The 123,938-nt window shown below is 41.9% G+C and overlaps 2 protein-coding genes across 6 annotated transcripts; both read right to left on the bottom strand.

Annotated features, from left to right (window-relative positions):
• Positions 1 to 17,073: 17,073 nt before the first annotated feature.
• On the bottom strand, positions 17,074 to 24,564 carry LOC306914642 (uncharacterized protein). Of its 5 annotated transcripts, none has more exons than XR_013788718.1 (4): positions 21,618 to 22,372; positions 21,249 to 21,453; positions 18,468 to 19,350; positions 17,074 to 18,210 (listed from the first exon to the last, which is right to left on the bottom strand). XR_013788718.1 is itself a non-coding variant. In XM_079491783.1 (4 exons), the coding sequence occupies exons 3-4, from the start codon at positions 21,369 to 21,371 to the stop codon at positions 18,871 to 18,873; spliced, it is 603 nt and encodes a 200-aa protein (XP_079347909.1). In that variant the 5' UTR covers positions 21,372 to 21,453; positions 21,618 to 21,789; positions 24,369 to 24,564; the 3' UTR covers positions 17,074 to 18,870. The 5 variants fall into 5 exon arrangements, 4 of the variants coding, with proteins under 4 accessions (XP_079347909.1, XP_079347910.1, XP_079347911.1 ...); XM_079491783.1 differs by adding an exon at positions 24,369 to 24,564 and having other exon boundaries at positions 17,074 to 19,350; positions 21,618 to 21,789; XM_079491784.1 differs by adding an exon at positions 22,560 to 22,582 and having other exon boundaries at positions 17,074 to 19,350; positions 21,618 to 21,789.
• A 3,796-nt stretch (positions 24,565 to 28,360) lies between these two features.
• Positions 28,361 to 103,983, bottom strand: usp53a (ubiquitin specific peptidase 53a). Its single transcript, XM_079491632.1, has 17 exons — positions 103,296 to 103,983; positions 87,029 to 87,790; positions 83,213 to 83,305; positions 82,135 to 82,269; positions 76,180 to 76,290; positions 71,540 to 71,622; positions 70,977 to 71,061; positions 69,867 to 70,013; positions 63,420 to 63,569; positions 56,427 to 56,601; positions 52,494 to 52,754; positions 47,597 to 47,746; positions 42,287 to 43,085; positions 39,991 to 40,055; positions 32,283 to 32,349; positions 31,418 to 32,199; positions 28,361 to 30,828 (listed from the first exon to the last, which is right to left on the bottom strand). The coding sequence occupies exons 2-17, from the start codon at positions 87,170 to 87,172 to the stop codon at positions 30,758 to 30,760; spliced, it is 3,318 nt and encodes a 1,105-aa protein (XP_079347758.1). The 5' UTR covers positions 87,173 to 87,790; positions 103,296 to 103,983; the 3' UTR covers positions 28,361 to 30,757.
• Positions 103,984 to 123,938: the final 19,955 nt, after the last annotated feature.

Genomic DNA, 123,938 nt, shown 5'->3' with positions numbered 1-123,938 from the left:
CCCCATCTGAACATGTGTTGTACCAGGGACCCCCATCTGAACATGTGTTGTACCAGGGACCCCCATCTGAACATGTGTTGTACCAGGGACCCCCATCTGAACATGTGTTGTACCAGGGACATTTTTCCAAAAAAATTCAATAATATCAGTTGTGCGCGCTTGTAGATCTGCTATTTTTGAATAGCCAAAGTATAACATTTGGATGAAGTGGTTCAAATGATTATGATACTGATCTCCATGACCCCTGCAACCTCCCCAGGGACCCCCTGGAACCTCCCCGCAAGGACCCCCTGGAACCTCCCCCAGGGACCCCCTGCAACCTCCCCCCAGGGACCCCCTGGAACCTCCCCGCAGGGACCCCCTGGAACCTCCCCCAGGGACCCCCTGCAACCTCTGTCTGTCTGTCTGTCTGTCTGTCTGTCTGTCTGTCTGTTACTAAAACTAAATGAGAATAGATGGACTTGAATGAATGAATGAATGAATGGTTTATTTCGATCTTATGCAGTACATTACAAGATGAATGTTTTAAACTCATATGACATGATCGAAAAGGTATAGGCGGAAGCTGGGAGCTTATTAGTGCCTATCCTTAATACATTGTACAGTTGTAAGAGGAATTTAAAATGAAAACAAAAAACAAAACAAAAAAACAAAGACAAAGACAAAGACAAACAAAAAACAAAAACAAAAACAAAAACAAAAACAAAAAACAACAAAAAACAACTAACAAACAAACAGTCAGAGAAGAAGAAGAAACACATTATTGAACACAGTAATCAAACAGTACAAAAATAAAACTCAAGCAGTTAAATCAATAATCAATAAAGTCATTCACTTTTGTATTTGTCCAATATAGCATTTTTGAGCCTTTTTTTGAATTGTATAATGTTTTTACTTTGTTTAATTGTATCCGGCAGGTCATTCCATAGTTTCACCCCGCGAACGGAGATACACATACTTTTCAGTGTGGTACTAACACTAGGTTGTTTGAAGTTTAGTACCCCTCTCAGCTCATACCTCCCGTCCCTATCCCTGAACCAATTTTGGATGTTATCTGGAAGAAGTTTCTGTCTGGCTTTATATAATATTTGTGCTGTTTTGTGGTCTATTAAATCAAAGAATTTTAATGTGTGTGTGTGAGTTCAAGAAGAGTTGATTGGTGTGTTCGTGAAATCCTACATTGTTGACTAATCTTATTGCTTTTTTCTGCATTATGTTTATTTGTTGAAGGTTACTTCCTATACTTTACCACAGAGTATAATATAGGCTATGTTTATATTTCTCTTCTTTTAGGGTTCTTTAATCAATAAAACGTTTATAATTTATCCATGATATTCATTTCATTTAATGTGATATAAAACGTGTGTGTGTGTGTGTGTGTGTGTGTGTGCGTGTGTGCGTGCGCGCGCGCGCGCGCGCACACACACACGCGTACGTCTTGTAACTCCACACACAGCTGTGATCCATTCACTCTGGCTCTGACGGACCAATGACCAACGGACTTTCCAATTACGTAGTCGGGGCTTTAGATTTAAAATGGAGCCGCATGCGGTGCATAGCAGTGTTTGAGGCGTGCTGCTGAAAGGTAAGATTTGTTTGAGCATAGACACGGTTTTATCCAACATTAACGCTGTTATTGTTTAAACATTTGTGCTTTTATAGGACTGATGGTGATTTGTTGTGGCAGTACATTGTTCAAACAGTGGTGGAAAGTCAATTACATTTACTGAAGTATAGGCCTACTGTGGGAAATATACTCCACTCCAAGTATTTGGAAACTTGTAATTGCTAGTTACTTTGTAGATTGGGATTATTATTACAAAACATAGCCTTTAGTTTAGGCTACAGCCGCTACATTGCAATTTACCACTATAGCCATATTTTGGCCATTTGAAAGTAGCTGATCTACAAGCTCTACAAGCTCTTATTTTAATGTTTGGGAGACGAGAAACATGTCCATGGATGGACTCCATGATGTCCATGGACACTGGGCAGTGGGCACACTTCCTTCCTGGACTACAATTCCCATAATGCTTTGGTCCACTGCTCCTCCTTGTGGCTAGGGGGAGGGCTGTTTTACTGAGACAACATGTAGTCCAGGAAAGAAGTGAGCCCAGTGTCTATGACATCATGGACAAGTGTTTCTTGTCTCCCAAACATCATCAAAATAAGATCTGGTTGGAAAAGGGCTGAACAAAAAAGTCCCATGTCACTGACAGAGGTTAAAGGGCCCTTTAACCTCTGTCAGTGACATGGGACTATTTTTTTTTTATATGGATTAATTTCTCCCCCCCCCCCCTGCACACCCACCCACCCACACCACACCACCACGAACAAATGACCGGAACTACAGCTATAAGTTAACAAATCGGAAATATAATGTAGATTCTTTTTTTTTAAGATTCTTTTTTTCCTACAATGTGTAAAATCTGGATAAAGTGTAATGTTGGCGTATGTTTGTGTCTTACAGGTTGATCATGTGACCTTGGTGTCATGAGATGACCTTGGATGCAGTCTTCAGGAGATGGCTGGTAATAGAGTGTCTACTCGGCTGGGCTGAAACGTATAACGGTGCCAACGAACGCCCTTCCTGAGATTACGAGGCGAACGGTGCTCGGGACATATGTGCCATACAACCTTCGCGGCTCTATTAATACCAGTTTATCTTCAACCGAGCGACGGAAGGCCCCCCACGGTACGTACCTGGATTACATGTGGCTGTAGTAGAAACTAGGGCTGTGTCACCATTGTCATACAAATGATTGTGATTGATGTTGAACATATTTGACTGAGGGACTGCCATTGGATTTTTTTTAGTTTTCATGCCACATGAAAGCAGGGAATCATAGCTTCAAATTGACATATTGGTGGTTCAGTTTGACCCACACGTTTTGGAGATATGGCTTATAGTGTAATATCTTGCAGAAAACGGCGAGTTGAGAAAACAAACTTGACAGGTTCACTTCTGGTCTCTAACATCACACCTAGCTACATGTTTAAGCATTTATTTCATATTTACATGTCGATTTCAGCTCTGATACTTATTTCAGACATGCTCTAGTATGTGAAGAGTCATAAAAGCTGGAATTTGCGCGATGGCAGGCTCTCAGTCAAATCTGGTCACATATGAATACAAAGTTTTAATTTCTTCATGACATAAAAAAAAATTGTTGCACAAGGTAGATGTGACTAATTATAGCCCTAGAATGTCTGTTACATACATTGCAGTATTTCACATACCAGAGCCATAGATCACTGCCGTAGACTTGCAGCATAAATGTGGTCGGCGCTCCGTGTGTACTCGGATATAATAAATGGATATAGATATGAAAGTTGAGGAAGACTTGGGAGCCAGATATGGTCCTCAACTTTCATATCCATGTGAAAGTCCTTATCATAAAATGTTTGTTTAGTCAAATATCTCCACTTTTTCACAAGCTGCACCCGGGCGGCTTTCTCTCCGGGCAAAGGTGCTCGGAATTACACCAGGACTTCATTTATCAAAACTTCCTTTGATCATCACAAACGTCATCTGGGAAACACAAGTTTGGGGCACAATTGGCAGGTGGTGTGATTAATTACCCAGCACCTATCGCAACGCACCTGCCGATTGTGTGCCCCAAACATTTGTGTTTCCCTGGTCAATTGGTGATGACGCGTGCGTGGTACCAAAACTTGAGGAAGTTTTGATAAATTCAGTCCAGCTGTCATTCCGGACCCCTTTGCCTGGAGTGAAAGGTGTCCGTGCGAATGCGGTGGAGATATTTGACTAAATGCACGTTTTGTGCTGGAACTTTCACATGGATATGAAACTAGAGGACAATATCCCACTCTACGTCTTTGGAATTATTTAATGGTTGAGTACAAACGGAGCATTTATCACATTTATGCCATGCATGTTGCGCCGCAACCAGAAGCAATGCAGGGTGTTCTATATCTCTGTGTATACAGGAATGTATGATATATGAATGATCAGACATTCTAGAGCTAGACTAATTATATGCATTCATTACATTTATACATTTCCAAAAATACATTAAAGCAGATCTTATTTTAATGATGTTTGGGAGACCAAAAACACTTTCCTAGTGATTTTATGTGGGCAATATGAGGTTTTTGGTATTTTAAAGTGTCCATGGTGTCGTGGGGAAAAAAACATATTATACACATAAAACCCCAGGGAAGTGTGCAATAATGGTGGCACAGCCCTTTCAGTGACTGTTATGACTTCCAAAATGTCATCCTGTAGGCCGACAACTAATTATTTTCTTTTTCCCCTGCCATTTCAGAAAGTGAAGCTGACTGGAGGTGAACTCTATGCTGTTGCCACTGCTGGGTGCTGTTAGCAGTGAAGGTGGTTAGTGAACCTTTTGATTGCTGCTGCTTAAGTGGGCTACATGCTACCATACCGTAGGTTGTCTTTCGCACCATGTATAGTTTCACTTATTTGTGTATAATGCCAGTCCACATCACATGCCGTTGTGGAGGCATGTGATTTATTTATCGTTTAACATAATTTACGGGTAAAGTCTGTCCACATCACATATGTATGTTCTTGTCTAGTGTCCTTTCTCTTCTATTCTTTGGTTTTAATAAAGTTATTTATTCTTTGTTGTCATAGTTTTTAATCGCATTTTGCTTTATTTTCTTTAAGTCATTTCTTTCTTCTTGCCTATCTATTTCCCTAGTTCTTCACTAGTGTTTTATGTGTGTACAAATGTGATGTGGAGGTATGTTTATGTCTCGTGTCATTATGGTAGCATGTAGCCCCTTAACACTGTGTTTACAGCTTACTATGCTGTAGGTCTGTGCCAACTAGAGGAAGCAAATGATGGCCGCTGTGTCATTTGCTTCCTTGGTTGGTGTGTGCGTTTTGAGTTTACTGGCTGATATTGAAGGTAAGTGAGTAGTTTATTATCCTTGGCTGTCGGGCAGAAACCTTGTATCTCCATAGTTCAACCTTCTTTTGTAAATTAATGTCCTTACTTGGTCATGCTACAGTGTCACACACTAAAGTAGCAAATAGCCGATCTACAAGCTCACGAGGCAAAGATCATCCATTATTGAATATTTTGATTTGTATTTAATAACTTGTATTTTTTTATATTCTCGAACCGGTGAAGTATCAACAAGAGCTTGTGCCTAAATAATATCGGAACACAGATTATTATCTTATTTCTATCATTGGATCACAAGTTTTTTTTTGTCCAGAAAAGTAACTGTTTTGGACGTACAAGGTTTCTACCCGACCTTCATCTTTTCTCTCTTCTATTCTTTGCTTTAATAAAGTTATTTGTTTTTTGTGGTCTCAGAGTTTTTAATCGCATTTTGCTTTATTTTTGTTATTTCTTTCTTGCCTATCTATGACACTAGTTCTTCACGTGTGTGTGTGTGTGTGTGTGTGTGTGATTCGGGTCGTGTCTCGTGTACAGTTACTCATTTGGAGCTGTATCATTTAATGTAATTTACCAGTAAAGCGTCGTCACGTCAGTTCACATCAGATATGAACACGGGCCCGGTATGTGATGTGCATTTATGTGATTTTATTTTGTGATATTTCACAGCAATTGCGGATAGCCCGCCATTCACGTCTGTCGGCATCGTTCACGCCATACAAATTGTGTTTATTGCTGTTGTATGTTGTGTTCTAATGTTGTCCATAGTGTTGTATGTTGTGTACTAATGTTCATAGTATTGCTGACAAATACTGGGGCGCAAAGAATGCTGCTACCTCGTATAATTTATGTCAATCGTCCACAAATGGCATAAATTGTACTATCTTAACTAGATAGAAAAATACTTGCGCCACGAAAACCTAAGGCCAACTGCTTGGGCAGAGACTAAGAAAATCTATTTTGTTCATGTTCATAAAGCGCTCTAAGTGAAAAGTGCAGCAGCAAACGTCTAGGTCATAAGACCATTGTTGGTGCTATATTATCAGATCTAATTTGTGAGTAAAGCTTCAAGTAAGCCCACATCACCTATGAACACAGGCCCGGTATGTGATGTGTGTTTACGTCTCGTCTCATTTCACATTTGTGAGTAAGGCTTCATCATGTCATCCCACATCACATAATGAACATAGGGTTAGGCTAGGCTAGGCTAGGCTAGGTATGTGATGTTGGTTGATGTGATGTATGTCTTTTATAATGTGCGAGTGAAGCTTCATCGTGTCAGTTAACATCACATTATGTGGTGTGTATTGATGTGATTTATTTATGCTGCCATTTGCAGCTAAAACTTCATCATTCATGCCGGTCTGTAGGCGAGGCATTGACGATGGGCCTATGACCCAAACGTTTTCTGCTGCACTTTTCACTTTTAGCACTTTGCAGCACTTTATGAGCATGACAACATAAGATTTTCTTAGTTTATGTCTGAGGAGTTTTCCTTAAGGTATTTGTGGAGTCTTCTTCCGGTTTTCAATTGTATAAAGACTATCATGGCTATCATTTATAGTCATGATTCAAATTGAGTGTGCAGGCTATTAAGGACTTTTCTTTTTTAAATCGTCAAATTATCTTGCTGCAGGAGGTCGGCAAGAGTAATACAAAATATTTAGCAAATTTGAAACTAATGACTGATTTGGACCTGTAAATTATAAAACAAAAACTAAGGCACTGGTTGTGGTACTACTGGTTTACCAGAACGGGGTTCAACTCCCTGCGGTGCCCTCAATTTGTTGTATTTACATGGTTCATTTTCTGCTCATTGTGTTGCCTTTTCATAGATGATAACCCCCAGGTTCTTTACTGTGTTTGGACTCCCTACAGTTGTGTTACAAGTCTATTTAGGGACCAAGCCCCGAAGGGACTCTTGGTCCCTTATTTTTCTCCTTCCACCAAAAATGGCAGATCTGGTTGAACTGTGCTGTCGGCTTTTTGCGAAACTTGGCAATATGGTAGCTTTTTTTTTTTTTTTTTTTTTTTTGGCTCCCGATCCGATTCCAATCATTTGACTATGATTGGCCCTGATTTCCAATCACCGCATCTGTTCGGGACAACCTGAGGCAATGTCAAACTGTGAGGACCCGAAGCCCAAAACCATTGGCCAATGGGTGGCGCTATAGCACTCAACTGAAAATGCAAACTTTAAACGTGCATAGCTCATGAACCGTTTGACCGTGAGCAATAAAACTTTGATACCCATGTGTCTCCTTGCCTCACTTTTGTGTTCTGACTTTTGACCTCTGACCTCTACTTCACCTGCCATTTTGAATTTTATCTCTCCTCCCGGGATCTTTGCTCAAAATGCCAGTACATTCAAGTCTAAAACAAAATTACATACTGTAATTGTGGGTTTACTACAAACTGTAGTTATGTCAGAACCTGGAAGGACCACAGACAAGGGTTTTAAATATATAACGGCCATCTTTATTTATTAAAGTAACTCCCTCGGTGGGTTATAGAATGAGGCAAAATGGTGATAAACTACAAGACATTTCATATGTGCAAAGCACTTAAACACAATTAAACTCCCTTCACATAGTAAAACCTTTCTCTATAAAATACATGCCTATATTACGTGTACACATACCATCTTTATTTACAGGTCCATCCCATGTTTAGAATATTTTGTAAAGTTCATTTTCTTCCGTAATATAATTCAAAAAGACACTTTCATATATTCTCAATTCATTTTCATTGTGCATAAAGTATTTAAAACCTTCTGTTAATCTTTGATTATGGCGTACAGCTCATGAAAATCAAATCTAAAAAAATGATTTTTAAACAGTGTCGACCATCTGAAAAGTATATTCATTTATGCAGTAATACTTGGTCTGGGCTACTTTTGAACAAATCATTTCATCAATGGGGCATGGAGGTGATCAGCCAGTGGCACTGTTGAGGTGTTATGGAAGCCCAGGTTTGCTTTGATAACAGCCGTAAATTATTTTTTATTCAGTCTTATGTCTGACCAGCCAACTGACTTGAACCCCACACAGAAACTAGGTTGTGTTGTCAAGAGGAAGGTGTGAGACATAAGACTGAACAATACAAAATAATTTACGGCTGTTATCAAAGCAAACCTGGGCTTCCATAACACCAACAGCGCCACTGGCTGATCACCTCCATGCCACGCCCCATTGATGATATAATTTGTTCAAAAGCATTGACTGCATACATTCGACATTTCTCATGTTTATTTGTAGTGGTCTTGTAAAATATTCTAATTCATTGGGATAGGATTTTTGAGCTGTATTTTCATGAGCTGTATGCCATAATCGAGATTAAAACAGGTTTTAAATACTTCACTTTATGCACAATTAATTGAATATATGAAAGTTTCACTTTCTGAATTATATTACGGAAGAAAATTAACTTACAAAATATTCTAATTACATGGGATGGGGGGGTGTGTGTGTGTGTGTGTGTGTGTGTGTGTGGTGTGTATCACATTTTAAATAAAGTTGTACAAAGTGCTTTACAATAAAATATTAAAAACCACAATTTAATTTAAAAACAAACATAGTGTCACTTTCAACATACATGCTATGCTTGGAAATGCCAAGTCTTGAGGCGTTAAGACCTGAAGGGTGGGGGCTTGTCTTATGTGCCTGGTCCACGGTCACACCGACACACTCTGCAGTCAGTTGGGGGTCCATATTAGAGGTCCACGGAACTGCAGAGTGGAAGACCATGGTCTTGGACGGAATACTATAGCGCAACATTTGAGGATTAAAAAAAAATACGAAAATCACTCAAACCATCGACTATAGCCAATGGAGTGATTTTCGTCTATTTTCAAATCCTCGTTTTTCATTTATAGCCCATTGTCTCGGATGGCCTACTATAGCATGCCGTTTTTCATCATTTGACGATTTCAAAAAAGACATCACTCGGAGACCATGGGCTATAGTCCATGGTTTCGGAGTGCCCCCCCGTCCCAGTTTCACTCCGACCATGGACTATAGCCCATGGTCTCGGAGTGATTTTCGTTTCGTGTTTCCCAAGTGACCCCCCCCCCAGTGCAAGTGTCCCTCCCCCAGTGCCCCCCCAGTGCCAGTGTCCCTCCCCAGTGCAAGTGTCCCTCCCCCAGTGCAAGTGTCCCTCCCCCAGTGCAAGTGTCCCTCCCCCAGTGCCTGCCCAGTGCCAGTGTCCCTCCCCAGTGCCCCCCCCAGTGCCAGTGTCCCTCCCCAGTGCCTCCCCAGTGCCAGTGCCTCCCCAGTGTCCCAAATAATTTGAAAATGTTAACGTGCTTTATTCTTTTATATACAGTTATTATTGCCTACAATGTAAATTGTGAAATTACTTTACTGTTGAAAGAAATGTAAATTAATGTGATGCTGTTGGACCTGTAAATTACAACAAAACAAACTAAGGCACTGGTTGTGGTACTTCCTGGTTTACCAGAACGGGGTTCAACTCCCTGTGGTGCCCTGCTCAATGTGTTGTATTTACATGGTTTATTCTCTGCTCAATGTGTTGTATTTACATGGTTTATTCTCTGCTCAATGTGTTGTATTTACATGGTTTATTCTCTGCTCAATGTGTTGTATTTACATGGTTTATGTTCTGCTCATTCTGTTGTCTTTTCATAGATGATAACCCCCAGGTTCTTTTCTTTACTGTTTGTAGTCCCTACAGTTAGTTTCCTCCGAAATCGTGAAAAACTACATACTATAGTATGCCCTCCGACACCATGGACTATAGCCTATCGCTTTTGCGTGATTTTCACCTTTTAATCAAATACTCCGCAATCGTGAAAAACGACATACTATAGCATGCCCTCCGACACCATGGACTATAGCCTTAGGCTTTTGCGTGATTTTCACCTTTTTTTTTTTTTAAATCCTCCGAAATCGTGAAAAACGACATACTATAGTATGCTCTCAGACACCATGGACTATAGCCTTTCGCTTTTGCGTGATTTTCGCCTTTTTTTTTTTTAATCCTCCGAAATCGTGAAAAACGACATACTATAGTATGCCCTCCGACACCATGGACTATAGCCTTTCGCTTTTGCGTGATTTTCGCCTTTTTTTTTAATCCTCCGAAATCGTGAAAAACGACATACTATAGTATGCCCTCCGACACCATGGACTATAGCCTTTCGCTTTTGCGTGATTTTCAACTTTTTTCAAATCCTCAAATCGTGAAAAACAACATACTATAGTATGCCCTCCGACACCATGGACTATAGCCTTAGGCTTTTGCGTGATTTTCACCTTTTTTTTAAATCCTCCGAAATCGTGAAAAACAACATACTATAGTATGCCCTCCGACACCATGGACTATAGCCTTTCGCTTTTGCGTGATTTTCACCTTTTAATCAAATACTCCGCAATCGTGAAAAACGACATACTATAGCATGCCCTCCGACACCATGGACTATAGCCTTAGGCTTTTGTGTGATTTTCACCTTTTTTTTTAAATCCTCCGAAATCGTGAAAAACGACATACTATAGTATGCCCTCCGACACCATGGACTATAGCCTTTCGCTTTTGCGTGATTTTCAACTTTTTTCAAATCCTCCGAAATCGTGAAAAACGACATACTATAGCATGCCCTCCGACACCATGGACTATAGCCTTAGGCTTTTGCGTGATTTTCACCTTTTTTTTAAATCCTCCGAAATCGTGAAAAACGACATACTATAGTATGCCCTCCGACACCATGGACTATAGCCTTTCGCTTTTGCGGGATTTTCAACTTTTTTCAAATCCTCTGAAATCGTGAAAAACGACATACTATAGCATGCCCTCCGACACCATGGACTATATATAGCCTATCGCTTTTGCGTGATTTTCACCTTTTTTTTTAAATCCTCAAATCGTGAAAAACGACATACTATAGTATGCCCTCCGACACCATGGACTATAGCCTTTCGCTTTTGCGGGATTTTCAACTTTTTTCAAATCCTCTGAAATCGTGAAAAACGACATACTATAGCATGCCCTCCGACACCATGGACTATAGCCTATCGCTTTTGCGTGATTTTCACCTTTTTTTTAAAATCCTCAAATCGTGAAAAACGACATACTATAGTATGCCCTCCGACACCATGGACTATAGCCTTTCGCTTTTGCGGGATTTTCAACTTTTTTCAAATCCTCTGAAATCGTGAAAAACGACATACTATAGCATGCCCTCCGACACCATGGACTATAGCCTATCGCTTTTGTGTGATTTTCGCCTTTTTTTAAAATCCTCCGAAATCGTGAAAAACGACATACTATAGTATGCCCTCCGACACCATGGACACCATGGACTATAGCCTTTTGCTTTTGCGTGATTTTCACTTTTTTTAAATCCTCCGAAATCGTGAAAAACGACATACTATAGTATGCCCTCCGACACCATGGACTAGCCTTTCGCTTTTGCGTGATTTTCACCTTTTAATCAAATACTCCGCAATCGTGAAAAACGACATACTATAGCATGCCCTCCGACACCATGGACTATAGCCTTAGGCTTTTGCGTGATTTTCACCTTTTTTTTTAATCCTCCGAAATCGTGAAAAACGACATACTATAGTATGCCCTCTGACACCATGGACACCATGGACTATAGCCTTTTGCTTTTGCGTGATTTTCACCTTTTTTTTAAATCCTCCGAAATCGTGAAAAACGACATACTATAGTATGCCCTCCGACACCATGGACTATAGCCTTTCGCTTTTGCGTGATTTTCACCTTTTAATCAAATACTCCGAAATCGTGAAAAACGACATACTATAGTATGCCCTCTGACACCATGGACACCATGGACTATAGCCTTTTGCTTTTGCGTGATTTTCACCTTTTTTTTAAAATCCTCCGAAATCGTGAAAAACGACACTATAGTATGCCCTCTGACACCATGGACACCATGGACTATAGCCTTTTGCTTTTGCGTGATTTTCACCTTTTTTTTAAATCCTCCGAAATCGTGAAAAACGACATACTATAGTATGCCCTCTGACACCATGGACTATAGCCTTTCGCTTTTGCGTGATTTTTAACTTTTTTCAAATCCTCCGAAATCGTGAAAAACGACATACTATAGCATGCCCTCCGACACCATGGACTATAGCCTTTCGCTTTTGCGTGATTTTCACCTTTTAATCAAATACTCCGAAATCATGAAAAACGACATTCTATAGTATGCCCTCCGACACCATGGACTATAGCCTTTTGCTTTTGCGTGATTTTCACCTTTTTTTTAAATCCTCCGAAATCGTGAAAGACAACATACTATAGTATGCCCTCCGACACCATGGACTATAGCCTTTCGCTTTTGCGTGATTTTCGCCTTTTTTTTTAATCCTCCGAAATCGTGAAAAACGACACTATAGTATGCCCTCTGACACCATGGACACCATGGACTATAGCCTTTAGCTTTTGCGTGATTTTCACCTTTTTTTTAAATCCTCCGAAATCGTGAAAAACGACATACTATAGTATGCCCTCTGACACCATGGACTATAGCCTTTCGCTTTTGCGTGATTTTCACTTTTTTTTTAATCCTCCGAAATCGTTAAAAACGACATACTATAGTATGCCCTCCGACACCATGGACTAAGCCTTTCGCTTTTGCGTGATTTTCATCTTTTTTTTTTAATCCTCCGAAATCGTGAAAAACGACATACTATAGTATGCCCTCCGACACCATGGACTAAGCCTTTCGCTTTTGCGTGATTTTCACCTTTTTTTTAAATCCTCCGAAATCGTGAAAAACGACATACTATAGTATGCCCTCCGACACCATGGACTATAGCCTTTCACTTTTGCGTGATTTTCGCCTTTTATTTTAAATCCTCCGAAATCGTGAAAAACGACATACTATAGTATGCCCTCTGACACCATGGACACCATGGACTATAGCCTTTTGCTTTTGCGTGATTTTCACCTTTTTTTTAAATCCTCCGAAATCGTGAAAAACGACATACTATAGTATGCCCTCCGACACCATGGACTATAGCCTTTCGCTTTTGCGTGATTTTCAACTTTTTTCAAATCCTCCGAAATCGTGAAAAACGACATACTATAGCATGCCCTCCGACACCATGGACTATAGCCTTTCGCTTTTGCGTGATTTTCACCTTTTAATCAAATACTCCGAAATCGTGAAAAACGACATACTATAGTATGCCCTCTGACACCATGGACACCATGGACTATAGCCTTTTGCTTTTGCGTGATTTTCACCTTTTTTTTAAATCCTCCGAAATCGTGAAAAACGACACTATAGTATGCCCTCTGACACCATGGACACCATGGACTATAGCCTTTTGCTTTTGCGTGATTTTCACCTTTTTTTTAAATCCTCCGAAATCGTGAAAAACGACATACTATAGTATGCCCTCTGACACCATGGACTATAGCCTTTCGCTTTTGCGTGATTTTTAACTTTTTTCAAATCCTCCGAAATCGTGAAAAACGACATACTATAGCATGCCCTCCGACACCATGGACTATAGCCTTTCGCTTTTGCGTGATTTTCACCTTTTAATCAAATACTCCGAAATCATGAAAAACGACATTCTATAGTATGCCCTCCGACACCATGGACTATAGCCTTTTGCTTTTGCGTGATTTTCACCTTTTTTTTAAATCCTCCGAAATCGTGAAAGACAACATACTATAGTATGCCCTCCGACACCATGGACTATAGCCTTTCGCTTTTGCGTGATTTTCGCCTTTTTTTTTAATCCTCCGAAATCGTGAAAAACGACACTATAGTATGCCCTCTGACACCATGGACACCATGGACTATAGCCTTTTGCTTTTGCGTGATTTTCACCTTTTTTTTAAATCCTCCGAAATCGTGAAAAACGACATACTATAGTATGCCCTCTGACACCATGGACTATAGCCTTTCGCTTTTGCGTGATTTTTAACTTTTTTCAAATCCTCCGAAATCGTGAAAAACGACATACTATAGCATGCCCTCCGACACCATTGACTATAGCCTTAGGCTTTTGCGTGATTTTCACCTTTTTTTTAAATCCTCCGAAATCGTGAAAAACAACATACTATAGTATGCCCTCCGACACCATGGACTATAGCCTTTCGCTTTTGCGTGATTTTCACCTTTTTTTTAAAATCCTCCGAAATCATGAAAAACGACATTCTATAGTATGCCCTCCGACACCATGGACTATAGCCTTTCGCTGTTGCGTGATTTTCACCTTTTTTTTAAATCCTCCGAAATCGTGAAAAACGACATACTATAGTATGCCCTCCGACACCATGGACTATAGCCTTTCGCTTTTGCGTGATTTTCACCTTTTTTTTAAATCCTCCGAAATCGTTAAAAACGACATACTATAGTATGCCCTCCGACACCATGGACTAAGCCTTTCGCTTTTGCGTGATTTTCATCTTTTTTTTTTAATCCTCCGAAATCGTGAAAAACGACATACTATAGTATGCCCTCCGACACCATGGACTAAGCCTTTCGCTTTTGCGTGATTTTCACCTTTTTTTTAAATCCTCCGAAATCGTGAAAAACGACATACTATAGTATGCCCTCCGACACAATGGACTATAGCCTTTCGCTTTTGCGTGATTTTCACCTTTTTTTTAAATCCTCCGAAATCGTGAAAAACGACATACTATAGTATGCCCTCCGACACCATGGACTAAGCCTTTCGCTTTTGCGTGATTTTCATCTTTTTTTAAAAATCCTCCGAAATCGTGAAAAACGACATACTATAGTATGCCCTCCGACACCATGGACTAAGCCTTTCGCTTTTGCGTGATTTTCACCTTTTTTTAAAAATCCTCCGAAATCGTGAAAAACGACATACTATAGTATGCCCTCCGACACCATGGACTATAGCCTTTCGCTTTTGCGGGATTTTCAACTTTTTTCAAATCCTCTGAAATCGTGAAAAACAACATACTATAGCATGCCCTCCGACACCATGGACTATAGCCTTTCGCTTTTGCGTGATTTTCACCTTTTAATCAAATACTCCGCAATCGTGAAAAACGACATACTATAGCATGCCCTCCGACACCATGGACTATAGCCTTAGGCTTTTGTGTGATTTTCACCATGGTCTCGGAGTGATTTTCGTCTTTTTCTCAAACCCTCGTTTTTCATAATTTTTTCATCATCATCTCAGACGGCATACTATAGCATGCCGTTTTTCATCATTTTTGAGGATTTGAAAAAAGACGAAAATCACTCAAGACAATGGACTATAGCCCATGGTCTCGGAGTGATTTTCGTCTTTTTCTCAAACCCTCGTTTTTCATCATTTTTGACCATGGGCTGTAGCCCATCTCAGACGGCATACTATAGCATGCCGTTTTTCATCATTTTTGGGGATTTGAAAAAAAACGAAAATCACTCGAGACAATGGACTATATATAGCCCACGGTCTCGGAGTGATTTTCGTCTTTTTCTTAAACCCTCGTTTTTCATCATTTTTGACCATGGGCTGTAGCCCATCTCAGACGGCATACTATAGCATGCCATTTTTCATCATTTTTGAGGATTTGAAAAAAAGACGAAAATCACTCGAGACAATGGACTATAGCCCATGGTCTCGGAGTGACTTTAATCTTTTTTTCAAATCCTCGTTTTTCATCATTTTTGACCATGGTCTCGGACGGCATTGTGGCAGGTAGCAAGTAGATCAGTGACTTAGCACACTGGCTGCATGATCTGGAGATTGTGGGTTCAAACCCCACTCAAATCTTTACTTGCCAAAATCTGCCATTGACCCCCATTCTGAATTTCTCAAATTTAAAAGCACTATATTTCTAAAACGATGAAACATTTCAAAGATTCCTTTTCAGCAAACATGTCCACCGTAAGATGAACCTAAATAGGTTTGAATGGGGTTTCTAGGTGTAAGTATGTAGGACCACTAGCATGCCAAAGTTTGTGCTATTGCCATTGGGAATGCATTGGGCGTTTAACTTAAATAACTCAGAAACTACAAAACATTTCAAAGTAAAAAGTTCCAGCATGTGTCTCCACAGAAAGCTGAATTATAAAAAGTGTGAATGGAGTTTCTAGGTGAATGATTTTTTGACGTGCCACTATCTGCCATTATACATTTCTCAAATTGAAAGCACTATATTTCTAAAACTATGAAACATTTCAAAGATTCCTTTTCAGGCAAACATGTCCACCGTAAGATGAACCTAAATAGGTTTGAATGGGGATTCTAGGTGTAAGTATGTAGGACTAGTAGCATGCCAAAGTTATAATCTTTTTCGGACGGCATACTATATAGCATAGCGTTTTTCGTGATTTTGGACTATTTGAAAAAAAGATGAAAATCATGAAAAAACAACATACTATAGTTCATGGCTTCGGACGGCATACTATAGCATGTCGTTTTTCATGATTTTGGAGGATTTGAAAAAAATATGAAAATCATGAAAAAACGACATACTATAGTCCATGGTTTGGGACGGCATAATATATTTTGTCATATTTTCATGATTTTGGGACACTATGTGAGAGCCAGGACTTGAACCTGCAGCCTCCTGATTCCCAGGCAGGCTCTGTACCCAGTGAACCACTGTGCATGATGTTCTTAAAAGGCTGAATAGATAATGACAGAAGAGCCAGAGACTTGTTTCCATTGTGGTTCATAAACATTCGAACGTCTAGAGATAAACAACAGCAAAAGAAACAATAGACAAATCTCCCGTTATTTTATTTTTGTATCAATGTTGTACTCAAAGGGAACAGCAGACTGCATTGTGGCAGGTAGCAAGTAGATCAGTGACTTAGCACACTGGCTGCATGATCTGGAGATTGTGGGTTCAAACCCCACTCAAATCTTTACTTGCCAAAATCTGCCATTGACCCCCATTCTGAATTTATCAAATTTAAAAGCACTATATTTCTAAAACGATGAAACATTTCAAAGATTCCTTTTCAGGCAAACATGCCGTTTTTCATCATTTTTGAAAAAAAAGACGAAAATCACTCAGAGAAAAAGCGTGACCTGGGGGTTATCATCTATGAAAAGGCAACACAATGAGCAGAACATTAAAATAAACCATGTAAATACAACACATTGAGCAGAGCACTGCAGGGACTTGAACCCCGTTCTGGAAAACCAGGAGTACCACACCAGTACCTTAGTTTGTGTTGTAATTTACAGGTCCATTATTTTCATCTTGTTCTCAAATCCTGCAAAATCATGAAAAACGTCATGCAGTCCGAAACCATGGACTATAGTATGCCCTTATAGATAGAATACTTTATTGGCAGTTTAAGAAAAATTACAGAAAATGACATCATTTTAAAAAACGCCAAATGGATTTAGTCACAAAAAAGCCTTCGCTTGTTTCCATTGTGGTCCACTTTGTAACATGAAACTATACACAAACATACTGTACAAACAAAACAACAACAACCATGGAACATCTTCAAATCCTCAAGAATCGCACACTAAAGCGCGCCCCTCAATGACCTTGACCAGTAAAAATGACCTTAAGACTAGTAAATTACCTTCACCAGTTTAAATGACCTTCATAAGACTAGTAAATGACCTTCATAGCTGGGTCCCAATTCGTGGGTCCCAATTAGTTATAATCGTGCACTTCATGACAAGTTCTTCAATTTTGGCATGGTGTAATCAGGGATGGTCATTATGGTATATAACCATATAACACCAGTATGAAAATCAAACACTTGTCATTAAGTGCACGATCTTGTTGCTTTTGGACGAATTGGGACCAAGCTATCACCAGTATAAATGACCTTCGAAATGGTGAAACACGACATACAGTAAGACTAGTAAATGACCTTCATAGCTGGGTCCCAATTCGTGGGTCCCAATTAGTTATAATCGTGCACTTCATGACAAGTTCTTCAATTTTGGCATGGTGTAATCAGGGATGGTCATTATGGTATATAACCATATAACACCAGTATGAAAATCAAACACTTGTCATTAAGTGCACGATCTTGTTGCTTTTGGACGAATTGGGACCAAGCTATCACCAGTATAAATGACCTTGAACAGTATAAATTACCTTCATAAGACTAGTAAATGACCTTGACCAGTATAAATGACCTTCATAAGACTAGTAAATGACCTCCATAGCTGGGTCCCAATTCGTGGGTCCCAATTAGTTATAATCGTGCACTTCATGACAAGTTCTTCAATTTTGGCATGGTGTAATCAGGGATGGTCATTATGGTATATAACCATATAACACCAGTATGAAAATCAAACACTTGTCATTAAGTGCACGATCTTGTTGCTTTTGGACGAATTGGGACCAAGCTATCACCAGTATAAATGACCTTCATAAGACTAGTAAATGACCTTGACCAGTATAAATGACCTTCATAAGACTAGTAAATGACCTTCATAGCTGGGTCCCAATTCGTTATAATCGTGCACTTCATGACAAGTTCTTCAATTTTGGCATGGTGTTAGGGATGGGCATTATGGTATATAACCATATAACACCATACGAAAAATCAAACACTTGTCACCAAGTGCACGATCTTGTTGCTTTTGGACGAATTGGGACCAAGCTATCACCAGTATAAATGACCTTCGAAATGGTGAAACACGACATACTATAGTAAGCCCTCCGAGACCATGGACTACAGCCTTTCGCTTTTCACCTTTTTCAACTCCTCAAAAATCATGCAAAAAGTGGCACACTATTGTATGCCCTCCGAGACCATGGACTATAGCCTTTAGATTTTTCTTTCAAATCCTCCGAAATGGTGAAAAACTACATACTATAGTATGCCCTCCGAGGCAATGGACTATATAGCCTTTAGATTTTCAGTGATTTTCACCTTTCTTTCAAATCCTCAAGAATGATGAAGAATCGCGCACTAAAGTTCGCCCCTCAATGACCTTGACCAGTAAAAATGACCTTCATAAGACTAGTAAATTACCTTCACCAGTTTAAATGACCTTGACCAGTATAAATTACCTTCATAAGACTAGTAAATGACCTTCACCAGTATAAATGACCTTGCCCAGTATAGATGACCTTCCCTGGTCGACTCTCCTGCTGGTGTACTAGTAGATCTGAAACGTTGGCGGTAGGTCTCTTCGGTCACATTGTACTTGGCAAGGACAGCAGCTTTGATGTCGGAATAGAGGTGAGAACGCTGCTCGTCCATGCTGGCATAGGCCTCCAACGCTTTACCGGTGAGAAGCCGGGTGACCACACGAGCAGCCCACTCGTCATGATTCCACCCCCATGTCCGGGCGATGCGCTCGAAGCGGATGAAGAAGCTTTCCACGTCTTCTCCTTCACTGAATTCTGGAATCCGGGCCCCGTCGTACCGGCGGATGGGCTGCTGCGCCGGTTGAGCATGTGTCGGCGTTGTCCATCGGCTGGGCTGCTGGTGTTGTTGAGCTGCAGTGGGCAGATCATAGGGACTCTGGTGACCAGCTGGGTCATCAGTCCCCCGTTCCTGTTTGGGTTTGTGATAAACAACAAATTTCAGATCTCAATCTTCAAATCCTCAAAAATCATGCAAAAAGTGGCACACTATTGTATGCCCTCCGAGACCATGGACTATAGCCTTTAGATTTTCCGTGATTTTCACCTTTCTTTCAAATCCTCCGAAATGGTGAAAAACTACATACTATAGTATGCCCTCCGAGGCAATGGACTATATAGCCTTTAGATTTTCACCTTTCTTTCAAATCCTCAAGAATGATGAAGAATCGCGCACTAAAGCGCGCCCCTTCATAAGACTAGTAAATTACCTTCACCAGTTTAAATGACCTTGACCAGTATAAATTACCTTCATAAGACTAGTAAATGACCTTCACCAGTATAAATGACCTTGCCCAGTATAGATGACCTTCATAAGACTAGTAAATTACCTTCATAGCTGGGTCCCAATTCGTTATAATCGTGCACTTGATGAGAAGTTCTTGAATTTTGGCATGGTGTTATGGATGGGCATAAGGTTTTGAAAAACCATCGCCAACGAGTTGGGCTCGTCCCCTAGTGGTCCGTTTGCAATGAATCTAATATTAAATGGGCCAGTATATGGTTAAAAACCATAATATGGATAAAAGAAAATATTCAATGGATTCTATTAGTATTGGCTATGCTAAATAACATTAAAAATGTAGGGAAAAAAAACTTCTGGAAAGGCATCATTTTCAAGATTGCATCCACGGTGGCCTCAGTGATCCTAAAATGCCTATAAACTGTGATTTAATACATAACAAATCATAACAATTATGCACTTGGTGACAGGTTTTAGATATTTGGCACGATGTTAGGTATGGGCATAATGTTTTCAAAAACCATTGCAAACAAGTTGGGCTCGCCCCATAGTGGTCTGTTTGCAATGAATCCAATGCTGGCCTATTTAACATTGGATTCATTGCAAACGGACCACTAGGGGGCGAGCCCAACTCGCTTGCGATGGCTTTTGAAAACCTTATGCCCATACCTAACACCATGCCAAAAAAAAAACGTCACCAAGTGCATAATTGTTATGATTTTTGTATGTATTAAATCCCAGTTTATAGGCATTTTAAGCTCACTGAGGCCACCGTGGACACCATCTTGAAAATGATGCCTTTCCAGAAGTTATTTTCACCCACATTTTAATATGTTATTTAGCATACCCAATACTAATAGAATCCATCCACTCGTTTTTGTTAACGGGTCGCGCTGCTGCCTCCTGCATTATGTGCAAATTCGAAACAGGTGGTATGTTGGGCCGTTCAGTGACTTATGACGAGTGCTTCCAAACTCTAGCACTTAGAAAAAGAATCACCTGCACATAATTTCTTGACAGAAAGTAGCTCATAACATGTATACGGGGGAGATTTATGAAAAACAAGCTCGGCAGATTGAAAGGATAATTCAAGCTTGGACTACAGCTGCAATGTTTGTGAGTTAACTCACAAACAGACAAGCAGATCACAAACCAAATTGGATGAGTGGGGAGTCAAGGGAGGGTATTGCAACTCTAGATTCATCCCATTGTAAACAAATCTAGAGTTGCATATTGCGGCTAGCCCAAAAGGTACATCGTGATCTACCAGTAGATCACAAAGGCTGTGCAGGTAGACCACATGGCATGCCCCTGTATATAATCTATCACTTGAATTAAGGTGACTTTATTGATTGACATAAAAAAGGCCTGTCAGCTCAAATGTTGCACACAAACATCAGTAGCATTACAAAGTGATTGTGACAGTAATAATTGATATAGTGTGTGTAACAGTGTGTTACCAAGTGGGATCGTAGATCGGCTGTTTGTCAGTAATAAAACCATAAAAATGACATAATGTGACAGAGCAGCCTCTGTCAGAGTAATGTTGTTCAACATGACTTCTGTACCTGGGCCAGTTGTTGTTTTTGCTCCTCACTCAGATGTTCAGGAGGCTCGATGGCACCCCCTTGTGGTGGAACTGGTTCCATGTCACTCTCATCATCTCCATCCTCTGCTACCTGCACCATCATCACTGGTTTTGCAGCTGGGGCCACAGCCCTCTCCTTGAATTCTCTCAGCAGGTTGACATGCAGAATCTGCTTCTGGCGTCTCCTTTCAGGGCACAGGATTTCATAAGTTACTGGTCCAACTTTTCTAGACACAACATAAGGGCCCTGCCATTTAGCAAGTAACTTAGATGTACCGGATGGGAGCAGTAACAATACCTTCTGCCCAGGTTTCAGTTATCTCTCTCTGGCATGTTTGTCATACCACACCTTTTGCTTGGTTTGGGCCTCTCTCAGGTGTTCTTGGGCCATGTCTCATCTTGTCCAGCTTGTCTCGCATCTGGAGGATGTAGGAGGCAACGCTGCACTGGGCTGGCTCTCCAGCCACCCAACCCTCCTTGAGTACGTCCAGGGGCCCCCTAACCTGCCTGCCATAAACCAACTCAAAAGGGGAAAAACCAGTTGAGGCTTGTGGAACCTCTCTGTATGCAAAAAGCAGGAATGGAATCCATTTATCCCAATCCCTACCCGTCTCATCCACAAACTTTTTCAGCATGCTTTTGAGTGTACCATTAAAGCGTTCATCCAGCCCATCAGTTTCAGGATGATAAGGTGTAGTTCTAATGCCCTTGATGCCCAGCTGCTTGTACAATGTTCATCAGCTTTGACATGAAGTTGGCACCCTGATCACTTAAAATTTCCACCGGAACACCCACTCTGGAAATCAGATCAATTAGACACCGGACTATGTGTTTGACTTGGATAGAGCGTAATGGATAAACTTCTGGGTATCTTGTTGCATAATCACAGATTACGAGAGCGAATCGATGCCCAGAACTGCTTTTCACCAGTGGACCAATTATGTCCATACCAATACGCTCAAATGGTGTGCCAATTATTGGTAAAGGCTGCAACGGTCCTCGATCTGATTTCCGGATTGGAGCTACTTTTTGACACTCTGCACATGTCCTACAGTACTCCTGAACATCCTGGTAAAGTCTAGGCCAATAGAACCTGCGACTGATTCTGTCATAGCTTTTCTGGACACCATGGAACGTGGTGTCCCAAATTTAGAATTAACTGATGGAACAATTTAGGAACAACCAACATAGGTACCTCACTGTTTGCATTGTACAACATGTCATTTTTGAGAATGTATTTATCACCAATGAGATTAGCTGCTTTAACAGGTTCACCATCTACTTCACATACCTTATCAAACAAAGGTTGAAGCAAAGGATCTGCTCTCTGTAGCTCTTTAAAGTTGTCAGGGACTTGCCACTGTGGGTCCAGCAGAGTGGTGTCAGGATCTGGCGCATCCGGGACTGGATCCTGCACCCTGGCCTTCCCCACATGCTTGGCGGCGCTGCTTTTTATCCTTCCTAACCTTTGTACCACCCTCAAACATACTTTGATGTATATCAGGAAGGGGTTGCAAACCCTTGGCCTGAGACCTAGTAACCACAGCACATGACTTTGACACAGCCTGAACAAGGTTAGTTAGAATTGGTAGATCCTCCCCCAAAATGTCATCATAAGCCAGTTGATCAACCACCCCCACCAGCATCATGTATGCTTGGCCCTCCACCCCAATATTCACAACAGCAGTAGGATACATTTGTTCTTCCCCATGAACACACCCCAAACCTACTAGGTTATCAAAGTTTAAAGACTCATTATTTACAAACTTTGCCTTCACCAGTGTCTGGGAGCTACCGGTATCCAACAGTGCATTAGCAACCTGCCCATTAACAAGAACTGAGGTTGCATATATAGATTTGGGCCTAGCAATTTGCATAGTGGGTTGATAAACAGCAAATTTCAGATCTCAAGCCCATCAAACAACTTTTTCTCATTTCTTTGTTGCTTATACATGAATTCTCTCATTTCATTCATAAATTGTTGCCCAAAAGGAAGGCCCTCTTCTCAGGTTTTTCTCAGGTGGCCCCTTTGGCTTTACTGAAGGACCTGGGTGTGGCACCAGCTGCTGGTCCGCCGCTAATTGGGATCCATCTGATGCCGTGGCCCCTCCCCCACTCGCCTCAACCACCAGCTCCTCCTCTAGCTCCTCCTCAGGCTCCTCAGGCTCCTCAGGCTCTTCTGCCATCAGCCCTGGGTTTTTCCGGGTAGGTCTTAATTGTTTGCTACTGCGCCCTCGTCCAGCCATTTTAGGTTTTCTACTGACAATTCCTCCTGGGAGGCTTTACAATCCCACCACTGCCACCAATTGTTACCAAGTGGGATCGTAGATCGGCTGTTTGTCAGTAATAAAACCATAAAAATGACATAATGGACATGAGGCAGACTTGCAGGTGAAAGATAAGTTGAATTAATTCCTGGCCTGGACAACATAAGTGGAAAAAAAACCTCAAAGAACATAACTTAACAGAGAGGTACTGGAGTCAACCTCTCCCCATGGCAGCCCACCCTCTACTGAGCCATTTCCCCTTTATATAGACTCCTGACTCCACCCCTGGCTAAGCAGTCAGCAAATCACAACGCATTTAGCAGCACACAAGACGCTCCCCCTAAAACAATCAATCAGAGCTCTCTTTAGGCAATCAAGGCTCCCAATTACAGCATCTGCATAGATAAACACAAGTAGGTTAGATTCACATGTCACAGCAGAATGTGCACCTTCTGTGGGACTGAGAATCAACTTGTTACAAATACAATACAATGAATGTGTATTGTTGAACAACATTACTCTGACAGAGGCTGCTCTGTCACACAGTGTAACAGTGTTAAATAGTTCTATATTGTGGCAGTAATGATTGCTATGGTGTGTGTTCAGTAAGTGTTAAATAACTATATTGTGACAGAATATTCCTGTCTCTCCAGCTCTTTAATAAAATGAAAAGGGTAGACGTTTGAAAACCAGATTGGTTTAAGACAGACTATGATATGAGACAGTCTGGAACAGTTTGTAGATTGAATGAAACGAGGTTCCTTCACGAGGTTATAAAACATAATTCCCAAAAATGTAATAATGTTTAAATTAAGCCGTTAATCATTAATTACCTGCTGCAGCGTGTAGAGTCGGCGTTCCTTCCTTCCAAACAACCAGGTGCTCCAAACTGAGGTTTAAGGTCAAATAAAAGATGTACAAACGGTAAAAATCCACACCTGGAGATCAATCTGGATATTAAAGACATCAATTAGAAGAAAAAAAACGGACGGATCCGGACACTAAAGATATTTAAAAGAAGAGCAGAAATTGAGAATCTTTCAACTTTAAAAGCCAAACAGACGCCGCTGCCCATAGACATATATACATAGACGCCTCATTTGCCGCTGCAGTTCATTGGAGCGACGTGTATCCCAATGAAGGCGGAAGTGCAGTGCTGAAGGCTTCTTTTTTTTTAAACAAATCTTTATAACAGTCATGACAATATACATTACAAAACAAGACAAACAAACAAACACAAACAACAAAGTTATTAACAATACAACATCAGAGCCAGGGGGGATTAGATTACTAACAGAAAACATTAAAAGAGTGAACACAAAGCAACAGTTCTCCGCAGCTTTCTTATTTAGAAGTGCTGAAGGCATTTGCTGAAGGCGACTGCGTCGCTGCCCGAGTGACGTCACTCATGTGAATCCTCCATGTCTCTCGCTGTCACTCAAGTGACTACTGGCCAATCACAGCGCGTCTTTTCCGGGACTTATGTTACGCACGCGGAAGCTTGACAAGCTTCCGCTTTGCTTCCGCTATTCTTCGCAAGGAATGTCGGGAAAATAGTGCCTTCAATTTTGACACACGCCTCAGAGCCGGAAGGGGCGTCTATGTATATATGTCTATGGGTCACATAGGCAAAAAGTTTTAGGCAACAAAGACAATTCTTAAATAATCTTAAAGGTTTAATTTCATGGCCCTGGTATACTCTCACCATGCATGAAAAACCTCATACTATAATATATATTAAAAAAAATGCAAATCACGATAAACAACATATTATAGACTATAGAAGATAATAGCCTGATGTCGTTGTTCATGATTTTCATCGTTTTTTTTAAGCCCCGAGTTGGACTTCGTCGTATGGCGGCTGGGCACGCCGAAAATAGCCAATCTACAAGCTCACAACGCGTCGCCGACGCGACGCGTTGTGAGCTTGTAGATCGGCTACTTTCGGCATGAATTACTACCATAGGAATTACTACCATATTAGCCACTTCCTGGTCACGTGGTTCACCCCATAGATATACCCAAACCAATAAGAATTCTACTAGATCAGCGGACGATCAAAAGTGCTGTTTTTTTTGTTTGTTATTTAAAACAATGTTGTTAATTCTCCATAACAGAAAGGATGGATTCACATATATATAATTATTAATAATATAATATTATTAGATCGGCTGTTATAAAATAATGATCCGTACAACATTTTGAAGCGTTTTATAGTTTAGTTTATGATCCATTTCCCCCAACATTTTCTTTACAACAAAGAAGCGTTTGCAGCGTCCCCTGGTGGAGAATAATTTTATTAAAACAGATTATGTTTTTGCAAATAATAGTTTATTATGATGCCAACAAGAATAACACAACCTTGCAGGACTTAATTGTTTCATGGCCATTGTGGTCATGTGTATTCAATTCATTCAAGACAAAAAACATACAATAATTCTATAGTAATTTAATGTCTGGTGTTTAATAAGCTTAACTGCTTAAGTTATAACAAACAGTTAAAATGTGCTCTTTTATCATGGCGGTTTTGAAAGTAGTAAATTCAGGACTGACGTGTTTTGAATCAATGACTGTTGTGTTGGTAGGAGGGCATTCCTTCCATTAGTAACTATTAATATTATAACTATCTGAGCCCGTATAAAACAGTGTTCCCATACCGGGAGTCGAACCCGGGCCGCCTGGGTGAAAACCAGGAATCCTAACCGCTAGACCATATGGGAGTACTGTCCGTAAGTCTTTTGATTGATTGATTGACAGTTTTTATTTCACTGGAATGGTTACATTTCAAACGAAAGCACAAGTCAATATAAAAACTGTTGCTTTGTGGACGAAACCATGATTAAGCACTAAGACTTGTTTACATAAGGGTCCTCCATTCTCAATTCGTCATAACAATTAAAGATGAGTAAAGACAATTAAATACATATCAATTATATTTGAACAGCCCCCCCCCCCCCCAGTTGGAATTCTAGGTATTACATTTAGTTTAATCTCTCAAGATACATTTGAATTTAGTTTGTCTTACAGTAAAAGCTATATCTGGGGACCCCCTGAAATAATGTGAGGGGCCCTAATTGGATTGTCAGATCACAGAGAACCACTGCAGTCATCTTCCTTGGTGGTCTAGTGGTTAGGATTCGGCGTTCTCACCGCCGCGGCCCGGGTTCGATTCCCGGTCAGGGAACTGACCTTTTTTTCTGATGAATTGAAAACGGAGGAACAAACAATTATGTAAACAAAATCTTGAACTGTACTTTCCTTGAACTGTACCCATTCTACAAACTGTTAATACCATAATCAATCAGTCAGACAGACTGTCTAGCCCAGTGGTTCTCAAAAGGTATTAAAGTTTAATCTGACTTGCCCAAGTCTACAGTGCAGACACCCTGTTACATGTATTTTTCAGAATGGACAAAATTATATTTTTTTAATACAGAATGAGATCATATCGACAACGGTAATATCGGTTATGGGCCATAAGAGCAATTAATTATATCGGATATCGATATCAGCCAAAATGTCTCATCGGCACATCCCTATAGTCTCTCTATAGCAATGATTACTGTCACAATATAGAGCTATTTAACTGTAGCCTGGCTAATAAGCCAGACCGAATCAGCCGTTGGCAAAAAGAAATTGCCTGCCGGCGGATTACGGTCTGGACTGGAGAGGCTCAATTGTATGCCCATTTCCTACACCAGATGCTTGAGACCTATGACTGACAGTACCTCTAACCAATTGCGTCAAAGAGAAAATGTTTGAACCCACCCCCCGGGAAACAAGATCCATACACAGCATCTCCAGACTCAAATACCACACGACAGTGTGATTTGAGTCTGGCTTATTAGCCAGGCTAATTTAACTGTTCAAATTTCATTTTCTTTCTTTATTTATTCCGAACATTTTAAAATATGAGAAAAGACAAAGGAATTTGATTGCCTGTCTAATTACTCTGAAACAGATGCCAACGACTGCCGTTCACCACTGTCAATGTCTACTGTCATTACCATTATTTGTGGTATGATCTCTGCCATAGAAAAACAGAGTTATCATTCTTGGTGTGGAGGTACGGGCCTCTACACTTTACATCACACTTGAGCACCTCTTAGGGTCAGGTTACTTTTGACGAAGCGGGGCTCGAACTGGCGGTCCATACTTCTCAGAAAAACTACAGTTTTAAACATTTCAGTGCTGATAGATTAAGCAGCTGTGGTAAATGGTGCATTTTATATAGCGCCTTTATCCAAGGCGCTTTACATAGATTGAGCATTACATTCACCCATTCACACACACATTCATACACCGATTGCAGCGGAAGCCATGCAAGGCACCAACCAGCACATCGGGAGCAATTTGGGGTTCAGTGCAAGGGGCCAGCGAGGCTATTCAACGTTGAAGCTCTGGGTCCTAGTGGTAGGAGGAGGGACTACAGGCGGACCCGTGGATTCATGACCGGGAAACCCCGTGCAGGTGGGGCGCTCGGTTGCCCTACGTCACTCAGGACCTCAAAGTTGAGGTCCGGGGAGGGACTTCCGGCAGTCTTCCGGGTGCTTCAAAACGCCACTGAGCAACTTCCACTGACATGAATAGCTGGGGGGGGCGGAGCTTCGCGCCAGTTCAGTCTCTATTATATATATACTCTATGGTTCAGTGTCTTGCCCAAGGACACTTCGACATGTAGACAGGAGGAGCCGGGATTCGAACCGCCGACCCAGGGATCATTGGACGACCTGCTCTACCTCTTGAGCCACAGTCGCCACAGCTATGATAGTAACTGACAAGTTTTAGGAATGAAAACTCTAAACAACTTTACTTGATACATTCATGGTTAAATAAAATGTTTTTATTAAACAGTTAATCAATAAAAATGAACTTAAATGTTATAAAATAATCTCAAATCACAGAATTATACAAATTATGACTCCTATTTAAACTTGTTTGGACGTAGAAAAATAGAAAGGCACTGTGCAGTAAATTCTGCCGAGCAGTATACAAAACAAAAGAACAAAAGAACAAAAATTACCAAATGAGATTTAGAGCATCTTTTAAGAAAATAAACAAATATACAGTATTGGGGCGTGGGTTAAGCAAGAACATAACCTACATAATAATAATAATAATAATAATAAAGTAAGCCCCTTCTCTATCGCGTGAAGACAATCTTGATATACCCTGCCAAAATCGGAGTACTGGAAAGGCAAATTGTAACCGATAAAACCTTAACATTTGACTCAATGTGGAGGAACATTGGAACAGCTTATGACTGGAAGGAGTGTGAAAGATACAAATTCTAAACCTGGGAATACAATATAAAGCCATATAAACTGTGTGATTATTGTGTGTTCGTGTGATGGGGGGTGTGCAAGCAAGTACGCGTACGCCTATGTGCCAAATACCTGTTTACCAGCAATCAAAGCCAACAAAATGTACCCACCACCTGCAAGAACCCTTGGGATCCATTTTTAAAGATGGAGTGCCATGATTTTTGTACTTTTTCTGTTTTGTATGTGTCTATGGAGTTAACATTACTCTTAATAAACCCCCAGGTGTGGTTAGAATATTGAAATATGTCTTTCCTGTGTATTTTTGGTTTTTCAAAAGGCCCAATCGAAATGACAGTGATATAGTGACATTAGAATATCATCCTGTCCCCCTAACCACTCTCCCTTTATCATACAGCTGTGGGTACAGCTTCAGTTCAGGTAGATCACCACCCATCACCACCCACCAGGCAAACCAGGCATACTTAACTGGTTCAGTCCACCCAACGTGCCCACAGGTCATAAGCAATCCAATCGACGGGTTGCAATGACGTGTGTACACGTCCTAGCGCATCTTCAATGATATCAAACAAGAGAATATTTTTCCTTTTTTACATTTTTTTGAGTGGGACTCTAAGGCCACCATACGCTTCCCTTTTCGTTCATGTGCGGTCCGGTCACTTCCCATTTACCGCTACAGAAAGAATGCCTCGTCTCTCCTAATCTAGAGCGCTCTCTGTGGTTTTGATCTGATGGATATACACTAAGCTCTTCATTTCTGACTTCTCAACTGCCTCTCGTTCAAAATATGAACGCGATGGATTCTTTAGCGATATTATGGAAACGAGAGCAAGGTAAGCAAGCAAAAAAATATCTCCGTTTTTTTTTTGAGTAAAAGCGACCATGGGCTCCATTTTCGTCACCGCTAAACCCCTTATCCCTAAACTTCTTTGCCTTTTTTTACTATTTTGCTAAACATTTTTGAATAGTTAAAATGGCCAGTCGACAAGCTCACAACGTGTCAATGTAGATTGGCTGGTTGAACTATTCAAAAATGTTTTGCAAAATAGTAAAAAAAGGCAAAGAAGTTTAGGGATTAGGGGTTTAGCGCTGACAAAAATGGAGCCCCATGTCTTCCCGGCACCCCAGAGCTTCTATTTTGAAGGAATCCCGGCGCTGGTTGTGTTAATGAACTGGTGGGCGTGTCCACATAAAAACATAATTTTAACACTTTCTACACTTTTTTGAAAAACATCCTTCTCCTAATATAGTCATAGTACCTGTACCTGATAATGTAGGGGGGGGGGGGTCACGGCACTCAATCTTTAAGTAGCAGTCCTCTCATAAACATGTACAATACAGTATGTACAGTAGAATTGACTTCCCCCAAAACAATATTATTAACAGGTTAAACCTCTACACCAATAAATTACAGCGAAAACATTCAATAGACGGAATTAGGGCATCTTGTAACACTGAAATGAGAGCAATTCTACAAAGAGACATAAGCATTCCATAGTTTGAGAGAGAGAACAGATTGGTTAGAAATAGGTTATTCTTTGTTAATCTCTTAACTTGGAAAGGGACCTTTTGAGATACATTCTTTACTAATCCAGCCCACAAATCATTGCCCTGCCTTGTGAGTTCTGGGAAATCCAAACATTGATTGATACCAGCCATCTTGGTGCTGCTTTCTAACTATTTTCTTGTCTCTCTTTCTCTACCGTGCAAATTCAAACTTGGAGTTATACGTAGCTCATACCAGACTTCAAACCGAAAATCCCTTTTCACTGTGTTTCGGGACCAATCTCTTTGGCATCCAGACTTGTGCCTACATGTGTGACTCGACACCTGTGCAAAGCAAAATGCACAAATCCATTTGAGGGGTTCACTTATTGCAGCCGGTCACAGTGAATAATAGCTCTAGCTTCCATCAGCTCCTTCAATGCTTGTTGCTAAAATCACAGGAACCCGTGTTCATCAAGTCCTTTTGGAGTGACAGGGTTCCATTTTGCATTCCATGTAGAATAACCTGGAAAATAAAAGGACAGAAAAAGTGAATCAATTATCATCTGTAATAATATTAATAATATAATCATTCTGACAACTGAGAAAAAGGGTGGTGCTCTGGAACATACATTATGTATGTTCATTTGTAGACCCAACTTGTTGATCTACAAATGATTTATAAAAAAATATATAAAAAAGGATCTGTTTAGTGGTTCACAGCTTTGGTACAATGTGAAAGCTTGTTGCGACAGTAGGTCGCATTGACTATGAAAACCTGCATTTCCCATCCCGTCCGTCCGTCCGTCACCCACGCCTCCATATATGGTCACGCCTCGTGACATTGCGTCTCCATATATGGTCACACCGGATTTTCATGAAACGGAACGATGATGGCGGCCGGGGTGGTTCTTCAAAGGTTAGTGAAAAACTACTAGGTCAGATGGGGATCACGATTAATTAATCCCGCAGTCAAACTGTTAAATTAGTCCATAGACTTGGCTGCCATATGACAATGTCCGAAAGCCAGACGTTGCAGGGGCTAGCGAGTAAGAATGTGAAAATAATAGTTAAGTCACAGCACAACTCTATACTAGTACGTGATATTTCCATACCTGATTCTGATCTGCTTTTGGGGGGCTCTGGTGGCTGGACCTCCGGCACTGAAAGGCCCTTCTCTTCGGCATCACTTTCCCCTGACAGAGCATGTGGCTCTGCTTTCGAATCCTTCATCATGTACAAGGCAGGCCTTGCCTTATGGTACTTGGCCCGATAAGTGTCTGTCATACAGTTATCTACAGAAAAGTATGTGGTGGGCAGAACCATTTCCGTCGGAGACGGGGAGTCAGTGTGCTCGTCGTTCCCCAGTTTCGGACTGGGAAACCTCTCTTCACTCTCGCTGGCGGACAGATCGTTTCTGTCCTGATCCGAGGAGCCCGACTTGGAGCTGGCGTCCGATGACAGCTTGTGCTCGGCGGGCGCCTCGATCCACCGACGAAGGTGGGAGCGTGAGAGGGAGCTTGTCCGGGACGGCACCGGCGCCGATGGTTGTGGGTGGAAGCCTGACGTGTCATCATCGTATCCATGGTCATAGGTCTTGGGAGGTAAAGGAGGTGCTACGTTATGGTGATTATTGTGCATGAATGGCTCCCTGTGGATTAAAGTGAGTTCTTCTTGCTCAGAGAAGGGACCGGCGAGGTCGTCAGAGAAGGGACCGGCGAGGTCGTCAGAGAAGGGACCGGCGAGGTCGTCGGAGCTGTTCCACTCGGAGCTGCTGGTCTTGGCCAAGAATGGTGGCACGGGGCTAACGGGGCTGCCATCGACGTTGTCCTCCCGTTCACTATCAGGACCGTCGATCTTCTCCAGGACTCCGGGAGTGTATCGGAATGCTCTCCCTCTGTTGCAGGCACAGATTACAGATTACTTGAATTATGTATCTGTGAAGCATGCAATCATAATTACATTTTTGTTTTTTTTTACCTTTGTAAACATGGACTCGATTTGAGGTTAACGTCTTGTAGATCTGGAGATGTCCTTCCGTATTCACCTTGAAGACACAAATGACAGCTCATGTCATCACACCAGTTTTTTTTTTTTTTTTTTAATATGTTTTTTTTGTGGCTTTCGCCTTTATTTTATATTTTGTATGGAGGGACAAACAGTAGGCTGACAGGAAATGGGGAGAGAGATGGGGGGAAGACATGCAGTAAAGGCCGTCGGGATCGGGAGTCGAACCCGCGGCACACTGCCAGACTGGATTGCAAGCCAAGGTGCCTGGACCGCTGAGCCATGGCCCAGGCCATCACACCAGTTTCTACATAACAGCTCATTACTGCCAGACCAACATTAACTAAACAAAAAACAAAAAACGCCTGTGCAAAGTTCCTGTATTACAGGTAATTACTGTCCAAAACAAACCAAAACAATTTATTTAGAGTCCCAGAGATGCAGTGTTGTTCTGTCTCCAGCACAGACATGTTACCTAACAGGGGTCATGGTAAGGGCCCTTGTCTGGCGCTGGGAGAGGAAGTATAAAAGCAGATAGCCAGTCTGGCGGACCGCCCTAAGGCCCCCCCTGTCCCTGTGTACCGCTCTGACTGTCTGATCCTACAACTAAAGGGAGGCCCCCGCAAAGGGAAGTTGGGTTCACAACTTCACGTACAGTACAGGGCCCTGCCAGCTTTTAGCTAGCAATGCTAAGACTAATGACCCTCTACGAACCCTACACACTGAAAGGGAAATAAAACGTCACATTTGCTTTTAATTCTGTGTTTCTTTGCCCGCTTTGTTTTCGGTCATCCTTGATTTCTGTTATACAGCATATCAACCCCCATCCATGTACATGTGATTGGATGGTATCGGCCGGTCATAAGCAGTGGTGGAAAGTAACTAAGTACTTTTACTAAGTACTGTACTTAAGTACAATTTTGAGGTATTTGTACTTTACTTGAGTATTTCTAATTTCCAATACTTTTACTTCTACTCCACTACATCTCAGAGCCAAGTTACTTTGGAAATTTTAATTTTGATTAGAAAACATACCAATTCAACCCTATACATTTTGGCCATTTGAAAATAGCCGATCTACAATGCGTCGCAACGCGAGCGCATTGTGCGCTTGTAGATCTGCTATTTTCAATAGATTTTGTACAACAATTGAGTACTTTTTCCACCACTGGTCATAAGACTAAGTCAGTGGAAGTTGCTACACTGAAATAATACATGAAGGTGAAAAGGTGGCCAAACAAAAGCAAATCCCCAAAGCCTGGTGGCATCGGTGTGATTTGTAAAGGCTTGAGACAGACAACAGCTGACTAATGGGGCAAGGAAGAGAGTGAGTGGCTAAGGACCATCTGTGATGTGTCAGCACACCCTCCCCGTTTTGCACTCTCCGGGAGCATTAGTGACTAAATCCTTTCTGCTGGCATGCAATTACAGTATGCGAGGGTCAGACTCCAGAATCCCCCCCCTCAGCAATGCTGTTTGCTGTGCGTTTAAGCTTCTATACTAAGTCCATGTGGCGATTCACTACTTGAATTTCAAAGTCAGCAAACGATTTTAACAATATGACTCTAAAAAAAACCCCCAAAAAGACAAAGTGAGATGGCGTTTGCAAGGAATGTACAATTGCTCCTCAGCAAATCCAGCCCAGCCCACCCCCCGCCCGTCATCCCCCCCCCCCGCCCGTCATTCCCCCCCAGTCACGACCGCCGTTGCCAAGACAAAGCTTGGAGGGGGTAAAGAACTGTTGTATAACAACTGCTAGTTGGTTAGAATTTAAGCTGCCTGTTGCAGTTGAGACAACGTCGGCGTTCGTTGGCAACAAAACCCATTCTTATGATTCAGTGCCAAGTGAGGCTAATTGCTGTTCCTACGCACAGTGGAACTTGGGGAGGTACAGTATGCTAATCAGTGTGTCCTGCCGTTTGAAGTGAACATCATGTTTGCCCCATGCAGGAAAGCATTCATTTGCATCCCGTGATTGCTTAGGTTTGAATCTAAGCCTCTGTAATATTTAAACAGCCATAATATCTTATCTACACTTATGACTATACATATGAATGAATGAATGAATGAATGAATGAATGAATGAATGAATGAAAAACTTTATTCCGAACATGATAAAATTAGACAAAAAAAGTCAAAGAATTTAAATAAGTGCAATATAGAAACGAATAAAATATTCCCCCCAAAAAAAACAAAAAAACAAGCCTCACTGGCCGCAAGTATAATTATTATTTTTATTTTTTTACTTTTATATGTTCGGAAAGGAGTAGGGAGAAGTAAAACACTTGTATAACCTTTATAACTTATTTCAGCGTCATCGCTTGACGTCAGTACATAATATACCAACATGGTATAATGACTATGATACAGGGGGATGTCTATGAAATAACAATGCAAAAGTCCCACAACTGGGAGTGGAAGACAATGATGGAAACCAAGTAGGGCTCTTCCCTGCTCCAGGGAGCACGGCAAAGCAAAACACATACAACCCATATATGGAATGATTAAAAGGCTCCATGCTGTGTGTGTGTGTGTGTGTGTGTGTGTGTGTATGTGTGTGTGTGTGTGTGCTGCAGTGTGCACAACTATATATTTAGCTTTTTAAAAAGTGATGGATGTGGAGATAGCGTTTCTGGGAGCATACATCACGTCACAGTGGCCTTTGATCTCAGTCCAGCAGCCGCTACTTTGCAGCGGCCAAGAGAGACACCTGTTAGGTGGACTGATATGATCCGTGGGTCAGTTAATCATGTCACTTAATGACGGAGGGGAAAGCATTTTGACCCTTCTGATTATCGCCCTGCCAGAGCCTTAAAGGACGACTTCACCCATTTTCTATCTCTCTTCTTATGATTGCTCATTTAATGTTTGTGTTGTTGACACAGAAATAGCCGATTTGCTCGTCCACATAATGACGTAAATTCTCCATTCATTGTCAATGGCATTTAATGTTTGTGTTAGGACAAGAATCTATTCTACACTATAGCTGAATATAGGAGGGGCCCCTAAAAAAAAAATACAAAAAGAAAAAGCCTAACAATGATGTCACTGGTATGGTAACATATTTGTTAGCATTAGTGAGGAGGACCCATAATATAGGTGCATAGGTGCATTTTAACATTAGTGAGGAGGACCCATAATATAGGAGGTGCATAGGTGCATTTTAACATTAGTGAGGACCCATAATATAGGTGCATAGGTGCATTTTAACTTTTGCAAATACATTAGCCACCATATTAAAGGCTTTTTACTTTCCTATACAAGAGTTCCTTGGTCTCGTCTTTTTGTACTTTGAGTCTAAATCTTTGGAAACTGTGTTGCTCTACAACTACATATATACTGTGATAGCAATGCCAACTTAGTTTAGAAAAATGACAGGATTGTTCACAGGCTTTTGAAGATTTGTCGATGTAACACAATTAGACACCTGCACACAACTCCAATAAGCAATCCTTAAAATTACCAATCAATTATCAATCATTTCAGATGTCCTCAATGCAATTCAGTTCTGAATGCGGAACTCAGCTAAGTGAGGAGAAAGAAAGAGAACCTAGGCCAAATCAAATTTGTTTTTGATCAAATGTATACCTATAGAAATAATAGAAAAAGTAGTCAAAAGATATTTAGTGGCTTCAAAATGAAGTTCTTGTTTCTATACTTATACTGTATGTTGTGTGAAGGAGGTAACTTTAATGTTGATGTGTAAATAAATTGTAAAAAATCACACCCGTGTGAACTGAGTGGTGTAAGGTCTTATATAGACTGATCAGCTGTGGTCTGACGTAATGAAATCACACCCGTGTGAACTGGGTGACCATAGCAACCATGCTCATTTTTAGGTACGAACAGACAGACAGACAAACAGACAGACACGTAAACTAACAAAGCCAGTTGTAGGAGTGGTTTACACCACTCAAAAACCAAAAAGATAATTTGAAGTCACTAGAGTCCGACACAGACCAAACGGAGATCATGTGCATGCATATTAATACGCCAAGCTCATACTGTAATTACTGTGAGTGGTAGGAAACTAAGCCATTAACCCCATTTGCATGATATTTACCGTATATCAAAAATGATCACATTTTGATTGAATCACCCTACCCCCTCTCCTATAAACCTAATCACCGCTCTTGGCGTAGCTTGTACAGGTTTAGTTTATGGCCCAAGCTCGGAGAAGATTAAGCCAAAAAAGGTACAATATAAATTTGGACTCATTCCAAGGCATTAACACTTAGGTTAGCACATCAGTCAGCAGCTTGTTAAGTGGCATCAATGGGTCCTCTCTAAGCCTGGCCGCATTATAGTCCAGCTCTCAACACAATGGACTACATCGACAGACATGCACACCACAGATGCCCCGCGTACACGCATTCCGCAATGGATATCATGAACATAGCTTTATCCCCATGATGATGAAGTCTGATAATTCCCTCATAACAGCTTTTATCTTTTTTTTTTATGAAACCCTCTATTCTATTCTGACACAAGTAGATTTAAAGTCAGGCTGTAAAACATAAAAGCATATGTAAAATGCTTTGCTACCGAGCAAAGGAGACGAAGGAATTCTTTCCGTTGAGGCATCAGAGCTGGGGCACTTTCTCAAAGCAGTCAATGTGGACATATTCATTGCCCACTTGAATATCTTCAGCATATTTCATAACAGTTAAAAAAAAAAAAATCTAAAAACCTCAAAATTGGAGTTAGGTAGTTTCTTCCGGACAAACGCTGATTTACAAGCTCACAATGTGTCGCATTGCAATTCGTTGTGAATGTGTTGTGAATGAAGTTTTATGTTTCTATTTATTTTTGCCCCAAATAGGGATGCCAGGGTTATTAAGTACATTTTGATGCCAATACTTTTACTTATTTCAGTATTGATACTTTTACTTACGTAAAACATTTGAGTGCTTTTTCCACCACCGATTTGTATTGACAAACTGCAACAAATGTGTGTGAAGTCAGTTTGACTGGAGTTCAGCTCTCGCCCACTGGCATGGGCTGCTCTCCCACAGACGTCAGGGAAGATTCCACTGCTACACTAAAACACTTTGATTTTTTTATACCACATTAATGTACTTACTAAATATGATTTGCAACTGTGGGAAGGAGAAGCCTCACAGTGTCTCCAAAACAGAAACCTCTATGTGGGCTGAGATGGGTCAAATGCGGAGAACAAATTTCACTGCTGTGTGACAAATCGTATGACTTTGACTTTCAACTCAACACCAAAGTTTATTATAGCATAATGCCAACTTCAATTTGGGATAAAACCTGTGGCTGTGGTTTTCTTCCAGACAAAGATGATCTTGGCAAAGTATTTGTCCGGAGAATGTTCAAGAACACCAAAGCACATGAAAAGTGGTGTTTTAAATTTCTATACATGCGTGAGCAGCACCTTCTGACAGGCTGGGTCAGAGCATTTTCTGCCTGACTGGACACAGCTGGGAGGCCCATTTAAAGTGTACTCGAGGATGTATTCCAGTTGTGGGTAGTGTGGTGAAAGGTGAATCCGTTTAAACTGATATTATTCTCCCCTCTCTGTGTTCATACTAGATCAGCATCAGAAATGTGGACCTCTATGGGGACCTACCACGGGTCACGGACAAAGTCAGAGAGAGAAGATTGAGGCTGGCAGGGCACTGCGTCAGGCACCCGGAACTTGAGGCAAGTAAATTGACTCTATGGGAGCCAACCACAGGGCAAAGCCAGGAGGGGAAAGAAGCGCACCACCTATGTAGACGTGCTGCGGCGCGACAGCTTGGCTAACAACACTGCAGAGCTCAAGAACCTGATGGATAGGAATTTGTGGAGGGCAGCGATCCAGGAATCCCGAGTTGGTGTTGGCTAGACTTCACTCTCGCAGCAACTAACTAACTAACTAACTAACTAACTACATACTAGATCACATGGTCGGAACATGTGTGCCGAAGAAAGGAGCGAGAATGTGGAGGGGGGGGTGTCTGAACGACAGACCCCTGCTGCTATTCATGACATCTACACCCCCTTGACCCCCCCCCCCCCCCCCCCCCCCCCCCCATTATATTTATATGAGCTTCTCAACCTGACTTGTGGTCAATGCGTTTGCTTCTGAAACCTTCTCTCATCAGTCACACGCAAGAGGAAACATGGCGGCTGGGTGGCGCTTTGAACCCACTTTTAGTCATTGCCGCAATGCCGGTCAAATAAGATAATTGTCACAATTATCACACAAGTTCCACAAGAACACAAGAGCGTCTATAATGCAGGGAGGGGTCTTTCACACAGCATCTACATTACTCGTGTTAACGTCTTTGGTAACCTGTGCATTATTAAATATAACTCGACTAATCGTCTGTGGCGTCCAAACTGTTAAATACATCTATATATCTGGCTTACTTTGCCCTTTATAAGTCTATGCTAACAATAGGTTCTTGGTACTGATACTCAACTTGCAGGAGAAAGTAACACATAAGTACAGTAGTTCAGAGTATGGCACATCTGTGTGTTGCCTGACAGTCATTAGCGACTTTAAGCAACGACGGATACGGCAGTCGGCTACGGCAACCGGAAATGGATCAGTGCTCGATACATAAACCTGCTCTCTGTCGCAGCCCTTTCTACTACGGGAGAACCTACACTTACACGTAGTGTCTACAACACCATGTCATAACCATGTTTATTGAAATTATAGCTGTCATACATTTACACCGATTGCTCCAGCACCTTCCTCTTTCCACTACTGATCATGTCCAGCGCATGTAAGAATTAAGCAATATCGGCAAGTTAGCTGACGCGCGACGGGGTGTTTAAAAAAAAGTGTTTATGTTTGACACATGCTGCATAGACGCGTCACCATGGTAACCAATGTTGCCGTCGCCGACGGCTGTTTGCTTAGCGATTTTGACAGCTACGTCGACGGCGTCATAGCCGCCGTACTTCCGCATAGCGTCGCCGTCCTGAAACAGTCGTTGCTTAAAGTCCCTATTAACTTGGCTGAGGAAAAAAGGTCAGGGCCAGTAAATGAAGGACAATAGATTTACATACACAATCCATTCCTTCCACCAGGCTCTGACCTCAACATTACTGATAGAACCATGAATCAAACAAATGACCCAGTACTATCTTAATGCGTCTAGTCTGTACATTACATGGAAGTCCAATAGTCCATAGGCCAGAGGAACCCGACAGGAGAAAGGTTTATAAATGTACTCTTTATAACTGACGGCCTCTTTGCCGAGAGAGAAATACTTTGAAAATTAGTCACTCCTAATTTAGATGGGGAAAAACTCTCTGCAGTAATATACTGCAAGATTTGTTTTGACTGATGAAAAGTTCAACCTATGGTGTCCTAATACTGGCTTAAATAACCTGCGTTCCCCGCTATTTAATCCATGTGTCGGTGCTGCTTAATACGCTAATGATTAAATGCAAAATAGGAGATCATCACTACCTATCTGTTATGTAGGCATTAGCCTCGGAAACCCAAGACGTTTTATTTCCTGGAAGAAAGAAAACGTCTGGCATTAGTGGGAAAACACAAGAGCAGTGATTCTCAAAGTGGAACCAAATGGACCATTACAGGTCTGCCACTCATGAGAGTGTACAAATGGAACCAAATTGACCCGTAAGGGTCGGCTCTAGAGATCTTCATGGAGAACCACTTTGAGAACCACTGCATTAGAAGTAAGTAGTCTCTTACCATAGGAAAATGAGGAGTGCAAAATGTCTGCTTCTGAGTCATCACTTCTCTGAGCATACGGATCCCTAAAATACAAATTCAACACATTATTAGATTGCATTAAAAGGGATAGTTCACCCATAACATTACCAATAATTGTTAGTGGTTCCCTATGTGTCTCCATAGGGAACCACTGCTTATCATCAAATGACTGGCTTAGGAATGCGACAAAATAATAATAATAATAAAAAATGTAATAAAAAATCCATGAATTGAAGTCTCCATGGGGTGAGTAATCGATAGGAAAAAAAGGTTTTGGGTGAACTATCCCTTTAACAAGGACTTTCATCATTTGTAATTCAACACAATCAATACTTGACATCCATATTTTCACGCTATGAACGTTTTAAAGAATTTAATATGGCTCTGTTTTGTATGTGTAAAAAAGGAAATAAGCCCTCATTTCTTGAGGGGTTTTTGCTACTTTTTTTGTTTTACAACTGTAAAGGGCTAACAATGATAGTAATGTGTGATAGAACTCCCTCATCATCTCACTGTCAAAACTAGTGGCTTTCTATGAAGCAAAAAACTACATTTGGTCACCGTCTTGTACAGGGGGTTTCAACCAAATGGACCCCAATAGATCTCTAACTCTTGAGAGCGTAGAATGAAACCAAATGGACCCGTACGGGTCCATTTGGTTTCATTTTACGCTCTCAAGAGTTACATTATTGTTAAACATCTGCATTACTTCATGTACAAGAAGTCTACACACAATTAGAGAATGTAGAACGTTTGCCAACAGCATTGAATTGTGGACAAAATCTTATTCAAGGACAACAGAATATGATTACTTTTTGTTCAAATGGATCCAATGTAGTTACTATCGAGTCACAGGCTCTTATGTAATACTAGTCATTGGTTATATCATCTTAAAACACACAGATATACTCAACCACTTCCACTTTCAAAATTGTGCAAAAGTAGCAAAAACAGCCGATCAGCATTGTGAGTTTGTAGATCCGGCTGTTCGTTATTGTTGTGCAACACTACCGTGCGACAAAGTAGGGAATTCATTTACGAAAAAAATGAAGGGAAAAAAAAGAAATATGAAGATACAGGGTTTCTGCCCGACAGCAACGATACGTTAATCCCCCCAAAAATAAAAAAATCAGATGGACATGAACGAAGAATTCATTATTGAGCTACCCTATAGAGCACCGAAGTCTGACGTCAATATCGGTAGAGGGCGCAACTCCATGTTCATATACTTTTTATTTGCATTGTAATCCCCATAGGGGGATTTTAGATCGCCTCATATAAGAACTGTGTTTGAAAAATAAACATGTCATCCAGGCCGTTTCACTGATATGAACAATCAACTGACTGAGAGAAAACACTATTGTTACTGCTGCTGAATTAGTTACATTTTCACTAGAAACAGACTCAAATCATATATGAGTGACTGACTGTCGCAAACGATACAGACACCTCCCTGACAATAACGCCGAGACAGCTTGTTTATTTTTGGACCACAACGCTTATATGAAACGATTTTAAGATGACCCCATGTTATTCACCATAGAGAAATTACTTCCGTGAACCAGGGGAATCGAGGGGACGAGCGAGTGACGTCAGGACTTCGGCGTTCTATAACAAGCTATACTCTCAAGGGACAGGCCTGTGTAGTGCACAAGTGGTTAAGCCAAAGTCAGCCGTTGACAGTCTCTGTCCTGCATGCATAAAGGCTTTGTCTTCAGCTCATCGGGATCGTCAGTGCAATAAACAGCGGTCCATCAGCCTCGCGTGAACTTTTATTTGCGCAAATGAAATGTTAAATAGCTCTACATTCCGATAGTAAACGCTGCTATAGGGTCGTTTGTTGAGGGGGTCTCCCTGTCTCTGGGGAAGTGGAAGTGATGAAACAAAAATAAATTACACTACAACACTATAAAAGTGAAGCTGATAAATTGCTTTGTGTGGGGTTCTTCTCTCTCCTCATTGGCTAAAAGTGGTATCCCGAACTGAGACCCCATGTATTGAAAAACACTCCAAAACAATGATTACTATCAGAGTACAGAGATTATTTTTTTACTAAATTATCACACCACCTTTATAAGCAAACAGATTTCTTTCTACTGTTTAATAATGGCAGCTCAGTTGACGCTCAAAAGTATATGGGATGACAAAAATGCCTTTCAAACAAACAACTGGGGTTAAGTGACATCATTAGCAGTGACATAATGGACATAGAGTCCTAGTAGTTCATTCAGGGGACAAATCAATACCTGGATAACAATCAAACGATCTATTGTACCTTGTCCGATGTAGCTCAGGAATAGGCCTCAGGTCTCTGTTATCCACCACAGGAGACGGAGAGTCTAGGTTCGCGGAGCCATTGCTGAGTCTATCGCTGCTCTCGTATCCAGACTCGGTCCTCTGGATCTTCCAGGTGTCCGTGCGGACTTTAAGAGTGGCCACGCCCTTCGACCGGTCCTTGTCGCTGTAGCCGCCGCGGCTGTCCGAGTCCAGGGAGCTGCGGCTGCCGCCCGTCTCGTGCCTCTGCTCGTCTTCGTAGATGGTCATGAGGCTCTTGGGCTGGCGCTCCTCTCGCGCCGTCGCCCACGTCGTCATCGGGTCCCTGTCTCGATCTTGCTCTCGCTCTCGGACGGGCGACTCACTGCTGGGCCTTCTCCTGGGACTGTGCTGCCGTCGCTCCGGACTCGCCACGCTGCCGGCGTTGCCGGCGCCACTTATCACGCTGTCCACGTTCAGCGATTCCCGCATGGGCTTCCACGGGCGGCTGGGCCTGCTGCTGCCGCGGCTGGCGGGACGCTCCCGCGAGTCCTGGCTGCTGTCGGTGTCGTATCCGTTGGAGTGCTGGTCGAGCCTGCGGCTGTGGTGGCCGCCGCTGGGCACGGCAGGGATCACTTGGACCCTGGAGTGGGAGCGATGGGTGGTGTCGTGGTGGGAAGATCGACCGCCCATGTGAGGCGTCCGCTCGGTCCGGATGGGACCTTTGCCCTGGCTAGCGTAGAGTCGAGTGTCCAGGTACTGCTTGAAGCCGTTCTCTGGTGGGGAGACAGAGCGCGAGTAGGGCCGATCCTGGACTGGGTCTAAGGAAGGACAAGGAAAAATACGTTTCATTAAAGCTTTAACCAACAGCACACTAGAGCTTTCACTTCTAGTGATTTTTACTTTTTTAAATATTTGTACATTTAAAAACTGTGTACATTGGTGACTATAATCTATCTGATCTTGAGGCCTACAAAAAATATCAACTAGTCAACTAGTACCAGCAAGGTTGACTAGTGGATTTACTAGTCGACTAGTTGAATAGTCGACTAGTTGCTTAACCCATTTAGGCCTGACCTCAAAATTTAAAAAAAAATCTTCTAAATCCTCCAGTTTTCTGAAAAGAATATTTTCACGATTTTTCAAAAAATAGCAGACCTAAAAGCTCGTAGCGCGCCACTCGGTGGCACGCTACGAGCTTGTAGATCTGCTATTTTTCAATAGCTAAATTATAACAATGTTTAAAACACCAAAAGGGGTTCCCGCCCAACATGGGTTAAAGCCCTACAGCACACCCTCTCATTTAGCAGAGGTTTCATGCAACCGTTGTTCTGCATGGAAGTACTAAATCAACTAAATGCAGAATTATGGTTCATTAATCATTATGCAGTGAAACCGCAACGCAGTGAAAAATTTAGATTTTTAATCATCTTTTGATCAAAGCACGAAGGTTAAGGAGAAACAGGGGACTTTTAGGGGTCAAAATAACCAAAACCAGGTAATGAGAAAATGTCACTTTCTCTGCCAAGCAGTGCTGATTCAAAGCAGTGCTGCTTTCTGGCTGGCACCATCACTCTCCTGCTGTGTATTGCGTAAAAAGCACTTTCAAAGCAACCAAAGACACAAAGCCTTTAGTTGCTACAAAACGACAGCAGGCGGTGAGGTGGTGACAACAGTCTCTTGACATTTAACTGGGATCTCTGCGTTTGAGAGGAAGGTGTAAATAATGGTCAGTGGGAGGCTGCTTTCCTCTCCTCTGTGTGTGTGCTCTCTGTGTGCCAGTTGGTATTCAAACATTTTCACGTCTAGGAGCCCCTAAATTAACCCGTATTTAGGCCGTGGATAAACATTTGAAAAGACTTGACATGACATTCTTTAGTAAAACTAGAGTTGTCCCGATACAATTTTTTTCAGACCGAGTACGAGTACTTCATTTTTAGTACTTGCCGATACCAAGTACCGATACGAGTACCCTTTTTCCTCATAGATGCAGGCTGTTTTTGGTGATTTGTTGCAGTGTTGAGTCAGACTTGCTCCCGTTGCATTCATTCAGCCTATAGTGTCAACTGGATGTTTTGGTACTCGGGTCAAAGTATCGGGGCCGGTTCAGAGTACCGAGTACGAGTACTTGAGGGTGGTATCGGCCCGAGTAACCGATACAAGTATCGGTATCGGGACAACTCTAAGTAAAACCAGTTTAACCACAGACAGATTGTTTTTGGGGGGGGGGACAAAAAAGGACTACATTTATATAGTGTCTGAAATTATCATTTGTATTATTACTGTTACTAGTGTAGACATTATTAATCCTGAAATCCTGCAATTCAGTTTCAGCTTCACCCAGCGGATGGCTGCTCAGGTGGTCATATGGAGTGCTCAGGGGGAGCGGCTTACGTTTTAAGTGTCTTGCCAGGCATTATCTACGACGCCCTGTATGTCTGACACAACTCAGACATACAGGGCATACATAATTCATGCACAGAAGTTAAGTGCATGGATTATAATTTTGAAGACGCCACAGACATGCAGAGTAGGTGCCGTGTGTGTGTGTGTGTGTGTGTGTATGTGTGTGTGTGTGTGTGTGTTTGATGTGCACGGTCACGTAGAAACCCACAGCGGTGTGTGTGTGTGTGTGTGTGTGTGTGTGTGTGTGTGTGTGTGTGTGTGTGTTTGTGTGTACGGTCACGTAGAAACACACAGCGGCGTGTGTGTGTGTGTGTGTGTGATGTGCACGGTCACGTAGAAACCCACAGCGGCGTGTGTGTGTGTGTGTGTGTGTGACTGTGTGTGTGTGTGTGTGTGTGTGTGTGCGGTCACGTAGAAACCCACAGCGGCGTGTGTGTGTGTGTGTGTGTGTGTGTGTGTGTGTGTGTGATGTGCACTGTCACGTAGAAACCCACAGCGGCGTGTGTGTGTGTGTGTGTGTGTGTGTGTGTGTGTGATGTGCACTGTCACGTAGAAACCCACAGCGGCGTGTGTGTGTGTGTGTGTGTGTGTGTGTGTGTGTGATCTACAGCGGCGGGTATGCTCTCAGGTGTGCAACGACGTGAATTATGGGCTAAAAGCCCAAGGAAGTAACCTCTGGAGATGTGGGCGTCGCTGTGGGCGTCGCCGTGCGGAGAAGGATTCTGCTGCTGACGCCGCATGGGACTTAACCCATTTAGACCTGAGGCCGATTAAAAAAAATGGCTTCTAAATCCTAACAGTTTTCTATGTGTGGTGCTCAACCTTTTTTCATGTCAAGGACCCCCAGAATTATATGTATTTGGCCGCGGACAGGACACCCATCTGAAAAGATGTTGTTCCAGGGACCCGTCAGAAGTTTAATTTGAGTTAAGCTTCTGAAAGAATATATATTCAAAGATTTGCGCCACATATTCACAATTTTTCAAAAATAGCAGACCTACAAGCTCGTAGCGTGGCACTCTATGAGCTTGTAGATCTGCTATTTTTTCAATGGCTAAAGCATAACATAATGCTTATTAAAACAACAAAAGGGGTTCCCGCCCAAAATGGGTTAAATCAATTCAGACCAGTACTTAGGTCTGTGACGTTAAGACTTTCTGATGTCAACTTTGAAGTTTCTAAAAGTCCACAGTGCATTTTTGGAAGGAACAGGTCGAAAATCGATACGATAGGAGATATCGTCGGTGTCAGGCAGAAAGTCCAAAACTGCCGTGTTCCAATGAAAAAACGAAATAGCAGATTCTGCAAGCTTCAATCACAACACATCGCAGTGTGTTGTGAAGTTTTAGACAGCCTAGTTTTGCTACTTTTATTGTGCGACACTGTGTGCTTCTAAAGGCATTTCATTCTTCTTCTTGGAGTGGCTCAAGTTGTTCTGAAAGTGGGCTCTTCAGCAGAATGCTAGTATGGCAGGGTAGATTTATGCTACAGGACTTGCATTAACCATAGTGTCACCTCCAGCCTCGCCATCCATCACGGCAGAGATGCTAGAGCCTCCTTTAGTCTGCTGTATTCAATCATAATGGAACAAGGGCCGGTGCTAACAGGGACCATTGGGTTTACATGGACCAGTTCAAAGTGTGATATATATATATGAAAATAAAGAAGAGGATCCAAGGCAGGCACTCTGTTCCAGTGAAGTGAAAAAGCCTTTATTGTAAGCTTTAAGGCATGGCAAAGATCATTACACAAAAGGGAGGACCAATGCGTTTCGCCAATCAGCCTTCGTCAGGGTCCCATGATGGGACCCTCTTCTTTATTTTCATGATTATTATTTTCATGATTAAACCTCGCCAACGAGCACCTGTATTCAGTATATATATATGGGTGCTGTCACTCTATGGGTGCTGTCACTCTGACCCTTGTGCTCTTGGTATATCAGTTGCTAGTAATATTAATGATCCTTATCCAGACATCAATTACATCAAAACTTGACTATTGTAACTCTCCTTACTGGCCTACCGGCATGCACACTTAATCCTCTCCAATTGATCCAAAATGCCGCAGCTCACTTGGTCTTCAACCAGCCAAAAATCTCACATGTCTCCCCCCTGCTCCGCTCCCTCCATTGGCTCCCGGTCGCTCGGGATTTAGTAGTTTTTAGAATCTGCCATAGTCCGAAATGGGTTAACTCTAACCTCAATACCACACCCATCCGAGGCAAAACACCCTGAAAACAAATTTGGGGTCTCGGAGAACCACACATCAGCTCAGTGAAGAAAAAAACGAACTACAAACTACAATAGCATTCATGAGAGTTTGAAGCGAGAGCAATAAAGGCCTGGCAGGCTTGAACAGACGTCAGCAGCACGTAATCCCCTCGCTGACACTTTGCTCCCAGACCTCTGGTTACATAAGTGCTATTCTTCAATAGCTAGCCCTTTTGCTTCATAATGCCTGATGGCGGTTTGCAATGCATGCGTATGTTTAACGCGTGAGATTGTGTGCATTAAAGTGTCAAAAGCGTTCATGTCACCTGATGCCATGTGTGCGTGTGTGTGAGCACGTGCACGCGTGCGTGCGTGCGTGCGTGCGTGCGTGCGTGCGTGCGTCTGTGTGTTTATCTGCAGTCAGCAAATCACATTGTCTTCTCCGTCTGTCCTCTGTTGTCTGCATGTTTTATCCATGTGTCCCTGTATTGATTCATATGTACAGTATATAGTGGTAACATGTTTTATCCATGTGTGTCTCTGTATTGATTCATATGTACAGTACTATATAGTGGTAACATCTTGCTCTAAAAGCAGAGACACACACTTCCTTGTTGCTTTACAATATGTCTTCTTTTACAAACTCACAACTCATCGCAGACACCATAGCGTGACTAAAGCGTAAATCACCCTTAAATCCCAACGGGGAAACCAACCTCTGTAGCGTGACTCCACCCTCTTCTGGCCGTTCCTCTCAGGGTCTCTTCTGGTTGGATGCATCCCTCGGATGGCTCCTGCCCTCTGGGCAACTTCTCTGGAGATGTCCCTGAAGTGGCTCTTCACTGGATCACTGGAGCCCAGCTTTGCTGCAAAACAAAAGAGGGCCAAGATATTAGCGGGCGCTCGATTTTTTTTCTGACCAGTTTTCTGAAAAACCTATGTCAATGGTGCTCAACCTTTTTCATGTCAAAGACCCCCAGAATTATCTGTATTTGGCCACGGACCCCCATCTGAAATGATGTTGTTCCAGGGACCCCACCAGAAGTAAAGATATGAGTTAAAAAATGTTTGCGGTGAAAGAATATATATTCCAAGAATTGCACACATTTTCATGACTTTTCAAAAATAGCAGATCTACAAGCTCGTAGTGCGGCACTCAGTGCCGCGCTATGAGCTTGTAGATCTGCTATTTTTCAATAGCTAAAGTATAACATAATAACAAAATGGTTTAAGTGCCAAGTCTTATCCCTTCACTTAAGACCTGGAGGCGTGGCCAATGCTATTTGGCTGTTTTGAGTGGGCAAACAGCATTGGCCACGCCTCCAAGTTAATTCATAAGACCTGGTACTCAAAGACATGCAAAATAGGGCCACAAACAGGGATTCCATCTTGGAAGAAATGTGGTCTCTCGTGAGGAAGAACTGGGCTCAAATCCTCAGCAGGACATACAAGTTGCTTATTGTAGCTTAACTCAATGGTCGCCAAGGACTTATTTAACTTCTTTTTCATGATGTCCTGGAGCACCAAGGACGTGTTTTTCGTGTTTTTTAACATGGGAAAAAATAAAAAAAATATTAATTTCTTTATAGATTTTTTTTTGAAAAAAATAAAGAAATATAAAATAAAAAAAGAGATATATGGTGGCGGTCTGGGACTTTTGGCGCCCCCTGGTGGCGGTGAAGTTAAGAGACCAAAAAGGTCATTAATGCAAACCCACACACAGAATGTGTGCCTTGGTGGTGCGTAGATAAAAGACAAATTAGCCCCATAAGCCAAGTGCTGATATAGAGGGTTGATTCTCTCCAGACAGTAGATTGATGACCATTTAATCAGACGGTAACTCTACTGCATGGAGCAGATAATAGGCTTCTCCTGCACTGCCTGGCCGGGTTGGGAAAAAGCATCTTCATAATGCCCTGTTCCTCATTCTCAACCTTGAGCTACCCTTTAACCCGTTCTGGGCGGGAGGAACCCCTTTTGGTGTTTTAAAGCATTATGTTATGCTTTAGCTATTGAAAAATAGCAGATCTACAAGCTTGAAGCGCGGCACCAAGTGCCGCGCTTCAAGCTTTTAGGTCTGCTATTTTTGAAAAATCGTGAAAATGTGGCGCAAATCTTTGAATATATATTCTTTCAGAGCGAACGTTTTTAACTCAAAGGTTTGCTTCTGGGGGGGGGGTCCCTGGAACAACATATTTTCAGATGGGGGTCGGCGGCCAAATTCATATAATTTTTGGGGTGCTTGACATGAAAAACCTTGAGAACCACTGACATAGAAACAGGTTTTTCAGAAAACTGTCAGGACTTAGAAGGCATTTGTAGAATCGTCCTAAGGACTAAATGGGTTAAAACTCCCTCAACGCCATAATAATCTCCCCGCCCGCAATTTCCCCAAGCTTGTCATCTCCGATGCAACGTGCCGCCGCCCCCCAAAAGGCACTACAGTTGCTGAGTGTGTAGGTATAGGGAGGGAAAGAAACCCAAAGTCAGATCGATGTGCTGATGTATACGGCACGGTTTCTGCTGCGCACAGGGAAAGGCACCGGGGTGGAACCATGGACACGTGGAGGCCATATCTACAACTTCTGCCTCACTTCTGCGCACAGGGAAAGGCACCGGGGTGGAACCGTGGAGGCCATATCAATGTTCGTCGACTACCTTTTTTCACTGACAAAAAATAAATAGAAACTAAATAAAAACTAAGCTATGATGACTAAAACTAAGACTAAATATATCGACAATTTTGTCAACAAATAAAAACTAGACTAAACTGTTAGGAAGGGACAAGTGGACAAGAGATCCAGTATAAGTCATTTTACACTTGGTTGCATGCTGAAAATAGCCGATCTACAAGCTCACAACGCGTCGCAGCGCGACGCGTTGTGAGCTTGTAGATCGGCTATTTTCAGCAAGTGTAAAAACAGTCATTACGACGGCATCAAGCCCCGCCAAAATACATTTTAGTCGACTAAATCAACCGTCGACTAAAATCTCATGACATTTAGTCGACTAAAACTAGACTAACACTAAAACATTCCAGGTGACTAAAATGTGACTAAAACTAAGTGAAAACTTAAATACTAAAATACTAAAACTAAAATCAAATTTTGCTGCCAAAAACAACACTGGGCCATATCTACAACTTCTGCCTCACTTCTGTGGCAACGAATGTCTCCTTGCACAGAGGACATTTTCACGTCAGTGATGAAAACTGATGGAATTAACCACATGAACCCTAGAATCCATATGGGTATGCACATGCATACAGTGAGTTGGCAAATGGAGTGGCGTAGTGATTTAACGTTGATTAATGTTGTTTAATGTTGTTTAATGTTGTATCAGTGATGTAAATAGGTTTTCAATGTAATGAGTCCCAGGATGCAGGGATGGTCTTTTAGAATGAGTCCCAGGGACATTTTATGAGTCCCACTTCAACAACGTTAGGAGTCATATTTTGCCATTTTTACAAATTGCAGCTTTTAACTCCCATTTAATTGTATATGGTTATGTGGTTATATTCATGTAGAAAACAGAAGAAATTAAACTAATGAAACTAATGCTAGCAAAATAAACTAGAATAGAAAACGGTATAGAAATGCATCCCATGGATGCAGATCGTTGTTTTATTGCATCCCTTAACTATGAACTGCGTTTTGTGATGCAAAATGCACCCTGTTGTATAATGTAATCAGACTTTTCTGTTTGAATGTATGGGCTGTCAAGGCCAGAAAGTTGTTTTTTGCCACTCTGAGTCGGTAGACATGTCCACATAACTTCCGGGTATGATGATGTCACGCGTTAGCATATCATAATAAAAGGGGTGACTTCCACTGATGTTTTTACCCCCCCATCACTCTATAGAGCGTTGCAGTCCCGCCCCTTACCATGGACCAGGAAATGATTCTCCGTTCATTTTCCTCATAGACATTTCAGACGTTTACGCTCGAGTCGTGACAAATCATGACAACAAACACAATTTTTGGGGCCGAAAAAATTATTAGAAAGAAGAAAAAAACGGCAGGTTACAACACTTTTTTTGTTGTTTTTCTTCTTTGTAATTATTTGTTTGGTCCAAAATATTGTTTGTGTTGTCATGAGTTGTCACGACTCGAGTTGGCTTTGTCCGTGGCGTAACCGTCTTTATGATAGTAGGGGGCGGGACTGCATCGCTCTATTGTGAGGAGAACACATGAACATCTTGAAATAACACTTCCCAGTGTGTTCTGCGTCTCAAGATATCCCAATTTTCACAATAGGCAGAGTGGCCTTTAAGTGGCATTGGTAGTTCTAAAAGCTCTGAGCAACTGGTAACATTTATCTGTGCCACTGGCGAGAAAATAAAAAGGAAAAGTGGAAAATATGCGAGGTCCTAGCTAACAACAACAACAGAGAGGGCGATCACAAGGACATGTGCAGCCTCTACGCTAATGATTACACAAGAATGTGCTGTAACACTAAACAAGTCATGGATTTAAAAGGCAACCGGTTAAAGTCTGTCAAAGGACTTTTCCTTGACCTTGCACCCGAGCATTGTACCGTTTCCATTCTCAAATTATCTTTTGTTTGTTTCCTTGTAATCTATGTTTCCGTTTTCTCTCTTTCACTCTAGTTTAGTGTTTTGTTCTTCAAGTCACTCTCCTCCCTTTCCCTCTTTATCCGGATGCATTAATAACAGTCCCTAATCCCTCTCCCTGTTACATGCAGACACTGGGCATCATGTAGCTTCTCTTCTTATCACACTCACAATCAACTGGGTTAATGCTACTATGAAGAGTCGTAGTAGAAAAGGCATGCATTTTTTTCTTCCTGTATCTCCTTCTGGGAGATACACTTACAGTAATCTCCATTGATCTGTGTCAGTCAGACACCACCTTATTATTGCCATATGATATGGACTTTAATGACATATCCTTCGATGTGTTCGATCACTAGTATTGCTTTTGTTTGTTTCGCACTCGAATATTTCACACTCAGAAATCTTTTGCATGCCTGTCCTGTTTGTCCCTTTGTGATCCTTCCCAAGTTTAGTTTGACTTTTTCCCTTGCCTGATTGAGGTTCTAAGGCTGTAACAGTGATGAAGGACTGTACAAAAAAAAACTTTACTTGATTTATTTTACTCCCTCCCTTCCAGCACCTTTCACGTCTTTCTCAACTCGCCACCCTTTTCCCCCACTGCGCACCAGTGTTGTTTTCGTCGACTAAAACTAAGACGAAAAATGTTCATCGACTACCAGTACCTTTTTCCACTGACGAAAACTAAATGGAAACTAAATTAAAACTAAGCTATGATGACTAAAACTAAATATACTAACAATTTCGTCAACAAATACAAACTAGACTAAAATGTTAGGAAGGGACTAGTGGACAAGAGATCCAGTATAAGTTATTTTACAATTAGTTGCATGCTGAAAATAGACGATCTACAAGCGTTGTGAGCTTGTAGATAGTCTAGTGTAAAATGAGCCATTACGACATTACGAATCTTATGATATTTAGTCGACTAAAACTAGACTAACACTAAAACATTCCAGGTGACTAAAATGTGACTAAAACTAAAATTTCCTGCCCAAAACACAGCTCGCCCCTCTTTTTCCCCCACTGTGCTCACTCACCATATCCATTCCTTCCACTGGTCCTGCAGCGGTCCTCTCTCGTACCTGGTCCCCCCCCCCGGCCACCGTTGGTGTGGGCGCTGGCCCTGCTGAGCTCCTCTCTCGTACCTGGTCCCCCCACCTGGCCACCGTTTGTGTGAGCGCTGGCCCTGCTGAGCGTCGAAGAGGCCTTCTGTTTGAAGGAGTCCTGGCCCAACAGATTATTGAGGTTCTCCCTCGTCAGGTCTAGTTTTCTGGGGCCTGGCAGCGGAGAGTCTGAGTCTGACAAAGACAGGAAAGACGGCAAATTGAATTATTTGTCATACAAGCTCCCACCTTTTCCATTTTCAACAATGGGGGAAAGAAACAGAGAAAGAGGCCTGGGCCGTGGCTCAGCGGTCTAGGCATCTTGGCTGGTAATCCAGTCTGGCAGTGTGCCGCGGGTTCAACTCCCGATCCCGACGGCCTTTACTGCATGTCACCCCCCCATCTCTCTCCCCATTTCCTGTCAGCCTACTGTCTGTCCCTCCATAAAAAAATATATATAAAAAATAAACGCGAAAGCCACAAAAAAAAAACATTACAGAAACAGAGAAAGAAAGAAACAGGAACACAAGTCAGATGTGTCGATATGAAGAGCAGTGTAAAATATACATGCCACAGCCTCTGCCTTTTGCCAGCTCACCTGGCAAAAAACAAAACAAAACAAAAGCAACTCGAGTCGTGACAAATCATGACAACCAACACAATTTTTGGGGACGAAAAAATAATTAGAAAGAAGAAAAAAACGGCAGGTTACAACACTTTTTTTGTTGTTTTTCTTCTTTGTAATTATTTGTTTGGTCCAAAATATTGTGTGTGTTGTCATGAGTTGTCACGACTCGAGTTGGCTTTGTCCGCGGCGTAACCGTCTTTAAATAAATACTTTCTGAAATGTCTATGGGAAAAATGCATTGGGATTCATTTCCTGGTCCATGGTAGGGGGCGGGACTGCAACGCTCTATAGTAACATATATGCACAGTTTAAAAGAAAATAGCAATAAAACAAGCCAGTTAATACAGCAGATACACTAACAAACATGTCAGAGTATGCATACTGTACTGTACTGTACTGTACTGTACTGTACTGTACTGTACTGTACTGTAAGTGCCAGTGCAGCGGCAGTCATATACAGCATGCCATACACACATAACAGGGGTGGGCAACTGGCGGCCCCGCCCCCACCTTCACTTAATGCGGCCCTCAGGTTAATGTCAGAATACTGATATAATATTGATTTCAGCTGTTACAATTCCACAACATGCAAACACGACCCTGCTTTAATTACTTACAGTCTAAATTAGTAGCTCATTGCTCAACACAAGTATAATTAAAGGCATTTGAAATTACATAAAAATGTTAAATTTTCAGGATTCCAATTCAAAAATAGCAAAAAATAATTCAAGATTTCAATTCAAATATAGCAAAAATAGCCGATCTACAAGCTCAAAACGCGTCGCAGCGCGGCGCGTTTTGAGCTTGTAGATCGGCTATTTTTGCTACGACAGTAATGTATGGCCCTAGGGAGTGAGTGTGGAAATATAATGGCCCTCTCCATCATCAAAGTTGCCCAGCCCTGACATAGAACAACCAACACAACACAACATAACTGTTTGGTCGGGACAGCCAGGCGACAGGCAGGCTGAAGGCTCAGGCAGGCTCGAGGTTCGTTCAACAATCTGACGGTAGACAGGTAGGAACTGCTCAGAAGTCCACTGGAATGGCTTTTTCATTTTTATACATCGGTATTGCTTGCCTGGCCGTATAGCCATAGCAGCAGAGTGAATAGATTGTGGCTTGGGTGGTGGTGGTGGTGAGCGTCCGACAGTACATTGTTACAAATTGTGTTAAATCACCCGCAGAAAGTAATTCCTCACGGTTTCAGAGGAGCATTCAGTTCGTTCTGATGCTGGACAGGGGGGGGGGGGGGGGGGACCTTGGGCAGGGCCAGTGTGATGAATTACTGTATAGAAGGAAGAGGGGGATTAAAAACTCCCCAATCTAACAAATCCAGAGCTTTATAATGCACACTGTGGGATGTTCAGTTTGACCCTATATGGGAGCCAACCCAAGGCAAAGCCAGGAGGGGAAAGAAGCGTACCACCTATGTAGACGTGCTGCGGCGCGACAGCTTGGCTGACAACACTGCAGAGCTCAAGAACCCGATGTTGGATAGGACATTGTGGAGGGCAGAGATCCAGGAATCCCGAGTTGGTGTTGGCTAGACCTCACTCTCGCAGATGACAAAAAAGTCTGTCTGGATATAATTGGCAAGAGATATAAGAGTATGAAAAAGAATAAAAACACCTCACTGACCTCACCCATTGTACTAAAGACTCCCCTTTCAGAGTCCTGTCTGGGGTGAATTTCAGGACAAGCCACTCAAACCACAACAAACCACCAACGTTCCATGGCTTTATAACTCCTTACCACCGTTACATGCTCGCCGGGACCAGAACACTCTGTGTTCACTGTGCCAATTGTCTACAACGCTCTCCTCTGAATTGACTTTATCGGCTAAATATAGTGTCTCCTTATTATGTATGAAATAGAACGGGGAAGATGAATAATGGATGATGTGTGGTTCCCATGACTTTGGTACATGTGAGGGTGCCAAGGGAGTGTGATCTTTGTGTAATTTATGTAAAGAAATTGTGTTATTATGAAAGCCTGTCCAACAATGCTCGAAATGCTATGCTATGAAAGTACTTGTAAATAATTATTATATATGACAAAACTAAATAAAGGAATCAAAGAAAGTCTAATGAGAACAAACACGCTGACACATCTCAAGAGGAGCTCCTCTGAAAAAACCTAAAGCATAATTTGACATTTGTTTGACACTGACACGAGGCAGCTGCGGACAATGCGGTGTTGATAATTACCATGGTGATTTTAACCTCCGTCACTAAAGCCTTTGAGACATTCTTCAATGGCCTCGTCATTCAAACACAACCAGGCAAACTATGATCAACACAAGTAAATGTGATTACATTGCACGCACGCACGCACGCACGCACGCACGCACGCACGCACGCACGCACGATATGAATGGATGGCCTAGAAAAATACATCTAAAAAATCATTAACTTAATAAACTTTAATAAACTCTAGCGTCCGGGGCTCCAGACTAAGGGGGTCCCTACGTCCCAGGGACTATAAAATATCTACTGTATTTGGGACTTAAATTCATCTCAGCAGGGACGGTTTCGGGACTAGAGGAGTTTTTGCACTTTTACTGCATAGAGAAACCCACAAAACAGGCACAGCAGTCTGTACCCTCATATACAGTATGTAAGGAAATTGTCGCAAATTAATACTGTACATGAAACAGTGGCTCTCAACAGTGGATGGAACAATGTGGTGGATGCATCCTGGTGTTCGTAAGATATTAAGATCCATAAAAATATATCACACACCTAACACCAGAGGTGTTACCCTAACAACCCACACTGACAACTTCGACCCGCAAGTGAGAAGATCACAGTGGGCAAGTTGAGGCTGTGCATTCAGCCCTAAGCCTGAGGTTCTGACGCATGTCAGTGAAAGACTATGTTTTCAGTGCCACACACGCAGATGCGTGCATCCAAAAGCTTTTACCTACTAACTACCTAAATATTCTTTATTGCGACTGTGCTTTTACTAAAATATGATCTTATTAGAAAAAAAATTGGTTTATTTTTTTCATTCAGATTTTCATTAATTTGCACATATTCAGAAATGCAACTGGACCCCTCCAAAAACGTTGGAGTTTAAAAGGTTAAGCAACTAAATTACCTGCTGGACACAAGGTCACAACGGCTTGAATGTAGAAACATTTGATCTCTCTCTCTCTCTTCAATTAAAAGTATTTTTTTTGGGGGGGGGGGACAGACACCATTTAACAGTGCAAGTACTGGACTGACTGAGCTCACCATGGTCCTCTCCATTAACAGGAGCCTTGTAGTGGGACTGGTTGCTGTTGTTGTGGCCTCGCGAGGCATCGTCTGCCGCCACAGCGCTCCCATCTGGGTTGGAGTAGAACAGCAGCAGGGGCTGGAAGTGACCTTTTATGCATTTGGTGACCACATCTTTCCACCTGGATCCAATCTGAAGGCAGAAGGCAAAGAATATGTTATATACAAATTATGAATTACATTTTTATAGCGCTTTTCCAAGTGCTCAAAGCGCTTTACAATGGTTCATTCATTCATACATTGGGAGGTGAAGTGGCGAACAGTCGACGCCAGCGTCCTCACTTCCCACATTCACACACCAATGGTGGCGAGCTCACACCGGCCAACTCATTGGAGGCAATGTAGGGTTCAGTGTCTTGCCCAAGGACACTTCGACATGTGGACAGGAGGAGGAGCCGGGATTCAAACCGCCGACCCAGGGATCATTGGACGACCTGCTCTACTATGCAAAGCAAAGCAAAGTTACTATATTTACCCAGGGTATCTGGGCTAAGCTCAAGAACTTGTTTCCAGCCAGGCCCTGCTCATAGAACATTTCATGGTAGTGGTTCAATGCCTTGCTCAAGGGCACTTCAGCGGTGGTAATTTTTAACGTGTCGGACCGCTGATTCGAACTGGCGACCTTCCGGTATCAAGACCGCTCCGCAATCCGTTCGGCCACCGCTATAACTCCTGAGCCACAGCCACCCTACACAAACGGACATTCACGTATCCCATTACACACAGAGAGAAAGACGTTTTTGTTTTAGTTTTTTTACGACAAAGTGGTACATTTCAGGTAGAGCATATTGTTTTGTATTGGGGTCTTGTGTAAATACTACTCACGAGGCAGAATCTCACAATCACATTAGCTAAGCTGGGTTTAGGCGCAGTACGTGCCTAGCCGCGAGAAACACCACAAAGGCAGTCTGCGAGCTAACAGATGCTAGTATGGTCCTTAATTAAGCAAATGAGGTTTAGATGAGGGGAGCAGAAGGTGGGAGAGGTACGGACCCGAGGACAGAAGCATAAAGGGGGGGGTGGGAGGGATACAGGCAGACCTGTATCCCGAGAGAAGACAGACTATGCACCCACTGCACACAAAATGAAGTGGAAACCGAGCTACACTTCCTAACCATCTGTCCATTGTACCAAGACATCAGAGACACATACTTCCCACAGATTACAACCACACACGGAGATTTTGAAAACATGACCAATGACAAAAAACTCCCATATCTGCTGGGCGAAGTACGACAATGTGCAAACACAGCAGCAAGATTCGTGAGTTGCTGTGATAGGAGAAGGATATCAAACGGAACACAACCACCCTAAAGACTAATCATTGTGTATATTCCTGCACTATACCTGCATCCAGTGATCTTGGTACAACATAGAAATTGATCTATTGAAGATTCTGACGTTCAAATGTACATATTTTTTGTTTTGATTGTATTGCTGTATTGTTGTATTGTGCTTTGGCAATGTAAACGTATGTTTTCTCATGCCAATAAAGCCCTTTGAATTGAATTGAATTGAATTGAATTGAATTGAATTGAATTGAATTGAATTGAATTGAATTGAATTGAATTGAATTGGGAGGGGGGGGGGGGGGGGTAACAAGGAGCGAAGAGATGATCCAATGAAAGGGGAGTGGCGTTAGTGAAGGGAATTACACCATGGATGACGGTGAAAGAAGAGACGAGAGGAAAGAAAGAAAAAAAAAGAGGAAACCCGAGATGCAGCACAAACTTCTTCAAAGACACACAAAGCAACCTTTGCGTGTTGGTTTGAGAGAGTGAGCCAATATTAACACAGCAGAGCAATGTGCACTTCAAGTACGCCTGGGGGCTCCAGTCCAGGCTGGAGCTCTTATAGTGACTTCTTATTGTCTCCGCCAGCACTGTTGGTTGGACCGATCGGAGTGAAAAATGTGCATGTGCACACAGACTCCCTAAATGCCAGTGCCCATAGTAGTCATGACTGGATTCCGAACACTGCTGGCCCACAATAACCGTCCTACCCGACCTGGCGGAGACCTGTGCTCCGGTAGGAGCACCATTTCTAGTACCCTATTGTAAGGCAGGGAGTTTAACCGAGAGTGTATTCTTTACACTCTCAAGGTTCAAGGTTGTCTTTATTTGTCTCCCTTGGGAGAAATTTGTCTTGGAGAGAGAGTCACAGCTGCATACAAATAACATACACGTTCACATAAGAAAAGGAAAAAACACCATGAAACACCCAACATAGAAAACAGAGATATTGCACACATTCCCTTGATAAAGTGCAACTCCATTCATTCAACCCATTCTGACCTGAGATCAGATTCTAAAAATGTCTTCTACATCCTGACAGTTTTCTGAAAAAGCTATGTTTCTATGTCAGTCGTTCTTCGATTTTTCAAAAATAGCAGACCTACAAGCTCGTAGCGCGCCACTCGGTGCCGCGCTATTTGCTTGTAGATCTGCTATTTTTCAATAGCTAAAGCATAACATAATGCTAACACCAAAATGGGTTAACTCTGAGTTACAGTAAATTAACGGAGAACTTTTACTCCCGCAATGCTAGAAACGCTGGAAATGCCCCCCCGACCCCCCCCCCACCCCACCCCACCCCAACACACACAAGAATATATATAATTTGGCATTTGGAATCCTTTTATATGAATCAATGTTTTGTAATCATATTTTGGAACAACAACATTTCTGTGCTGGCACTAGTCACTATAGCAGCTCCTACATTCCATCCAGGGAGGGGAGGAAGGAAGCGCACACACAGCACTAGAGCTACTGATGGATTGACAGCGAGCCAGCAGAGCTGCTGCTGCACCGCAGTCTGGGAGAGAGAGAGAGAACACTGTGGGATGGGATGGGGCGGGAGGAGGATATGGGGAAGGGGGCTCGAGAAAAGAAACGCTCTCACATGTGAGTACACGAAGAGCGGTGGTTCTCAAAAATGTCATGTGAAGGACCCCAAAATTGACAGTACAAAATGTTCAGTATAATTATAGGGTTAAAGGTTTCACATAGACATTAATTTTCATTTATTTTAATTTTTCGTTTTTCTTTTAGGTTTTATGACCTCAATTACATCCAAAAACGCCTGAACTTTGAACATTCAGTGGATTTTCTGTGGTCTAGAGTTTTCTCTGGGGTTTGGAAGTCTTCTGAGCTGCAATGAAAACAGGCAAGACAGTGAAAACAGTGACATCTGCTGGTAAATCCCATTGACATATATGGGATTTTCTGTCTCTTACATCACAAACAGCAGGAAGCTCAGAGCACCTGTTTGAGCCAGAAAACCCCACACCACAGAAAATCTACTGAATGTTAAAAGTTCAGTTTTTTGGGGTGCAATTGAGCTCAGAAAACCTTCTTTATCCCATGTTGGGCGGGAACCCCTTTTGGTGTTAGCATTATGTTATGCTTTAGCTATTGAAAAATAGCAGATCTACAAGCTCATAGCGCGCCACCGAGTGGCGCGCTACGAGCTTGTAGATCTGCTATTTTTGAAAAATCGAAGAACGACTGACATAGAAACATAGCTTTTTCTATGTTCTATGTTTCAGGATGTAGAAGACATTTTTAGAATCTGATCTCAGGTCAAAATGGGTTAAAGTATATGTATGCTTATATATGTGTATGTTTATGAATATGTGTAGATGAATGTATATATCTAAGGACAACATGAATGTATGCACTATGTAGGCAGATAGATGTCCCATCAGCCTACAACACGTGCACCTAAATATACAAATGGACTCCAGGGGTAGGGCCCTCCAGGGGTAGGGCCCGACAAGCCTATGGCTTCTCCCTAGCCCTTTTTCGGATATCAGACAGGACATAAGCAACGGACACTCAAAAGGAGTAGAGGAAAAAAAATGGAAATTATGTGTGCTATGTAGTATGAACTGTATGTCCACCATTCTGGAAAAAAAAACTGAACTGAACTGAACTGAAAGTATTCCTCACTTTGCTGGACCCCACTTTGAGGTAGAGAAAAGGGCACACACACAATGCTCGTGACTGTATCACCCATTAAAAACACAACACAAAGACGTCAGGATGCATGGCATACTTTGTATGCATCCTCTGACCTGCAACACTCTAAATCAACTTCAGGACATATACAACCGCTCCATAACCAAAAAAGCAATTCAGATTACAATGATTCTACCCACCCTCTTCGCTCTGAATTTGACTTGTTGCCATCGGGCAGGAGGCTTAGCGCAAAACCAGCTAAGAAGAAGGGTTACAAAACTTTGTTTGTGCAACTGCTGTGGACATTTTAAATAAGAAAATGTTTAAATAGTTCACCTAACACCCACTGTTCACGATCACTGTTGCTGTGTTTATGTGAATGCATTTTATATAGTATTTTAATGCATCTGTGTATTTTATGTAATGTTTTATTGTTGTAACTGACTGCCGGTGTGCCAAAGACAAATTTCCATTTTATGTAAATGTAATGGACAATAAAGTTGTCCTTATCCTTATCAGTGAAGACTCAAACCAGCAACTTATTTGAAGAACTGCAGTGTTTTGTGGCGAGGGAGAAAAGGGAATGCTGTGGAAGAGAGAGAGCGAGGGAGGAGAGCCGTCTATTAAGGCTCATCAACCTGGGCTCTCCTTACGGGGCGATCGATGGAGCCCTTATCGGGCGATACAGAGAGCGCTGATGTTGATAAAAGAGACGGAATTAACCCATTTTGGGCGGGAACCCCTTTTGGTGTTAGCATTATGTTATGCTTTAGGTATTGAAAAATAGCAGATCTACAAGCTCATAGCGCGCCACCGAGTGGCGCGCTACGAGCTTGTAGGTCTGCTATTTTTGAAAAATCGAAGAACGACTGACAGAAACATAGCTTTTTCAGAAAACTGTCAGGCTGTAGAAGACATTTTTAGAATCTGATCTCAGGTCAGAATGGGTTAAGACCCTCTACTCTCTCACTCCCATCAGCTCCGGAAATGCAGCACATTTTGTACACTTTGTGCTACTCTGGAGGAATGCAACAACAACAACAACAACAGTATAATGCAGTTGGGCTACTAAAAATGTGGGTTGTTGCTAAATTAATTATGTGCGCACGCCGTATATATATAAATGCTGCGCATTTCAATGAGATGGCATGGGGGTGTTTTCTTAACCCATTTAGACGTGAGAACGATTCTACAAATGCCTTCTAAATCCTGACAGTTTTCTGAAAAAGCTATGTATGAGAGTCGTTCTTCGATTTTTCAAAAATAGCAGACCTACAAGCTCATAGTGCGCCACTCGGTGGCGCACTATGAGCTTGTAGATCTGCTATTTTTCAATAGCTAAAGCATAACATAATGCTAACACCAAAAGGGGTTCCCGCCCAAAATGGGTTAACCCATTTAGACGTGAGAACGATTCTACAAATGCCTTCTAAATTCTGACAGTTTTCTGAAAAGCCCCATGTTTCTATGTCAGTGGTTCTCAAGCATTTTCATGTCAAGTACCCTCAGATATATATGTATTTGGCCGCCGACCCCCATCTGAAAATATGTTGTTCCAGAGACCCCAACACCAGAAGCAAAGATATGAGTTGAAAACGTTCGCTCTGAAAGAATATATATATTCAAAGATTTGCACCACATTTTCACGATTTTTCAAAAATATCAGACCTACAAGCTCATAGCGCGGCACTCGGTGGCGCGCTATGAGCTTGTAGATCTGCTATTTTTCAATAGCTAAAGTATAATACTTAAAACACCCAAAGGGGTTCCCGCCCAAAATGGCTTAATATCTGGTGGGTGCGGGTTTCAGTAGGCAAGCATTCTGCACACACAGCAAAGTCCCCCCCCACTGTCAATTCAACTCTGAAGCTGTGTTTCGGCTTCAGTTTCAGTCGTTAAGTTCAGTGTCAACCACTTCAACCCCTAGCGTCCCTATTCTGGGCATTGCATAATAAACACACATTTGGTGAAAAATAGGTCATTTACAAACTCACAAAACGTTACAGTGGGAGCTTGTACCCAAATCAGCTATAATATTCACCAACAGGATTTAGTGTAGAGGGGGAGGAAAAAAAAGAAAAAGTTGGGGACCATGGATAGACCCCTATAGGATTTAAAGGTATATTCAGTGATTTCACTTAATTCAAATATCACTTATTTTTTCTTATTTTTTGGATAATCCTCCCTATTATAAAGTGTGCTAACCATATAAGGAGTTCCTCCCTGTCCCCAGTGAGCCCCTGGGGTCAAAAAACCCTAGTTTCGGTTTGGGCTTTGGGTGGCAAAGCTTTCATCCAATCAGGATGAGAGGGGCCTTCCTCCAATCATGATCGAGTGGGGCGGGCATTGGTGCACATGCTGTTGGTCTGTTGTACTTCCCCCACTGTAGAGCGTGTGCATGTGCACATCTTGTTACCGGGTGGACCGGGTATTTTTCCGAATCACTGAATGCTCCTTTAAGTGGTAAAATATTTTAAAGAGGGAGTGCTAGAATTTTTGTATTTTTCCAGTTTTTCATGTGTCTATGAGGTGACAGTACTTCATTAGACACCCTGGAGTCGTTTTTATGTGCAATGGTGTATTCACTTTGTATTTAGGGTTTCTTCCTGGAGGCTGAACCCTTGACAGTCAAACAAGTCAATGAAATAAACAGTAATATAGTGACATCACACTATCAGCCCCTCCCCTAACCCCTCCCCCTTTATCATACAACTACAGCAGTGGGTGCAGCTTCAGTTCAGGTGGATCACCACCCATCAGGCAAACCAGGCATACTTAATGAGCTGGTGGGCGTGTCCACATAAAAGCATGATTTTAACAAATACTGTACACTTTTTGGAAAAAGTTCTCTCTCATATTATAATAATACCTGATGATCATGTTTTAGGGTGGGAAAAAATCATGGCACTCCATCTTTAATACGTCGTTTAACCTCACTTTACAAGGTGCATCTTATGCATCTTTACCATTGTGTGTACATTGATTCTCTTACCTCTTTCACGGTGGCGTCATCAAAGAAGACCCATTTGGAGGTCTTGGTGTGGAAGGCGAAGGCACAGTAGTGGCGGCTGGAGTAGCAGATCATGCCCACCAGCAGCAGCTCTCCCTTTTTGGCGTGTTCATCCGTCACCCTATAGAAGAGCTGCACGCATGTACAGAACACACACACACAAACACACACACACACACACACATTTTAACCATTTATTTATGTCCACACAAAGGATATGCAGACAAGGACACAAATATTATAGGTGCATTAAAGTTACATCTGCAAAGTCATGGCATGTGTTTTCATGATACAACAGGCATGTCACTCAGTACTCTATGGGTATAAGTAACAGCGTCTCCGCCATATATGACGGCTGCCAATTATAGCAGAGACACCACAATACTTTGCCAGCCTTTTTGCCTCCTTTTTGGGCATCCCAAGTTGTTGGAACCCTCTAACAACCAGTCTGTGCATATGCCCTAGGCTGCCAAATATAAAGACAAAATAGTCTGCACCTATAGCCCAGCTCTGAGATGTTATGTAGAAGTGGTTGGCGCGCGCGCGCACGCACGCACGCACACACACACACACACACACACACACACACACACACACACACACACACACACACACACACACACACACACACACACACACACACACACACACACACACACACACACACACACACACACACACACACACACACACACACACACACACACACACACACACACACACACACACACACACACACACACACACACACACACACACACACACACACACACACACACACAAATTGATCAATTACTCAACGGCATCAATGCTGCACCAGCAGCAAGTGGGCAGGGCAGTGACTCAGTGAGTGATGCCGATAGCTAGCGGGATCAGTTACCCCCATCTGTTTATGGATTAAGCTCCGAGGGAATGAACTGCCAATTGATCTGACAATCAACACAGATAAGGGCCGGCTTAAATCAGGGCCCGCCGTCACAGCCTGTATGGCCTGCGATGCTCAGAGTGAGCTTATAAAAGAGGTGTACTGTGTACATGCTGCTACACAGGCGGCACTGCACTCAATTTGATATGCTTCCATTTCCCCCAGCGGGGCAAAATAATGACTTGATCAGTGAACCGATCATAGCATCAGGGGGAGAGCCTGTACTAGTCTGTAACTGGAGGGGTTGGGTCAATCAGACTGAACCGCATCAACCCCATTCCGGGGCAAACATTTGTGACCAGATTTGAATGAGAGCCTGCCATCGTGCAAATTCCAGCTTTTCACCAGAGGAGAAAGCACAGGCAGACTCTTCACATACTAGAGCATAACAGAAATAAGTGTCAGAGCTGAAATTGACATATAAATATGAAATAAATGCTTAAACATGTAGCTAGGTGTAATGTTAGAGACCACAGAAGTGAACCTTCCAAGACAGTTTTCTCAACTCGCTGTTTTCTGTAAGACATTACTCTATAAGCCATATCTCCAAAACTGGTGGGTCAAAGTGAACAACCAATATGTCAATTTGAAGCTATGATTCCCTGCTTTCATATATGAAAAAAACGAAAATTCAAAATTCAATGGCAGTCCCTCAGTCAAATTTAGTCACATTTGGCTAAAATAGAAATAGAAAGATATACAATATAAGCTCACAAACAAATTATGTTTCAATGCATTCTGAGCTTGAAGATACCGTAGGCTATTTTCTGCAAATATATTTAGTGTAGCGAAACAAAAGGAGGACTAGTACAGAGCCCTGAGGAACTAGTCGGGACAACTAAGTCTACAGGTGGTGTTATGTAAGACGTTAATTCTCTGTACGCCGACATTCAAAAACGAGATGAAATGGTGAAAAAAGCAACATGCTTGATCCTCACACACTTTTTGAAAACAACAGGCTTCTCTTGGGACGCCCCACCATGCCACACTTCCTCAAGTCTACATGCAGGGCAGGCAGGGGCCAACAACGGGAGGAGAGAGAGTTGTGTAACGGCCACTTGTTTCAGGCTGCCTGGGCGAAACAAGAACGGCCGGTTCTCTCTCTCGCCTTCTTTTCTTTTTCCTCGTCTGAGACAAAGGATTTCAAAGCAGGGGGGAGGCTGCCTTCCTTAAACACCAGAGAGAGTCACATGAAATGGCCCAATGAATCAAGGTCTTTGTGGCGCTCCAGTGAGTTGGTGGTAGACTAATCCCTGTGATGGAATGCCTTCGGAACTCTGGAGAGGCGCGACGGGAGGGGATCTGTCAAATAAAAAAGGGTCTTTCTATACTTCAATGGAAAAGGTTGTTATGCAACAATTCTCACACGCTTACGAGCGTTTGCCCCCGTGTGAACTGCACCGATTGATTTGTGTCGTTGTTGTTGTTCCCTTTCCGTTGTCCGGTGAAGTCCATCCTGCACACAGAGTGAAACATTTTGTACTCACTAGAACTAAAGAATAATAAGTTAATAACCCATTTGGATTCTACAAAAAAAACGACCCCTCTCATCCACTCTGCAGGGAGTTCGAACTACTTCCCTCTGGTAGACGGTACAAAGTACCAAAAGCTAACCGTAACGTTTTTTTTTAATTCCTTCATCCCAAATGCCATTAAGGCACTAAATGATACCATGGGCAGTATTATGCGTGTCTTAACACATTGAGAGCCCACGCAAAACTTCCCAAAATCACTTTCACCTAGAAAATCCATTCACATTTTTTATAATTCAGCTGACTGTGGAGACACATGCTGGAACTTTTTACTTTGAAATGTTTTATAGTTTCTGAGTTATTTAATTTAAACGCCAAATGCATTCTCAATGGCGAAAACACAAACTTTGGCACCACGTGTTAAAAAAAAAGGAAAAAAAAGTGTTTTGATTTTTCTGATTTAAAAAAAAAAAAAAAAAATATATATATATATATATATATATATATTTTTTTTTCAAAGACGTCCACAGACGTCTTGTGCTATGCACGTGCGGTAATACCCAGGACGTCCACAGACGTTTTGGGCACAAAATGTGTTAAGTACCAGGTCTTATGACTTAACTTAAGACCTGGAGGCGTGGTCAATGCTGTTTGGCCACTCAGAATAGCCAAATGGCATTGATCACGCCTCCAGGTCTTAAGTTAAGTAATAAGACCTAGTACTTAAGACACACATAATACTACCCTAAGTCTCGTTAGATTTGTTGTTTTTCAATGTATTTGCCACTGTTGTCCTGCACTTTTTTGGCATGAGAAAATAATTGTGTAAGTGTTGCTGTTGTTGTAACCGTTTGTTTTTTACTGTTGTTGAGACCGAAGACAAATTTCCACACGTGGACAATAAATTAAACTAACTAACTAACATTTTCGTCACCGCTAAACCCCTTATCCCTAAACTTCTTTGCCTTTTTTTTTGCTATTTTGCTAAACATATTTGAATAGTTAAAATGGCCAGTCTACAAGCTCACAACGTGTCAATGTAGATTGGCTAGTTGAACTATTCAAAATTGTTTTTCAAAATAGTAAAAAAAAAAATGGCAAAGAAGTTTAGGGATAAGGGGTTTAGCGGTGACGAAAATGGAGCCCTATGTTTCTATGTCAGTCGTGCTCAAGCTTTTTCATGTGAAGGACCCCAAAAATTATCTGAAAATATGTAGTTCCAGGGACCCCGCAGAAGCAAATATTTGAGTTAAAAACGTTCGCTCTGAAAGAATAATATATTCAAAGATTTGGACCACATTTTCACGATTTTTCAAAAATAGCAGATCTGCTATTTTTCAACAGATAAAGTATAACAAGTTCTAATCTGAACATGTGTTATCTAAGAAGAAGGCAGCTGTAACAGCATCAACTCTACTCTATTCGCATAAGAAGGGCTTGGAGACACACTGAGTGTGTATTTGATCAAGTCAAATGTGAAAATAAACAAGCCAAACGAATAACAGAGCCACCTCAAGCACACCCACAAACAAAACACAAATATGCACTACTTAATGCATTCAGGGCGGGAACCCCTGTTGGTGTTTTAAGGATTATTAAGCTCGTAGCGCGGCACCGAGTGCCGCGCTACGAGCTTGTATAGGTCTGCTATTTTTGAAAAATCGTGAAAATGTGGGCGCAAATCTTTGAATCAATATTCTTTCAGAGCGAACGTTTTTAACTCAAATCTTTGCTTCTGGGAGGGTCCCTCCCTGGAACAACATATTTTCAGATGGGGGTCGGCGGCCAATTACATATATTTTTAGGGGTTCCTCGACATGAAAATGTTTGAGAACGACTGACATAGAAACATGGGGTTTTTCAGAAAACTGTCAGGATTTAGAAGACATTTGTAGAATCGTCCTCAGGTCTAAATGGGTTAAACTAGACAACACACGCGCATGTGCTCACACACACACAACACACACACACACACACACACACACACACACACACACGGGTGGGGTTTTGGAGACATTGACCCAGGCCAGCAGGGGCTTTTTTTCATCAGCAGGGCGGAGAGCCAAGTGGGCACTGACTGGGCGCTGGCTGCTGCTTACGCAATGACCCCGACTTACAGAGAAATAAATCCCTACTTTATTCCCCACATATGTGCCGTCGCACCAAAAATAAACTGACCCCGTCATGAGTGGGTCAAGAAATACAGCAGCCATGAACCTGTCTTCTTCATGGACACGCACATGCAGACAACGCAGCGAGCACGTCAGGGGAAAGAGGTCTGAGGCTCACGCCCTTCAGGGGGGTCAAGGTTTTTATGCATATCTTTTCTTGGTACAGCCAATGCGTATGCAACTTACATCTTTAACCCGTTTAGGCCTGACGTCGAAATTAAAAAAATGCCTACTAAATCTAGTGACAGTTTTCTGAAAAACCCATGTTTCTATGTCAGTGGTTGTCAAACATATTCATGTCAAGGACCCCAAATAAATTTGGCCGCCGACCCCCAACTTATAAATATGTTGTTCCAGGGACCCTCCCAGTAGCAAAGATTTGAGTTAAAAACTCGCTCTGTAATAATATATAGTCAAAGATTTCAGGCACATTTTCACGATTTTTCAAAAATAGCAGACCTACAAGTTAGCAGATCTACAAGTTAGCAGATCTACAAGCTCATAGCGCGGCACCGAGTGGCACGCTACGAGCTTGTAGATCTGCTATTTTCTGCTATTTTTCAACAGCTAAAGTACAACATAACATTTGTACAGGGTAGCAGTCTTTGAATAAGCCTTTTAATTAATAATATCACACAACATATTTATTTTGGATCGGCCAACTTTTACTTAAAAGGGATATTTCGCTTTCAAATAAAATAAACATAAAAATATCCATGTATAAATAATAAATGGAAAAAGTAATAGAAATGGAAATCACAGCCTCCTCATCCTTCAGAAGAATATTCTAATGCCTGTGGGGGCCATGATTTTTCCATTGCTTTTTTCATTAAGTTCACAATTGTAAAAGAGACTTCAGTCTCAATGTGGTTTTTACTGGTTAAATAAAAAAATATATATATTCTTTTTGGTTTATTTTATTTGAAAGTGAAATATCCCTATGAGTCCTGATATGACTTATGTCTGTCTGTATCAGGGGTAGGCAACCTTTATACATTATTCAAAAGAGCCATTTTTGGCCCAAAAATGTATTAAAAATCTGTCTGGAGTAGCAAAGTATATAATAACTTTATGCCTACTACAATAATAAATTATGATGAAAATGTACGGGGGGGAAAGAGAGAGAAAGTAGACTCTCATACACGATCCTCCAAAAATAATGTGCAGTAGAGAATAGATAATAAAAATAATACAAAAAAAGAAAAGAAAAAACTGCCTAATTGACTTAGTTTTAGTTAGATTTTCTTATTCCCTTACATAACTCTTTGCCCAACAGAAACTGTGAGCCACGGGAGTGGGCCTGAGTGCCACTAGAGCAGCAGGTTGCCTGGTCTATATAAAAGCACCGGCGCCGGAGAGGGGGTCAGAAGGGTCTGAATGTCCCCCCGCACTATTATCCCTGACCGGCGCTGCATGCTTGCCTCTCGCTGCGATGACCATTCAGGCTGTAGTCTAGTCCAGGGCTTCCCAAACTTCTTCACGTCAAGGTCCCCCAAATTGACATTAATTATCCCGCGGACCCCCCATTTGAAAAGATATGCCAGAGACCCCATAAGAGAAGATTTTGACGGCTCTAGCAGTGATTGTCAACCAGTTTCATTTCAAGGACCCCCAGTTTGACATGCATTAGGCTACGGACACCCATTTAATGGCATTTCTATCTCTGGGACCCCCAAATAATATTGTAAAATCAATGTTATTTTAACCCCCCCCCCCCCCCCCCCCCCCAAACAAAAAAACATTTGTCCCCGCACTCTTTACGTCCCAACGACTCCACTGTACAAAAGTAACAGCTATTCAGGTATTGGCAAAAAAACTAACAAACAATAACAGCACAGCCGCAACGAACAACAGAACCTACCCCAGAGAGATTGAGATGCGAGCCCAAGGAGCGGATGACGTCCTCGGTGAGGTCCGACTGCTCCGTGTCCCAGACGAAGCCTATGGTGACAATCTCTGGGGAGTTCATGAGTACCCGACGAATTTTAATCCTCTGGCCACAATTACTCTGGAAACAGGAGAGACACAGACAAAGAGACCATTAGCCGACAGCCAGGATTACCAATTGGCAAAACACACTCTTTGACGGATAAGAAGCGGCAGACGCTTGAATCAAGAATTATGCCCTGCTGTTAAAACGTATTAAATTAATAACTTGGTACAAAAGCACCCTGTTTGTTCCCTGGAGGGAGAGAGGGAGGGAGGTAAGGAGGGGATACAGTATATGTGCGATATGATTATGTATGATTGTTTACAGTGTATGCATATTTGAGATTTTTTGAATAAAAAAAAAAAAGATGTCACTTCAAAGAGTGCCTTTGCATTCAGAGCGTAAGCCAAACACAAAGGGCTCCATTTTCGTCACCACTAAACCCCTTATCCATAAACTTCTTTGCCTTTTTTTTTTTTTTACTATTTTGCAAAACATTTTTCAATAGTTAAAATAGCCAATCTACAAGCAGACATCGTAAATTGGCTAGATTAACTATTCAAAAAGGGAAAGAAGTTTAGGGATAAGGGGTTTAGCGGTGACGAAAATGGAGCCCAAAGTTGTTTTGCCTGGCTCATAACTTCAAAGAATGAGAGGTTTGATATTCACTGCTTATTTTCAACTAATTTCTTATCCATAAAGTTTGGTGTGTGTGTGTGTGTGTGTGTGTGTGTGTGTGTGTGTGTGTGTGTGTGTGTGTGTGTGTGTGTGTGTGTGTGTGTGTGTGAGAGGGTCATAGACTAGAGTCTTTTAGACACTGACTTCATACAGTAAGTGACTGACTTGACAGGCCACATGAAGTGGAGCCACACCGTTCTAAGGTGGATACCGATATATAAATATACAGCATCTCAAACAATGTGTCTTTCTGACCCAGGGGTCATGGTTTTGACGTCACGACTTTGGGAGGGAGTGTGACTGACACACCCCGTGCACACGTAACACGTACAGTACATTAACAGTAAGTGTTCTGCTACTTACTGGGCAGTTGCGCATGTCTCCGATGGTGCTGGCCGCCTGCAACACCTCCCCAAATGACTCATCTCTCCTGTGATTCATCTGGTGGCTGTGGAGGAGGAGGAGGAGGAGACGACGGAGTTGCAGATTGTCAGGAAAGAAAGATGATGTTAGAAAGAAACGCCAGGAGAAGAGGGGAAATAAACGAGAGACTGCAGACAGGCTGTGGGCGGTTTGGCAGCACCGCATGCGTGGTGTGAAAAACGTCAGCTGGAAAACATGTCAACAATAGCCAGTTTAAGACTTAAGAGAATATTCTTTCAGAGCCAAAGTTTTTAACTCAAATCTTTGCTTCTGGGGGTGTCTCTGGAACAACATATTTTCAGATGGGGCTCGGCGGGGCAATTACATATATTTTTGGGGGTTACTTGACATGAAAATGTTTGAGAACGACTGACATAGAAATATAGGTTTTTCATAAAACTGTCAGGATTTAGAAGGCATTTGTAGAATCGTCCTCAGGTCTATATGGGTCTAAGTGGTTAATGCAGATATGCCACAGATATGCAAACAAACCGGTGTCTTACCAGAGGGCAGTAGTGGAGACATAATGCACCAGCTCGGTGAACGGCAGAGGATCAGAGGATGCCCCGCAGCTACGGCACACAGACTGCAAGACAGCCAGGGTAGAAAGCACAGCAGGGTGTTAGCGACGCTCCCCTCGGCCACTACCACGTACTCATTTACTCAAGTCAGCGGGTCATTTGTGGGGAAATGTGACCAGATTTGACTGAGAGCCTGCCATCACGCAAATTCCAGCTTTTCACCAGAGGAGAAACACTTTTTTTTCCAAAATGAGTTAATAGCACAGGAAGACTCTCCAGTTCACATACTAGAGCATGTCTGGAATAAGAGTCAGAGCTGAAATCGACATGTAAATATGAAAAGAATGTAGCTAGGTGTAATGTTAGAGACCACAGAAGTGAACCTTTCAAGCCTGTTTTCTCAAATTGCTGTTTTCTGCAAGACATTACTCTATAATCCACATCTCCAAAACTGGTGGGTAAAACTGAACAACCAATATGTCAATTTAAAGCTATGATTCCCTGCTTTTATATGACATGAAATTTAAAAAAAATCCAATGGCAGTCCCTCAGTCAAATTTGGTCACAAATGGTGGCACTGGATATCATCGGAGTCAAAAAGGACCATTTTGGGTGTGGTTTCTATCACGAAAGTGGATGACTTTTTTTTCTTCTTTTCATGTAGTTTTAGTGTAGTTCAAACTCTTCTTCTGTCACCAAGGCCGCTGTTGCCACCAGTGCTACATCACTGGCAACAGTAGCCTTGGTGACAGAAGAGTTTGATTTTTTTTAGCTCAACACTTCTCAGAGCTTGATATATCATGTGTCAGATTTAATTTCTCAGGTCATCAATCCTGTATCGACCCAAGTGCAACTCACATGATCTAGCAGTGTGTGTGTTCTGCTCGTGTGTGTGTGTGTGTGTGTGTGTGTGTGTGTGTGTGTGTGTGTGTGTGTGTGTGTGTGTGTGTGTGTGTGTGTGTGTGTGTGTGTGTGTGTGTGTGTGTGTGTGTGTTCTGTGACAATCCAATAGTCGTGAAATGAGCGCCATGGAGTGGGGAAAAAAAGCAGATTCACTGACGGCTGATCTAAAGGTGTGTCACCAATAATTACACTACAGTGGGCTGTTGTTCAAAGACTGGATATGGTGATAACGATCATCGCTGTGGGATTTAGGGATGGGAATCAAAGTGACAGAGTTAGGGTGTGGGTGTGTGCAAACTGGAAATGTTTTGTGTTCTGTATCTATGATTCATCTTATTGCTCTAAAACAGGGGTGGGCAACTGGTGGCCCGGGGGCCACATGTGGCCCCTCACCTTCAGTTAATGCGGCCCGCATGTTAACACTTTTTGACATTTTTTTAATAAATGTCAAAAAGTGGGTCTAAAAGTGGGCACCCTGGGTCGCCATTTTGAAAGAATAAAAGGGCACATAATGTGTTAATATCAGAATACTGATATAGTATTGATTTCAGCTGTTACAATTCCAAACCCGCTTTAATTACTTCATGACTAGTATTAAATGACTAGTACTTTAATGACTAGTATTCAAATGTTATTGTCTTTTTGTATCCAATGTAGTTATATTAAATGTTCATAAAGTTAACATAACTATAACTAAATGCATTTGAAATTCAATTTAAAAAAAAAGTTTACTTTTTAGGATTCCATTTCAAAAATAGCAAAAAATTATTCAGGTTTTCAATTCAAATATAGCAAAAATTAAAAATAGCTGATCTACAAGCTCAAAACGTGTCGCATTGCGACGCGTTTTGAGCTTGTAGATCGGCTATTTTTTGCTACGACAGTAATATGCATATATGTGGCCCCTCTGGAGTGAGAGTGAAATAGAGAGTGAAATATATTGGCCCTCGCCATCGTCAAAGTTGCCCATCACCCCTGCTCTGAAATGAATGTGACCAGGGGGCTCCCACTGGCTCACCTCCCTGTTCCAGTGGGGTAACCCAATGTCCACACATGACAGATTAGACCAGGAGTGTCTCAGACGGTGATGTATGTGCCTCTCCGTGAGAAACAATGCCCACTCAGTCTGCAAAATAGCTTTGCGTTTTTAAGGGTCGAATTTATTCCTTGAATTGTAAGAAGGTGCAAGTTTGGAATTTGGTGCATTCATTGACAAAATAATTTAATTTACCACTTGAAGCCTTAGTTTCCCTATTCTGACTATTCTAACTATTTTGTGGAAAAAATAGTAGATTTACAAGCTCAGAGCGCGTCATGTTACGACGCGTCGTGAGCTTGTATTTATTTATTTAACCTTTATTTAACCAGTAAAAAACACATCGAGATGGAGGGCTCCATTTTCGCCACCGCTAAACCCCTTATCCCTAAACTTCTTTGCCTTTTTTTTTTTACTATTTTGCTAAACATTTTTGAACAGTTCAACTAGCCAATCTACATTGACACGTTGTGAGCTTGTAGACTGGCCATTTGAACTATTCAAAAATGTTTAGCAAAATAGTAAAAAAGGGCAAAGAAGTTTAGGGATAAGGGGTTTAGCGGTGACGAAAATGAGTCTCTTTTACAAGTGTGAACTGGCTAAGAGGCAGAAACAAAATGACACGTCAATGCTACATCGTACATGTCAAATTTCACAACAGCCAGATAACACATCCATGATATACCTCAAGAAACCTACACAAAGTATACAACAAATCTCCAACAATGGTACACTAAAGCACTAACCACACCAAAGGGTCACCATGCAACTCCTTGGGTCCAAACGGTTGCAAGGAGTTAACGTTAAAAACCGTCTTGACCCTTTGGTGTCATTGAATTCCATGCGTTGGATCACTAGGGTCAACGTGGGTCATATCACACCACAGGGACAACGCTAAAACCGTCTTGACCCTTTGGTGTGGTTAGGGCTTAACAATGACCGGGCGTAAGAAATTGTATAGTATATACACAATATACACAATGTACATTTTAAAACAGGAAAAAATAAATATAAGGGCCTATGCAAAGGCTAGTAGCCTACACGTCCGAACATGTGCAGGTGTTGGACTGTACAATTAAGATGACTCTCAAAGTAAACTTCTCAAAGTAGAGCGGCGATTTTCGGTGAAGAAACTTTGTGTATAGGGCCTTGCAAACGTGAAGCCAGGAACGCAGGCGTTGTTGCCTGGATCGACACAGGTCTCCTCCAGGCCTGTTGAAGAGGGCCTGGATCAACACAGGTCTCCTCCAGGCCTGTTGAAGAGGGCCTGGATCAACACAGGTCTCCTCCAGGCCTGTTGAAGAGGGCCTGGATCAACACAGGTCTCCTCCAGGCCTGTTGAAGAGGGCCTGGATCAACACAGGTCTCCTCCAGGCCTGTTGAAGAGGGCCTGGATCAACACAGGTCTCCTCCAGGCCTGTTGAAGAGGGCCTGGATCAACACAGGTCTCCTCCAGGCCTGTTGAAGAGGGCCTGGATCAACACAGGTCTCCTCCAGGCCTGTTGAAGAGGGCCTGGATCAACACAGGTCTCCTCCAGGCCTGTTGAAGAGGGCCTGGATCAACACAGGTCTCCTCCAGGCCTGTTGAAGAGGGCCTGGATCAACACAGGTCTCCTCCAGGCCTGTTGAAGAGGGCCTGGATCAACACAGGTCTCCTCCAGGCCTGTTGAAGAGGGCCTGGATCAACACAGGTCTCCTCCAGGCCTGTTGAAGAGGGCCTGGATCAACACAGGTCTCCTCCAGGTCTGTTGAAGAGGGCCTGGATCAACACAGGTCTCCTCCAGGCCTGGATCAACACAGGTCTCCTCCAGGCCTGTTGAAGAGGGCCTGGATCAACACAGGTCTCCTCCAGGCCTGTTGAAGAGGGCCTGGATCAACACAGGTCTCCTCCAGGCCTGTTGAAGAGGGGCGCAACAACGCAAGCGTAAAAAAAAAGCTAAACAGAATCCAGGTCTGGTGAGTCGCGGGCGTGTGCACGTAACGAGCACGCACGCAACAAATTCACGGGACTGCGCTCACGTAAATACGCTCGCACCGCGACTTCTCAGAGCAAAAACGCAGGTCTCATTGAAAATGAACTATAGGCGCTTTTTATCGCTCCCCGTTTGCAAGGCCCTTAGAGGGTAAAAAGTAGGGAACCTATAGTATATAGACCTCTGGAGGACTGCAGTCATTGATGATGTATAGGGTTTAAGTGCTTTAAAAGCAACGTGGGAGAAAATATACTAGGCAAGAATACTACAATGCTGCGTAAAGCATTTTTTATTGCCTTGTTGTTGAAATGTGCAAGACAAATAAAACTTGCCTTGCCTACAATCAACACCCTTTCCAACGGAGTGGTGCAGTAATACCAAGCAATAATTCAGCCGTGGTAAATTAGCTGTCAACTTCTCATCCTCACATCGGTATGGGGTAGCACAGAAAATGAGTTCATCGAGTTCAATTTGCAGTGCTGAATATTATCGCCGTTGTCGGGCAGAAAACCTTGCATCTCCACATGTGAACGTTTCATGCTTTTTCCGTAAATGAGTGCCCTAGATCAGTGGTTCCCAAAGTGGGGTCCGGGGACCCCCAGGGGTCCTTGAGGGAGTTCCAGGGGGTCCACCAGCTAAATGATAGTTTGGAACCAAATTGAAAAGTAAGATGCAAGGTTTCCACCCGACATGGGAGGTCGTTCATTTACCTGCTCGTACACCGACATTGCAAACTTTTGGTGCGTGATGCAAGACTTTGAGGTGCAGGCGTCGGTCTCCTCAGGCACAATGTGGAGGTGGATCCTCTCCAGAATGTTCTCCTGAGAAGAATAAGGCATATATCAGTATAATAATTATTATTATATTATTATTATTGTCTCCACCAGGCCGAAGGCATGGGGAGAGAGTATGTTTTGCACTCAGTCCGTGTGTGTGTCCGTCCGTGTGTGTGTCCGTGTGTCCTTCCGTCCGTCCGTTACCAGCTAATCTCCGGCACCGTTAACCCGGTCGATGCCAAACTTTGCACACACACTCCCTAGATGCCAACGATGAACCTCTGCCCCGCATTTTCCAGAACGGCCTGTTATAGCGCCACCATGAGGCAGCTTTTCACATGTGTTACCTAAAACTGCACCGATATGCGTGAAACGTTGCATGCACACTCCCTAGAGGCCAAGGACAAACCTTTGACCTGCATTTTCCGCATCTGCCTTTTATAGCGCCACCAGGAGGCCGACTTTTGTAAAACACATTTTTGGATATTACTCCTCCAGATTCTGTCCAAAAATCTCACAAATCGTTACACAGTATCTCTATGGTCATGTGCTCAAGTCGGATCTGTCTGATATTTCATATTCCACCCTAATTGGCTATAATTGGCTTTCACAGTTTGCAAGATTGCCCCGTTTTGAACAAAAGCCTCAAATCATGAACACAGCATGCAATTTACGTGAAATCTTTCACACATATTCTTACTAGGCTGAGGAATATATCCCACCCTTTTCACATTGGCCTGTTATAGCGCCACCAACAGGTTGATTTTTGCACAACACATTTTTGGAACAAAATGCCTCAAATCATCCAATTGCCATCAAAGGCAAACATGTTTATATTACTCCTAAACATTTTGCCAAACATCTCACACAGTCCTATCCTCCTGGTGGAGACCTGTGCCCAGAAGGGCACTTTTTCTAGTTATGTATGTTTTGCCGTCCGTCTGTCGGCCTGGTCGATGCCAAACTGTGCAAACACACTCCCTGGATGCCAACGATGAACCTAACATCCCCAGCTAAATGATAGTTTAGCTGGGGGTCAACGGGTCCATTTGGTTCCATTTGTACACTCTCAGAGTTAAATGAACATTGATTTTACAATATAAACCTCTGTCCAAAATTTTCCAGAGCAGGCCGATTTTTGCAAAAAAAACATTTCTTTATATTACTCGTACACATTTTATCCATACATCACACAAATCGGTATACACTATCTCTATAGTCATGTGATCAACACGGATCTGTCCGATTTCCCATATTGCATCCCGATTGGCTAAGACTGCCTTCCAAAGTTTGCAGGATTGGTCCGCTTTGAACAGAATGCCTCAAATCATGAACACAGCGTGCGATTTCTGTGAAATTATGCCACTACGCAGAGGAACAAATGACACTTAAAAATGTTCAAATCAGCCTCATGGTGGCACTATAACAGGCCGATTCGTGTTTTTACCTATAACAACACTGATCTGTGTACAACTGTGTATGTGCACTCCCTAGAGGCCAAGGAAAAACACCCTGCATCTTTCACATCTGCCTGTTAGAGTAGCCTCGGTCCCAGGCTTACTTTTCTGCGAAAAGAAGAGCCTGGTCACAACCTAAGGCAGAGAAGCTATCGGCGGACGTATCCTCCGGAACATCCGTCAGATGTATTTCCCCCGGATTTTCCCGACCAATCACAACACTTGTTTCATTCGCGGAGAATGTAAACTGATTTGTAAAGCATCAACGTCATTTCCTTGGGCGATACTTCCGCTAAAATCCCGCAACTTCCGCTGATAGTCTTTTCAACGTAGGTCTTGCCCAGGGTGCTGTTAGAGCGATACCATGAGGCCCATTTTTGCGAAACACATTTCTTATATTACTCGTACAGATTGTATCCATACATCACGCAAATTGGTATACACCATCTCTATAGTCACGTGTTCAAAACAGATCCGTCTGATGTCTCATATTCCATCCTGATTTGGCTATGATTGACATCGACTAATGGCCCTTTTACAACAAAATGCCGCAAAATCATGAACAAAGCGTCCCATTGCGGTGAAACTGTGCACGCACATTCCCACTAGGCTGAGGAAGAAATACATTTTTTTTTTTAAATCAGCCTAATGGTGGCGTTATAACAGGCCCAGTCGCGTCTTTACCTATAACTGCACGGATCTGCATAAAACTTTGTATGCACACTCCCTAGAGGCCAAGGAAAAACGTCTGGCCTGCATTTATATCAATTGTGCTTTTTAGAGCACCACCTTATGTGCAACACATACATTTATATTAGTCCTTCAGATTTAGACGGATCGGTCATGTATAATGTACATGTATGCCAGCCAATTATTGAAAACACGTCCAGCTCCTGCATTCATCTTTATAACAGTACTAATACTAAGCATTATGAATATACGGTTACGTGTTTGCCATGTAGAACAACCAGGAGGCACTTTATTGCTAAAGAAAATAAAAAATAAAAATCATGTTTATATTAATCCTACACATTTTGTCCAAACATCACAAACGCTCCTATCCTGGTGGAGACCTGTGCCACGAGGGGCACTTTTTGTAGTTGTCTCCACCAGGCCGAAGGCATGGGGAGAGAGTATGTTTTGCACTCCGTCCGTGTGTGTGTCCGTCCTTCCCTCCGTCCGTTACCAGCTAATCTCCGGCACCGTTAAACCCGGTCGATGCCAAACTTTGCACACACACTCCCTGGATGCCAACGATGAACCTCTGCCCCACATTTTCCAGAACGGCCTGTTATAGCGTCAACATGAGGCAGCTTTTCAAATTTTTTACCTAAAACTGCACCGATCTGCGTGAAACGTTGCATGCACACTCCCTAGAGGCCAAGGACAAACCTTTGACCTGCATTTTCCGCATCTGCCTTTTATAGCGCCACCAGGAGGCCGACTTTTGTAAAACACATTTTTTGATATTACTCCTCCAGATTCTGTCCAAAAATCTCACAAATCGTTATACAGTATCTCTATGGTCATGTGCTCAAGTCGGATCTGTCCGATATTTCATATTCCATCCTAATTGGCTATAATTGGCTTTCACAGTTTGCAAGATTGCCCCGTTTTCAACAAAAGCCTCAAATCATGAACGCAGCATGCAATTTACGTGAAATCTTTCACACATTTTCTTACTAAGCTGAGGAATATATCCCACCCTTTTCACATTGGCCTGTTATAGCGCCACAAACAGGTTGATTTTTGCAAAACACATTTTTTGAACAAAATGCTTCAAATCATCCAATTGCCATCAAAGGCGTATGAAGAAATGGCAACCTTTTCACATTGGCCTATTATAGCACCACCAGGAGGCCACAACCTGACCTGCCCTGGTGGAGACCTGTGCCCCAAGGGGCACTTTTTCTAGTTGTACTCTGCTTTGCATTTAAATAATGGTCTGTCTCTGTGTGCGTGCGTGCGTGCGTGCGTGCTAAAAATAAAACTAATAAACTAAATTAAGGAGTTTTACCCTCTATATTTCCTATTGGACATCTGGACAAAACTGGACATTATTATTCCCAAATGTTAGGAGATTGTGCTCTGGATTAAACTAAAGGCTCATTCATAGTCTGGATTTTCGGTGGTGAGGTGACCACCGCTCCGTTGGTGAGGTGACCACCGCTCCGGTGGTGAGGTGACCACCGGAGCTGAAATAACGTTGAGCGGTGGTGAGTAAAAACAGAGAGAAGGGCTGGGGCGGTGGCGGTGGTTTTGTCATGTTGTAGTTCGGTGGTCACCTCACCACCGAAGATCCAGACTATGTATGAGCCTTAACTTTCCAGCTAAGGAAAAACTTTCAAGAGTGTTACTTCATTTGAGCACTCTCCTGTTGCTCTGGCATCATTACGAGTTCATAATATTATTATTTATGTTGCTTGTAGAACTGCAAAATGTTATACGCATGATTCATAACGATTAATTTATCTCAGTAAGCCAACAGCGTTCTGCTGCCAATGCATTACATGGTCAGGACGCAACACTCAAGTCTTGGATCTGTGTTGGATTAAGTAGATTACCAAGTACCACCAAAGCTGCAGAGGTTTTGGCACTGTGCACAAACAGTCAAACACACACTTAGATAGGACCTAAAATGTATAATTTACTGTGTATCCAATGTTTGAGATTTTAGATAAAATATAAAAGAAGTCACTTAAAGAGTGCCTCTGCATTCAGAGCGTAAGGCCAAACACAAAGTTGTTTTGCCTGGCTCATAACTTGGTTTGATATTTTATTCACTGCTTATTTTCAACTTTCTTATCCACTTAACATGCCTGTGTTTATAGCTGTGGGAACTTTAAGTTGTGTGTGTTTGCATGCGTTGTGGTGGTAATATTTTAGTTTATGTTATTCTCCCATGCAGAATAGTGGGGTGTGCGCTCTGGTTGTCTTCTCTAAAAACAACTGCCGTCTTAATTTTGTCAGCTTTATCCAATATGCTACTGTACGTAATGAGACATCTTAACGTTCCGTCTTAATTTTGTCAGCTTTATCTAATACAAACCCTCCCGCGCACTCAGATCAGCCAACGCAGGGAAGCTAGAAGTACCCTCACTAAAAATGCCGGGACAACGCTCCACACGTCCCAAACTCTTCTCCCTTCTGGCCCCAAAACTGTGGAATGCACTTCCCGTTGCAATCAGAACTGTAGCATCACTCCCGATCTTCCGCCGTAGTCTGAAAACCCACCTTTTCAGACTCCACCATGGCCCATAGCACTTACCCTACCCCCTTAGACAGCACTTTTTAGACTTAGATAGCATTTGAAACAGACTTATAGCATGTCATGTAGACAACACAATAATTGCATTGTATGTAGTCATAGCACTTCATAGTATATATGTACAGCATAGTATAGTATATATGTATAGTTTATATATGTATAGTGTCATTATATAGATATGTTCTAGTTACGTTATTAGCTTACGCATGTTTCTTGATAAATGCTTTTTATATGTGATGTATTCCCATGCTTTTTTGTTCTTGCTTAATGTAAGTCGCTCTGGATTAAGAGCGTCTGCTAAATGCCTAAATTGTAAATTGTAATATGCTACTGTACGTATAATGAGACATCTTAACTGAACGTGAACACACCCCTCGTTACAAAACTGCTGAGCCACACAGAACAGAATGATTACACCTCCATCTATGCTGACTAGCATCATATAGCAACAACACTACAGGAAGAACCTTAAATTAATGCAAGCTATCAACAACAGGGCCAAACATTCGATAACTCGATCGTGAAATGCATTGTGAAGTCATGTAGGCTAGAGTATAGTGCTTTATGTTTGATCATTGCAGCCAAAACAGAACTGTAGTGGAAACAAACCGACCTGGCTAAAACTTAAAGCCTTACAATTCAGCTGACAAAAAAACATCTCACACACACACAATGAAACAGTCCAAATGTGTGAGAACCCATATCCATATACACAAGCATTACTTGGCATAATGATGTCTCAACAAGCTGAGGACTCCAGACATAGCTCTGGTGCTTATGTAACCTGCCATGAAGATATTTAGAGCCAGTGTGGCAAGGGTTGGCGGGAGGGGAAGGCAGGGACAGAGGCTCTTTCAGTGACCTCAACAAACAATTTGTTACAGTGCAATGAGTGCATCACCCTATACACACTGTTTGACACGCGCGCGCAGGCACGCACGCACGCACGCACGCACGCACACACGCGCACACGCACACGCACACGCACACGCACACGCACACGCACACGCACACACACACACACACACACACACACACACACACACACACACACACACACACACACACACACACACACACACACACACACACACTCTTTCCAGTGTCCCTCAGCCCCTTTTCCCACCCCTGCTGGGACGGCCCATGGTTGCCGGGGGAACTTACAAAGCACTCTGCGGCATCATCCATGTAACCAAGCTGGAAGCGTTGCTCGTCCTTAAAGGTCTCCGCCAAGGCGTTGCGCAGGTTGTCTGAGGGCAGCGCTCGCTCGCGACTGTGCTGGAACTGGGAGAAGATTCCCTGGAGAGGAAGAACCAAAATGTTTTTATTTTACACTGGATGAAAGATATTGACGTACTTCGCAGTCACCTGCTGTGTCACCTTACACCCTAACAAATGAAACCGATACAGGGCCAAGGGGCACCTTGGAAAATGGTTGGATATAATGTAAAGTATAAATGTATATACGATTTGAACGTGCATGCACATTGCACGCTACATCATTGTCAGACCTAAATGTGTATATATATATATATATATATATATATATATATATATATATATATATATATATATATATATATATATATAGGGGCGACTGTGGCTCAAGAGGTAGAGCAGGTCGTCCAATGATCCATGGGTCGGCGGTTCGAATCCCGGCTCCTCCTGTCTACATGTCGAAGTGTATGTGTGTGTGACTGGGTGAATTAATGCACAATCTATGTAAAGCGCCTTGGATAAAGGCGCTATATAAATGCACCATTTACATATATATGAACCTTTATTGAGAAAAGGATATCCCCTTGAGATGTATCATCTCGTTTTCGAGGGGGTCCAGCACCATACAGCAAACACAGAGCAATACAGTAGACAAAAACATCACAACAAATACATCCATGAATACATTACAAAACAAAACAGAAAGCTGTGCAGAAATGTACCCATCAATTTCTTGTTTATCTGTGAATTTACTGGATATCACAGGTTTAGCAGCAATTTGTAGCAAAAGTATTGGGCCTTAAATGTAATAATGATCATTTCAAAAGATAAAGGTCATGAAGAAAATTCTTACATTTTAATACATCTGTTCACCCAGTGTTATTCAGTATTATACTGCCTTTCTCTTTTTTACTGCAGCCACTTTATGTGACGAGTACAATTCCTTTCATTAATAATACATTACAGCATTGCACCTTAAGCATGTGACAATAAAGCCCCCGGGAAGCCGATTACGTTGCGTTACCTTCAATGCACAGAAGATGCAGTTGTCTCCCAGACAGAAGTGTCCAGGTAGCTGCCTCAGGCTCCGCCTGAAGATATCCAGCTGCCACAGCACCTAGATAAGAGAAGAGAAATGGAATAAATTGTAAGCTCCATCGTGACCATGATCTTCAAAGCACAGCACATCTTACAGTCGTTGTTTTTTACTTCTCCGCCGTCTTCAGTTTTAATTATTGTACCAATCACTTTTACCTTGCTCTGTAAAGCACTTGGTAACCTTGTTTGGAAAAGTGTTATTAATACATTATCATTACAGAAACTATGGGCAGTATTATGCGTGTCTTAAGTACCAGGTCTTATTACTTAACTTAAGACCTGGAGGCGTGGTCAATGTTTTTTGGCCACTCAGAATAGCCAAATGGCATTGATCACGCCTCCAGGTCTTAAGTTAAGTAATAAGACCTGGTACTTAAGACATGCATAATACTGCCCTATAACTCTACATATATATTATATCAGTGGTTCCCAGAGTGGGGTCCGGGGACCCCCAGGGGTACTTGAGGGAGTTCCAGGGGGGACCCAGCTAAATGATAATTTGGAACCAAATGCACCCTTATGGGTCTGTAACTCAGAGAGTGTACAAATGGTACGCTCTCAGAGTTAAATTAGCATTGATTTTACAATATGAAACGGTTTGAAAATCACTGCTAGAGCCATAAAAGTATTCTCTTATGGGGGTCCACGGCATATGTTTTCAAATGGGGGTCTGTGGGCTATTTAGTGTCAATTTGGGGGTCCTTGACATGAAAAAGTTTGGGAACCACTGTATTATATACACAAAAGATTCACAAACATAAAAAATAAAACATTCAGCACCTCTTGAGGAACACCAATACATACAAAGAAAATACAAAAATAAAAAGTCTTGAAACATTGAAATCATCCCCCATTTCTGAATTACAGGCAAATGACAATATGTACAATATGTACTGTATATGCTTCGGTTCTATTATTGTCTATTTTTATGCATTTTCATTTGATTGTTGTGTATCCTTTGACACTGTAAAGCACTTTGTAAACATTGTTTTCGAAAAGCGCTTTATAAATAAAATGTATTATTATTATTATTAAATGATGATGCTTTGATGAATGTCTTGATGGGTGACACGCGGTATTAGAATGGAGTCTCGGAGGACACACAGAGGAGACGGTGGGGGAGTCGGGGGCTTCTTCTTGCCTTCTTCTGTGTGCAAACAAAGCCCAAGGTAAAGATATTCTTCAAGAAGCTCATCGGCTGTCCTGTGACTCACAGCGTCTCGGAATGACCTCACTGTGGGCTGACCACAGTAGACGCTCGTCTACCAACGAACATCCCCCACCAGACAAGAAAAAACAACAACCTTCGGTCAAGTTCTGGGAAGTCATGACACATCCAATAGAGTGACTAAGCTTTAGGGTTTTAATCCATTCTGGGAGGGAACGCCTTTTGGTGTTTTAAGCATTATGTTGTACTTTAGCTATTGAAAAATAGCAGATCTACAAGCTTATAGCGCGGCACCGAGTGCCGCGCTACGAGCTTGTAGGTCTGCTATTTTTAAAAAATCGTGAAAATGTGGCGCAAATCTTTGAATATATATTCTTTCAGAGCCAAAGTTTTTAACTCAAATCTTTGCTTCTGGGGGGGCCCTGGAACAACATATTTTCAGATGGGGGTCGGCGGCCAATTACATATAATCTTGGGGATCCTTGACATGAAAATGTTTGAGAACGACTGACATAAAAACATAGGGTTTTTCAGAAAACTGTCAGGATTTAGAAGACATTTGTAGAATCGTTCCCAAGTCAAAATGGGTTAATGTAGAATTGTTGTCCTCCGCATGATGACACAACATTGAGCAAGAAGGATTGTACTGTGTAGTGTGTACATGTACATTTAAGATAACGGCTTTGCTTCTGAAGCATTCATTACTCTGTGGGACTGTGGCGAAACTTGGGAAAACAAATGATAATAATAATAATGTGCCAAGAACGTTGTTTTGTTTCCCCAGAGATATAATTGTTTTCACTGTATTTTGATGATATGGCAAAACAAATACGTTTTTTTAGTCACAATGTCATGAGGACAGGTTATTATTACAGTACTGTTTTGTCTGCGTTTTTGTCAAATGGAAATTCAGTGCTAATGTATTATTGGAAATCATTGTATACGATAATAAAGGCAGTAGCTGAAAGGGAACAGAACACATCCATGGTACCCATTACACAGAGTAGCGTGAATGATATCGCTCTATGTTGATCAATTTTGTAACCGAGACAAATGGTATTGAGAAGTACCAGGGAAAAAAATGCTAAAAATCTCTCCATTATTAACCCATTCTGACCTGAGATCAGATTCTAAAAATGTCTTCTAAATCCTGACAGTTTTCTGAAAAAGCTATGTTTCTATGTCAGTCGTTCATTGATTTTTCAAAAATAGCAGACCTACAAGTTCATACAAGTTAAAAACGTTCGCTCTGAAAGAATATATATTCAAAGATTTGTGCCGCATTTTTACGATTAAAAGAAAATAGCAGACCTACAAGCTCGTAGCGCGCCACTCGGTGGCGCGCTATGAGCTTGTAGATCTGCTATTTTTCAATAGCTAAAGCATAACATAATGCTAACACCAAAAGGGGTTCCCGCCAAAAATGGGTTAAACTTGTGTAACTAATGATGACATGAGGTTGTCGCCTACAATGGAGCAATCATTGACTTACTTTAGAAGACTATCAATCTGTGACACGTCCAGTAAATGTCAAACTAATTAGGATGAATGTTTCAATAAGAATCGTTGCAATCGTTCCATGCAATGTAAATGGAACTGTGGTCCTGAAGGCGTGTGAGTGGGTGTGATATCCCTAAAATAATCAGACATTTTAACCACAGAATATTTCACAGATTTGTTTGAGGTTAGCAAAAAAATAAAATAGCCCATCTACAAGCTCACCATGTGTGTCACAATACGACACGTTGTGAGATTTTAGATGTTTTTAAAAGTTTAAAGTGCTTAAAGGACCACTTCACCACTTTTCAACTTCTCTTCCTATAATTGGTCCTAACTAATGTTCATGATAAAATACCACAATGTTTTTCTACTCAGTCTGTGTCTCATAGGAAGGCTGTGGGCAGTTCAGAAACCTGTCCACCAGTGATATCATCGATGGTGAATCCAAGCTAATAGAAACGGCAGGCTTTCTTTTCCTGAAAAGTTGCAATGCAAAAGTTGAAGCCATCGTTCTCACGATAATAAAAATCTAAATATATTTTAAAACAAATCTTGTTTAAAAAAAAGATCGGCCTAATGATGATGTCACTGGTGGACGGGTGTCCTAACTGCCCAAAGCCCTCCTATGAGACACAGACTGAGTAGGAAAAAATGGTGGTGTTTTATCATGAACATTAGTGAGGACCAATTATATGAAGAGATGTTGAAAAGTGGTGAAGTGGTCCTTTAAGTGTGCGTTTTCTATATATAATAAAGGAAATGTTTTGGGCAGATGAAATAATTAGAAAGAAAAAAATAAAAGGCAGCGTACAACACTTTTTGTTTTGTTTTTCTTCTTACTAATTATTCTTACTAAAACACAAAACATTGTGTTTATTGTCATGATTTGTCACAACTCCAGTTGGCTTTGTCCGCGGCGTAAACATCTTTAAATAAATACTTTTTGAAAAGCCTATGGGGAAAATGAACGGGGGATTATTTCCTGGATCACTCGTCGTTCTAGGGCGGGACTGCGACGCTCTGGCTCATCATGCTTATTAGAGGAACAATGGTCTGTAATGTGTTGGAACCCACCTGAACGGCACTGTTGAGGAAGCAGCTGTTCTGGCCCGGCTCGTTGAGCAGACCCTTGGTGGGGGCTAGAGACAGCATGCTCCCCGGCTGGTACGATTTGGCAAGACTGCCCCCCGGCTTCCTGAAGAACTTGACCCATGCCATCGGATAGAGGGGTCTGCCTTTGGTGACGGGTGGTGGAGGAGGCGGGTCTATGATGGGGCTCGCTGATGATTGGTTGGGAATCCTCGGCCCCTGATGGAGGAATTCCCAACAGTCTGAAGCTCCGTTTAGCTAGCTGTGTGTACGCTAGCTATAGCTTCAATTGTCCCGAATAAACACATTGGCCTCTACTCCCCCATTTCTGCAGCTTTACAGGGTGGTGCTTGGACCCCGTGTGGTACTTTGGAAATGTCTCAAATGAATATATTGGAACACAAAAAAGGGGGAAAATTATAAAACAAAATTCAAGGTTAAGGAAAACCTTATTGCTTGTGAGTTTCTTTTCCTTCCGGGGAGTTTTTTGACCATACTGCAGGGAGTACTAAGAAGCTTGTCGTCATCATCTTGTTCTGTCCCGTCACCTCACAGACAACAGCAACGTTGGGAGAGGGACTGTGAAGCCGGGGCTGTCTGTCCCGCTGGTGGATTATTACCACATGGCTCTCTGGCGTTATTGAGGACAATCAATCAGAATCAATTGTTGCTCTGCCCGAGGTCCGTCCATGGGGAACGTTCCAACCATGCAGCTCTCACCGTTGGATTTCAAATTCAAGTGGACCGCTGCGTGGGAGAAAAGGAGAAACATCGATATCATTATAACAGTGATGCATATTATCTGCTGTGCTTTACACGTAATTATTGATTAAACCATTTAGACCCGAGGAAACATTCATGTTAATGTATGCATAGGCATGCTGTCACAATTATGACATAATTCGCCTAAATCGCAATTATTTGACATAATCGCAATTGTTTTCGCATAATCATCAATCATTTCCATGTTGAAAAATGTCCATACATTTTCAAACATTTTCCAAAAATAGCAGAAATATCTGATCTACAAGCTTACAACACGTCACTTTGTGATGTGATGTAAGCTTGTAGATCAGTGGTTTAACATTTTTCATATCAAGGCCCATTATTTATTCGGCATTAGAGCCACGGACCACCATGTGACGAGATTTAGCCTCTCGGAACCAAAACTGGAATCCCTCAAGGACCACTGGTGGTCCCCCGGACCACTGGTGGTCCCCCGGCCCACTGGTTGAAAACCACTGTTGTATGGCCTGGGCCGTGGCTCAGCGGTCCAGGCACCTTGGCTGGTAATCCAGTCTGGCAGTGTGCCGCGGGTTCGACTCCCGATCCCGACGGCCTTTACTGCATGTCATCCCCCCATCTCTCTCCCCATTTCCTGTCAGCCTACTGTCTGTCCCTCCATAAAATATATAAAATAAAGGCGAAAGCCACAAAAAACAATTAAAAAAAGAAAACCACTGTTGTAGATCAACCATTTCCGCTATTTTGTACATTTTTTGGAAAGATATTCAATGTGTCAGTGATTTCTTTGTATATTTAAGATATTTGTCATATCTGCCCTGTGCAATTTGTGATTACGAAGCTTAAAAGGCCAAACAAATACAAATTGTAACGTTCTAAATGCTCAATTAATCATCAACTTAAATTTTTAATTGTGACAGCCCTATATGTATATGCATGCATAGCAACATCTAAAATGACACGGAAGCCTTCCCGGATTGAAGACTATAAGAACATATGGCTTTCCAGATTGGCTTAATGAATTAACAATCAATCAATTGTTCAGTAGCAGTACTGACTGAGGCCTCATTCACACGTATTCACATTCACACGTAACACTGATCAATTTTTTTTGTTTTTTTAATGCTTTTCCAATGGGAGTCACATGGTTTGACCAAACATTTTTGTTTGATGGGGGGGAGGGGCAGAACACCACCAGCAATCAGCAATCAAACACAAATGTTTGGTCAAACCATGTGACTCCCATTGGAAAAGCATTGTGATAGCCTAAAAAAACAAAAAAATGACCAAACATTTGTTTGATTGTGTTTGATACGTGTGAATGAGGCCTGAGAGGTGACATGCTCGACATGTCAATAGAGAGTATGCATGATTTTCCCATCAGGACACGCCCCCCTCATCTAGACTGAGTGGCAAAACATTGAGCAGCATGGAGTGTTGGAGTTTGGAAGCGCTCGTTGGAAATCATGGAGGATAATTCAAGCTTTTCGTACAGCTACAATGTTGGTGAGTTTAACATAACAGTTTAATGCAATCAGACAGGACTTTTCTGTTTGGATGAATGGGCTGTCAAGGCCAGAAAGTAGTTTTTTGCCACTCAGTGGGCGTTCCCGCATAACTTCCAGGTACGATGATGTCACGCGCACACCCTCTAAAGTAGTAACATATTTAACTAAAAAGCATGTGTCAACGTGCAATCTTTCGAGACTTGTCAGAAAAAACATTATATATTAACTTGTATGAGTACCCTTTGCACTAGACGTGACACTACATCAAATCTGACTTGTGCTTACATTTGTAACCTACATTTATTGGATGTTTTCCAAAACAGTATAGATTGAAAAAAATAAAGAAAAAGGTAATACTGGACTGAATATAAACATGACTGCACAAAGATGTAAAGTGCAATATCCTGGTCATCGCATTTCAAATAAATGTTCATTAAAAGGGGAATTTCTTCCTAACCCTTTTTTTACAAAAGTAAGTGGATAATATGTATATTGACCCAAAAAAAATTATTAAAAAATAAATAAAGATATAGGTCCTTTAAGAAAAGCGTAGGAGGGGTCTAACGCCAGCACACGTAGACCAGGAAGAGTGCAGCAACAACACTTCATGGACTAACCTGTCACATTGTCTAGATCAGATGTAAACAAAAAACTAAAACCAATTGAATAGGAGTTCTAGCGTTTGACCCACATGGACTGTAAATCCGCTAATTCCTTATGAAATGCTGGGCATGTTTTTTTTTCCAATGACGAAAGGATACGCGTCTTCATATACGGTAAGAAAACAGCTTGTGCGAAACTCCCTTTTAATTATAAGATAAAGATTCCTTAACAAAACTTGACCGTCACGTGATGGAAACCAATAGAGGGTATGCGCGTGACATCATCGTACCTGGAAGTTATGCGGGAACGCCCACTGAGTTGCAAAAAACGACTTTCTGGCTTTGACAGCCCATTCATCCAAACACTAGAGACCTGTCTGATTGCATCAAACAATGTTAAACTCACCAACATTGCAGCTGTACAAAAAGCTTGAATTATCCTCTATCTGCAAAGTTTTTGTTTCATAAAAATCCACCATACCATAGAAACGTATATTATTTTTCATTTTATATGGTTATGTGGTTATATTCATGTAGAAACCAGAAGAAGAAATGATTATTATAACTAAAGCTAGCAAAATAAACTAGAATAAAAAACAGTACAGTAGTACAGTAGTGCATCCTGTGGATGCAGAGGTCGTTGTTTTATTGCGTCCCTTAATTATCTATAAACTGCGTTTTGGGATGCAAAATGCACCCTATTTTAATCTCTGCAGGCATAAAGAGGAGTGGGAGAAATAATTCTGTACAAGCTTCCCACAAATTGTAGTTTGGCTATAAATAATACAAATAAATAAAGACTAATAAGAGTGAAAAATAATAGTTAAAAGTGGCAACTACAAAATCCAAATATCAAGTACACATACACATTAACACAATACACATAAAGTAAAGTAAAGTGTGTGACAGAGTGTGTCCCACTTCCACGGTCACGAACATAGGCTTAACCTTGTCATGTCAAACGCAGAGAACAACAAACACAAATAGTGCATTGAATATGCAGGGCACAGCAATGGAAATAGAGTTGTTTGGGTTTCAGTTATGCTTCCACTTCCAGAGGCTCTCTGACAAGTGTCATCTGCACCCTGTGGCCCTGGCTGGTTCCAAGCATGAGTATGCAGTCCAACCTGCTCCAAGGTTAGTAGGTCTACGACTCTGCACATGCCACAAGGGGAGGGGGGGCATGAGGTAAGCAAAAGCAACTCATTCAGGTCAGGAATGTGAAAGTTGAAACTTGAAAGTTCTGAATTAGAATGAGGCTCAGTAAATTGTAGCAGGGGTTTTTCCTCATTAAATGATAAATGGTTAGAGGAAATCGTCCAGAGCTGAAATGAGATAATGAGCAGCTGTTTCCTTTGTTGCACATCCTATTTTTAAACACCAGACACCTGACAAAGAACCATGCTCGCTGACCAATTGACTAAATGTAATACTCTGCCATTCAGACAGTCCCAGTTTGTAAAAAGAAATCACACCTGTGTGAAGTGAGCGGTGCAACTGTTACCATGTGGGGGTCCCCCACTGTACCATGTGGGGGGTCCCCGGGGTGTCCCCCGCAACATCCAGGCCCGGTTCCGGCAAGCCTTCCCGCGTCCGAAACAGTCGAAAAATGACAGAGTAAGGGCCGATTCATACTCCTATTTTACCGCTGTAGTGCCGAAATGATTTTGGCTCGTCAGAAATTTTCAGTAGCACCGAAGAGCCGACTTTAGGACGGTACCTGCCCCCCCACGAACCTCAAATGACGTCACATTGTAGGCTCTACAGAGCCGAATCGACTTTTATTCGGCTCTAAAATTGGAGTATGAATCGCGTCTTACTGTGTTGCAGCTTTCCGTGCTCGGACATATTACAGACCCAGTGACAGACACAGGGACAGACATACATACATGGTTTAGGCACTGCTCAAAAATGAAACAATGACACACGTTTCACTCTCAACAGAGAGTGCTCCAGGTCATGATCCTACAACGTTTTGGCCAGAACCAGTTGGACAACACCTCCCTCCCTCGGCCCTCTCCTGGCATTCCAGGAATTTTCACCTGATCTGACTAGTTGCAACCCCATGTAACTTAAGGTATAGCAGGTTAATGTTGCAACCAAAAGTTTAGCATTCCTGTTACATCTTTGCCCCATATTTTCCTATCCTACTACACAACGACTTGCTAGAAGGCCCAGCAAAGCTCTATACTCTGCAAGTCAACTCCATAGCAACAGCATTCCACAGAAATCACTTACTTAAGACCAACTCAAGACCAATGTCGCTAAAGTCTTTGGGATTATCTTCAGCGCTGGAGGGAGGGAGGTAAACTGTGTGTATGTACACTCCCTTATCTCCCACCTTGAACAGTGACGCCAGACTGTGTTTGTAAATATCCCAGTCTCAATCACATTAGCTCCTCGTGCACAAGTTTGTTGACAAATTGACAAAGAATAAACCATACATATTCTCTATACTGTATATTTAGTTGTTTTAAGTGCACAATCCAGTTTGTAAGTGTAGCTTTGATTTACTATTTAACCTAACAAAAATGTGGAACTTCCACTTCCATAATACCATGGTGTTACATATGCGCATACATTAAATAGGGTATCTTTGAAAAACAAAGAAAAGGTCCTGCACACTGTCAAGACACATGCCAAAATGTTGCTCTTTACATATGCGCAAACATTTCCTGCCATTTCCCTCGCCTCGGGTCATGATATGAAAGTTATCCGCATCACAATGCATGGCTGTATTCAGTTTCAAACTCAGACCTCAGAATGACATCACTAGACAATGGCACTTCACAGATATATCACATCAAAATCTATTATAATCAAGTATATTCAACCAAATGAACTACCATGCAGGCCAGCCCCCTGTCTGAGTCAATATACTTAAAGGTATATTCAGTGATTTGACTTAATTCAAATATCACTTATTTTTTCTTTTTTTCTGGATAATCCTCCCTACTATAGAGTGTGCTGACCATATAAGGAGTTCCTCCCTGTCCCCAGTGAGCCCCTGGGGTCAAAAAACCCTAGTTTCAGTTTTGGTGGCGGGTGGCAAAGCCTTCATCCAATCAGGATGAGAGGGGCCTTCCTCCAATCATGATCGAGTGGGGGCGGGCCTTGGTGCACATGCTGTTGGCCTGTTGCACTTCCCCCCCACTGTAGAGCGTGCATGTGCACATTTTGTTACCGGGGCGGACTGGGTGGTTTTCCAAATCACCCGAATCACTGAATGCTCCTTTAATGATAACGATAGCCAACACAAGTTTTGCACTGACAAACATAAAGTAAACATGACTCTGTCCGACTCCTTCCTGTAGAGTTTGTATTGTGTTATACACTAAGCTCAAGCTACATTTGCTGCTGAAAATGCCATATTTGCGAAAATGTCCACAAGATCTGCTATTTTCAACAAAGAGATTTGGTGTAGAGTGATAAAGTTAGTACAGACCCCTGGGGGACCCTGGTCAACCTTGCAAGTACATCAAGATTAAGTGGCTAGGGTTAAAGGCCATCTCTATTTAACTGAAGAGGTAAGCAGATGTTTGTACTGTATGTACTAATAAAAGTCAGGATAACAGAAGAAAAGGGCACGATCATTCCTCTCAATATGGGAACGGGTAGACTTGGCTAGCTGTGCAGTGCAGAGCAATGGTTTGTGGCAACCAAAATACAGACCGAGAATATCTCCAGCCAGTCTTTGGTCATTATACTCATTCAAAAAGTTGCATCCCCAACTACATCTTCCAGATTGATGTCATGCCTTTCGTTAGCTTTTGTGCGCGTGTTGTGTGTGTGTGTTAAAGGAGAAATAAATAACAATTTCATCAACTTGGTTTACACTTTAATTGCGACCGGAGGTGGCAGTTAACTATGAAACCTTGCGTTTTTTGACACCTAAGCCACCGTCACTCTCTCCGTCCCCGTCACTCTCACACTCACCCCAGGCAAGCCCCCAGGTCATCGTGACATCATGTGACGTCATCAGCCCCCGTCTTGAGTGTGGTGTCTTGTATCCTGTGTCTTGCTTGTCCAATAGGCACGTTAGCAGCGAAGAAAGCTTGACCTGCATAGCAACCGTTGCTAAACTATTTGGATTGGCATTGGACAATCTCTTTTTTAATCGGTTCACTAGATACGTGTCATGACGACGATGCCGATGCCAGCCAACTGAGTAGCCTACGTATCACCAGGACGATGCCAGGCGTGTATATCCATATATGAGGTTTCTACACTAGTCTGATGTCAGCGCTGGATATCTGCTGTTGTCTCCATACATGGAGCTATAGGTTGTCTCCATATATGGAGCTCTGCTCTAGGTGAAATAACGAAGGCTTTCTCCTAAAGCTCCATATATGGAGACAACCTATACCTATACTATAGCTGATGCCCCCCATGCCAAAGCGCCAGCGCTCGCCAGCACCCATGGTGCCCAGGTCTCGTGACATCACACGCAACCTCGCCCGTCAGGGCCTTAGAGTATATATTAAGAGAGACGGCACCCGGAGGAAACCCTGAGGCGAAATGGACATAGTGGTCGAATTTGGTATTGCAGCGCTGGGCCAAACACATGAACGCGCTGGTCCGTTGACTATCATTGCGCACGTTCATGATGACACGTGAACGCTGTTTCGCGTGCAATGAAAGTCAACGGCCAGCACGTTCATGTGTTTGGCCCAATCAATCCCAGAATGCACTCTGTTCCTACCCGGAACTTCCGGAAGGAGGAGTGAAATCGCCTCATGCGCTTTTGAGCAACTTAATGCAAGTGGATGGGAGGAGAAATCCGGTGCCGTCTCTATTATTAATATATACTCTAAGGTCAGGGCGAGGCCGCTTCTCGCCCCCAGGCGTTTTACTTACTGGTATGGCTTAGAGAGAAAATGAGCATTGTACTTGTATGTTGGGCAAGTATGTATCCTGTGGCTGCTCTTAGTACATGTTTTTTTGAATTACACACTAGCACCGTTTGTTGAGGAGGTACATATACTAAACCAACTAGAAAGGCAGCCTGTGACCTGTAGTTAGTATTATGCAGCGTTGGACTGACTAAACGCCATTGCACAGGAGGTTAACGTGAGACCATGTTAACCTCCTGAGATCAGGTGTATAGACGGAAAGTTGATACCGTCTGTAGGCCTGAAAAGAGTGATACTACACGTTGCCTTCCCAGGTGACTATAGCCTGATTTGTACTCACTCACCTGTGTGACATAACAACAACTATTAGCAGATCTACAAGCTTAGCTCACAAGGCATCGCTATACGAATCATATCTGCGATGCCTTTACTTGTGAGTTTGTGGATCTGCTATTTTCCGCAGGCGACACCAGCGTCAACAAAGTATATATCAATGACAGGCCTATGATAAGTTTTTCAGTGGCTATGTGGTATTGCTATTCAAAGATCAAAAATCTAAAAGACAGTTCATTTAATTTAAATTAGTGTACTATAGCAGCAGTGATTAAGGTTAAAAATCTGCGTCCTCATTTCAGTTCTAGATGGAATAACTGACTACTGTATATACACTTTGGTCACGTGTCTTCTGCAAACAAACAGTTATGTCATGACCTAGTGTAACCCAAGCAGGACAGCCCACACCCTTCTGTCTAAAGTATTCAGTATGAGTGGGATCACTATCTTCAAGCAGCATCATGGCTTCCTTCCATGCATTTCAAACATTGAATTTAATTCAATGCAAAATGTTAAAACATTTCTTGCCCATTTTAAAGTTAACTGAAGTTGAAATAGTATTAATTCAATTTCTAAGAGAAACGGGTACAAGGACAATAGTACACTAACTTCTCTAGCAAAGAACTTACGGTAGTTAAAAACAGAACTGTCAGGTCCTTAAACACTTGAACCTGGCGTTCCAATGTTGGCCATGTCATTATAGGTCAAATTGTTTCAAAATGTCAAAACCTTCAACATTTTCAAAGAATTTAAAACATTGTCAAATCTTATAGATAGGGTATTTTCGCTATTTGTCATATGAATAGCGACAGATCAACAACATGTGAGCTTGTAGTGTAGATCTGCTATTTCCAGACCCACAGGAACGCACCCAGGGGGCCGGGCCGATTCCGGCGAGCCGCCACTCGTCCGAAACGGTTGAGAAATTACAGAGTTACCGTGTGGGGCTCCCTCTACTGTACCTTCTACTGTACTGTACTGTACTGTACTGTACTGTACTGTCACTGTACTGTACTGGCACACCCGAAATCACCATATATACAGTTAATATGTGCGTGTGTGTTTGTATGTGTGTTAGGTTGCGCACAGGTGGTGAAAAACAACCATGCCATTTCGTGCTCAGACGCACCCACCCGCCCACCCAGCCAGCCACCCACCCACATAACACATAGCTCCGTAAGGGAGTGGTTGCACCACTCAAAAACAGTGCAAATAGCAGATCTATACAACTAAGCTCACAGTGCATCAATGGTGTGTTGTGAGCTTGTACAGTAGATCTATGATACGATGACATCGATGACACCGTTGTGCGACAAAGTATAAAATAAAGCTTACTGTAAGTGGTTGATCAATTTGTTGACACATAAAAAAAGTCAATATAAAAATGTGCTTAAAGTAAATCGATAAGGAGATAATCGATAGTTGTAGCACTACTACATTTCCAAGAACCATCTTAATCTTTTTATTTGATTTGTTTGCTAGACCTCCCATTAGAATCCCCCCTTTGTCTTGGACATTTGTTAAATAGAAGAACAAACCCTGTCACACTACACACTGGAAATCTGCCAAATATAAAATTTAGATTTGAGTAGCAGCCAAAAACAGAGAAGCCATTTCACTTTCCAGGATTGGAAGTGACATTGTACACACACACCACACACTAGGAAGCCCCGGGTATTCCTCTGTAAACAACGACTCCCCAGGTTGTGAGTAGTGAATTTCAAGATTCAATTGACTCGTTTTTTATTTCTTTTTTTCTTTGCAGTAAAAATGCTACGGCCAGCACCTTGGGGTAATCAGCCAAAGAGTCTCTGTTGTGCATCAGCAGCTTTAACAGTCAGGACTCAGGACGGTCTGTCTGCGAGATACTGTACAGCATGTAAGTTTTTTTTGTGCGACAGTAGGGGAGTCTGGTGCTGTAATTTATCTATTAGTGATCCGTTGATGGATAGCCTCATTAAGAATGATTTAATTGATCTTGGTTATATGGTGGTATAATGCTAAGAGCCTGTGCTGCATTGATTCATGGTGAAGTGAAACACACTAATTTAGTGTCTGCATGGTAAATAAACAGTTACATAATAGTGAGAATAGAGTATTGTTGTAAAGTATTGTTGGACTGTACCACCCATACTGTGTATGTAATATAAACATCTGACAGTGTGATAAATATGTCATATTGCTACAGGGGTGGGCAGTTCTATATTCTTTGCATACTGATGGCATTGATGCTACTGTAGGTCTCTCTGTATTTAATGTGTTATTGCCAAATATTGTTAAGGCTCATACATAGTCTGGATTTTCGGTGGTTAGGTGACCACCGAACTACAACATGACGTCACGAGCCGCGGTGAAGAGCAAACCACCGCCACCGCTCCAGCCCTTCTCTCTGTTTTTACTCACCACCGCTCAATGTTATTTCAGCTCCGGTGGTCACCTCACCACCGAAAATCCAGACTATGAATGAGCCTTAAGTTGCTCTGGCTAAAGAGCTCAATGCCTAACTTGTAAATCGTGTTTGTCTATTGCGATACCTTTGTTTAGAGGTCCCCCCAACATTTCCTGATCTATATTACTACTATACTCATCAAATTTATCACACAATTTGTTCCAGAGTGTGTCAATCTTACACCATTTAAACTGTATACTCATTGATTGGCATCACCCAGGGCTCTATAGTTGGCCACCTCCTTTTTTCCCCTACAGTACTCTCTACTCTACACCAAATCTCTGTGCTGAAAATAGCCCATCTACAAGCGTGAGCCCCAGCTCTAGCCTTACAATTTACAATTTACAATTTAGGCATTTAGCAGACGCTCTTAATCCAGAGCGACTTACATTAAGCAAGAACAAAAAGCATGGGAATACATCACATATGTAAAATGCATTTATCGCGAAACATGCGTAAGCTAAGAACGTAACTAGAACATATCTATATAATGACACTATACATATAAACTATAACTAGAACATATCTATATAATGACACTATACATATAAACTATACATATATGCTATACTATGCTGTACATATATACTATGAAGTGCTATGACTACATACAATGCACTTATTGTGCTGTCTACATGACATGCTATAAGTCTGTTTCAAATGCTATATAAGTCTAAGAAGTGCTGTCTAAGGGGGGTAGGGTAAGTGCTATGGGCCATGATGGAGTCTGAAAAGGTGGGTTTTCAGACTACGGCGGAAGATCGGGAGTGATGCTGCAGTTCTGATTGCAACGGGAAGTGCATTCCACAGTTTTGGGGCCAGAAGGGAGAAGAGTTTGGGAGCGTCCTTGCTTTGAACAGTCTGATACAACTTGAGAAACTTCTGAAATCCTCTAGAGTTTGACCAATGGCGCAAGAATGTATGCTTTTTTCTTAATGCAGACCAATACATCATCTCGCTGGCATGGCATGACATTACACACCTGTGCGACAGCATAGCGTGCCCCTTCACTCTGTCTCAACAGAGCATAGTGTGCCCCTAAACTCTGTCTCAACGTTGATGGATGGCTTTCCTTACTGGGAGTAACATTCAACTGCAAAGCGTTGTCCCTCCTGGTACGGACACCACAGAGAACACTCTGATCCTTTCGCTCTTAATACAAAACGTATGTTTTTCATAGTAGCTCCTGAACCGTCAGTGTCATACCCATGATGCATTGCATGACACAGCCAGAGCTGGGCCAAACCATGTTCTTATTGTTTAGGTAAACGTTTAGAGATGATCAAGTTTAGGATGATGATGATTCAAATAGTTGTGATTAGACATTGAAGTATAGGTATATAAAAGTATATAAAGTGGGTGTGTTTACTAAGGTTAGAGATGGTTAAGTATGGGTTTTCACGGTGGTATCGGTCAGGTTAAGGTTCTGGGAGGTCGTTGGCGTGACCTCAAATTCAGGAATTTGGAGCTTGTAGAAATTGGTTACCGGTTAGGAGTCACAACCTTTTTTCCTAAAAGTCTAAAGACTAAAGATATTCTAGAAAATACTGGTATTATTTATTATTAAAAGTCGTTATTTTCACTATTTTTTTTCACTATAAGTATTAGAGCAACTATAGTCATAAGTTTACTGTAATATGAAATACAACAAATAATAATAAGCTGAATGTATTTCCAAATGTTCCAAATGAGTCATAATTAGTCACAATTAACTATTTTTATTCAAAACACCAGCCTCCATCCATGGTTTAAATTTGGATTAAATGAACATGTCTTTGGGCTGACAGCGTCACTGAACAATGTGACAAGATTATAAATAAGAAATGATGTTGCTAAGAGTAACAGAAAGAAACTGTGAAGAAATTATGTTGCTAGAGTAAGAAACTGCGTATGTTCAAACGATTCTTTAAAAGCATCTCACAACCCATTGACTCAAGTTGGTAATTAACTTTCAAAATGCCACTAACTCTGACTGGGAAGAAGGGAGGAAAGTTCATTTTTCCCCCGCCAGATAGTTAGGGAAATAAATACCAGGTAAGGTAACGGGATAATAACGGCTGTTATTACAATAAAATGATAGTTTTTCAGAAGTTTAACTACCTCCCTTGCCGAATACTATACACTCACTTGAATTGTAGCTCACTGTTCTGTTTGCCCATGGATATTTTTAATGTCAGTCCCTGCCTGGGCTGGAACACGTACAGTCAGTATGATGACATATCAGACAGCAGCTACAGTATGTTTTTCCTACTTCCAGAGTCAGCGCAGGGAATGCACAAAAAGAATGTTTCCAAGCCTAACTGCCAACTTCTCAGAGTCCCAACTTGCATGCTGGATTTATGAATGAATTCACTGATTGCTATGATAGTCCTATAGCTCACAGCGAACTGTTAACCACCCCCTTGTTTCCATTATGATTTTCTGCACAATGATCACATGGTGAACTACATTGTTTGTGGCCAAAATATACAACTATAATCTCTCACATCAAACATGTGTTGCTTTACTGCCAACATCAGATTTGCTATGATTTCCTAAATGGTCGATTCCTCCGTCAGTGTTAATTCTGACTGATAAGAATTGGCATCTGGCCTAAAGACAAAACGTTTTGTCTGGGCACACAAGCAAGCACCCACTGCTACGAGATCATTATGAGCAATTCTCATAATCCTCCTGTGTGTGTCTGAAATTCTTAAAAGAACTGTAAAAAACACAGCGTTCCCTGAAGACTGGACACGGTTCAGGCCTCAGGGTAACAACAATGCTGCGGCCGGTTTCCTGTGTGTGCTTCCTGCTGAAAAAGGCTCGCTGCGTTCCAGAACACGGCCGCCACTTCCAGCCTCGTGAAACTGAACAGTTCTAGCCGTACTATACGTGCTGAGTCACCCAGTGTTCCCTGCACTGTCCAAGAGAAGGAAAGCAAGGGAACAAAAAGCAAATGTTCCTAGAACTATAGTCTTGACAAGAATTCGATTGAATTATAACTTTTCGGAACACTTCCTAAATGTCTCCTGTTTTCTATTCTTTTTTTTTTCTTTACACTTTGCCAATAATGTCTTGTCCAGATTGGTGCTGATGCTGTGCTGGCCAACAGCTTTATTTCCCCCGATGAGTTCTTGCAACTAAAGCTAAATGCAGCAAAGCACTGGGTCAGGTGCTTTTAAAATATGTAAAGCTCTCTGGCTTTGTGTAAACAGAGGTTGCAGTACCTGGCTTAATCTGGCAAAACAGACAAAAGCTGTTATTAATATCTGCTTAAAGCTTAGCATTTTAGCCTGAATAGACAGGTCTTAGAAATGGGTCTTGATTTCTCTGTACAGACAATATATACTGTAACACATGTGATGAAATCTTACATGCCAGCAGAGCAAACATGGGAGGCTTATTTATGTAAAAACTGGTTCTTCAACATGCTTGCCTTACTTCAACAGGCTTCTGGGCAAAATGGAAATATCCGACAAGTAGTAGTAGTTGTAGTAGCCTAGTTGTAGCCTAGATTGTTCCTAATAAAGACATTTCAGACAGTTAAAGGTAGAGTAAGTGGTTCTTTTTTTTTCTTTTTTCAAATAATTGTTAAATAGCACCGATCCATATTTTGTAGCTCCTATTCTATAAGTAATAGATTATTTGTTCAGTAACCCAGGTCTCCCCGTCTCTCCAGTTGACAGAAAATTAATTTTCAGGTTGGGATACCAATTTTATCCAATCAGGAGAGAAAATGCATGAAGTAATGACACAAAGAATGAGCAGACAAAATTGGAACTGGAACACTTTAAATTTGAAGCTGATGAATGGGTAGGCTACCCTCTCCCGATTGGCTGAAATGGGCCCGAAAACCCACCCGAAAATGTATTTTCTCTTTATTAAAGAGCTGGAGGGACGAGTGACTCTTGTTACTGAACAAACACTCTATAGTCTATAGCAATGATTACTATCACAATATAGCCTAGAGCTAACCTTTCAACAAAATAAAATCACTTTGCATAACTTTAAAGGGATAGTTAACTCCCAAATAGACTTTTTTGAGTGGTGCAACCACTCCCTTACGGAGCTATGTGTGTGGGTGGGTGGGTGGGTAGCTGGCTGGGTATGAGCACAAAAACAACATGGTTGTTTTTCACCACCTGTGCGCAACCTAACGCACACACAAATACACATATTAACTGTATATATGATGCATTCGGGTGTGCCAATACAGTACAGTGACAGTACAATACAGTAGAGGGTACAGTAGAGGGAAACCCCCACACGGCGTTGCACCACTCACTTCACACGGGTGTGATTTTTTTTTCCTATCGATTACTCACCCCATACATGGAGAATATGGATATTATTTTGGTTTCGTCGCACTTTGGCTTTGGAGACACAAAGAGCCTCCTTTGTGTCTCCATAGGGAACCACTGCTGCCCGTGAAATTATTGGCTTAGGAATGTGACAAAAACAAAAAAAGATATCCATGAATTCAAGTCTCCATGGGGTGAGTAATCAATAGAGGGAAAAAAAGTTATTTTGGGGTGAACTATCTCTTTAAATTTAGTTTATGTACATGCAAGGTTGACTATGGCATTGTATTTAACAAACGATAATCTCACTGTTCCTTCATCCAAAATAAATGCTGGTGAGGTGTGCACAGTGTGCAAGGGTCTAAGGTCAAGGGTGGGCCCTATTGTAAACAAGTGTAATGCTTTATGGTGTCGTCCACTCACAGTTAACAGTTTTTGTATTGAGTTGTACTTGTAAATGTACTGTAATTCTGCAAACTGTTAATGAATCAATCAAAACTATCATGACATGACTTATGTTATATAATTAATTACACATAGAAAACCATTTCCAAGTTGCATAAATAGATAGGTCTGTTCAGGAAATATGTTCAAGAATATGGAGTTATTTCAAGTCCTGACTCCTGCATGTTTTACTAAACCTAAAAAATATGTTCAAACAACCCACCCTTTCATAGAATTGTCTAGGCTATGCTCTTTAAAGTGGAGGTAGTAATGTGTAAAGTAGTCTCATTTGAGAGGATGTACTATGGTCCCCTGGGTCTACTGCAACAATAGGGTGATGTTGATTTTCCAAGCTAGTGTATTGTGAACTGGCAAAGAGACAGGACTTGCTGCCTTGTACTGAAAGTGACAAAACAATGACAGAAAGCCACTAACAGGTCAACAATGCAGTCAGTCAAGTGTGGTGTGGTTGGTTATTTTTTTGGCTTTAGTTAGTTTAGTTTGTTTTGTAAGACAATGAAAGAAGGGACAAAGACCTATTCAGTATAAGGAATTGCAAGCCGAATAAACAGCCTCTCAGGTTCAAGTGTGTTGTTTACAACACGTCAGGAAACATTTAGGACTGAATGGTTTTAATGTCATACACCTTTCACGGATCAGAGGAAGGGGGAGAGAGCTGTCAAACTGGCCGGGGGGAGACCATTCATTCCAGGCGCCTTAATGAGGAAACAATCGCTGAACGCTGAACGCCTGAACACAATGCAGACAAAAGTCATAATATAAAGTTGACCTTTTCCCCCAACAAGCTTTCAATTAAATCGCATTTCTTCAACTTTTTCTGGTGTGCTAACTAAGCTATCAGATGCTACAGCAACAACAACAGCAAGGCCTCTCTGTACCTGCCTTACGACTTACCTGAGTTTCAGGTGAAGTCGATTTCCGCCTTTGCGCAATAACAACAAGCAAGCAGCATTTAATTTAAAAGTTTGAAGAAGAAAACCCACTAGTTGGCAGGTCATATTGAAGAGATACTCACCTCGAATGATGTATTATTGTTCCAAAAAAGTAACATATCCTTCTTCAACGTTAAAAAAAAAAAAAAAAAAAAACATATATCCCAAAGTTCTCTGTGTTCAGTTCAGTGATGGTGTTTGTTTGAACGGGCTGTCTGGTCTGTCTGGGCTGAGTTTCGGCGACAGAGAAGCTGAGCAGCGGTAGGTTAGGTAGGTATTTCGGCGAGGAGGAGCAGAAAGAACAGCGTGGTGGTGCTTCACTTCCAAAGCTTGTCTGTCCTGCCCTGCTGCCCGGGGCTCAGTCAGTGTACACTGAAACACGCTGCAAAACACTGCAGGTTGGTGGTGTGTATGAGAGTGTGTGTGTGTGTGTGTGACTGTCTGTCTGTAACCGCTACCTACCTAAATATCACTGCCCCGCCCCCTTTACAATACAAACACTAAAACTCTTCTTAACAAAAAAAAGAAGCAAACATAACATAAACAACACACATTACAATATAAACCGCCGTCCCGTCCCGGCGCAGTCAGTCAGTCACTTCTTCTTTTTTCTTCTTCTTGGCGCTTGGCGGTACATTCCGTTTCATGAAGCGTGTGCGTGTGTGTGTGGTTGTGTGTGTGTGTGTGTGTAGTTAGTGTATATTACAATATTCTGTTGCGGTTTGTTGATGCGCGTCGCGGCTAGTGAGCAAATGGTTGACTGACTGACTGACTTGTACTACTGGCACCTGAAATGTCTGGATTAGGGATGTTTTCACTGCGCTGCGAGCGAGGTCAAACTCCGCCTCTGGACTGGTACAACTCCACTGTATTTATTACTGCAGTCCCTGGCTGTAGCCGGGGCTACTGTACACACACACACACACACACACCACCGTGGTGGCAGCCCCTCTTTATGCTGTGACTGCATGGAGTTTTAAATGCACTTGGCCACAATGAATCATCCACATGATGCTCATTACTGAAGTTTTAGAGCCCGACTATAGTTTCAGGTGTGAATAAAGTGAGAAATTATTATATTGCGTGATTTTATGAGTTGAATATTTACGCGCATAAATATATGTTAATGCTGCAGCAGCATTGCAGCAAGCAATGTGGTGATAATTAGGCTATAACAAACAACACACACCGCTCAACTCAACGTTCATTCATATGATGAGAGCAGAGGAATGTGATGTAAGACCCTTGTTATCCAAACACCATCTGCCCGATCCTGTTACATAAAGACAGAAAAGCAATGGACCCGCAATTAAGCTTTTCTTCCCCATGTCACTGGTAGGCTGGTAGGCTACTATGATGAGTACTGACTGACTGCAATGGGTCTGACAGTGCTGTCTCTACAGGGGGGCATTGCCCCCCCCCCCAGATTGGATTTTGTGCCCCTCCAGTCCAGATTGGCCAGTAGTAGGCCTACCCTACCCATATTTTAATGTTTTACAAATGTTAAATCTATAAGTTCTTCATGATTATTGTAAATATATAAATGTTCAAATTAATTGAATAGTTAATATAAATGCAAGGTAATATAGGCTATGCATGCAGAAGACATTATAATGCTCAACTTATTTGTATTTCTTTGTTTGTTGTTGGTGCTGCTGCTGCATAATAGTCCTTTTTCAAGCATCACTTTGTTAATAGGTGACTATTTGTTATACATAGGGGGGGTGTTGAAAAATGAAGTGCCCCCTTTTGAAAAAAGTATGCCCCCCTGCTGAGTTGTGCCTTCATGAAGCGTGTGTGTGTGTGTGTGTGTGTGTGTGTGTGTGTGTGTGTGTGTGTGTGTGTGTGTGTGTGTGTGTGTGTGTGTGTGTGTGTGTGTGTGTGTGTGTGTGTGTGTGTGTGTGTGTGTGTGTGGAGACGGCACTGGTCTGACAGCAGGCAAGCCATTGCAATGTGGCTTTCCCATGCACATAGTTTTCATGTGGATGTTTGGAATACATATCATATTTTATTTTTACTGACATCTTAATTTGATACTGTAATAATGAATGACTGATGGAATTCAAGCAATCAAGCCAACTTAACTCTTCAATAAAAAAGGAAGGAGGGTCATTCAGGGTTTTTCTCCCCATAAAACACAATGCCGAATAAGCTATAAAATGACATATTACATTAATCACATTAAACACATTCCTCATGCAAACAACTAATTTAAATAACACAGTAACAGAATAAACTAGAAAAAGTGCCCCTCGGGGCAGGGCAGGCCAGGTCAGGTTGTTGCCTCCTGGTGGCGCTATAATAGGCCAATGTGAAAAGGGTGCCATTTCTTCTTACGCCTTGGATGGCAATTGGATGATTTGAGGCATTTTGTTCCAAAAATGTGTTTTTGCAAAAATCCACCTGTTGGTGGTGCTATAACCAATGTTAGCCAATTAGGATGGAATATTAAATATCGGACAGGTCGGCCTTGAACACATGACTATAGAGATACTGTATAACGATTTGCGGGATTTTTGGACAAAATCTGGAGGATTAATATAAAAAAATGTGTTTTACAAAAGTTGGCCTCCTGGTGGCACTATAATTTGCAGAGGTTCATTTTTGGCATCTAGGGAGTGTGTGTGCCAAGTTGACTGGGTTAACGGTGCCGGAGATTAGCTGGTAACGGACGGACGGACACACACACAGACAGAGTGCAAAACATACTCTCTCCCCATGCCTTCGGCCTGATGGAGACAATAAGTACTGTACCCCGAGGCATATGTTGGGAAGTACCTCTCCTGTCCATTGCACACTCTGGGACACTAGTACCCACCTAACTGACCTAAGGGCTTTTACTGGCACTTTCTAGCCTGGGAGGCATACCATTTTGGGTTTATGATCTGGTCGGGTGTGGATGATAACTTGTTGTAGTCTAGTTTGAGGCTGGAACCGCCAAACCGGAATCAGAATTACCCAAAATAATTCCCTGTATCATAATTTTAGGGCCTACTGAATAAAAGCCTTGAACCGACAAGGCCGGCGGTATAATATAATCCAGGGGGTCAGGACTGTCAGCAGCAAGTGTCTGCTCGCTGATGTCTAAACTCAACATTTATCTCCCAAGACACTGAAGAGCAGCGGTGATTTCCTTGATCGACGACAACATCCCACTTCCGACATCAATGTAATGACTGTAATGACCCCAATGCATTTGGGGCTTGGGCACCTGCCCTTAAAAAATAATATTATATACAGTAATGTTTACATTGTAATGAGAACGTATTGCTTATTTTACTGTCCAATGACATGGGCCAATTTATTGTGGAACATCTGGCTTCATTAGCATGAGACATCCAATGTAGGCCTACTACATTTCTGGTGTAAGATGGCACGATCGGGGACGGACCCGACAAATTGGCGTGCACACATGTCATGTGCCCTTTGGCCTTTTCTTAGATTTGGGCACCTGCCCCCTCAGTCTCTGCACGGCCCTGGTGTGTGTGTGTGTGTGTGCGTACGTGCGTGTCAAGGTATGCTGTAATGCTGGGAACAGTGGGAAGTCCCTCTCCTGTCCAACGCACACCCGGGACACTACAATTAGTTTATATCAATGAGTTAATCACGTCCATGTAAATCTTATCACAAAGGGGAGAAATATATTTTCGGGATGAAGCCAGAGAATCATTTTTTACTTTAATCAGGCGGAGTGCATTTGCATGCTTCTGGTTAGACTGGCATGGTGACTTTATTTTGTGAGTATGCCAGGGAAAAGAATTAGCGCTTTAGTTTTTAATAAGCACTCCTGCTGATATGCAAAGGTCTGCATCATATCAACCAGTTTAATGCCATGTCAATCCTGCTTCAGTAATACCCACCACAATCAATTGTACAATCAAAAACTCACACCATAGGGCTCTTTGTGGAAGATAAACATTGGTTTTCAGACTAGGCTGCACAATCACCATGAGTGGCTGAGGAAATCGGACACGGTGATCAAGTGTGTGGTGAAAGGGGTCACTGTGTATCAGTACGGTCCAGGCTTTCCCCAGGAAGTACTTGAAAGAGCCCATCGAGGAGACAATGCCTTTTCCCTCTGCACACGTTTCCCCATGGGACATATAATGCTTCCTCTTAAAACATGGAACATGTTTAGGAGCGTGTTAATCATTTTAAGTGATGTGAGCTTGACAGCCCTGGCCACTGGAATATTAGGCATATCTGTTCAATTGTCCATTCAAAATCCGAGCAGCGGAAGTTTTCTTTCCCGTACTACAGTACTATAGCGTATTCAACATGGAGCCTTTTGAATGTAAAAGGTCACTGACATGCGTGCTTGAATTAGTCTTCAGTAAAACAGAGAACCTTGCGAGTACAGCAGCTAGACCAAACGAGCACAGAGAAAACACCAGTTCTGTTTGCCTTAAAGGACCACTTCACCACTTTTCAACATCTCTTCATATAATTGGTCCTCACTAATGTTCATGATAAAACACCACCATTTTTTCCTACTCAGTCTGTGTCTCATAGGAGGGCTTTGGGCAGTTCGGACACCCGTCCACCAGTGACATCATCATTAGGCAGATTTTTTTTAAACAAGATTTGTTTTAAAATATATTTAGATTTTTATTATCGTGAGAACGATGGCTTCAACTTTTGCATTGCAACTTTTCAAGGAAAAGAAAGCCTGCCGTTTCTATTAGCTTGGATTCACCATCGATGATGTCACTGGTGGACGGGTTTCTGAACTGCCCAAAGCCCTCCTATGAGACACAGACTGAGTAGGAAAAAATCGTGGTGTTTTATCATGAACATTAGTGAGGACCAATTATATGAAGAGATGTTGAAAAGTGGTGAAGTGGTCCTTTAAGTCCTCTTGAAAGTTGACATCACCATATTACGAAAAACATTAGCTTCATTATTCACAGCTGGTGTGACTGTGAACTATGACTAAAATTACTTTTGTTGTCCACATGGAGTTCTGAGACGGACCACACATTATGCATTATGGACTTGCTGCCCTGCTCTGTCCATGTTAGGCCTTGTATCACCACTAGACCCGGATTTAGCAATCCAATTCCAATTCAAGTGAGATTGGTGTTTAGTTATTGTACATATTTAGTTTTATTAGGGTGATTTTGCCACTCCCCCCCAGAAGTTTTCGGCCAAAATGAATGCCCGCGCGGCTTTCCGCGTGGCTGTAAGGGCCCGGGGGGGGGGGGGGGGGCTTCTATGTGGCATTGCGATCTGAGTGAGACACACACACACAAACCGTACCTTTTGAACAAAGGCGGACAGCGATTTATCTCTTTGGCCACTGGCCGTGTTTTTTCCGTGCTGGGCAGGTTGTGTGGGCGTTCTGTAATCAGTCCATCGCATAATGGAAAGGGAAACAGCCACAAACTAAGCTGGGTTGAAAACGCAGAGGTAAAGATGTATCACGGCCACAAAGCACATGGCGTAAACAGCACTTCCGCATATGTCACGGTCTATGACTTGGCCAACCCGAACTGCGCACAAAGTTGTGCACGCACACAGTGTGCTCTTCTTCTCAATTGTAATAATAGATCTGGTGTGTGAGGAAATAACCTCCAAATTCAAACCAAAGATGTTCATGTTCATAGTTAGTGAGGCACCAGCACCACTACCTACCCTTTAGAATAGCAATTTCAGACAAATCTTGTCTTTCAAAATGTCCTGCAATTATGCCTGAACACTGGAATGACCATCATAGCAGAAGAATGGCTTATTGAGTTCCTATTATTTGATTATTATGTCTAGTTGCTGTTCATTCATTCATTCAAACCTTTATGTCTAGTTGATGTTCATTCATTCATTCATTCAAATCTTTATGTCTAGTTGATGTTCATTCATTCATTCAAACCTTTATGTCTAGTTGATGTTCATTCATTCATTCATTCATTCAAACCTTTATGTCTAGTTGATGTTCATTCATTCATTCATTCATTCAAACCTTTGTCTAGTTGATGTTCATTCATTCATTCATTCAAACCTTTATGTCTAGTTGATGTTCATTCATTCATTCATTCAAACCTTTATGTCTAGTTGATGTTCATTCATTCATTCATTCAAACCTTTGTCTAGTTGATGTTCATTCATTCATTCATTCATTCATTCAAACCTTTGTCTAGTTGATGTTCATTCATTCATTCATTCAAACCTTTGTCTAGTTGATGTTCATTCATTCATTCATTCATTCAAACCTTTATTTATTCTTGAAAGACATTGAGGTCACCCTCATTTGCAGTGTCGTTGAGATACACATAATACAACATTTCAAAGCAATAAACAAAAACAGTACAGAACAGCAACATTTCCTCATCACGTGATTGAATTCTTATTAATTGATTGCAGTATTATGTCTAATAGTTAAATTGTCTCTGCAACTTCACAATCGTATTTAAAATGATACTATGCTGAATGACTAAATTGTTCTTTGCAAATCTGAGACCAGCAAATTAGCTGCAGTTTGCCTTCTCGGCAAGGGGAAACTGAGCTCTGAGAATGCCCCCCTGAGAGTTGCTGCCACTGCCCTGGCTGGCTTCTCACCTTGAGAAAGCCCTGATGAACAGCAAGAGATTTGCTGAATACAGATGAACATATAGCTCAAATGACAAGCCTACCGGTATGTGTCCTCTGTCTTGATGTCACACAATAATAATAATAATACATGTAATAACTTTTTTTAGGTTTTAACTTTGCTCTAAATAAAATATTTTGACAACAGAATTGGGTGTTTTTGACTGTGGGCATGATTCATTGATTACTCTGATTGAGTCAGCAGGCAGCGATAGTAGCCTACATAACATTTCACCGCCCTAATGATGTGTTGAAGGACAGTGAGAGACGGGAGTGGGATATTTTTAGCTGTGCTATTTGGCTTTTCAATCCGTATGTAATACTATTGTTATTTGTTGGTAGACTAGTAATGAGATACAACTGGTAATGGGAACAGATTTGGTACTCAAAAACCCAATGAAACCAAGTGCAGATGATGGCTTAAGTCAGATTTGTAAGGGTAGTAGTGCGTGTGCGTGCGCGTGTGTGTGTGTGTGTGTGTGTGTGTGTGTGTGTGTGTGAGTGTGAGAGAGATCTTTGTTGTATTTCTCTAATCTTACCTGTGCCAATCCTAGTTCCCCAAGTCTGTCTGTCTGTATTGTTTATACCAGTGATCGCCCTATTTCTATTCTTAGCTCCATCTCGAAAGTAATGGAAAGAATAGTCTATAACAGGTTGAAAAGTAAAAAATTAATGTACGAATTCCAACCCGGCTTCAGAACATCCCACTCCACTGACACATGCCTCCTCTATTTGAATGGATCCAACAGGAAGCACGCACATCTCCAGAAACTCTACAGGTGCTGGTCAAAAATATACGTACAATGAAAAGGACGGGATGTCCGCACACTGTTTCACTGCTCCCAGGAAAATTCTTTATTGGTACAACGTTTCGACCCGTGTGGGTCTTCGTCAGGTGTTACCTGACAAAGACCCACACAGGTCGTCAGTCAGCCAGGTAACACCTGTCGAAGACCCACATGGAATCCCTCACCCACCCCTTCTCCCCTCACTGTATATGTTTTTTTCCCCCTTTTTACCTCCTCTATGATGATTTCCTGTTTTTGGCTATATAGAAGTGTATATTTGTATGTCTCTAAATGTTATGATGAATTGAACATGGTGGACCCTATTGTAAACAAGTGTAATGCTTTATGGTGTCGTCCACAGTTAACAGTTTTGTATTGAGTTGTGCTTGAAATGTACTGTAATTCTCCAAACTGTTAATAAATACTTCAATCAATCAAAACACCAAACATCATGCATTTCACACTGCACAGGATATAAGAGCAGACTTTAACATGTTCAATCACATCCATCCATTATACCCAATGAATTGGGTATATGATCTGAGAACCCACAATGGAAAAGTTTACTATAAATAAATAAAACACTACTGCAGTAAATTGTATCCGGTCTTTACTCAACGAACATGTATGTATGTGCATGCTGTGCATGCTGTGTAATGTGTCCATGACATTCATGACTGCATGCATGAGTCATGGTGACTGTCAATCATGATTACTAGAACGTGTTCTACATGATATAGTATAGCCGGCAAGAAATGTCCTAAGCACAACACCTGGACAAAATGTTTTCTGTCGGCACCGTGCAAAATGTCCCTATTGAATTACCACTAATGAGGAGCTACATGGAAAGTGAATCCCTGCTGTTATGTAAGAGATTATTAGACACGCATGGGGCGACACAACAGTACAGGGGCCACAGGAGGCAACGCCTCTGAAGCAACTCTTGATATATATAGGTAACGGACGGAGTATGTTTTGATGAATTGAACAAGGTGGACCCTCTTGTAAACAAGTGTAATGCTTAATTGGGTCGTCCACTCACAGTTAACAGTCTTTGTATTGAGTTTGTGCTTGAAATGTACTGTAATTCTGCAAACTGTTAATAAATATTTCAATCAATCAATCAATTGCCTTGCGTTATCTCACCCCAACGTAAGTGAAAACAGACTATGTCCAGGCATTTACCGGAAAGCTCGCCCCAAAACACACCCCATTTATTTTGCCCCCCCTGCGGTACTTGGATTCTTGTATTCATGAGGGGCGCTAGCCCCTCCTATATACAGGTTTAATGTTTGTCACTAACACAAACATTAAATGCCATTAACAATGAACAGAGTGTAATGTTTGTTTTGTCTGTCACTGAGCAAATCGGCACATGATGTGTTATGATATCGTGATGATGTAAGATGATAAGGGTTGGTAAAGCGCCCCTCAGTTCACAAGGGTGTGATATTTTCTTGTATGTTTTACTGAGGTTGAGGTTAGGAATAAGTTCAGGGTTAGGCATAGTTTTACTGAGGTTAGTTTTAGGAATGAGGTTAGATTTAGGCATAGTTTTATTGAGGTTGCGTTTAGTCATAAGGTTAGGGTTTAGGCATAAGGCAAGGTACTTTGGATATTCGAAAATTAGTGACATAAATCTCCTCTTATGGGGGTCCCTGGCACAAAGTATTGTTAGATGGGGTCTGCAGTCAAATTCATAGCAGCTAATCAATTGAGCGGCCCTTGACATAAAATAATGTTTGAGAACCACTGCTATATATACTGAACCTGAAAACGGTAGTTCCAGCCCTACATGCATACGCAAAACTCTTCGACTGACTGAGACACTGACTGACTGACCTAAACACCATTGGTCGGTCGGCCGGCCGAGTGTTGGTGTTTTTGGCTGTTGGTGTTGGCGTTTCAGAATGATTGAGTGCAGACACATTCCTACTATATTATGTCAGCAGGGGCCATAACCACAGGGATCTTCAATTACAGTATTAGCCTAGCTGTATGTCTTCAGCGATCTCAGAAGCCATTTAGTTCCACTGAGCTCATTTCAAATGTATTGCTCGCTAACACCAGAATACATTGCTGGGAAAACGTCATCAACTTGTCTCTCAGCTCAACGAGGAACGAGAACTATTTACAGAGAACTCATTACAGGTAATTTTCAGATTATGGATATAATTATAGACTTTGCCTGCACTGCACGTACTGTAGTCACGAAATAAGTTTTTCTTTGAAAGGCGTATTTTGCCATGTTGTGCGTCATTCAGTATCTAATATACTGCTAAATTACTAACTAAAGTATCTACTTTTATGGCTTGACCCTGTCTTATCGCTGCTTGCAGCTATACTATTATTATTATTATTATTATTAAAGGACCACTTCACCACTTTTCAACTTCTCTTCCTATAATTGGTCCTCACTAATGTTCATGATAAAATACCACAATTCTTTCCTACTCAGTCTGTGTCTCATAGGAAGGTTGTGGGCAGTTCAGAAACCTGTCCACCAGTGACATCATCGATGGTGAATCCAAGCTAATAGAAACGGCAGGCTTTCTTTTCCTGAAAAGTTGCAATGCAAAAGTTGAAGCCATCGTTCTCACGATAATACAAATCTAAATATATTTTAAAACAAATCTTGTTTAAAAAAAAATCTGCCTAAGGATGATGTCACTGGTGGACGGGTGTCCGAACTGCCCAAAGCCTCCTATGAGACACAGACTGAGTAGGAAAAAATGGTGGTGTTTTATCATGAACATTAGTGAGGACCAATTATAGGAAGAGAAGTTGAAAAGTGGTGAAGTGGTCCTTTAAGTGGGAGGAGGGGGGAATTTCAAATGAGGTCAGCTAGCCCATTTAGAAAAGATTCAACAAATGCCTTCTAAATCCTGACAGTTTTCTGAAAAACCCATGTTTCTATGTCAGTCGTTCTCAAACATTTTCATGTCAAGGACTCCCAAGAATAGCCATATGTAATTGGCCGTTGACCCGTATCTGAAAACATGTTGTTCCAGGGACCCCCCCCAGAAGCAAAGATTTGAATTAAAAACATTTGCTTCAAAGATTTGTGCCACATTTTCACGATTTTTCAAAAATAGCAGACCTACAAGCTCGTAGCGCGGCACTTGGTGCCGCGCTATGAGCTTGTAGATCTGCTATTTTTCAATAGCTAAAGTGTAACATAATGCTTAAAACACCAAAAGGGGTTCCCGCCCAAAATGGGCTAGAGGCCCCGCACAGTTAATTCGTGCCTGTCTGTCATGTTTCATTCTACGTACTGTAGGTTTTTGGTCTACAGTTCTGTTTAAATTGAACTTTTCATTAGGTTTCTGAAGCATTTCTCATTTAAATGAAAACAATATTGGCTCATTCCATTTCAGGGCCGTGCAGAGAGCACTGAGGGGGCAGGTGCTCAAAGCCCCATCACAAAAAGGCATATCTGTGTGGGCAGCGCGCATGCGCGTGCCTAACACATGCCGACTTTTGGGGTGGTGTTTTTGTGGGGATCCCTCGTGCCATTTCACACCATAAATATAGTACTTTTCTTGTCTTATGCTATAATGGCGAAAGATGTCCCACAATAACTTGGCCCAAGCCGCCCAAGTCATTGGGCAGTAAAATAAGCAATATACGTTCTATATATACACGTTCTCATTACCATGTAAAAATTAAAGATGGAGTGCCACAACTTTTGCAGTTTTTCCAGTTTTTCAGGTGTCTATGAGGTGACAGTACTTCATTAGACACCTTGGAGTCGTTTTTATGTGCAATGGTGTATTAACTTTGTATTTAGGGTTTCTTCCTGGAGGCTGAACCCTTGACAGTCAAACGGGCCAATGAAATAAACAGTAATATAGTGACATCACACTATCAGCCCCTCCCCTAACCCCTCCCCCTTTATCATACAACTACAGCTGTGGGTGCGGCTTCAGTTCAGGTGGATCACCACCCATCACCACCCACCAGGCAAACCAGGCATACTTAATGAACTGGTGGGCGTGTCCACATAAAAGCATGATTTTAACAAATTCTGTACACTTTTTGGAAAAAGTTCTTCCTAATAATACCTGATGATCATGTTTTAGGGTGGAAAAAAATCTTGGCACTCCATCTTTAAAAAGGCCATGGATGTTGGGCAGGAAAAGGGACACTGTGAGGCAAAAGGGCCCAAAAGCCCCTTCCCTGTGCATGTGCCTGTTCCATTTAAAATTAAGTATTATTATAATATCAGCATGGACATTTTATTATAGCCATTTATTTCATACTAGATCAAGAGATAAGATGACCGTAAGCAAAACTGGTAAATTACTGCTCATAATTTAGTGCTATTCCTGCATGAAAGAATGCATCATATACTGTACATTAAATTCAGTGTTTTATCTCTGTGCTTTTGCACTATTTTCTATACTGCAGGAAACAGGGAAACGGATGACACAAGCGTCCCCCTTTGGCACTCGACCAGTTACATTAATTTTGGCTCGTCGCCAATCGGTGACTGTGATATATTCTGTTGCTGTGTTTGCCGTTTCCCATGGCAGCCGAGGTGCTGTGGGTATCTCCTCAGCGCTGTCTGCTAAAGGCCTGCTGCAATGCCAAAAAACTGGGATAAGATATTCATTTATTTATTATACTTTCCATCCATGCCAAAAACAAGGGTATTCCTCACGTTATTACCCTCTTTATTACTTTGTATGAGAAATAGGCCTACTTAGTCTGACTGCTGCCATCTTGAACCCACAGAGCATCACAACATAGTTTATAATGCACCAATTATATTCTCTTATAATTATCCTACCTTGACCATTGAACTGAAAAGAGGAGGTTAACTATATATTGACTACTAAAAGCAAGGGGGGGAATAAAGATGAGCCGCCACCGCCCCCCGAGATAAAGGTCACAGGCTGGATTACTGTGAGAGAGTACACAGATTTAATTAGTCTCGGGGGATTTGCGTGTAAACAGGAACACGATCTTGTGTGTTCAGATGTCTCCATGGTAATTATGACCTCTCGCAATGAATGCAGAGCCTCGTGAACTTCTGCAGAGTTGTGGATATATTCTATAGGCTACTGTATATATATATAATTATTATGATTATTGTTTCCGTTAGTATGTGAGGGGTATGTTTATGTCATACCTTGCGCTGTAAGTTTGGCAAACCGTTTCTAACCGTTTCTGGCCTTCAGTTATAGTTGATTTCATTAATATACAATTTGTGGTTTTTACATTGCATCTCAGAGTTTTATACTCTATACATGAATATTGAGTACAATTTACAATTTAGGCATTTAGCAGATGCTCTTAATCCAGAGCGATTTACATTAAGCAACAACAAAAAGCATGGCAATACATCACATAAAAGTAGTTATCATGAAACATGCGTAAGCTAAGTATCTATATAATATCTAGTAGTAGTAGTATCTAGTAGTAGTAGTAGTAGTAGTATCTAGTAGTAGTAGTAGTATCTATATAATAAAACTATATATATAAACTATATATAAACTATACATATGTACTATAAAGTGACTACATAAAATGCAATTCTAGTGCTGTCTACGTAACATGCTATAAGTCTGTATAAGAAGCTATCTAAGTCTACATGAAGTGCCCTCTAAGGGGCTAGGGCAAGTGCTACGGGCCATGATGGTACTGGTGTTGTTGTTTTGTTCTGTATCTGTTCTGTATTTGTTGTCATGTATCTGTTGTCTGTCCTCGAATGTGCAAACTTCAATAAAAATACTTGAATAATAATAATACCTTGCGCTGTCATCTACAGCGACCACCCAGCAAAATATCCTGTACAGAACAATCATTCAGTGTCCCAGACACATACACATGCATGCGCACGCACGCGCATACGCACGCACACACGTGCATGCACAGAGACAAGCATGTGCTCATGCAGCGCTACACAGCGTTGTTCAGTTCAGCCTGTGTTACATCATTTCACCTCAGGTCACCACTGGAACACGCACCCTTTCACCTTTCAGCCCGACCTCGTCAGTAACCCTATACTAGCCCCACTGACCACTCGCTTACTTTATTTTCCGCGCATATTTTTAGGTGTCCCACAGGGCTTTGCACTCGATCAGCTCCTTGTGCGTATGACCACCTGCTGTGAGGGTTCATTATTAGGGCTGACCCATGCAGTCCAATAGGCATAATGTCACCATGCAGGTGAAAAAGATATAAACTTAGACATGACACGCTGCACTGCACCGGTGTCGCTTTACTTGAGACCGGAGGTGAAAAGTAAAAGTATCAATTACTGCAATGTAGAAATACTCTTGTTACAATTCATTAAAAGTCCGGAATGCGTCGCATTGTGACCTTGTAGATTGCTATTGACCTTGCTATCAAATGGCCAAAATGTAGGGCTGAAGTGGTTAATGTACTGTATGTTTTGTAAATTGTAATAATAATCAAAATCTACAAAATAACTAGTAACTAAAGTTTTCAAATAAATGTAGTGGAGCCTCATGAGATGTAGTGGAGTAGAAGTAAAAGTATTGAAAATTGGAAAAACTCAAGTAGAAGTACAAATATACTATATACTATACTATATACTTTGCATAGTTTGCAGTACTTAAAGGGGAATACCACTCATTTTCAACATTTTACTATGTCATATACCTTAGAGTTGTTGTGTGGAAATAAAAAATAAAAATCCCCCATTCTGTGTTGCCTATAGAACTGGAGGTCTGAACAAAATCAGTAACACTTCATAATGTTACAGATGTTTTCCTATAGCAGCACTATTGTGATCCCCTGCTGCTTCAACACTTGTACAGTATTTATTTTTTACCGGTATTATTTTTATACTGGTTCCATGCGTATAAACATCAAACTAAAGCCTTTGGGGGCTTATTGGCCAATTGCATACCTCAACCCTTTAGCAAGTGTGTGTGTCAGCAGCAGCAGCAGCAGCAGCAGCAGCAGCAGTGCCAGTACGGCTGCATGATGCTGTGTTTGCAGATGGAAACCCCAGAGGGACAGAGAGGCTCGTACTTTGCCATGACACTGAAAACAAGAGCTGCAGTGTCCATTATTAGCTGATCAAGACCCCAGAGGTACCCCCCAGTTACTCATAGAAATATTTGACTCACAGTAGCAGTACCCCAGAAAAAAAAAGAAAGAAAGAAAAAAAAACGCACGCACGCACACATGCACGCACGCACGCATCTCTCAAATCAGAAATGTCCCCGTCTTGTCCTTGAATAGAATGCATTATATAACACACGTGCTGACTAGCAGTCTTGTTGTAGATGTCTATCGGGTATATATGCGCATGCCAAATCTCATTTTCCAAAGGCATTGTTGTACAGGCATTGGATTCTGCACTGTACACGGAACTCAGTGACCTCTATAGCAGCACTATTGTGATTCCCTGCTGCTGCTTCAACACTTCTGGTCCAGTCTGCCCGCATGCCCAGGGCCAGTCGTCTGGTCCAGTCTGCCCGCACGCCCAGGTCCAGTCGTCCCATCCCATGCCAAGTCTTATACTGCCCAGCGTGCACACTCCCAGTGGAAACAGGTGGAGATAAAAGACAAGCGACCCAATCGCTTGTAATGTCAGCTTCCTTTTTGCCCCTAGCCCTCACTGCTGCCACTGCCAATAATATTTCCTTTGCAGCATTCTGATAATGGCTACAATCGTATAGTTCAAAGAGAGTTCATGCCCGCCCTTGATAAACAGCGCTCGATATTATAGGGCCCGGTCGGTGCTTGTTGCCAGAGCTTGGCGTTGTCGGATGCTGGGCAGTGTGCAGTAAGCACCCATTCTCCCACTGAGACTGATGGAACGTTCAATAATACGTAAGTCTGCAAGTGCTAGGGAGAGCTATTGAATGCAGCGCATTCCAAAGAGTGCCCGGCAGAGACGAGGAATGCTGCCCGGCACTGAACTGAGTCATATGACCAATGACCATAAATGGTGCATTTATATAGCGCCTTTATCCAAGGCGCTTTACATAGATTGTGTATTACATTCACCCATTCACACACACATTCATACACCGATGGCTGTGGAAACCATGCAAGTCACCAACCAGCACATCAGGAGCAATTAGGGGTTCAGTTTCTTGCTCAAGGACACTTCAACACTAACTTTGGGGGAGCCCGGGTTCGAGCTGGCGACCTTGCGGTTACCATCCAGCCACTCTACCCCTGAGCCACCGGCCTCCCACTGAGATTGATGGAACGTTCAATAATACGCAAGTCTGCAAGTGCTAGGGAGGGCTACTGAATGCAGTGCATTCCAAAGAGTGCCCGGCAGAGGTGAGGAATGCTGCCCGGCACTGAACTGAGTCATATGACCAATGACCATAGGAAACACGAGAGGCATTTCCTGTTTCACTTGGGCCACACAACAACTCATGCCTGATTTTATATACTTTGTCGTATGACGACGCTCTCTCTCACAACCGAAAATAGCTGCAAGCTCACATTGCGTATCCGCACGGCACGTAGTGAAAACAAAAACAAATCCCCTTTCACATTTCAAGACAAGTTACAAGTAGCCTAAAGACTGCAATATTGTCTGGTAAAATCTGAAAATAAATAAATATATAAATATATATATAAATCAGGAGGCGTGTTCATTCATACTGCAAGGCCTGTAATCACTGTTCAGCTGACTTTTATTTTAATTTCATCATATTAATTTGTTAGGCAAAAAAAAAAGGCAAGGAGTTGATATAAGCTCAGAAATCACACACCACCTGAACCATATAGCCTATTCTGCATCACCCCCAGTATCCACTAAATGTAGTTGACATCAAAGTGCATTTCATTAGGCCTACGCCATGGTATGAATCGTACCACAGTGCTGAAATGATCGCCAGTTCTACCTAGAGCAAAAGAAAAGCTGACATCTTCTGACCTTTTTCCCTCATTTTGTCATTCTGTATGTGAAGGTATTAATTTATTGCCTGATGTCCCGTGATGTCCCGAGTTCTGGTCTGGTTTTGGTGAATATTAAGTAGTTCCGGTCATTTGGTGGGGGGGCACTCATGGGGGCAACGCATTAAAACTAAATGAATCCACAAAACTTGCGTCATTTGTATTGTTGACCTATTTCTACCACATAGAGCAACTTTCGTTCAACTTTGACCCCTCTGTCACATGGAACTACCGGTATGTGGTTTGTGCTGCTGCTGGCATAGATACTGGACACAACAAATAGTTCCGTGTGACAGAGGGGTCACAGTTGCATGACCCTCAGACCTCCACCAAGGGGCCAGTGAGGCGCTCCAACGTTGAAGCTCAGGGCCCTAGTGGTAAAAGGAAGGACTGCAGGCGGACCCGTGCACGGACACGTAGGACCATCACTCCCTACGTCACCCATACGTCACCCCGGACCTCAAATTTGAGGTCCGGAGGAGGTACTTCCGGCAGTCTTCCGGGTGCTTCAAAACACCACTGAGCAACTTCATCGAAATGAATAGCTTGGGGGCGGGGCTAGTGCTCCAGTTCGGTCTCTATCCTTTATATACTCTATGCTCCCACCACAGGACTCAGGCAATCAATTAATACATTTGCAACAACAACTACATTTATGGCAAGTATTTCCTACAGCTTTAAGTCCAAAAATCTGAACTAACCCTTTAAGTCTTTTTCTATCCTCCATATTAACTTTCCTTTTAATTAAATGTCAATTATAGACAAAACAGCAAACCTTTGGCAGTATGGGGCTGATCAGTGCTCTTAAAATCAATGTCTCTTTAATTTGCGGTCACAGGTGAAATATGGCTGGCAAAAGCAGTTCCTGCATGTTTTGACAGGTCAGTTTGTCAATCCTACCTTATATTATATTGTGCTCCACCATACAGTCATTTGTTCACATGCCTTTCTGAATAGTGGCTTTTAATTGTCCTTCTGCTTCCTCAGCATTTCCTGTTGAAAACAATAGAAAATGATATAGCTCACTTGTTAGCATGCAGCTTACTGGTATAGGTATATTGTAAAGTGCACAAAAGAGAGAAATAAAGGCTTACATGTCAAATGACATAAGGTAATAAGTATTCCAAACTGATTTATTTATTAAATTTGGGCTAGAATTAAAATGTTTTCTAATACCAGTAAAGACTCAAAGGTCAAAATTAATCTTGACAGGGATTTAGAAATGCATGTAGTACAGTATGTAGAGATTATACTGTATGTATAGCATAAAGTCCAGCCACTACTATCTTAAACCACTGATGTTGTTAATACTGGAGGCAGACAAGTCAAAGTAGTGCCAAGTCAACATCAGGTGATCAGTCACATGCATGCTATACAACTAATTGGAGTGGGCTACTTAATTACTTAAACCTTCCTGCGTACCTGCTCAAAGTGCTCATTCTGCTTGCTGCTACTGTTACTTTGCTGATGTGCTATTGTTTTGTTATGCTGTTTTCAGTGTTTTGTGCTACCATTATTTTGATGAAGAGATGTCTGTCTGAACTTCTGAGTTAAAGGACAACTTCATCCATTTTCTACCTTTCTTCATATAACTGGTCCTCTCAGTTATTAATGCTCATTATAATATGGTGCCATTTTGTGTACTCATCTGTGTCTCAGAGGAAGGTTGTGGACATTTAAAAAAAAATGTGCCTATACCAGACATAATCACTGGGGAATCCAAGCTAATATAAACTGCAGGCTTTCGATTCCTGGAAAGTTATGCCATTGTTCTCGCATTCAAATAAAATAGAATGAAAAAAGAAGAAGTGAAATCTTGTTTGAAGTGTCCAAACCCATGCCTACCAATGATATCACTGGTAGACGGGTGACGATCCTCTGAGAGACAGACCGAATAGGCCTAGACAAAAATTATGCCATATTAAAATCTGAATCCCAACCCCCCCACCACCCACCCTTTTTTCTCCTCACTCTATATGTTTCTTTTCCCTTTTTACCTCCTTTATGATGAATTCCTGTTCTGTTCTTTGGCTATATAGAAGTGTCTATTTGTACGTCTCTAAATGTTTTAATGAATTGAACTTGGTGGACCCTCTTGCAAACAAGTGTAATGCTTTATTGGGTCGTCCACTCACAGTTAACAGTCTTTGTATTGAGTTTGTGCTTGAAATGTACTGTAATTCTGCAAACTGTTAATACATATTTCAATCAATCAATCAAAAGCATTATTAGTGAGGACCAATTATCCCTAAATGAAGAAAGGTTGAAAATGGCTGCATCCTTTAGGTGTCTAAATAATGTTGTGATGAAGAGAGACAGAAAATGTGACCACTATAGTGGTCACATGAAGCAACTCTGCTACCCGTCTATCACATGTACTGCCTCATATGGTATCAGGCGTATCAGGCCTCATATGGTATCAGGCGACATTAAGTACAGTATAGCCGAAAGGTGAGAGACGCATCAGTCAATCCACTCGCCTCAGTGAAGCAGATTCCATTTGTCAGGCTGGGCAGTGTAACCTTGTGGTAGCCTATATGTTACAGTATACTGGCTCACATGTACTTTGGCTGTGATGATAAGTGATGGGTTTGCATGCTGTACTTAGAGGCTACTATGTACACACAGCTGTGGCATCATTCAGTCAAGTTGTTGAAGTCAAGACACTCACTGGGGAGAGGTTATTCATACATTGCTTTAGGCCAGGGTTTCTCAAAGTGGGTGCCGTAGTGACACCAGTCCAAGGATGCCGCCCGCCGCGGAACATTTTGATAATATTTCAAAGTTAATATCACTATAAATTATATTATCATCTTTTAGTGTCAACAAATACACATTTATTTTAATTAGTTTTCCTTGTGACATATCTCGATCTGCTTTCAAATCCGTCAAGTAGTAAAAATGATAAAGACATACCCCAAATTACCCATACAAAAGATGTAACAATAAATAAATATATATATTTTTTTTAATGTTTTTTTTGCGGCTTTCGCCTTTATTTTATATTTTTTATAGAGGGACAGACAGTAGGCTACAATAAATAAATCTTGAACCTTGAGTATTAAGTAGTGTATCTTTATTTGGCTAACAGCAGAGAATCAGCTCAAAATGTCACGTCAACACCCACATAGAAGCTCAAAACGATAGCATTGGATCTGCATCATAAATGAATAAGCACAGAGGTAAGATACAATTCTCAAACACATTAATAATATACAGCAAATACTATATACTGTAGTAGCAACTCCTATTCACTCTGCATTCACAGGCAAGCGGTAGATCACGGCAAACGGCAAAACTGCTGGACCTGTTCCGTTTACCGTCCTGCTCCCGTCCACTAAAATTAAGTCCGGTTTGCCGCTTAGTATATGTTAATAGAGACGGCACCCGGAGGAAACCCTGAGGCGAAATGGACATAGTGGCCGAATTTGGTATTGCAGTTTGGACCCAAACACATGAACGCGCTGGTCCGTTGACTATCATTGCGCACATTCATGATGACACGTGAACGCTGTTTCATACGTGAATGCACGTGAACGCGTGCAATGATAGTCAACGGCAGCGCGTTCATGTGTTTGGGTCCAATCCATCCCAGAATGCACTCTGTTCCTACCCGGAAGGAGGAGTGAAATCGCCTCATGCGCTTTAAATGGTTTTCTTTTCGCCTTTATTTTATATATTTTATGGAGGGACAGACAGTAGGCTGACAGGAAATGGGGGGAAGACATGCAGTAAAGGCCGTCGGGATCGGGAGTCGAACCCGTGGCACACTGCCAGACTGGATTACCAGCCAAGGTGCCTGGACCGCTGAGCCATGGCCCAGGCCCCTCATGCGCTTTAGAGCAACTTAAAGGGATAGTTCAGATTTTTTTAACTTAAGTTGTATGAAATACTTGCCATTAATATAGTGGTTGCAACTGTATTAATTGATTGCCCGAGTCCCGTGGTGGGAGTTCTGCTCTGGTTTTGGTCAATATTAAGTAGTTCCGGTCATTTTGTGGGGGGCACTGGGGCCACGCAGTAAAAGTAAATTAATCCACAAAACAAACGTAATTTGTATTGTTGACCTATTTCTAAAATATTAGCGCGACTTTCGTTCAACTTTGACCCCTCTATCACATGGAACTATTTTTTGGGCGTTGTGATATGGACACAAAAAACATAGTTCTGTGTGATAGAGGGGTAAAAAAAGAACGGAAGTTGCACTAATATTGTAGAAATAGGTCAACAATACAAATGACGTTAGTTTTGTGGATTAATTTTCTTTTACTGCGTGGCCCCCAGTGCCCCCCATAAAATGACCGGAACTACTTGATATTTCACCAAAACCAGAGCAGAACTCCCACCATGGGACTCGGGCAATCAATTAATACAGTTGCAACCACTATATTAATGGCAAGTATTTCATACAACTTAAGTTCAAAAAATCTGAACTATCCCTTTAATGCAAGTGGATGG

Source organism: Electrona antarctica, assembly GCF_951216825.1.
Source record: "Electrona antarctica genome assembly, chromosome: 21".
Classification (NCBI taxonomy): Eukaryota; Metazoa; Chordata; class Actinopteri; order Myctophiformes; family Myctophidae; genus Electrona; species Electrona antarctica.
This window is presented reverse-complemented; position numbering and strand designations above follow the sequence as displayed.

Excerpts from the sequence above, each read along its gene's own strand:
- LOC306914642 (XM_079491783.1), bottom strand. The coding sequence starts at position 21,371 with ATGATGGTGCAGGTAGCAGAGGATGGAGATGATGAGAGTGACATGGAA. Across the intron at positions 19,351-21,248 it reads AAAAACAACAACTGGCCCAG|GAACGGGGGACTGATGACCC; the intron begins GTACAGAAGTCA and ends AAACCCAAACAG.
- usp53a (XM_079491632.1), bottom strand. The coding sequence starts at position 87,172 with ATGGCATGGGTCAAGTTCTTCAGGAAGCCGGGGGGCAGTCTTGCCAAA. Across the intron at positions 47,747-52,493 it reads CAGTGGAAGGAATGGATATG|CAAAGCTGGGCTCCAGTGAT; the intron begins GTGAGTGAGCAC and ends TTTGTTTTGCAG. Across the intron at positions 30,829-31,417 it reads CAAAAGCAGATCAGAATCAG|GTTATTCTACATGGAATGCA; the intron begins GTATGGAAATAT and ends TTTATTTTCCAG.